Source organism: Zea mays, chromosome 6, assembly GCF_902167145.1.
Source record: "Zea mays cultivar B73 chromosome 6, Zm-B73-REFERENCE-NAM-5.0, whole genome shotgun sequence".
NCBI classification, from domain to species: Eukaryota; Viridiplantae; Streptophyta; class Magnoliopsida; order Poales; family Poaceae; genus Zea; species Zea mays.
Window position 1 is genome coordinate 115,953,592 of NC_050101.1, and position 144,179 is coordinate 116,097,770.

The window sequence follows — 144,179 nt, forward strand, 5'->3', positions numbered from 1 at the left end:
AGCGGAGTACGCAGTACGACGTGCGCGCGGCTGCCGGGGACACGCGCACCGGCGTCTCCATCAGGCCGGCGGCAAGGCTCCCAGTTCCGTCCACCCGCTGGGCGCTGGGCGCTCCTAGCCTCCTCCTCCTACTATCAGATGAGAAGAGAAGTAACCCGACACCAACCAGCCGCGCTGTCAGGGTGAGGGAGGAGCACGCGGGCCTGCCCTGCTTCCTGTTCGGGGAGTCCATGGGCGGGGGCGGTCCTCGTCGCTCCCATATGCAGTATCTCCGACCAGATCCGCTGCGTTTGGGGGCCGCAAGGAAGCAGCGGGGCTTCTAGGGTTCGGGTGGCGGGCGTCTGAGGAGAGGGTCAATGGGTGTACCTGCGACGGAGTTGGAATCGCTTGGGTCCATCACGGCGCCGGCGAAAGGACGACAGATCCGGAAGGGCGACGGCGCCGCGCCGTCAGGGTGAGGGAGGAGCACGCGGGCCTGCCCTGCTTCCTGTTCGGGGAGTCCATGGGCGGGGGCGGTCCTTGTCGCTCCCATGTGCAGTATCTCCGACCGGATCCGCTGCGTTTGGGGGCCGCGAGGAAGCAGCAGGGCTTCTAGGGTTCGGGTGGCGGGCGTCTCACGGGGGCCGCGAGGAAGCGCGGCGGCGATTCTAGCGGGCATGCGCAGGGTGGGGCGGGGGCGTGGTCGAGTGGGGCATGCGGAACCTTCCATCCGCGGCACAGGCAGAACCGTGCGCCAGGAAATTGTGGACGCCTACACTCTGCTCTTAAGGAGTAGTAGAGATTCTAATCCTTCATTTACTTATGGTTCATTATTTGCTGGTCATATTAATTCTGTTCTCACTCTTTTGCTTGCGGTGTCTTTTGTAGATGGCTCGTCTTAGGCACACTGCACGAAAGTCTGTCATCCCCTTCTTACCCTCCCGCCTTGCTGAGCGTCCGCTTCGTCGTCCCGTGGCCGGTCAGTCCAGCCACTTGGAGAGGCTGCACCACCGCCTGCATGAGGAGCAAGAGCGTCGACGACAGGAGCAGGGGCAGCAGGGCTCTTCTTTCTCGCTCCAGCAGGAGATAGAGTCCGTGAGGAGCTTCTCCCCTGTGCTTCCTCTGGAGGCGCCCCCTGCACCACCACTGGGTGCCCCAGCCTCTGGAGTAGCTCCCGGAGGAGACCCAGACGACGGAGGTGGCGACGACAGCTCGAGCCATGACACCGACTTTTCTGCTGACCAGGAGCCGGAAGGATGGGTTGCTCGACCCATCACTCGCGACGCTGCTCGCGGGTGTCACTTCCACGACGCGCTCGACACCCTGCTACGTCGGGCACTTAACCGGCGTACTTGGTCTATCGAGTATCGCAGTGTGGTCTACCAGCATAGTCGCGGGGTCTACCCGGACCGCTGGGAGGCGACCTGCTTGGTGCGCCGTCCGAAGAACAGTCTCCAGGGTGCGGAGGCCTGCTCAGAGCACTACTCTATCTCTGAGCGGGACTCAACTGAGGTGGCCATGCAAGATGCCGCACGGCGTGCGCTTTCGCACTACTGCTCAGTGCTCGGTGAGGTAGCTGACGGTCTCAACCTGAAGTATTACCCCCGCCATCCATCTGGCAGCACAGGAGGCGTGATTGTTTCACCTGTCGGTGAGGACAATCCTAGGTTGAGCAGCACAGTCAACCTAGCCGTCGTGCTAAACACGGAGCTGGATCATGCACTAGACGAGCTGAGTAGGGCTCGTGCTGAGATCGCCCTGCTGCGGGCTGAGCGCGCGGAACGTCGTCACCTGGATGATGGTTCCCCCGCTCCCGTCGGGACTCAACACCCGTACCGCTCACCTCGGCATGGACGCCAGTCTTATGGCAATCCCGACTGTAAGACCAAGATAGCCTTAGAACCATAGATCGTTAGAGTCGGATCTTGTAATTAATGCGAAATATATACGTAGAAGCTATAGTCTTAGTGTTAGTCTCGCTCTTAGTTAGTCTTAGTTAGACAGGGTAGTTTGTTATATCCTGTGCATTTATGTTTGTCATGATGAACTATGTTTGATTTGGATCTTTGTAATGACTGTCACCAGAGTGTGGGTATCCCCTGCATTTTGGTTTACCGGTTATATGTTAAAGGAGTTAGCTATTTAGTTGGGAAGCCTTTCATTTCACTTTCCTCTTTATCTGAGAAGCTGTGTTGGTCTGTGTTGGAGATCAGTGAAGATGCTCATCCGTTCAGCGTTGTGGAGAATTCTATACTCTTTTCTTATGCTGCAAGATTTGCAAGATCAGTTCTGATGTGTGGTTGCATTCTGCAGATGTCAGAGAACAGGCGCAGAGGAGGAAGGCGTGCTCAGCAGGAGCAAGCCGCTCAGCAGGATGAGGTGCCCCAGCAACAGCAACTGCCGCCCCCGCCCCCAATGTCCATCGAGCAGATGTTCCTGATGCAGACTCAGGCAGTTCAAGCCATCGGTCAGACTCTGGCCGCCATTCAGCAGCAGCAGCAGCAGGCACCACCTTAGCCTCAGATGCCTCAGATGCCCAGGGACAAGCGTGCTGAATTCATGAGAGGTCATCCACCAATGTTTTCTCATTCTTCTGACCCCATGGATGCTGAAGACTGGCTGCGCACTGTGGAGCGGGAGTTGCACACCGCTCAGTGCGATGACAGGGAGAAAGTCCTGTATGGTCCTCGTCTATTGAGAGGAGCAACTCAGTCATGGTGGGAGTCTTATCTCGCCACCCATGCCAACCCCGACACCATCACCTGGGAAGAGTTCAGAGGTAGCTTTCGTCAGTACCATGTTCCTGCAGGTCTGATGACAGTGAAGAAGGAGGAGTTCCTGGCTCTCAAGCAAGGGTCATCGTCTGTTAGTGAGTACCGGGACAAGTTTCTGCAGTTGTCTCGCTATGCTCCTGAAGATGTCAACACCGACGCCAAGCGACAGTACCGTTTCCTGAAAGGCTTGGTTGACCCTCTACAGTATCAACTGATGAATCATACCTTCCCGACATTCCAGCACTTGATTGACAGAGCAATCATGACAGAGAGGAAGCGCAAAGAGATGGAGGATCGCAAGCGCAAGATCAGTGGACCCCAGCCTAGAAGCAGCAATCGTCCTCGTTTCTCAGACAATCAATCTCAGCAGTTCAGGCAGAACCAGCGTCCACCTCAGCAGCATCAGCAGTTCCAAAGGCAGTATCCTCAGCACCAGTATCAGAATCGTCAGAACAACCAGTCAGGAGGAGGCCAGTTTCAGAGGCAGAATCAGCAGACACTTCGTCTTCCTGCCCCAGCAAACCAGCAGAACAGTCAGGCAGCACCAGCTCAGGTTGGAAACAGGGCATGTTTCCACTGTGGAGAGCAAGGCCACTGGGTGATGCAATGTCCGAAGAAGGTAGCCCAGCAGCAATCAGGCCCCAATGCCCCGGCAAAGCAGAACGTGTCTCAGCCTAGTGCAGGCAACCACTCTCAGCCGCGTTATAACCATGGGAGACTGAATCACTTGGAGGCTGAAGCAGTTCAGGAGACCCCCGGCATGATAGTAGGTATGTTCCCAGTCGACTCCCATATTGCAGAAGTGTTATTTGATACTGGAGCAACGCATTCTTTCATTACTGCATCATGGGTAGAAGCACATAATCTTCCAATTACTACCATATCAACCCCCATTCAAATTGACTCAGCCGGTGGTAGAATTTGAGCCGATAGCATTTGTTTGAATGTAAGTGTGTAAATAAGGGGGATAGCATTTCCCGCTAACCTCATAGTAATGGGTACTCAGAGAATAGATGTCATCCTAGGGATGAATTGGCTAGATAAGTATCAGGCAGTTATCAGTTGTGATAAGAGGACAATCAAGTTGGTGTCCCCACTAGGAGAGGAAGTGGTGACCGAGTTAGTCCCGCCTGAGCCAAAGAAAGGAAGTTGTTATCAGATGGCTGTCGATAGCAGTGAAGCAGACCCAATTGAGAGGATCAAGATTGTGTCCGAGTTCCCAGATGTGTTTCCAAAGGACTTACCGGGTATGCCACCAGAGCGGAAGGTTGAGTTTGTCATATAGCTTCTTCCTGGAACCACCCCCATCTTTAAGAGAGCTTACAGAATATCTGGACTAGAGTTGGTTGAACTTAAGAAGCAGATTGATGAGCTGTCAGAGAAAGGTTACATCCGGCCAAGCACCTCGCCTTGGGTCGCCCCTGTCCTATTTGTGGAGAAGAAAGATGGCACCAAAAGGATGTGTATCGATTATCGAGCTCTGAATGAAGTCACAATCAAGAACAAGTACCCTTTGCCCAGAATAGAGGATCTATTCGACCAGTTGAGAGGAGCCAGCGTGTTCTCCAAAATCGATCTGAGGTCAGGTTATCATCAGCTCAGGATTCGACCTTCAGACATTCCGAAGACGGCATTCATTACCAAGTATGGTTTGTATGAGTTCACTGTGATGTCTTTTGGTTTGACCAATGCACCGGCCTTCTTCATGAACTTGATGAATAGTGTATTCATGGACTATCTCGATAAGTTTGTGGTAGTATTCATCGATGACATTCTGATTTATTCTCAAAGTGAAGAAGAGCATGCAGATCATTTGAGGATGGTATTGCAGAGATTGCGAGAGCACCAGTTGCATGCAAAGTTGAGCAAGTGCGAGTTCTGGATCAGTGAAGTCCTGTTCTTGGGTCACATAATCAACCAAGAAGGATTGACAGTGGATCCAAAGAAAGTGGCAGACATTCTGAACTGGAAAGCGCCAACAGATGCTCGAGGAATCAAGAGCTTCATTGGAATGGCCGGATATTATCGGCGATTCATTGAAGGGTTTTCAAAGATTGCGAAACCAATGACAGCGTTGCTAGGCAACAAGGTTGAGTTCAAGTGGACCCAAAAATGCCAAGAGGCCTTCGAAGCGCTGAAAGAGAAGTTGACTACAGCGCCTGTCTTAGTCTTACCTGATGTGCACAAGCCCTTCTCGGTGTATTGTGATGCTTGCTACACAGGTTTGGGATGTGTGTTGATGCAAGAGGGAAGAGTTGTGGCTTACTCGTCCCGACAACTGAAGGTTCATGAGAAGAATTACCCAATCCACGACCTAGAGTTCGCAGCAGTGGTTCACGCACTGAAGACATGGAGGCACTATCTGTATGGACAGAAATGCGATGCTTACACAGACCACAAGAGTCTGAAGTACATATTCACTCAGTCAGAGTTGAATATGAGGCAGCGAAGATGGTTAGAGTTGATCAAAGACTATGAGTTGGAGATTCACTACCATCCAGGCAAAGCGAACGTAGTGGCAGATGCTTTGAGCAGGAAGAGTCAGATCAATCTGATGGTCGCTCGTCCGATGCCTTATGAGTTGGCCAAATAGTTTGACAGGTTGAGTCTCGGATTTCTGAACAATTCGCGAGGAGTCACAGTTGAGTTGGAACCTACCTTGGAGCGAGAAATCAAAGAAGCGCAGAAGAACGATGAGAAGATCAGTGAGATCCGGCGACTGATTCTAGATGGCAGAGGCAAAGATTTTCGGGAAGATGCAGAAGGTGTGATATGGTTCAAAGACCGCTTGTGCGTTCCCAATGTCCAGTCTATTTGGGAATTGATCCTTAAGGAAGCTCATGAGACAGCTTATTCGATTCACCCTGGCAGTGAGAAAATGTATCAAGATCTGAAGAAGAAATTCTGGTGGTACGGAATGAAGAGGGAAATCACAGAGCATGTGGCTATGTGCGATAGTTGTCGAAGGATCAAGGCAGAGCACCAGAGACCAGCTGGATTGTTGCAACCGTTGCAAATCCCTCAGTGGAAATGGGATGAAATCGGCATGGATTTCATAGTCGGATTGCCTCGTACTCGAGCTGGCTACGATTCCATTTGGGTAGTAGTGGACCGCTTAACCAAGTCAGCCCACTTCATACCTGTCAAGACCAACTACAGCAGTGCAGTATTAGCATAATTGTACATGTCTCGGATCGTCTGTCTTCACGGTGTGCCAAAGAAGATAGTGTCAGACAGAGGAATGCAGTTCACCTCTCATTTCTGGCAGCAGTTGCATGAAGCCTTGGGCACACATCTAAATTTCAGTTCAGAGTATCATCCGCAGACAGATGGTCAGACCGAAAGGACCAATCAAATTCTTGAAGATATGTTGAGAGCCTGTGCGTTGCAAGATCAGTCCGGATGGGACAAGAGATTGCCTTATGCAGAGTTTTCCTATAACAACAGTTACCAGGCCAGTTTGAAGATGTCACCATTTCAGGCGCTCTATGGAAGAAGTTGTAGAACTCCGTTGCAATGGGATCAGCCTGGAGAAAAGCAAGTGTTCGGGCCAGACATTCTGCTTGAAGCCGAAGAGAACATCAAGATGGTCCGAGAGAATCTGAAGATAGCGCAATCAAGACAGCGAAGCTATGCAGACACGAGAAGAAGAGAACTGAGTTTTGAAGTCGGAGACTTTGTCTATCTGAAAGTGTCACCGATCAGAGGAGTCAGAAGGTTCAGAGTCAAAGGCAAGCTAGCACCCCGCTACATCGGTCCGTATCAAATTCTCGCAAGGCGTGGAGAAGTGGCCTATCAGCTCAGTCTGCCAGAAAATTTGTCTGCTGTGCATGATGTCTTTCATGTGTCTCAGTTGAAGAAGTGCTTGCGTGTGCCGGAAGAGCAGTTGCCAGTGGAAGGTCTTGAAGTCCAGAAGGACTTGACCTACACAGAGAAACCAGCGCAAATCCTTGAGACGACAGATAGAGTCACCCGAAGGAAGACCATCAGAATGTGCAAGGTCAGATGGAATCATCATTCAGAAGAAGAAGCAACCTGGGAGCGTGAAGATGATCTGATGGCCAAATACCCTGAGCTCTTTGCTAGCCAACCCTGAATCTCGAGGGCGAGATTCTTTTAAGGGGGATAGGTTTGTAACGCCCTGAATTTGGGGGTAGAATTTTTTCTTCTTTTCCCTCACCAAATTCGGGCATTACCCTTTCCTTTTCCCTTTTCTCCTCGCTAAACCTTGATCTTTTCCAAAGTTATAGCGAGTTTCGGCTTGAGATCCCATGTAAAGCAAAACCCTAAAATACTTTATTTTGTTTGATGCACCATGCTGAACCATGCATTTTTTTTATTGTTTAAAAATGTGAATGCATTCATCTAGGAAATGGGTATTAAAAAAAGGGAAAAACCTTTTTCTTCTCTCTTTCCCCCTCTCCTCCCATTTAGGCCCAGCCGCCCCGCCCCCTCGCGCTCGGCCCAGCCGACCGGCCGGCCCAGCCGCCCCCCCTCCCCTTTCTCTCCCCGCGCCGTGGGCCGGCCTGGCCGTGGCCCACCTCGCCCCCCGCGCGCCCCCGCTTTGGGCCCAAAGCGGCCCAGCCGCGCCCCCTCCCCCTCCCCCCAAAATTTCTCTCCCCTCCCCTGCGGGCCCCGCCCGTCATTCTCTCCCCATCTCTCCCTCTCCCCTGCACAACCGCCCGCCCCCTCCCCCGCGCGGTAAGCCCCCCCTCCCTCTTCTCTCCCCCTCCCTCCCTCTCCCCGGCCCCGGTCGCGCCGCCCCGCGCCCGCCTCGGCCCCGCGCCCGCCCCCGGCTGCGCTCGCCCCGGCCCGGCCGCGCCGCCCCCGCGCCGCCTCGGCCCCGACGCCCCCGGCCCCGGCCGCGCCCGCGGCCGCGCCCGCCCTGGCCGCGCTCGTCCCCGACCATGGCGGCCCCTGCCCGTCGCGCCCGCGCCGTCCCTCGCCCGTGCCCCGTCCCGCCCGTGCCCCGCCCCGCCCGTGCCTCGCCCCGCCCGTGCTCCGTGCTCGCCCGCCCGCCCCGGCGTGTCCTGCTCGCGTCGTGACGGCCCCGGCGCGGCCTCGAGCTTGTCCCAGCGTGCCTATGGCGCGCGGCCTTGAGCTCGGCCAGCGCGCGGCCCCGACGTGCGCATGGCTAGTTCACGGCGCGTGCGGGCGGCCTCGCGCGCGTGCTCGTGTAGTGCGCAGTGCCTTGGCACGGCTCGCTGTGCCTTCATCTACCCCTGGACGAGTCTGTCTACCCCCTATATTTTATGTGTGCTAATCACGTTATTCATGTTAATAAAATAGGAAACTCAATTTAGAAATTGGTTACGTTAGTTAATGTATATAGTTAACCGTCTATCTCATTTAATGTTGATCTACTAAAAGTGGTCACGTTTCTATTAGTGCATGTAGCTAATCCTTACTATTGGAGCTAAGTAGAACTAGAGCACGTAACGTTTAGTTATTCTTCTACCCGTAATGCGCCTCGAGCATAAGCTTAAACCCCTGCGAGACCCTCCCCTGTCTCTTTCTAACCATGGTAAATGCAATGTCGCATGTCATATTCTATGCACATTTAATCTACGTGTTCTCTTGTATGGTGTACTGTTTGTTTCCTAATTTGAATGGATGGATGTATGTATGTTTGCACTCGCATAGAGAACGATCCAGTTGAAGAGCCCGAAGAACTCGCAGGAGAAGCCCCTGAGCAGCAGTCGGTTGGTGGAGGCAAGTGTCCCTTGACCTAACTCTGTCCTATACATTCTTTAATTCACCTCCCGCATTACACGTTTATACCTAAGGATTTACTAGCTTTGCTTATCCATGTCATTGTTTACCTATTTGGGTTGGATTATTATTGTTTAGCTTTATGCTATTGCCCAACTCTAATCAATGAACATGATGAAAATTATCAATGATACGTTGTTTTCCCTTCTTTTATTATGATGTTATACTTGTGGTCTTCAAGGGGGCTCGAGCGGTTTCTCGAGTGCCTCTCCGTAAGGACCTGTTCTTTGGATGACCGCCCGGGAAAACAGTGCAACCATGAGGGTGGAATGTGGTGCCCTTAGCTGAATAATTAGAGGATCCGGGGTGTAGTTCGCTTAGCCGTTGTGCCGTCAATGGGGCTCGGTGTATGCGGCTCGCTCTGCCAAGCTTGGGTTCGCTCCTTGGGGAGGAGTGCAGTGCATTTAGGAAACCTAATGGGTGGCTACAGCCCCGGGGAATCTTTGTAAAGGCTATGTAGTGATGCCCTGCTGGGTCACCTTGGTAGTGATCAATGGAGAGTCATGATCTCCGGGCAGAAAGGGAATCACGGCTTGTGGGTAAAGTGCACAACCTCTGCAGAGTGTTTGAAAACTGATATATCAGTCATGCTCGCGGTTATGAGCGGCCAAGGGAGCTCCAGTGATTAGTGGTACTTGATCAGAGACATTTTGGTTTACAGGTGGCAATGAGACTGATGGTTCTTGGTTTTGACTATGGTGCTGGTAAGTGGTATTCTTTTCGTTTGGAAAGGGTACATCGGGCTAATAACTTGGGTTAATGCTAACCTGGCTTTCTACTAGTAAATAATAATCTGACCAACTAAAAGCAACTGCTTGACTTACCCCTGCATAAAGCTAGTCCACTATAGCCAAACAGGATACTTGCTGAGTATGTTGATGTGTACTCACCCTTGCTCTACACCACCAAACCCCCCCCATCCCCAGGTTGTCATCACTGCAACCACTGCTCAGGAGAAGATGAAGCTGTGGAAGGAGACTTCCAGGAGTTCCAAGACTACGACGAGTTCTAGGCGTGGGTTAGCGGCAACCCCCAGTCGGCTGCCTGTGAAGGCCGCGTTTATCTACGTTTCTTTTCCGCACTTTGATTTATTGTAAAGACTATGTGAATGTCTCAGACATATGATGTAATCGACTATTATTTCCCTTTTTAATACTATTTGAGCACTGTGTGATGATGTCCATGTTATGTAACTGCTGTGTACGTGAATTGCTGATCCTGGCACGTACATGGTTCGCATTCGGTTTGCCTTCTAAAACCGGGTGTGACAATGATTTTATTGAATATTTTATTTTTATTGTCGATTTATGTACTAACTTGTTTTTGTTAAAATAGGATGTCAAAGAAAATGAGGTCTTTTGCTCGTAGTTTGCTTGGGACGAGGAGTAGCTCGAGGAGCAGCTCGAGGGGTGAGGATTCAGTTTTTAGGGCACAGGTTCTACCATGAGCAGACGGAGAGCGCTGGCAGAATATTTGCCTCCACAAGATGTAAGTTAGTTGTTAAATTACATTATTTGAGTTACTTAATATTGTATGATGTAAGTTATTTGTTTCATAGGATGCTGAAATTGAGGAACCAGTGGTAGAGGATCATGCAAAAGATGATGTTGAAGATGATGGTGGAGATGATGTGGGAGATGATGCTGGAGACGATGCTGGTGGGGATTCTACGGTTGGTGGAGATTCCGCAACTGGGTCTGGAACTTCTCGAGTTAGGAGAACTAGGAAGTTGCATTTTGTTGGACCACCTCTAGAGCTTCCACCCGAATCTCGGGTTTTGATAAAGCCTAGTGGAAAGTGAGTGACATATCTTTGCTTAAATGTTATTGAAAGTTATGTTTTAATTTCTTCATTGTTTTCTGTTTGCAGGACTTGGATCGACGGCTCGTTCACAGGCACAGGACACTACAGGCAGGTGAACATGGTCCTTGGTAATCTTGTTCGTCTGCACTGGCCTGGTCTTGTGACTTTGCCTACTGGCGAGTCTGTCCCCACCACCACTTGGGAGCATTATCGCTATGGTGTCTGTAGAACGTTTGGCAACATACAAGCACTAGTTTGGGATGCATTTTGGGTATGAATTGTTTATACTAATTTAGTTATCCCATATATGGTTGCTTTTATGATAACACTAATTTTTTTTTGCAGAAACGGTACAAGTTGTCGGACGATGGATCATATGATATGAACGCTCGTTACGTGTTTGAGTATAACGCGAACGATGTCGTTGCAGATGCAATGTACTATGCACGAATTCAGGCTATAAAGGCATGGTACAGAGCAAATGCTGATGATCGACCGATGCCAAATACCAAGGCCGAGTGGTCATCAATTTACCTGACGGAGGAGCAATACCTAGAGGTAAACAGGTTGTTACATCTCATATCGCACGAAGCCATGTATTTGCTTGCTTTATTTAAAAAATTTTATGTAGGTGTCGGTGCCGTGGATGACCACCCGATCAGACGGTTATCGGGCCTTGTGCAGATAGTGGGCTTCCCCTGAGTTTCGTGCCATTTCCGAAAGGAATAGGGGAAACCGTGGGACTAAGTCGTTCCACAACTACGACGGTGATGGTCATGTGTGCTTGGCTAAGCGAATGGTAAGTCACAGTATGTTGTAACTTTGAATTACATAGAAATGTGTCATTGTAACTTTTATGTACAAGAAGTCAAATCCGGCCGTACGCCCATGGATGTGGAGGTGTATATGCAAGGGCATAGAGGTTTTGATCCTCACAATCCTGATGTGTTATGCACTCAGACGGTCACCGACCGTCTAGTGAGTTTTTGGTACTCTATTATGTGTTTGATATTGTTTGCAAGGGCATAGGGGTTATGCACTTATATTTGATATTGTTTGCCTTCAGGCTTCGTATGGGCAGGAGATGGTTCAACGCCATGGGCAGGAGTACGATTGGAGGAGCCAGCCAATCGACCCTCAGGCAGCATATGCTAGCACAGGAGGACAATCCCATGGACGGTGGGATTATTTGATTTGGATTTCAAAATTATCATCATATGCTTGCGATTCAACTGAGCCATGAGTTACTATACTAAGTGCATGGTTCACTCTTGTAGGTTGGGTATTTTTGATTCTACGATTGATTCCAGAGAGCTGAGACGTCGTGGACGATAGTCCACATCGTCGTCTTCATAGTCGTCCCGTTCACGATCATCCGCCCAGGAGATAGAGCTTGCAGTGTTGCGTCAATAGGCAGAGTACCATCAATCAGTCTTGAGAGAACAATTGGAGTACCAGAGGCAACAATCTGAGTACCAGAGACAACAAGCTGAGTACCAGAAGCAGAGGGACGAGTATTATGCAAACCTCTAGGCCCAAAATCAAGCTCTTCTCTCAGTAAGTTGAAGTAACATTTTGTACATTATTTTGCAAAACACATGATGTGTATCTTATTTGCTCAACAATGACTTGTATATAATTTATAGCAACTAGCCCAACAAGCGGGCGTCCCGATGCCCACCTATGGGATGCCGCCTCCGGACTTTGCACTGCTGATGCCAATGCTGGCGCCTCCACCTCCGCCTCCGCCACAATTCCCTACGGTATGTACACATATGCGTGTGTGACATGTTCATAGATGTCTTATGTGTTTAAATGAAAAACTGAGTGGTTACAATTTCATGTGCGTGTGTTATAGGGATTTCAGACACCACTCGCTTTAGTTGCAGCACCAGGAGATGGGTCTGGTCAAGACGACGCATCGCATTCTTGGGTGAATAACCTTTTCAACACGCATAGTCCAACAGGAGGAGGTGGCTACTCGAACCATCCAGGCGATGGATATGATTGATGTGTCGTTACGTTTATTTGTGAAACACTTGTTTGCAACACTTGTTTGCAACCGCGATTGCAACACTTGTTTGTGAGACACAATGTTAGTTTGCAATAGCCGTCGGACCTATATGTTGATGTAAAACACTTGTTTGCAACCATTTGGAACTATATGTCGTTATGTTAAATTTGTGAATGTTAATATTTATGTGAGAATATTTGTGATTGTGAATGTGAATACTTATGTGAATGTGTATATTTGTGATTGTGTATATGTGCATGAAATCTGTTTTTGTTTTGTAAATGTCAGATTTTTTAAAAAAACAGAATTCTGTGTAATTTCTGTAATTTATTATGTCCGACGGCCTGGCGTTAGCCGTCGGACATAAGGGCTAGTTATGTCCGACGACTTTATAAACCGTCGGAGATAAAAAAAACCCCCTTATGTCCGACGGCTGGCGCCAGCCGTCGGACATAAGCCTGTGGGCCCCACCGACCGGTAAAACGGTTGGCATTTATTACTTCCGACGGGTGGTGGCGACCGTCGGAGATAGCTTATGTCCGACGGCGGCCGTCGGACGTAATGCTACTTCCGACGCCTTATCTTCGACGGCTTAAAGCCATTTGAGATAGGTTAATGCCGTCGGACATAAACTATCTCCGACGGTTATAAGCTTATGTCCGACGGCTTTGACTGTCAGAAGTTGTTTCGTTTACTGTAGTGCAGGCCTGGAGAGGGGGTCGATCGACGCATAGATAGATAGATAGAGTTCCGGGTGGCGAACGACCTCTTGCGAATATGATGACAAAATTTATATATCGCGTGATTGGTTGGTTGGCCGGCTGCCTCTAGACTCGCAGAGTCCCGTTGACCTTACTCAGCGCGTGTTTAGTTGACTAGAGAGGAGGGTGCGAGCCTGCACCAGCAAATGCAGTATAGGCTTTTTTCGCTTGTATGTCTGCATGCACGGAAACACGCCTGTCCCACGTACCCAGCGGTTCGGGCTAGCTAGAGACCGACGCTCGACGCCCAGTCAACCAATCACGCAGATAGCATGTATGGTTGGAAACACAGCTTTACATCTTTACCGATAGGCATACTGAAGTAAAATATATATCATGTCGTGCTATGATGACAAGCGACCTGTGTGTCCAAAATAGACAGGCGGAGGCACCAGATTGCTCTAGCGCTGGTTTGGTGGGCAGGAAAATGAAGGGTATTCATGAGAGAGTAATCCCATCGCTATATTTTAAAGCGAGAGGATTCCTCTCCATAGACCCCCTCCATTTTCATGTCCACCAAACTAGTCTTTAGGTCGAGCAAACACATATATAATTATAGTTGTAATAGAGTAAAGTGCATTAATGGTTCATGACTTAGCACGATGTGTCATTTAGCTCTCAAACTTAGAAAATTAGAAAAACAGATCATCGAACTTTGTCGGTCCATACAAAACCATCCAAAGTCGGATTTGTAAAACCGATGCCAACGTGGCATACCACGTCGGAGCCACTTGAGGTCCCTAGCTTAGCATGTTGTGTCACTTTAGTCGCCGAACTTCAATATTTGCTTTAGATTTAGACCTAGTGTTTAGTGAGATTTGCATGTCGCCTACTAACCAGTGCTTGCATGCAATATTATTGTACTTAGATGGGCTTTTAGTCTTACAGTATCATACTAACTACATGTATATATGGTGTGTGGTTGCCACTAGTGTACTGGATGTTTGTAGCACTTGAAGGTAAAAACATGCCTTTTGCTACAAAAACATCAACGACCTTATGGCTTTAGAGAAGCGTATACCGAAAAAGGCTAGGTATGTTTCTAGCTTAGATCGTGCCATACAGAATGTGATCACTTCTCTGCCATTTTCTCTTTTGCCATACACAACTCTTTAGAAACATGATCTGATATAAGTGTCCTTTTATTATATTAGAATGTAAAAATAAAACAATGCTATTATCTTCATATATGAAGATTTATATATTTTAAATTATTAAATGTACTAGCATAAGTATCTTTTCTTTGTTTCTTTGCACATTGTAGGACTCATCACAATGGTCGATCGTTGAACCTTTGCCATCTTATGGCCACTTGGGTTGTTCCATGAGTGTTCAACATCTTGCTATTTACATTTTTTGTTCTCCATAGTTTAACGCAATTAGAATTGTATTTCTTTATTTCTACAGTAAAAGTAGGTGCTGGTGGTGAGTGGTGACCAGTGGTGAAGCTAGATCAAATCTGAGAGGGTGCATTTGACCCTGTGGGTGCATAAGATTTTTTTTCTAAGGATGATATATGGTGAAATTTTAACTACACCTTTAGAATTTGTATTTTTTTGGGTGCATTTACATCCGCTAGGAATAACCTAGCTTTGTCCCCAGTGGTGACAAAGCTGGAATTTGAGCTGGTCACCTTGTAGGTAGATGATGATCTTATTCTAATTTTGTGTAACTAGACCAATCTAAAAAGAACTAGTTGACATTTTATTAAGAAGGATGTATATTAATATATATGTTTGTCGATGAATATATGTGTTTGTGGGTGAATATATATTTGACGTGAATGGTGACGTGAATGGATATGAATATATATTAGGGATGAATATAAATAGTTAAACTATAGCACTTGATGTTGGTAACACTTAATTTTCATCAGGTATGATTGGCCCACACAAATTTGGCTTTCTATATGGTAGATGGAAATTAACTAATTTTTATGGGAAACTCACTGACAGAAATTATATAATTTTTATGGGTCTAGTCTGGCTGATGGAAGTAAGCTAATTTTTGTTGAACGTCTACAAAAATTAGTTAAATTTCGTCGTTTTAATCTGTAAGAGCTATATATCGATGAAAATTAGGTATTATTACCGACGAAAATTATATAGTTTTTGTCGACGAAAGTCTACTTTTCGTGGACCTTTTACCGATGAAAATTATAGTTGTGGCTAATAACCTCGTAACCAATGGAACGACACAGTTTTAGGTGCTAGCAAACACCGTAAAAAGCCTCCGTAGAACTGTTGGTCCGAAATGAGTGCATGTGGAAGAAGCTCTGCTCGAGAGGAAAAATGTTCAAGCTGTCAATGGCGTTTGCATTGGAACAACGCCACGAGAGGACACGGCAGAGTTGGCAACCATGGCGTGAAGGCAGCGAAGGCCAAAATTGGATTGCCTCAACATAGGAACCGGAGGCCGGAGCTCCGGCCTGTCCTCCGCCATACATAAAGCTCTCCGTCGTCTCAACCTCTCGGATGCACCAGCTGCAGATTAATCAAAAGAAGCTGCGGCACACGCGTAGGCAGCTAGCGAAAATGGCTTTGAGCAGCAATGCTATGCGGGTGGTCTTCCTCCTCGCGATGATGGCGTGCGCCGCCCATGCGGGGAAGCCAGCCCCAAAGGAGTGTTGGATCTTTTATGAGTTTGGCTCATTTATTGAATAAACTTTATGATGTGTAATGGTGGAGAATACCAATAGTACCACATTGAAAGTCCAAGGATCTTTTGCCTTAACTTATATGGTGGGATTTATTCTACCTAACTTGAGAAGTCAAGAAATGGATAAGGGCGTGCCACACGTGCGCGCGCCGCCGCCGCCGCCGACCGGGCGTGGCAGTTGTCTGTCTCTTCGTCAGCCGAGTGACCATGTCTCTTCGTTAGCCGAGTGACCTTTCTCCTTGAGCTGGCCGACTCATGGGATGACTCAGCGAGAGGTTAAATAGAGGAGCACCCCTGTCACTCGGAACACGGGAGAAAACACTTTTAGAATCACGGTCCAGCCGCCGAGTGAGGGTATTTCCATCTCGTGACTCTGCGCGCACAGAGAAGCGAGAGGGCAGATGCCTCCGAAGCCGGTGCCGTTCGAGACCTTGCACGGGGGATCGGCAATTAGGTTTTTGGGGAGCGTCTACGCGACTGCCCAAAACATCTCCAACATGACGAGAGAAGCTGGCCAAGAATCTGGATCATCAGAGCTCATGGAAGGGTACGATCAGTTTATTTACTTACTGTTTTGTATTCTGGAGATTATACATGTTTCATATATTCATCTATGTTGTTTCATATGTAGGAATGATTTTATCTTATCTGTTCTGTCTTATTATAATACGATAGATCTGTCTGTTTTAATTTTACAGTCATGCTGTTTATGTTTCCATCTGTTTATTTTTAATTGTTCAGTCAGTTTACATGTTTATCTTATTTATATGATTTATATAATTCATATGCTTTATGTTCTCATGATCCATATTGTTATGGATATATTTGATGTCATGATTAATTATCTTTTATATGTATCATCATAATATTAATTTATGGAATTAAAATGATACGGAAAATGCCTATAAGTCTAACAATCCAAAAACCTAATGTTAGGCATTTTTCTATCAGAGGTTTTGCTGCTGTGCTAAAGCCTGATCCTTTTGATGGTAAAAACTTCTTGATATGGAAAGCTAAGATGGAATTGTGGCTAACTGCAATGTCTTGTTTTCATGCCGCTGAGGGCAAGCCTGCCAACTTACCTCCTGAGGATGAGGCTAAGTTTAAGGCTGAAGACAACCTCTTTCGAGGAGCAGTAATTAGCGCACTGGATACAAAATTCCAGAAAAGCTATATCATCCTTCCCACAGGGAAAGAGTTGTGGGATGCACTTGTCGGAAAGTTTGGAGTAACTGACGCTGGTAGCGAGCTGTACCTCATGGAGCAGTTGTATGACTACAAGATGGTTGAGAACCGATCTGTAGTGGAACAGGCTCATGAGTTTCAGGCACTAGCTAAGGAACTCGAACTTTTTCCTTGTCCTTTGCCTGACAAGTTTGTGGCTGGCGGTATAATCGCCAAGTTGCCACCATCTTGGAAGGACTTTGCTACCTCTCTCAAACATAAGAGACAAGAGTTCAATGTGGAAGAGCTCATTGGTACTCTTGATGTTGAGGAAAGGGCTAGAACAAAGGACAGTGGGAAAGCTGTTGAGACCTCTACTGCTAATGTGGTGCAGAAGAGAAACTTCCGCAAGTTTAACAAGAAGAAAAACCAGAACAAACAAGAGAATGCGAATAAACCTGTTCAAACAGCACAATTTAAAAAGAAGAACAACAATAACAAGGGAAAGGGAGGATACTTTGTCTGTGGCAGTGATCAACATTGGGCAAGAGGGTGCCCTGATCGCAAGTTCACTCAAGACAAGAAATCAGCTAATGTTGTAACCACTGAAACTGAAGGTGGAACATCTGGGTATGGTAATTCTTTACCATTTGTTCTTTCAGTTTGTAATTCACCTGAGTGGTGGATGGACAGTGGTGCAAACATTCATGTGTGTGCTGATGCCTCTATGTTCAATTCCTATCAGGTCGGGAGGTCTGGCGCCTTGTTAATGGGAAATGGGTCGTGTGCTCATGTTTTTGGTGTTGGTACGGTCATTCTGAAGTTTACTTCGGGAAAGACGGTGTCATTGAAGAGCGTGCAACATGTGCCCTCTATCAAGAAGAATCTCGTTAGCGCTTCTATGCTATGTCGAGATGGATATAAAGTTGTTCTTGAGTCTAATAAATGTGTTGTGTCGAAACATGGTACTTTTGTTGGTAAAGGATATGACTGCGGAGGCTTGTTCCGCTTATCACTGCATATTGTGTGTAATAAACTAGTGAATTCTGTTCATTTTTCTGATGAGTCAGATTTATGGCATTCACGTTTTTGTCATGCAAGCTTTGGTTGTCTTATGCGGTTAGCAAATATAAATTTAATTCCTAAATTTAACTTGGTCAAAAAGTCTAAGTGCCATGTGTGTGTTGAATCAAAACAACCCCGCAAGCCTCACAAGGCTCCTGAGGCGAGGAGTTTGGCACCTCTAGAACTTGTTCATTCCGATCTGTGCGAGATGAATGGAGTTTTGACCAAAGGTGGTAAAAGATACTTTCTCACTTTTATAGATGACTCCACTAGATTTTGCTATGTGTATCTCTTAAAAACAAAAGATGAAGCGTTCAATTATTTTAAAGCCTATAAAGCTGAAGTTGAGAACCAACTTGAGAGGAAAATAAAACGGTTAAGGTCTGATCGAGGTGGAGAATATTTCTCTAATGTGTTCGATGAGTTCTGCGTGGAACATGGTATTATTCATGAGAGGACACCGCCATTCTCACCACAATCCAATGGGATTGCTGAAAGGGAAAACCGCACTCTAACAGATTTGGTAAATGCCATGTTGAGTACAGCGGGATTATCCAAGGCATGGTGGGGTGAGGCGATTTTGACAGCATGTCATGTCCTGAATAGAGTTCCAACAAAGAACAAAGAGATCACTCCATTTGAGGAATGAGAAAAGAGAAGATTAAATCTCTCATATCTGCGCACTTGGGGTTGCTTGGCTAAAGTGAATGTGCCAATCAACAAAAAGCGTAAACTTGGGCCTAAAACTGTTGACTGTATATTCCTTGGGTACTCTTTTCACAGCACTGGGTATAGGTTCTTAATTATAAAATCTGATGTGCCTGATATGTATGTTGATACTATCATGGAATCAAGAGACGCAACATTTTTTGAGAATGAGTTTCCCATGAAGAATACACCTAGTGATACAAGTCATGAGACTATAATTCCCCATGAGCACGAACTGTCGATTCCTATAGATCATGCTGAGGATTCTCACGTGCACATCCCTAAGGAGGATGACACTATAGTCACTCGAAAGAGCGAGAGACAGAGGGTTGCAAAATCCTTTGGTAATGACTTTATAGTGTACCTTGTGGAAGACACACCAACTACCATTAGTGAGGCATATTCCTCTCCTGATGCTGACTTATGGAAGGAAGCAGTAAGGAGTGAGATGGAATCTATTATGTCTAATGGAACTTGGGAGGTCGTTGACCGTCCTTTTGGTTGTCAACCTATAGGTTGCAAATGGATCTTCAAGAAAAAGCTTAGGCCTGATGGTACAATTGAGAAGTACAAGGCAAGGCTTGTGGCCAAAGGATATACCCAAAAAGAGGGTGAAGATTTCTTTGACACCTACTCACCAGTGGCTCGATTGACTATAATTCGCACATTAATAGCCGTGGCAGCCTCTTATGGTCTTATCATTCATCAGATGGATGTTAAGACAGCTTTCCTAAATGGAGAGTTGGATGAGGAGATCTATATGGATCAGTCAGAAGGGTTCATTGCGGATGGTCAAGAGAACAAGGTGTGCAGGTTGATAAAATCATTGTATGGCCTAAAACAAGCACCTAAGCAATGGCATGAAAAGTTTGATAATACTCTTACAACAGTTGGCTTTGTTGTAAATGAATCTGACACGTGTGTATACTATCGGTATGGTGGGGGTGAGTCTGTTATGCTGTGCCTTTATGTTGATGACATCTTGATCTTTGGATCAAATCTCAATGTGATTGAGGAAGTTAAAAATCTTCTATCGAGCAATTTCGAAATGAAAGATTTGGGAGAAGCTGGTGTCATTCTAAACATCAAGCTTGTTAGAGAAGCTGATGGTGGGGTAACTTTGTTACAATCCCATTATGTGGAAAAGGTATTGAGTCGCTTTGGTTTTAGTGACTGTGATCCTGCTCCAACACCTTATGACCCCAGTGTGCTATTAAGAAAGAATCGGAGAATAGCAAGGGATCAATTGACATACTCCCAGATCATTGGCTCGCTCATGTACCTTGCAAGTGCAACAAGGCCAGACATCTCTTATGCTGTGAGTAAGCTAAGTCGGTTTGTGTCGAAACCAGGAGATGATCACTGGCGTGCTCTTGAGAGAGTGTCGCGGTATTTGAAAGGTACTATGACATACGGTATTCATTATACCGGAAACCCAAAAGTGCTGGAAGGCTATTGTGATGCCAACTGGATTTCTGATGCTGATGAGCTCTATGCCACAAGCGGATATGTGTTTCTGTTTGGAGGTGGCGCTGTTTCCTGGAAGTCTTGCAAGCAGACTATCTTAACGAAGTCTACAATGGAAGCAGAACTCACAACATTAGACACTACTGGGGCTGAGACCGAGTGGCTTCGTGATTTTCTATTGGACTTACCGGTAGTTGAAAAACCGATACCGGCTATTTCCATGAACTGTGACAACCAAACGGTGATTACAAAGGTTAACAGTTCTAGGAATAACATGAAGTCTACAAGGCATGTTAAGAGGAGATTAAAATCTGTCAGAAAGTTGAAAAACTCCGGAGTTATAACTGTGGATTATGTCCACACATCGAATAATCTGGCAGATCAATTCACTAAGGGTCTATCACGCAATATTATAGAAAGTGCATGGAGGGAAATGGGTATGAGACCCATGTGAGATCTACTCTAGTGGTAACCTGCTCTATGAGATCGGAGATCCTGTGAAGTGGAGTGGAGAAACAAGCTAGGAGTAAGTTGTGAGGAAAGATCCCTTCCTTAACTCATTTCTGATGCACATCTTTCCTATCTGTAAGGCATGATGGTTTTTACCTTAATGTATTCCAAGAGTCTTGTAAAGGTGAGATGTTGTCCTACAGAACATCTTTTGAGGAATACACCTATATGAGTCAGACTGCTGGTCACAGTCTATGGGACTTGGGTAATCCCTAAATACTCATGAAAGGCACTGAAGTATGACTTATATGCTTCTAAACAGCGGGAATACCCTTTTGCAGCCTAGTATCGGCAAAAGATTTGAGTGAATCTTATTTCGCACAAAACTGTCAATTCAAGGCATAGTCCATTGTTCAGTTGTGAATGAGTGAAACTCTTATTCTAGATGGATGTTCAACTTAACAGTCTCCATCGAAACACTGGTATATCAAAGGATTGTGATTCTGATACTTCATCATTACAAACCCTAGAGTTTGGTGGGGATTGTTGGATCTTTTATGGGCTTGGCCCATTTATTGAATAAACTCTATGGTGTGTAATGGTGGAGAATACCAATAGTACCACATTGGAAGTCCAAGGGTCTTTTGGCTTGACTTATATAGTGGGATTTATTCTACCTAACTTGAGAAGTCAAGAAATGGACAAGAGCGTGCCACACACGCGCGCGCGCCGCCGCCGCCGCCGCCGGCCGGGCGTGACGTGGCGTGGCGAGGCGAGGCGAGACAGTTGTCTGTCTCTTCGTCAGCCGAGTGACCCTGTCTCTTCGTTAGCCGAGTGACCTTTCTCCTTGAGCTGGCCGACTCATGGGATGACTCGGCGAGAGCTGACCGACTCTTGGCGTGACTCGGCGCCCTTTCTCCTTCAGCTTCCCTCTGCGAGAGGTTAAATAGAGGAGCACCCCTGTCACTCGGAACACGGGAGAAAACACTTTCAGAATCACAGTCTAGCCGCCGAGTGAGGGTATTTCCATCTCGTGACTCTGCGCGCACAGAGAAGCGAGAGGGCAGGTGCCTCCGAAGCCGGTGCCGTTCGAGACCTTGCACGGGGGATCGGCAATTAGGTTTTTGGGGAGCGTCTACGCGACTGCCCAAAACATCTCCAACATGACGAGAGAAGCTGGCCAAGGATCTGGATCATCAGAGCGCATGAGAGGGTACGATCAGTTTATTTACTTACTGTTTTGTGTTTTGGAGATTATACATGTTTCATATATTCATCTATGTTGTTTCATATGTAGGAATGATTTTATCTTATCTGTTCTGTCTTATTATAATATGATAGATCTGTCTGTTTTAATTTTACAGTCATGTTGTTTATGTTTCCATCTGTTTATTTTCAATTGTTCAGTCAGTTTACATGTTTATCGTATTTATATGATTTATATAATTCATATGCTTTATGTTCTCATGATCCATATTGTTATGGATATATTTGATGTCATGATTAATTATTTTTTATATGTCATCATCATAATATTAATCTATGGAATTAAAATGATACGGAAAATGCCTATAAGTCTAACAAGAAGAAGGAGAAGGAGAAGAAGGCGATAAGAAGTCAGGCGATGCCGCCGCGCCGGAGGGCGCCGAGGAGGGCAGCGGGTCTTCCGACATATCCAAGCTGGGAGCCAAGGGCGACGGCAAGACGGACAGCACCAAAGCGCTGAATGATGCGTGGGAGGCGGCGTGCGGCAAGGAAGGGAAGCAGACGCTCATGATCCCCAAGGGCGACTACCTTGCTGGTCCCCTCAACTTCTCCGGGCCGTGCACGTTGACAACCTCGTCATCACCGGCAAGGGCACCCTCGACGGCCAGGGCAAAGAAGTGTGGGACAACAACAAATGTGCCAAAAAATACGACTGCAAGATCCTGCCCAACGTGAGTACTCACTCTAATGGCTGGCCATCGTTGCCTCAGTCTCGATCCACCCGGCACTAAACGTACGGTGCATGCCACATTATTAACTACTGCAGTCGCTGGTGCTGGACTTCGTGAACAACGGCACCGTCTCCGGGATCACCCTGCTGAACGCCAAGTTCTTCCACATGAACGTGTTCCAGTGCAAAGACATGACGATCAAGGACGTGACCATCACCGCGCCGGAGGACAGCCCCAACACCGACGGCATCCACATCGGCGACTCCTCCGAGGTCACAATCTCCGGCACCACCATCGGCACGGGTGACGACTGCATCTCCATCGGCCCCGGCAGCAGCGGGATCAACATCACCGGCGTCACCTGCGGCCCCGGCGTCGGCAGCCTGGGCAGGTACAAGGACGAGAAGGACGTGACGGACGTCAACGTCAAGGACTGCACGCTCAAGAAGACCAGCAACGGCGTCCGGATCAAGGCCTACGAGGACGCCGCCAGCGTGCTCACCGCCTCCAAGCTCCACTACGAGAACATAGCCATGGAGGACGTGGCCAACCCCGTCATCATCGACATGAAGTACTGCCCCAACAAGATCTGCACCGCCAAGGGCGATTCCAAGGTCACCGTCAAGGACGTCACCTTCAAAAACATCACCGGCACCTCGTCCACCCCCTCCGCTGTCAGCCTGCTCTGCTCCGACAAGATCCCCTGCAGCGACATCACCATGGACAAAGTCAAGGTCGAGTACAAGGGAACCAACAACAAGACTATGGCGGTCTGTAACAACGCCAAGGGAAGCGCCACCAGTTGCCTCAAGGAACTGGCATGCCTCTGATCTTTTTCATTTCCATGTCTAGCTTCTTCTGGTGCCAACACAACCATAATCTTCACCATGGTCTCCTATTTGCACAAACACAAGTGTTAGATCGGCGCATCAAATCATCGTTCAATACCTTTTATAGGTCACACTACTGGTATTTGTAATCCTCCGGTATGCGCGGCACCTTCCGTGCTCTAGCCCATTTCCTCCCTTTATGCAGGCATATGGGCTGAATTTTTTTCTTTTTCTTAGGTTTCCAACGGATTTTGTCAGGCTTCCACGCATGCGTGGTCGAGATGTACTTCGATTTTTTTTTAAAAAAATAGTGTCTATGTATTCAGAAGTTATTTAAGTGAATTTTGTTCTCTATATTTTTTTCACCCTTATTTGCACTTTAGAGGTTCATCCTCGTTCGAGTAAGAAATCTGGAACAAAGGACGTGTACATTGAAGATCCAATTAAAGAGAAATATTTTTTAACAAATTCTCTATTCCTATATATAAACTAGGAAGGATATAATGAGTATTTTGGCCAGGTTGCTCCAAGACAATCAGGAATGTTCATGAAATTATTAAGTCTTATTAAAGTAGTGTTAAATATTGCAAATATTTCACTGCCATAAAATGCAGTGCTCCTAAACAACCTTAATCTTCCTATTACTGAATGGAAATCCCAAGGAACCTCCATAGTAATCTAGCATATAATCTGGTATCTTCATGGCCCATAATAGACATTAGATCTATTATATTCCATAAAAAAATTACTTACGTATGTCATCATAAAAATTACGCAACATAATACATTTGTGTCTAAATTAATTGCCCACCTATGCTGTTATGAAAAATTACATAAAAACCCAGTAAACGTTTTAATACGAGTCTAAGTCATCCACATATGTAATTATAAAAGAGAATTTACGCACTCTATATTATTAGACCGTCTCCAGCAGTTCACCCAAAATATGAGTTTGCACTGTAGACTGCACTGTTCGCAGAGTGAAATTTGAATATGGGTATATGGATGGGTAAACTGAAGATATCTTTATAGAGCTATGACGCTACACATAGGGCCTGTTTGGTTCGGCTTTTTTCTGAATAGCTTTTCTGAAAAGCTGACTGTGGGCGAAAGCTGGCTGTGGTGAAAAACTGGTGGTTAGAATTTAGGTGTTTGGTTCGCCAGCTGTGCAGAAAAGTTGTTGGTTAGAATATAGGTGTTTGGATACGCAGATTCTCAGATTGCAGATTCTGTTTGAACAAACGATACACATAAACACCGAACCAACAAAAGGTCATTACATTATAATTAGTAGAGTTCATTACAACATAACTATCGTTACAGTGACATATTAAACTACGACACTGTTGGGGGCCTTCGGCTCCCGAAGGTCCTCAAAAACATAGTTTGACAATATTTTCCAAGTGTAATATGTGAACAGGCACCTTCGGAACAGGCACCTTCGGAGTCAGGTCGCGAATATACAAGAGCATGGTTAAGACGAAGCTTGACTGGAATGAAAAACGATCATGACGAAGGATAAGACGATCACGAAGCTATGTGCAGAAAGGCTTCGGCACAATAACAGAAAAGAGGAACCGACTTAAAGATGAAAAACCAAATTGGACCTCGAAGAATTACTATAGTTATTGATAAATGTAAAGGGCATCAATGTAATTTTACACGGGCTGCGTCCCGTGCCTATAAATAGGTGAACAGTACTCCCGTACTGTTCACGCTGACTGGGCATACGCTTCTTCGCATCACGTTTGTACCTTTACTTTACATCAATCTGAAGGTACATTTGTAATTCGTTTTTATGAATTTAATAATGGAAATATATCGATGATAATGCTGGTATTATTACTCGCACATTATATATAGTTGCTCTGTTTAACCATTTATCAACCTAACGAAGGTCTTTTCTTTCGTAACCTTCGTCCGAGATTCATTATACCCGAAGGGATATACTGTTTCTAAGGACGAAGGAGTTCGACATTTAACACTTTTATGTTGTCTTGTTCTTAATTCATAGCATTTGAGAACAAGCCCCCAACATTGGCGCCCACCTCCGGTGAACTCACTTCCACTTTTTGGGTTTTGAAAACCTTCGGCAAGCGTCACCTTCGTCATGCCGCCGAAAAAAGCTTCAACGACAGGGGCTGCCACTCTGCAGCCGCTGGACCCCAATCAGGATGTCGTCTCTCTTAGGGAGGCCCGAAGCCAGAAGAGGAAGGCCATCAGTCCAACGCCTCCGGAAGACGACTTGGACCAAGAAATACAAAAAATGGAGATGCTCCATCAACAGGTTCAACGGAAGAAGGAGAAGATGGCTCGTCTAGCTGATCTTCAAAAGCAGATAGATGAAGCCTCTGAAGAGCTTCGACACCTCGCTCTAGATGACCAGAATCAAAGGCCCCCGCGCAGAGAGCTTCATCAAGAGGGTTTCTACAACGAGGATGACTGGTATGAAGATTTCCATCATGGAAATTTTGCTTTTGATGACACTTCTCCCCTGTCAACAGAACTGCAGGCTACACCTTGGCCACAGTCTTATAAGCCACCTCAGCTCCCTATGTATGACGGTCATTCAGACCCGAAGCAATTCTTGATGAGCTATGAGGCAACTATATCTTCGTATGGTGGCAACACAACGGTCATGGCAAAGTCCTTCGTCATGGCTGTCAGGAGCGTTGCACAAACCTGGTACTCCTCCCTTAGGCCAGGAACAATCACCTCATGACAAAAGCTGAAGGATATGTTGATAACCAGCTTCCAAGGTTTTCAGACGAAGCCAGTCACTGCTCAAGCTTTATTCCAGTGCACCCAGGATCACGAAGAGTACCTTCAGGCATATGTCCGAAGGTTTCTACGTCTGAGGGCACAGGCACCAACAGTGCCCAATGAAATTGTCATTGAGGCCATGATTAAGGGGCTTCGGCCAGGACCTTCAGCTCAGTACTTTTCCAGGAAACCTCCTCAAACTTTGGAGAAGCTGCTCCAGAAGATGGACGAGTATATTCGAGCTGACAATGATTTTCACCAAAGAAGGGAGGAAGCTCTCAGGTTTTTTGAAATGACCAGGGGCTTCGGAGGAAGGTTTTATCCGAGGCATGTCAGGTCAATTCACAATTCTACTCAAAATGATGACAAAGGGAGTCAGCAGCAAAGGTCACAGTATTCCTCGCAAGCTTCGGGGCAACAGCAAGCTTCGGGGCAACAACAAAGCTCTTTTCGACCACCAGCGCCAAGAGGCAGAGGCGCCAGGGGCTTCGGGGGAAGATTTGGAGATCAACCAAGAAAAATTTACTGCTTATTCTGTGGTGAAGGCAAGGGCCATACCACCAGAATGTGTCATGTTACTATTCAAAAGCAAAAGGATCTAGCAGAGGCTGCAGCACAACAGAGCCAACCGAAGCAGGTTATGCATACTGCTTCGTATCATTCGCCTTACATTCCAGAATATGTAGGCAATCACCCTGCAGCCTCTGTTGCTTCGGCAAGCCAACCCCAAGCTTCCTGGCAACAGCTTCCACCGCCACCACCAATACAATGAGCTCCGCAGCCAGAAGGGAGCCAGCACTCTCACCCCCAGAGGGACTTCAGAGAAGAATCTGAAGCTCGCACAGTCAATAGCACTGTGCCAGAGTCGAAGCACATTTACTGACAAAATATCCTACTCCCACATCAGTTTTTTATGCTTTCACGTTCAGTTTTATTTTCTTCGCAGTAAAGAACAATTATGGGGAGTTTAAGTGTTTTTTTATTGTTTTTCAAATCCTTGTAACAGTTTACCGTATTATCATAATGAAAATATATCTCCTCCAAAGGCTTGAGTTACCGAAGCACAAGAATTTATGGAGGCACGGAGAACCTTCGGATTATCGAAAACTTGTTCTAAGGAATGAGCCGTAACTTTTTTGAAGTAATAAAAAGTCGTTCCTAAGGGAGCGCAGTGTAAGTTTTCTGCTCGAAAGTCGTTCCAAAGGGAATGCAGAGCTTACAGCGAAAAATAAACGCTGATTCCGCTGAAAGTAAAAGGCGAAGAAGCTCCTAAGGGAGGCTTACAGCGATAAATAAACGTTGATTCCGCTGAAAGTAAAAAGCGAAGAAGCTCCTAAGGGAGGCTTACAGCGAAAAGTCAACACTGAGATAAAAAGATTGTGTGCTCTATGGCAGGGATATGTGTATTTTCAGCATAAATGTCATTTTGCATAACATAACGTCATTACATCATTTTGCATAACATAAGCATCATTCATCATTTCGCATGGAGAACAGGAAGGGGACACAGCATTGATCTTCGAAGAATGTTTTGAAAAAGAGAAAATCGTGCCAAGGCACAAGATAAATTGAGAAGAAGTGTAGCTTCATTTGAGAGGCAACATAAGACTTTTTTATGGATTCAAAGAATGTTTTCATGAAGTTTGGAGATTCTTCATCAAAGAAATATGGCAATTCTTGTGACACATAAAAGACTTTCTTTACGAAGCATGAAAAGAAGGGAAGATGTTTTTTTTGCCGAAGGCTCAAAAAGCGGTATGTATGAAAAAATTTCATGCATCGTAAAGAATTGAACCGTAAATAGATTATATATTACATTCAAAGTTACAAAGTTTTACACTTGTCATGTTCTAAGCATTTTTACAATAGCATTTAATCTTCCCTAAGAACTACTTCTGCAGCTTCGTTTAGCAGCTGATTGACAACTTCGTCCATGATGGCTTCGGCCATTTGTCTAATTTCGTCGTCTCCCTTCGGGGGAGGGTCCGCAGATGCCTCAGCGGGTTCTGAGGGAGGAGAGGACACGGCTATATTACTATTACAAACTACGAATAAAGTTCAAAATAAAAAATTACAACAAAATAAAAATCACTAATTAATACCTATTTGCCCTTCGGGCCCTGTGTTTTTTTCAGCAGCTCTCGCTACCTCCCTAGCATCATGGATGCCTTTTTCACTTCTCTGAATGATCTCTTGAGCCATTTTTCGGCCGCCATTGTCCCAAATGTCAGTGAAAAATTTTCCACCAACCTGGCTTGCTTCGGCTGAAGGGTCTTTGATATCTTCAGAGGATAAAGTAGCTTCAGACTGCGCCAAAGATTTCACATGCTCGCACCCTTTCTTCTCTAAAATGGTAACAATTCCCCTGGCGCCCGAAAAAGCACAAATGTCCCCGCGACTATTCAAGATTTTGTCGAAGACATCAGCTTCGCGACTAATCCATTCAATCGGGCCTTCTGGGTTTCCTCTTATGAAATTTTCTTCACTAGAGAACGCGCCAACGCTGGCGAAGCTGGATTTTATTTTCTTAACACATTCTATGGATTTATCGTAGCACCTCTTCTTCGAAGCACGAAGCTCTTTAACATTTACTTCCAAATGATCTGCCCATTGATCGCTTAATTCTCGTTTTGTTTCTTCAAGAATGCGTTCTTCTTTGGCTCGGGCTAGTTGTTTACGAAGATCTTCGATTTCACGCTTATGAGCTTCGGCTTGAGTTTTGGAGTTAGCTTCGTCTTCCTTCATTTTTTCCACTAATGTAAGCAGAATTTTGTCCTTCTCCAAGGCTTCGTTTCTTAGCCTGATAACCTCTATTCGAAGGTTGTTAAGAGCAATGGTGCAGCTCTCATCTTCGGCATTCTTCTGAGCCCTTAAGGCATTGCTGAGTATTAAGCCCTATTCAAAAGAATGAATGAGTTAACATAAGAGCAAAAAACTAATTCAAAATTCATAAACTTCAAAATTCACAATTTTTGTACCTTCAGACTATTGTATGCCAGGCTATCCGCAAGATCGTCCTTCGTCATGGCGCAAAGGCCAGCTTCGAGTTTTGAGAACCCCATGCTTCTAGCCATCTCCCGGCACACGGATAATTCTTTATTGTCTAGGAGACAGTACAGGAAATCATCTTCGTTTGTCCCATTGAACACTACGGCCCCCCCGGATACTTCAGTTCTCGGGCATAGTGATTGGCTTCAAAAATCTCTTCTTCAGATAGTTTCTTCCCCAAGCATGTCGTACAATATAATCATGTATTTTGGAAGATGCTTCGGGGGTGGCAGTGCCAATTTCCTCAGTTAGAATCGGCTCTGTTATTTTTGCTTTTTCAGTTTCTAAACTTGCCTTTGACATTTTTTCGACCTCCAAAGGTTGTATCTTGGTGGATTCCGAAGGCCCAGCTTCAGTTTCAAATTGCTGCTTCGAAGTTTCAGCAACAAAGGCTTCAGTAGACACTTCAACAGTTTTCTTTGGAGTTGTGCTTGAAGATTTAATTGTCTCCAAAACATCCAGCACATTAACCATCCTTTTTCTTTTCGGGGTCGCTGCTGGCCCCTTCTGGCTTTTAGCTGCCTCAACTTTTGATGAAGGACTTAAAACATCTAGTGTTTTTCTTTCTTCAGTTCTCTCTTCTCCTGTTTTTTCTATTGCTGGTGCTTCGGCCATTTCTTCGGATTTTGGCGCTGGAGTTGGTTCTCTGGCTTCGGTGGCCGAAGAGGCCTCGCCAATAAACTCGGGCACTGTGGCCGGCTCAATACAGCTTGGAGGGTGTGTGAACACTTTCACCTTCTTCCTCTTCGGCGCTGGCTCCTCGGGAGCAGCCGAAGCAGTGTCCTTTGCAGGAGAAGTATTTTTTCTCTTTTGACCTCGCATTGGATAATTGTAGTCGGGATAGATAAACGCAATTGCATCAAATACTCGGTTGAGTCTCTTCTTCTTTCGGCCTCCGAAAGCCGCTGATAATGCAGTGTTTTCGGCCTTTGAGTATGCCCCAAGCAATTCATCACTTACATTCTCAATGCTTTTCAGCCAATCATCATCCGGTTCAACAAACTTATCTCCGTACTTGAATGTATATTTCAGCCTGATTAGTCCACCCTCGTCAGTTTCTTTAACGGTCTCCTTCGGCATTTCCCAGTTATCTGCAAGTGGCCACACTCTGAAGGCAATGTGCTCTTGCATTAAATCCCTGGTCCCAATAAAAGAACAGACTACGCCGAAGGCCCTCTGACATTCTTCAGCTGCTTCGTCCATTTCTACCTTTGGTTTCCGGAGTCCGAAGCGCTGCCAGATAGGGCGCATGATGATATCTTTGATATCTTCCCGAACCTTCAAATCGTTCTTCACATAGAACCATTCCTTCATCCATTCCCCGGGCCATCTCTTCCGAAAGGTTGGCACGGGACAGCTTGACCCAGAGCGGGCACCGAAGCTATAGCAACCAAAATTATTATGATATTGCTCCTTACCCAGGGTTTCGTCTCATATACTAGCTCGTGTATATTGCAAAAGCTTTTTGCACTTGGCTCCAGACCCTGGCTCCTCACGGCCCAGACGAAGATTCCCAATCTTATCACTGCCTCAGGGGTAAGTTGATGAAGGTAAATTTGATATATTTTCAGAACTTCTACCACAAACCTGCTTAGAGGGAATCGTAGCCCAGCCTTTAAAAAGCTTCGGAAGATCACGACTTCATTATCTTCGGGGGTCGGCGTAGTTTTTTCTCCGTCATCTGCCCTCACGATGGATATATCTCGGAAATATCTCCCCCTCATATTTTCAAGGTGACTCTGCTTTCACTACAGGAATCAGGAAGATTCCCGTCGGCCATTTTAATTCCCGTCGGCCCGAGCTCGGGCCGACGGGAATTAAATAACTCCCGTCGGCTCAATTCCAGCCCACGGGCTTTATTTTAACTCCCGTCGGCCAGCCGCCAGCCGACGGGCTTTATTTTAATTCCCGTCGGCCCACCCACCTAGCCGACGGGCTTTAGTTTAACTCCCGTCGGCCCAGCAGCCAGCCGACGGGAGTTAACTAATTCCCGTCGGCCCTGACGCCAGCCGACGGGAATTAATTGTTTATGTGCCGGCGGTCATCCCGCGCGGCTCATTTTCTCGCTTGCTCTCTCTCGGTTTCACGCCGCCGCCGCTCACCACCGCCCCCAACGCCGGCCGCCGCTCACCACCGACGTCGGCCAGCCGCCCGCGGCCTAGGAGCGCGCCCGCCGCCGCCCCGGGAGCGCCGCCCCCAACCGTCACCGCCCCGGCGTCGTAGCGTCGCCCGCCGCCGCCCCCGTAGCGCCGCCCGCCGCCCGCCCACGCCCCCGGAGCGCCGCCCGCCCACGCCCCCGGAGCGCCGTCCGCTCCAGGAGCAACGACCGCCACCCGCCCCGCCTCCGGAGCGCCGTCCGCCGCGCCGCCGGCCCCGGAGCGCCGTCTGCAGCCCGTCCCCGTTGCGCCGCCCGCCCCCGAAGCGTCGCCCGCTGCTCGCCGCCACCAACGCCGCCATCGCGGAGCGCCGCAGCCGCCCCGGACCGTTAAGGTATATTATGGTTTGAATTATAATGTAAATGCGAGTGTTATTGTTAAATGTGTGTATAAATGTTTATTTTCGTCGGTTTTTTATGGCCGACGGGAGTTAACTTTCATGGGATTAGAGTTAGTTTAGGGTGTGATTAGAGTGTAATTGGAGTTAGTTTAATATAACATGTGATTAGAGTGTGAATAGAGTTAGTTTAATATCACATGTGTGCCTTGATGTTACGTATAATTCAAAATTTTTATTATTATAATAAATTTAACTTATTCTATTAAATTGTTGAATTTGATGTTATTTATTGAATAGATTTAACTTATCATATTAGGTTGTATGAAGGTTTCGCTATTGATAAATTTAATGTTATTTATGTATATAACTATATATTTATGTATATATATATATAGTTTTTATGTATATATATAGTTATTTATGTATATATATATATAGTTTTACTACTTACATATAGATGTATGTGTTACGTTTAGAAACGTGATATTGTCTCGCACACTCTTTACTCGTACACACAGCCGCAATAATGGGTGATAGACGTGATTGGATGTATGAAGGTTTCAAGAAGGGTGGGTGTCACACAAGTGAATGGTTTGCCAAGACGCAGATGTTTCTGGACCATGCAGCTGCTTTGTCACAAATAGATAATATTAGATGTCCATGCAATAAATGTAGAAATATGACGAGTCACACTACACCTGTGCTCGCATGGTTTCGTGCCAGGCTATAAGGTCTGGTATCTCCATGGTGAAGATGCTGAACGAGCAGCAGAAGTAGAAGTTGATGACGGTGAAGATGATGTTGATAGGATGGACTAGATGCTTGAGGATCTGCAGCCTGAACTGGCACCAGATCATCATGATTCACCTACACCGGAGGTTCAGAAGTTCTTCGACCTACTTAAAGCGTCAGAAGAGCCTCTTCACGGGCACACTAACGTGACCGTGCTCGAATTCGTGACCCGACTGATGTCAATCAAGTCCAAGTTTGCATTTTCAATTAATTGTTACAAGGAGCTTGTGGATTTGATTAGCGAGGTTCTTCCTACGGGTCACAAGATGCCCAAAGACATGTACCAGTCCAAAAAATTGCTTGAAGGTCTTGGTATGGAGTATGAGAAGATTGATGTTTGCCAAGACAATTGTATGCTTTTTTGGAAGGAACATGGCAGAGAACAGAAATGCTTAAAATGTGGGAAGTCGAGGTACGTGGAGCTTGTAAATGAAGATGGTGAGAAGGTGGTGACAAAGGTTGCACATAAACAGCTTCGGTACATGCCTCTCACTCCTAGAGTGAAACGTTTGTTTCTCTCGAGGAAGACCGCTATGCACATGAGGTGGCATAAAGATTGTACGGACAGACAAGATGGGTTAATGGTGCACCCGTCAGATGGTGATGCATGGAAGGCTCTTGACAAATTTGATCCAGATTTTGCCAGCGATGCAAGAAACGTTCGTATTGGCTTGGCAACTGATGGTTTCACGCCGTTCAATATGACCGCTGCGTCGTATTCATGTTGGCCTGTCATTGCCATACCGTACAACCTTCCACCTGCTCTTTGCATGAAATATGAGTTTATGTTCCTATGTCTTGTTATACCTGGGCCTGAGCATCCTGGCGTACGCCTCAATGTGATGCTTCAACCACTGATTGAAGAGTTAAAGAAGCTATGGCAAGGTGTGGAAGCCTATGACTGCTTCAAGAAGCAGAAATTCAATCTTCGTGTTGCATATCTGTTCTCGGTTCATGATTTTATGGCGTATGGTATTTTCTCTGGATGGAGCGTGCATGGTAGATTGACGTGTCCTTATTGTGCTAAAGATACAGATTGTTTTCGTCTTAGTGCTGGTGGCAAGATATGTTACTTTGATTGCCATAGATGTTTTCTACCCTTCAATCACCCCTTCAGAAGGCAGAGAAAGGAATTTAGGAAGGGCACCATTGTCACGAAGGGACCGCCCAAGCGACGTAGTGGGATAGAAATTACAGAAGAGCATATGAAACTTGTCCTAGACGAGAGTGGGAAAAGGTATCAAGGTTTCGGTGAGGAGCATAACTGGACTCACATATGTGGCTTGTGGGAGCTTCCTTATGCTAAGTCATTGATTTTGATGCACAACATCGATGTCATGCATCAAGAGAGTAACTTTTGCCAAGCCCTCATAAATACATGCATGGATTTCCCTGATAAAACGAAAGACAATGACAAGGCACGCATGGACTTAGCAGTGATATGTGATCGTCCAACCCAAGTGCTTAGAGAAAACGGAGGCAAACCAAAAGCTGACTATTGTCTGAAATCTAAGCAACGGAAAGAAGTGATGAAGTGGATGAAGGATATTAAATTCCCCGATGGTTATGCCGCTGGTTTTAGAAGATCTGTGAACTTGAAGACAATGAAGATGAATGGACTGAAGAGCCATGACTTCCACATAATTATGGAGAGGCTCATGCCTGTAATGTTTCGTGGGTACATTTCCGAAGCTGTGTGGAAAACGTTAGCTGAAGTTAGCTATTTCTACAGACAGTTGTGTGCTAAAGAAATCAGAAGAGATGTGATGGAACAGCTGGAGAAAGAGGCACCGGTGCTTTTGTGCAAATTGGAAAAAATATTTCCACCGGGTTTCTTCAATCCTATGCAGCATCTCTTTATACATCTTCCATATGAGGCTAAGGTCGGTGGTCCTGTTCAGTATAGGTGGATGTTTCATATAGAAAGAGCATTAAAGAAGCTTAGAGCAATGGTGGGCAATAAGGCAAGAGTTGAAGGATGTATCGCGGAACAATTTAAACTAAAGGAGGTAGCACACTTCACAAGTTGTTACTTTGCAGAAGAACATAATGTATTTGCTCGAAAGAAAAGGTACCATGATGATGAACGAGAGATGCCTCCGTGTAGTGATCTTTCGATTTTTCAGATAAACGGCAAAGCCGTTGGTCCACCCAAGTCATATCACCTCAGTATGGAAGAACGGAAGTCTGCTTTACTGTACATGTTCACGAATATGCCTGAGGTGGAGAAATACTTTGTGTAAGACTTGTTTTCTTAAACTGTTCATATGTGAATTAGTTTATGTTATCAAATATCTCATGTCATACAATAATATTTGACAGCGAGTTTGATGAACAAAACATGAGGTGTCTCGGTAGGCCAACAGCGAGAGACATAGACAAATTGCGACGCGATGGTATGCATGGGCGACCTAATTTCATTATGTGGCTTCGGGACCGTGTAAGTCTTAATTATGTGGCTCCGAGAGCTAATTTCATTTAACTAATATTACAGAATTTGCTAATGCTTTGTGGCATGATTGACAGTTTGGGGAGGAAATGAATTTAAATGATGACTTACGTCAGTTATCTATTGGAAGCGTAACTGCCAAAAGCTATGGACGTTACGACGTCAATGGATATCGCTTTCGTTCAAGCATTTTCGAATCAAGTCATCCTATGGCCGCCACTCAAAATAGTGGAGTCGTTACTAGGGCAACCGACATGGAAGGACACGAAGCCTGCTATTACGGGAAAATCAAAAATATAATCGAGATTACATTTGCTGGAAATAAGCCTTTAGCGCTAGTTTTCTTTGAGTGTAAATGGTATGACCCGAAGTATTATAGGACCGAATTTGGGATGACACAGATCCAACCTGAGAAATTGCTTCAAGGACACGACACGTATATCCTTGCCCATCAAGCAGACCAAGTTTATTTCTCGACATATCCATGCAAAAAGTTGTCTAAATGGAGGGTTGTGTACAATGTAAATCCCCGAGAACGCCTATACACTCCTGGTGAGGACGAATATCAAATTGGTCACCTTGAGCAGGTTGATGAGGTGTTTCAAGAAGAAGAGTTGCCAACTAGTTTTCATATTGATCCTGCACCGGCATTAGATTCACTAGTTGCAGACGTTAACGACTTAACTTTTCCCGAGAGACGGAGAAGACAACCTGTTAGGAGAAAAGTTACATGGCGACCTCTGCATAGAAGAGAACAAATAGATCCTGATTTTGATGATATTTAACAAGTAAAGTTGTTTTGTTATCTCATTTGTTTATATTTTAAGTATTATGTCATTTTGATGCACTAATGAATAATTTCTTATTTTTTATGCAGGATGCCGCCAAAATCAAAGAAGTCAGTGAAGGGGTTGTTCAAGGGTCTGGGCCTTTTTCAGGGCAGTTCTTCGAGCAGCAGCAGACGTCGAGAGCTATTGAGCGCGGTACATGGAGATGAGGTAACATATCTTGTACAAATAAATTTGTTTACATATTTACAAATAAATCTTGAGTTGTATGTACCAGGATGAGCAGCACACTGAGGAGCAGCACATTGAGCAGGAGCAGCACAATGAGGCTGAGCAGCACAATGAGGAGGTGGAGCTCAATGAGGAGGTGGAGCACGTGACATGGGACCAGGCCGCACAGCATCACCAGCCATGGGACCAGTGGGACCACCAGAGAGAGCAGCAACAGGCGTGGGACCAGTGGGGCCAACAGGGCGAACCGGCTGACAACCCGATGGATGATGGCTCGGGAGGCTCTTCAGCGACACGCACACGTCGCTCAAGAAAAAGCCACTCAGTAAAGCCTCGTCACGCGATAGAGCGAGAGGCTGATAGGACTTTAATCATGCCACATGGAGATCGGTGAGTGTAATATATTAACTTATCTAATATAACTATTATGTGTATTGTTAATGTTTTTGTGTAATGCAGGAATTGGGAGGACCTGTCCTTTGACGGCAAGGGACACCACACTCAGGTTAACCTTACGTTGGGTTCTCTTTGCCGCCTTCACTACCCTGGTATAGTGAAGGTGTCAAACGGTGATACTGAGGATGACGTGCTCGTCAGTACCTGGGATGAGTACAAGTTTAAAAAGGAACGAAACCACACCGACAGACAGGGACTTGTGCGTAATGACTTTTGGGTATGAATTCTTTATTATTTTTGTTATGTTTCTTAATATTGTAAATCTATGACTTATACCATTTGTATTCTTTATGTTGTAGCTTCGATATCGGTTGCCTGACGGAGAGGATTACATGGGGCACGCTGAACGTGTCTTGCAAAACAATGCAAAGAAGCTGGTGAAGGATGCCATATACTATGCGAGAATTCAGGCTACAAACCTGTATTTTCAAAAGCATCCGGAAGAAGGAGGCCCCTTGAATAAAAAGGAAGGGTCCTCAAAGATATATTTGACTGAGGATCAATATCGTGAGGTTAGTATTCAATTTGTTTTACCCTTTATATTTATTGTCGTGATTGATATAATATGTAACATTGTGTGTGTGCAGGTGATGGTTCCATGGATGGCGCCCGTGCCTGATGCGTACTATGCTTGGTGTCGATATTGGGCTTCCGAAGGCTTCCAGAAAGCGTCAGCGCATCACAGACAATGTCGAGGAACCAATCCTAACCACAAGTTTGGCGGTGACGACATGATACGAAAAGCTAAAAGAATGGTAAGTTTCATCTTTCTATGTCGATCAACAAATAATACGATTGCTTATGAATGTTTTTTGTTTATACAGGAAGCTACGAGTGGCCAAAAGCCTAGTGACATTGAGGTCTACCAGGAGGGCCACAAAGGACCAGACCCGAACAACCCTGACCAGCTCTGCAGCCAGACAGCCACGGATCGCTTGGTGAGTTTTGGCTCAAAAGTTCAAACGTTCAAAGTATATAAATTCCTGCATTTGTAAGGTTGTGAATGATGTATAGGCGGCATATGGGGAGGAGATGGTTCGTCGCCATGGCCCTGACTACGACTGGCGCCATGAACCGGTGGATCCCTCGGTGGTGTACGCAAGTGGTGGTGGCAAAGCGCATGGACGGTAAGCTCTAACTTATGAAATTATATGGTTGACACTAAATTGATTATGCAGTAATAACATTTTTTGAATCACTTATAGATACGCACTCTTCGACGGATTCATTGACTCGTCGTCGGTGAGATCTCAGAGGACGGGTTCATCTTCCCGTAGCTCATGCTCTCGTCGACCGAACGAGCAGGAGTTGGAGATTATGAGGATGCGTGAAGAGATGAGACAACAACGCGAATTTATGGAAGCTTGCAATGCTCATAATCAAGCGATGTATCAAGTGAGTACACATAATCCGAACTCTAAATTATTATATTTCAATACAACATCTTCAGTAGTAACACATATGTGTTTAACAGTTAATGCAGCAACAGGGCATTACATCAAATTTTCCACCGCCACCACAATGGAGCCAATTTGCAAACACACCAGTTCCACCACCACAGTTCACCACCCCTCCGACACATATACCTGCACCTGGAGATAGGGTACGTTTGATAACTCTCCATTAATTTATACACTTGTATACTTTTTGATATTTGCATTTAACGTGTTGATATTTGCTAACTTGCATAGGTTACGCCTGAAGCGGGTGGCAGTGGGTCTGATCCAGCAGTAGGGACTGGATTTGTTGACTCGCTCTTCGCGTTCCCTCCTCCTGGTGGTGAAGGCGGCAGCGGTCAAAGCTCTAACCACCCAAGTGGTGGTTATCTCTAAACACTTAAACTTATGTTTGAAATGTCGTACTCGTTGATGGATGTTATGTTCAATACTATGTCGTACTCGTTGTTTGATGTTGGTGGATGTTATGTTTGAATACTATGTCGTACACGTTGGTGGATGTTTTAATTATAAATGCACTATGTCTAAATGCATGTGTTTGTGGATGTCGTATCTCTACATGTGTTTGTAATGTGGCTGTTATATGTGATTATGTTTGATATATGTTATGTGTGCAGAAATAGTGACATAATTTAGTGCTGTTTTTGTAGCAGTATACAGTAATTCCCGTCGGCCCAGTTAATTCCCGTCGGCTATGGTCGAACCGACGGGAATTAACTATTAACTCCCGTCGGCCCAGTTAATTCCCGTCGGCCACGTGGGGCCGACGGGAATTAATTAATAATCCCGTCGGCCTAGGGAACCGACGGGAATTAATTAATAACTCCCGTCGGCCATCAGAACCGACGGGAATTAGCCGTAATTCCCGTCGGCCACTATCTAGCCGACGGGAATTAATTATTCCCGTCAGCCGCCGACGGGGATTACCTTATCCCCGACAAGGGACGCCCGTCGGCCTGAAACCGACGGGAATAAGCCCTAAACCGACGGGAATAAGTAATTCCCGTCGGTTTAGGGCTTATTCCCGTCGGTTTCAGGCCGACGGGAATTAAGTGTTTTCCTGTAGTGTTTATAGTTGATTTTCCGAAGTTTGAGTGACTAGGCCGCCACGGGCGATCTTCGGAGTCCTCTCCACCACTATCCACATCATAACTATCACTGTTGCTAGTATCTTCAGATAAACCCTCCAAAGTTTCCTTGACAATCTTTTCCGTATTGGTCTTTGACATTGACTCAAGAAAACCCAGGTGCATTTCCTCAGAAAGGCTTAGCTTCGAAGCACCAGCAACTATCTTATCCTCAGACATTTTCGCGAATGCTGGCAAACCAGACTTGAAACGGAAGCTTAAAAATTTAAGACTGAGAAAATGCTGTCGCGCGCAGGCTAAAAGCTGGGTGAGTAAAAAGCAGGTGGCAAAAGGGCGTGCCAAATAAACTCGTGGTGAGCTTATATTTATACACCCAGTATGTCGAAAACTGGAGGGCCCCGCTTGTCAATGACTGTTGCTATTCTAGCAAAAGGAAGGTGTTTTTTCGGACCTTCGGCTTAAAGCCTTCGTCCATGTCGCAATATGAATTTATCTTTACAATAAATTGATATTGCGAGGGGCTACTGTTGGGGGCCTTCGGCTCCCGAAGGTCCTCAAAAACATAGTTTGACAATATTTTCCAAGTGTAATATGTGAACAGGCACCTTCGGAACAGGCACCTTCGGAGTCAGGTCGCGAATATACAAGAGCATGGTTAAGACGAAGCTTGACTGGAATGAAAAACGATCATGACGAAGGATAAGACGATCACGAAGCTATGTGCAGAAAGGCTTCGGCACAATAACAGAAAAGAGGAACCGACTTAAAGATGAAAAGCCAAATTGGACCTCGAAGAATTACTATAGTTATTGATAAATGTAAAGGGCATCAATGTAATTTTACACGGGCTGCGTCCCGTGCCTATAAATAGGTGAACAGTACTCCCGTACTGTTGACGCTGACTGGGCATACGCTTTTTCGCATCACGTTTGTACCTTTACTTTACATCAATCTGAAGGTACATTTGTAATTCGTTTTTATGAATTTAATAATGGAAATATATCGATGATAATGCTGGTATTATTACTCGCACATTATATATAGTTGCTCTGTTTAACCATTTATCAACCTAACGAAGGTCTTTTCTTTCGTAACCTTCGTCCGAGATTCATTATACCCGAAGGGATATACTGTTTCTAAGGACGAAGGAGTTCGACATTTAACACTTTTATGTTGTCGTGTTCTTAATTCATAGCATTTGAGAACAAGCCCCCAACAGACACTAATGCATTAGCAATTCCATCTCGAAATACACTCATGTCTAACTCATCAGATGTGCTACTACTACTCTCACCTATGGGTACATCATGACCAAGGCTATTAGGTCCAAGTTGATCAAAGTCTCTATCGTGTAGAGCACTGTCTCTAATAAAGTTATGCAATGTCATACAAGCAATAATTATCTTTGATTGTTTCTTAAACGAAAAAGAAGGGAGACTTTGGAGAATTCTCCACTTCATTTTAAGCACCCCAAAAGATCGCTCTATAACATTGCGTAGCGAAGAGTGTGCAAAGTTGAATACTTCTTTGCTCCTAATAGGTTGCCTCGCATTTTGCCATTCTGAAATGTGGTACTTCTGACCCTTATAAGGTGCAAGGTACCCCTTTCTATTTGGATAACCTGAATCCACAAGATAGTATTTACCTGCACAAACAAAAATATAAAGTTAAATACATAAGACATAAATTAATAACGTATGATACAAAAGTACAACATACTTATATACCTTCCGGTGGATGCGGGAACCTGTCCGCATAAGTTATCAACGTATCTTGTAATACTCTAGTGTCATGTACTGAACTTGGCCAACCTGTGACAACAAATGTGAACATCATATCGAAGTCACAAACAACCATTACATTCTGGGATGCGTAACCGTGCCGACCAATATATTTGGCTTGCTCTGTGGCCGGGACAGACGCGGGAAAGTGACTACCATCAATTGCTCCTATGCAATCCTTGAAGTGGGGCCAAAATCTACTCTCTTGCAATCGAGGGTGAATCTCTATGAAATTTGGGTCTTTGGGCTTGATTACGTCAGAAGACATCTTATATAGTGCATTAAGGACTTCACTATACTTCCGACTAATAGTTTCCAAAGAGTGACCAAACTTATTCCTTATCTGCCTAAATGACTGTGGACCCCCACATGCCCACAAGAAAATACCTAAAGCTTCCGTTGTACTAACACCTCGGCTTAGAAGCAGACCATAACTTTGCACCAACGTATCATGCAATCGTCAGAACACAGTTCGCTGCATGCGAAACATGTCGAAACAGTCGTCACTACTCTCCAATGTTCGCTCAACCCATTGGATACCTGTTTCAACCATTGTTCTTCTAGAAACCCCATTGGGCGAGCTCCCCCATATGTCTACAACACATAGGGCAACAAGCAATTCTCCAGCCCTCTCATCATTAGATGTGTGTGTATCAGGTTCACACATCTGCAAACACAGAAACAATAACCACATTTCTTGAATAAGCACAATATATTACACATATTCATGTATCATAACTCAAAGAAGGTTCACAGATTGACATTGTTCACACACATACAACTCTTATTATTGAAAATACATGTTCAACTCGAATAATTGGAAAATTTGTGCACTGCGGAACAGATGCATACGACATGTATAGTTTGTAACACGACTGCACGACGAAAAAAGACTCAAACTGAGGACACTTAAAAACTCTAACAGTAGCACCAACATAGTTCGAACATAGCAGCATCGTTGTCGGACGAGCACCATCTAACTGGACTTAACATTTATCTCGAAAGCACGGCGCAGCCAAGCGTTCCTTCCTTCTTTGGTCTTCAGGGTTGCAAATACATCTCTATACCGTTTCTCCATCAACAAGTGAGTGGCAAAGAAATGTAAGTCGCTGCCTTCCTCTGATCCATCTTCAATTACTTGTTGCAACTGAGCAGCAACCTCTACACGTACTGGGTCGGTCTCAAAAGATGCTATGGACTTATTAGTGTTCATGGAACGCGACTCAAAAGCCTCCACAAGGCGTTTCATGTATTCATCCTTCGTATCTTTTTCTTCTTAGGTTTAGGAGAATCATGCAGCACCTTACGCTTCCCTGTCGCATTTGAGCAGGGGTCTGGTGTGCTGTTTTCACCCCTAGCTAAATTAGCTTGCACGTGGTCATCAGATGAAGAATTTGCATCCTCAACTCCAGGAACAAGGGTTGTTTCATTGGTGCAGACAATGGGTCCAAACATAACCTTAAGCTCGTCCTCATTCTCAAGGGGGTTGTTTTGAACATAATACACCCTGGCATTGCCTGCAGTAAATGTTATTTCCTACTTTCAGATGTCCATTAGTATTGTTAAACTAGGAAAACAAAAAAAATTGTCTACTTACTTCATTTTGCTTAGCCCACCACTCATCTGGTGCACTGATAGAACCAGTATGAGGGTCTCGACCAAGACCTGTAGCCCTTTCATTAAGTGTTTTCCACTGGGTGAACATTCTCTTTAAGGAGTCCCATCTATTCTTCATTTGATCACTGGTGTAAGTGCGACCAGTCCGTTCCTTAAACTTCCTTATGAGGTTAGCATACCCTTCTGCATTTAGAAAATGTTGGGGCCTGTTGCGTGCATTCACCTCTTCTACACAAATTTCTGTGTAAATTTTTGTTGCTCTACTATCCCACTTTGCAATCACTTTGGCAGACTTGTCCATCTAGTGCAAAACAAGTGTAGAGTTTTGAAAATACGTAGTGCAGTCGAATTAAGAAGAAAACAAAATTAACACTCAAGGGACCATAATAACATCAGGTAGTACCATAAGTAGTAACATTCGGTTTTCCTTAATTACATATAGACTACCTTAATTAAACTACTAGTGGACACAAAAGGACATGGAAACATTACAGCAGCGCCTTAAGCAAAAACCTGATCCTATCCCTGTTTCCCTAAGACCTTACTACAAGCTTAACCAAGTTGTACCTTAAACCTCATTGTCACTAAACGAAGGCATCTGATCGGAGTCATATTCAATACCCCAAAACTTTTTGAAGTGCTCGGCTAAGTCCTAGTCTGGACTAAGGTTGTCTTCACCAAGGGGTGGTGAGGACAAGTCTGAGGGTTCGTAGTTGCTGTCAGGCTGGTGGGTAACGTTGTTGACCTTGTCCAAATACTCTTGGAACACCAGAGAATCTTGCTCCATCATGCAAGCAATGTCCTCCAATGCTACACGAAGTTTGGTAGCGTCAAATGAGGTCAACCCGCGTCCAGGACAGATTGTTTCTCGAGCTATGGAAAATATCTTGTCCGCAATCTCTTGCATCCTTCCAATTGCCTTGTCGGCTATGGAGTCTGCTGAATCCATCTGATGTGGATTTAGGTGGTTAGTGTACTAGACAAGGGGACAATCTACTAACTTCCATGTATTGACATGCATTGCGTGCTAACATGGACAAACTTTGGTTGAAGCTACTAACATACAGGTAGTAACAAACAAAGTATGAACTGAACTCTGAACATACAGGTTGTGACAAACAAACTAAGAAGTAATCCCTGAACAAATAATAGTGATACAACAGATCAATGGTATCCCTAGTAAACCATAAACAACAATTGGTTCAGCCCATGTTGACAGTAAAGTGCGCAACAAATTGAGTATCACATTACCTTGGTTGCACTGGATCTTGGAACCGAAGACGAAGACCCCGAGTTGATACGGAAATCTGAAGGCGATATTGGACAAAATATTAGTTAGTACGTCGATCCATACCCGTTATGATGTACTGAAGTAACTGGAGATCAGCCGACCGTGGATGAAGCCTAAACAAATAGTAAACAGGGCAGGACGAACCCTAGCAACAGGAGAGTAGGGTGCGGCGAGGGTCGGGATCGAGGCGAGCAACACCGTACCTGCGAAGATGACGACGCGACGGGGGGAGCAGAGGAACCTTCACGACGAAGCAGCGGCACCGGTGTGGGTGCGGCAACCCTAGCGACAGTAAAGGGTCAAGGAACGACCGCGGCGGCGGTGGTGAATGAGAGGGTCCGGATGGAGGAGAGAGCCCGTAGCTGCAAAGACGAAGACAAGGGTGAGAGCACCTAGAGGGGGGGGTGAATAGGTGATCCTGTAAAAACTTAAACTTAAAACCACAAATACTTGATTAAGCGTTAGCAGAATAAGGCCAAGTGGCTAGAGAAGAGTCCTTGCAAAACACAGCAACCACAAGAGGATCAACATAGATAGACACAGTGGTTTATCCCGTGGTTCGGCCAAGTATAAAACTTGCCTACTCCACGTTGTGGCGTCCCAACAGACGAGGGTTGCAATCAACCCCTCTCAAGCGGTCCAAAGACCCACTTGAATACCACAGTGTTTTGCTTTGTTCACTTTATCCCGTTCGCGAGGAATCTCCACAACTTGGAGTCTCTCGCCCTTACACTTTGATGTTCACAAAGAAGCACAGAGTAAGGGAGGGATGAGCAACACACACAAGACACAAAATCAGAGCGACAACACGCACACAAGTCGCAACAAGAGCTCACAACACAACCCGACGAGTTCACAACTCAAATAGAGCTCTAGATGCTATCACAAAGAATCAAATGCGTGAAATCGAGGTCTTGGTGCTTTAGAATGCTTGGGGAATGCTTGGTGTCTTCCTCCATGCGCCTAGGGGTCCTTTTTATAGCCCCAAGGCAGCTAGGAGCCGTTGAGAGCATTCCAGGAAGACAATTCTTGCCTTCAGTCGCCTGGCGCACCGGACAGTCCGGTGCACCACCACACACTGTCCGGTACGGATTTCTTTCCTTCTTTGGTGAAGCCGACCGTTGGAGATTCAGAGCCGTTGGCGCACCGGACAGTCCGGTGCCCCCTTGTGACCGTTGGCTCAGCCACGCGTCACGCGCGGAATCCTCGGCCGACCGTTGGCCCGGCTGACCGTTGGCTCACCGGACAGTCCGATGCACCATGGGACAGTCCGGTGAATTATAGCCGTACGCCGTTAATCATCTCCCGAGAGCGATGAGTTCGCCTGTGAACGGCTCACCGGACAGTCCGGTGCACCACCGGACAGTCCGATGATTTATAGTCGTACACCGCCGTCGAAGTCCCGAGAACAGCAAGTTCGCCAGAGCCAGCCTGGCGCATCGGACACTGTCCGGTGCACCACCGGACAGTCCGGTGCACCCAGACTGAGCAGACTTTGGCTGTACAAAGCCATCTCTTTTCCAATTCGATTTCTCCTGTTTCCAGCACTTAGACACAGAGCATTAGTTCTCAAAACAATGTACTAAGTCTAGAAACATACCTTTAGACTTGATTTGCACTTTGTCCAACATTTGGCATATATTTTCACTTAAGCACTTGTGTTGGCACTCAATCACCAAAATACTTAGAAAAGGCCCAAGGGCACATTTCCCTTTCAGGGGGGAGAGGTTCCTTCGCGACGGGGCTAAGGCGCCGACGTGGGTGCGCGAACCCTAGCCAAGACGGGAATCAGACGCGCCGTAGGAGGAAAACAGACGGTCGGGATGGAGGAGTTCGCGGAGGAGGTCGCCCGTACCTGCGAAGACGACGATGTGGGGAGGAGAGGGACCGGCGGCAACACGTTGGGTGCGCGGCGGCGGAGGCGCGTTGCGTCGGCTACAACCCTAGCGAACTGAAGTGGGCGGGGGGCTTCTAACCGAAGCCAACTGAAGGCCGCTTCCAACGGACTTTGGGCGGGGGGGCTTCAAACCGAAGCGCGTCGCACAGAAGCCGCGCGAAAATCTGGGCGTTTGGTTCCAGCTTCTGCTTCTGGCAGCCAGAAGCCGCCCAGAAGCTGAACCAAACAGGGGCATAGTTCTTTGATATACAAATTTCAACTTGAGTATCGTGCTGTAAGCTAAATCTACTATTATACCATTGTAGTAACTAAGAATATAGTCTAAAACCTGCAATATTTTTCATAATAGTTCAATAAAATGTAACACCCTAAAATTTGCAATTTTGCAAATAGGTTTATATCTGTTTAATTTTATATTTTTGTTATCATGACAACATAGAAAATATTTTTCTTATTTAATTAAAATTTAAGATAAGGTAACAATATTGTTGGTGCATTAATATCACTGCATTGTATTTATCGTGCCAAGTGGTTTTGACCACAATTCAAAAGGATTTCAAATTGTTTTCAAAATAGTTTTAAAAAAACATTGTAATAAAAGAAAAGAGAATAACACAGAAAAATCCATCCATCCCCTCGGCCTTAGACTGCCCGCAGCGGCTGCCGCGCGCTTGCCCCCTCACCTTGCATGCGGGCTACAAGAGTACGCGACAGCCCGCAGCGTGGTCCCCTATGAGGCTTCCCACGACGCGGTCCCCTTCTCTCTCTCCCTCAATCCAGAGGTTCACTGTTCATCCTCTACGGTACTGTGCTGTGAATCCACGAGTAATTGTTAGTAGATAAAAAATTGATAGTAGATATAGAAAATGATATTTTATAGTTGTAGTGGGGTATATAGGGAGTATTTAGGGGGAACCGCTGTGGGAGATGAAAAAATAAAGGATGAAATGTTGATAATGTAACGCAAAAAAGTGATATAGAGAGAAAATTTATGAGAAACCGCTGCAGATAGCCTTATGTAGAGATGGCCAAATGGGCCGCCCGGCCCGGCCCGTCAGGCACGGTTAGATAACTGGGCCGGGTCGTCTAGGCACGCGGGCTCAATTTTCTGTCCGAACCTGGCCCGCAGCGGGCCTAAACGGGCCGGGCCGGCTCGTTTAGCACGAAAAAAGCGGGCCGAAAAGCGGGCTATGCGGGCCGGTAAGCACGTTTTAGTGTAAAAAGCGGGCTTAGAGGTAAACGGGCCATGCCGGACTAGCCCACCGTGCCTAGTTTCTTGTCCGAGCCCGGCCCGCTTATTCGTGCCGGGCCGGCCCGGTCCCGCATAGAACCGGACCGTGATAGGCTCGGACAGGGCCCAAACAACGGGCTTTGTGCCGGACTCGCGGGCCTCGTGCTTATTGGATATCTATAGCGTTATGGCGCAAAGGCGCAACCTGCGTTCCTCTCTTGGACCGAGAGCATCGTCCTCCTCTTGGGCTTCCCTCCTCTATTGCTATACCTCTGCAAGGGGCTACAGTCACCCTCTTCCTCTCGCACTGCATCTCCCTACGCTGCCCTCTACGTACACCGCACTCCCCCTTCTCTCTCACGCCAGATTTGGTGGAGCTCTATTCATCCTCCACCGTCACTTTCCAGGGTCAGGCTATCCGCAACCGTTACCCCTAAATTTTCCCCCTATATCACTTTTCCCCCCTATTTTTCCCTCTATGTTTTCATCTTCCGCAGCGGTTCCCCCTAAATACTCTCTATACCTCACTACAACTATAAAATATCATTTTTTATATCAACTATCAATTTTTTATCTACTAACAATTACGTGAACCCACAGCACAGTGTTTAGGGTGATGAACAGTGACACGCTAGATCTGGGGAGAGAGAAGGGGACCGACGCGTAGGGGACGCTGTAGGGGCACCACTGCGGCCGTAGGGTGCCCCATACTAGCGGCATGCAAGGGGAGGGGGATGGGTGGCGTCAACCGCTGCGCACAGCCTCACGGCCTCGTTCGCGCGTGCGGCGGAAACCTCCGAGGCATGTCCAGCGAGACCGGGAAAGAGCGTACCGGAGGGTGAAGAGCGAAGCCGCCGGAGCAGCTCCTCGGCGCGGTCGTCAGCTCCTCAGCGAGACTGAGGAAACAGGAAAGTGAAGCGCCATCGCCGGTCACCAGGTCTGCAAGCCGTCGGCGTCACCGAGGCCACCTGGCACCTGCTTCTCGCGAAGCATCCCCAGTCCGGTATGGAATAAAACTACCGTACCCCTTCTTCTTTGCTTCCATGGCAGACTGAATTGCAACTAGATCATACGATATACTTTATCGTTCATTTAGGTTCCAAATGATTCATACCCTAGACTGTGGCCTTTTATTTAATAAATTTGTAGATTATATCCAACCAGTTTGTCAGATTGTGGCCTTTTATTTAAATCTGAGAACACCAACATGCTTAGGCATTTAGTTGGATATAATTCTTATGCTTGTACCCAAGAGGCCAAGAAAACAACACTTTCTGATGAACTGTCTTCATGTCAGTGGTCGTAAATTTATCATAAACATTTTTCCTGACAGAGTAGTTTTTTTAATAGAATCATGCAGGTAGTGAGGTTGTGGCACACTGGAATATTTTCTGCATGCGTAGTATGTTCTGGTTTCAATCTTGTAGGGACTACAGCAAAGCAAAGTTGTATGTGCTGAAGCTAAGCAGATAGCAAAGCAAAGTTCACTTATTTTGTATACCCTTGTTGTATTGAGACTTGTATTTAAATTAAGGCATTATGTTCTGCACATTTTTTCATTTTTTCATGCTCATTTATTGGCGGACGTGTAGAAAACAAAAAGAATTGGAAAAATAAGTTGGTTATGGTAGTTTGATTGATATGAGCCCAACCCCGTGTCTCTCCCTCCCTCGTATTGATGCCCAAGCTGAACGGCCCACTTCTCCTCCCTCTATCTTACGCAGAGAGGCCTAGCGCAGAAGGAGAGGCCCATGTGTGCCCCACTCTGTTTTCGCTGACAGCTCGGACTCGCTCGGAATCTGCTCTGATGGTACTAGCACCAAATCTTGGGAATCCAGGGGCCAGGCCGCCAGGGCTCCACGTGATCTGCATGGCTGGACCGCCCTATAAAAAGCCGAAGCCAAACACACTGATTACAAATTTCATAGCCACGTTCACAGGTCACGAAGTTGTCCGTACGTTACGATGACTCATAACAATACCCACATAAACTATTTACCAAAAAGATTTTAAGGTTTTTTATTAATTGTCTCCGCTTCCTGTATAATATTTTTTATTTGACTAATTGATATGATTGTTTGCTCCATCTAATATATCTTGATACAACACGGCCAATGAATGTAGCGATTAGAAGAGAGATCACAACGACTGACTGAACGAATAGATATTATAGAATAACATAATTCTACCATATAGAGACCAAATAAAAGAAAGTTTGTGATCTCAAGTTTCTAAAATAAGTCACATGAACTCAAACTAATAAAAAAGATAGATCAAAATATAGAGTGGTTGCTAAAGTCAGGCATCAATAAAAACTAGATGCGCTTCATACGAATTATGGTACTTCGTAGCAATTACTAACGTTTAAAACCAACAAATAACCTTTCCTTTTACTGTTAGCGTGACAAATCATTGCTGCTCCATCCAATTCAGCAACCTCAAACAGCATGGAGTCCATTACGCCAATGTAGTCTCAGAAACGACCTAATACATGCAAGCATGTAAGAGCCAAGAACACAAGGGACGAGCACCCTGTGATAGTGCCCGCATGGATCTCTAAATCCTAACACATATTTTGCAGGATCCATGAGCCATCATCAGAAGAACACAAATCAGGTGCATACAATAAATAAAGTATTAGCACACCCAAATTATATTCAGTCCTTAGCATAACAAAAAACTAACACCCAAAACAATAGAGGAACAACATAATAATTTTTGAAACGACAGAAGGATGGGTGACTGGTACATAGAAGTGGTAGAAGCATACCGAGTCGACGCCGTGGTAAGGGAAAGGTCATGTAGACAGGCGATGCTGAGCCATCGAACGGGTACCATAGGCAGCAAATCAGGGACCCCCATCCCTCGCCTCCTCCACTTCCAAGGTTTCGTAAAGCAGGAAGGGAAGGGAAGAGGCGGGCATACTTGTTCGTTGCCGGAGAAGGACACGACGAAGACGTGGGTAACAGGAGACGACATAGGTAGTATACAGCTAGATACATATAGGGAGAGAGCACGCAAGCGGAGAAAAAATCTCAGCCATAGCAGCTCCAAACTGAGAGGCACCCGCACCAGGCGTCAGTCTGAGAAGGGCGAGAGAATGAGAGTGCCTTCCCAGCCATGGACCCACCGAGGCGACACAACACCACCACCAACTCCGTAGCATATGTCGACTGCTGCCGTGCTACGGGCCTTGGTTGTCCAATATCTCAGACCTGGACTCCTCATCGCCAAGATAACCTAAGCGTGACAAGCACCACCCACTACCAGAATCCGGGTCTTTGTCGAGTGCTCGGCGCTTTACCGAGTGTTTTTTGTCGGGCACTCGGCAAAGTCCTGCTCTCGGTAACGACGACGTTTGCCGAGAGCAGGACTCTCGGCACAGGGATACACTCGGCGAAGGGCGGCTCTCGGCAAAGGCCGTCAGCCGTCGTCTAAAGCTCACAACCGTTACCTTTACCGAGAGCCGAGTTCTAGCACTCGGCAAAGAATCTTCTTTGTTGAGTGCCCCCTCCCGTTTGATACTCGATAGAGCAAGCTGTGCCGAGTGCCACAGCTCGACACTCGGCAAAGTATTTTTTTATTTTGCCAACCAATTTTTTTGTGGTATGTTCCTACACTATGTAGACCTACATGTATCATTTTAGAACAATTATAAAAATGTTTTATATAACTACTGGATTTAGTTCGTTTATTTGAATTTCTTCGGAAAATTCACACTACTGGATTTAGTTTGTTTATTTGAATTTCTTCGGAAAATTCATATTTGAACTGCAAGTCACTAGAAACTTGGAAAACCGTGCATGCAAAAATGATATCCATGCTATTTAGCACAAGTTACGACTAATTTCAGGAGCGGACCGGAAACTTCGAGCACCATGCTCACTAAACATGGCCATGAACTTGCCATCCAGTTGTTTAAAAATTGTATAAAACACAAACAAAGTCAGAAAATCATGAAACTTGTCCACATATCATGATATCATATATAGAGGTTGCGATAAAAATTTGATAATGTTTCGAGAAAGTTGTGAGACACTATGTGTAGAAACCTAAGCGATCTACACATAAAATCATAGAGTTTCAATGTAATTATCTTAGGTTTCTACACATACTGCCTCACAACTTTCTCGAAACATTTTCAATTTTTTATCACAGCCTCTATATATGATATCATGACATGTGGACAAGTTTCATGATTTTCTGACTTTGTTTGTGTTTTATACAATTTTTAAACAGCTGGATGGCAAGTTCACGATCATGTTTAGTGAATATGGTGCTCGAAGTTTCCAGTCCACTCCTGAAATCTGTCGTAACTTGTGCTAAATAGCATGAATATAATTTTTGCATGCACGGTTTTCCAAGTTTCGAGTGACTTACAATTCAAATGTGAATTTTCCGAAGAAATTCAAATAAATAAACTAAATTCAGTAGTTATACAAAACACTTATATAATTGTCCCAAAATGGTACATGTAGGTTTACATAGTGTAGGAACATACCACAAAAAGTTTGGCTGGCAAAATAAAAAAATAAAAGTATATACTTTGCCGAGTGTCCAGGTGGGGCACTCGGCAAAGCTTGCTCTACCGAGTGTCATACGTAGGACACTCGGCACAACATTTTTAAAAATTATTAAAACTCCTTTGTCGAGTGCTTGTCAGTGGGCACTCGGTATAGGTAGCTGTGCCGAGTGCCCGCGATCTGGCACTCGGCAAAGTATATTTTAAAATTTTAAAAAATACTTTGTTGAGTGCCAGATCACGGGCACTCGATAAAGTCTGTTTACATAGCCCCTTCTGGGCTTCTTCTTCACTTGGATTTTCATTCACCCGCCGCCGCCACTCTTCGCTACCACCGTCGCCACCGCGCGCCCCAACTCGCTGGCCACCACCGTCATGCCCCCACACCACGCCCGGCCCACGCCACCGCACCCGCACGCCTCGGGCCACCGCGGCCGCCGCGCCCGGCACCACGCCGTTGGGCCTCAACCGCCGTCGCACCCATCCCCACACCGCCGGACCTCAACTGTCGTCACGCCCCCCACCGCCATCGCACATAAGATGGTAAATCTTTCTCTATATATGTGAGCATGTGATGGATAATGTGATGGATAGTTAGACTTTGTAATTAGAATTTGTATTTGATCTCTAGCCACTAGGTAATTAGAATTTGTATATGATCCCTATACACTAGATGCATTAGAAAGCCATAGAGTATATCTTATGTCCAATGCATTGTATATGCCATCGAGTTGTATATGCCATCGAATTTGTATATGATCTCTAGGCACTAGGTAAATCATTCGAGTTGTATAGATATAAAATAATTTTCAACTACTTGTATATATGATGTCCAATGCATTGCATATGCCATCGTGCCATTGATATATGCGTGGATGTCAGCCATTGTGCTGATACTTTTATTTGCAGGCTTTGGAAACCTCCCTGTGCAGGGGAGGTGCTACCGAAATTTTCTATTGATAGGCTTTGGTTATATATGTTAGTGTATGGAGGACCGTGAGTGGATGTACATAGGTCGTGTAGGAAGGAACGATGTCACACCTGAATGGATTAGAAAGATCGATGATTTCGTGGAACGGGCATATGGCGAAGCTGCTAAAGGAGCGAGTCTAGTCCCATGCCCGTGCAGCAAATTTGCCAACCGAAAAAGAAAATCAAAGAAGTCCATGGTAGAACATATTTGGAAGAATGGATTTACGTCGAGCTATACTCGGTGGATCTTTCATGGTGAAGCGCATCGTACGAGAGAGGAGGTGCTGAGATAACGTGTCGAGCATTATGATGCTGAAGCGGGGGTAGCGGATATGTTGAACGACTATCACGAGGCACAGTACGCCAGAGGATGTTCGGATGATGAGCCAGAGCCGACTGCAAAGGCATTCTATGACATGTTTGACGTGGCACAGAAGCCCCTTCATGGCTAGACTAAGGTTTCTCAACTGAATGCATTGGGCGTGTAATGACGTTCAAGTTGCAGTACAACATGAGTCGAGACACATTCGATGGCTTGTTGACGGTTATTGGGAGCCTGCTTCTGGAGGATCACGTTCTGCCAAAGAGCATGTACGAGGCACAGAAACTCCTTCGTGCACTCAAGATGACGTATGAGCAGATACATGCTTGTCCGATGGGCTGCGTGCTATTTAGGAAAGAATACATGGAGGCAAAGTACTGTCCCAAGTGTAAATCGTCTAGGTTTATGGAGGTAGACTTTGGTGATGGATAGAAGAGGCAGCTCGACATTCCCTTGACAATCCTACGACACCTTCCATTCATACCGAGGATCCAACGTTTATACATGACCGAGGAATCCGCAAAATAGATGGCATGGCACAAAAATGGAAAACGATACAATCCTGACAAGATGGTGCACGCATCCGATGGTGAAGCATGGAAACACTTTGATGCCATTCACCGTGAGAAAGTCGAAGAGGCTCGTAATGTACATGTTGCACTGGCCATAGACGGGTTCACTCCCTATGGTATGAGCGCTGCCCCATACACATGTTGGCCCGTGTTTGTTATCCCAATCAATTTCCCCCCTCCGGTGTGTGCTTTCAAAGGCAGAATATATTCGTGTCGTTGATAATTCCTGGACACCCGAGGAATAAAATGGGCGTGTACATGGAGCCTTTGATCGATGAATTGGTACGTGCTTGGAAGGAAGGGGTATGGACGTATGACCGAGCTACAAAGACAAATTTCAAAATGCATGTTTGGTACCAGTACTCCATGCATGACTTACCAGCGTATGGGTATTCTGCGCCTGGTGTGTTCACGGTAAGTTCCCATGCCCAGTTTGCAAGGAAGCTCTTAGGTTCATTTGGTTGAAAAAGGGTGGCAAATATTCGTCCTTCGATAAACATAGACAATTTCTCCCTCCTGACCATCCATTTCGTCTAGACATCAAGAACTTTATGAAAGGTGTCATAGTGACAGACCGCCCACCTGCAACGATGACTGGTGCTGAAATTCGTCAACAGATAGATGGGCTCGTGGCCAATACAGAAGGTGGTTTTGTGGGATATGGTGAGCAGCATATGTGGACACATAAGTCGGGCTTGACTCGGCTCCCCTATTATGATGACCTGCTCCTTCCACACAACATTGACGTGATGCACACTGAAAAGAATGTTGTCGAGGCACTTTGGGCAACAATTATGGACATTCCTGATAAGTCAAAGGATAACGTAAAGGCAAGAGTGGATCTGGCAACGTTATGTGATAGACCAAACCAAGAGATGAAGTCGCCAAGTGGTGGAAAGACATGGAGAAGGCCTAAGGCCGATTTCGTCCTAAGCAGGGCCCAGAGGAAGGAAGTAATTCAGTGGATCAAGATCTTGATGTTCCCTAATGGGTATGCAGCTAACCTGAGTAGGGGGTGAACTTATCTACTCTATGAGTCTTAGGGATGAAGAGTCATGACTTTCACATATGGATTGAACGAATTCTTCCTGCGATGGTTCGAGGCTATGTCCCTGAGCATGTCTGGCTAGCACTTTCGGAGTTGAGCTATTTCTTCCGTTAGCTTTGTGCAAAAGAGTTATCTCAGACCGTGGTTGCAGACTTGGAAAGATTGGCACCCGTGTTACTGTGTAAGCTTGAGAAGATATTTCCACCCGGTTTCTTCAATCTAATGTTGCATTTGATTCTTAATCTCCCCTATGAGGCACGAATGGGGGGCCCGTGCAGGGACGTTGGTGCTATCCGATCGAGAGATGTCTAAAGACTATTCGAAAGAAATGTAGAAATAAATGCAAAATCGAGGCTTCCATTGCAGAGGCATAAATTCTAGAGGTGTCAAACTTCACAACAACTTACTATGGTGACAAACTGCTAAGTGTGCATAATCCACCCCCTCATTACAATGATGGCGGCAATGAATCGAAACTCAGCATATTTCGAGGCCAACTCGGAAGCGCAAGTGGCTCGACCACCAAGACCATGACACATGAAGAGTGGCGGCATATCATGCTATATCTAATGACCAACCTTGAAGAGGTGACGCCATACATGGAATAATTTCTTCATGAATTCTAGCGTCGATCAAGTGACGAGATGAACACATTCTAATCTTGGGATAGTCAAAATTTGACAAGATTCTACCTTACTAGGAGACGATGTCTATATCATGGCCCAACAGGCCACACAAGTGTATTATATCCCATATGCGTGCCAAACGAAAGAACATCTTAAGGGTTGGTATGTTGTGTATAAGGTATCACCGCACGGGAGATTACCTGTTCCTGACGATGAAGATTATAGCTTAGACCCGAACACATATGATGGAGAGTTCTTCGAAGAAGATGGGCTAGAAGGGTGATTTGATATAGACTTAACCGAAGCTATCAGAATGGACGTAGATATTGAAATGGTTGTTGATGAGGAGGATGATGAGGTACAAAATGAGAATGACTTAGTAATCCTTCAAGGCAATGACATTAATGACGAACTTGCGCCTTCAGATGGTGTTGACTATGAGATGGTTGATAGTGATGATGAGAGTTATGATCCGGCTAACCCCGACACATATGAAGATTATTTTTAATCGATGTAATGCTATAGTTTTTTTATTTCGCACCTGTTTTTAAATACATCTTTTTATATGTGCTTATGTGTTTACTCTTAATTGCAGGTTGTTGGACAAAGATGGTGGGCGGTTGGCTGAGGAGGAGGAGGGGGAGGAGGAGCAGGACGGCGGACGAGGCATAGCAAGACGACGACATCCAGTAGCAGGTGGCATAGTAGGACGACGGCGTCCAGCAGCAGGCAGCGCAGCAGGACGACGATGACCAGTAGCAGGATGACAATGACGCTCAGCAGGACGCCTCAGGTTCTGGTGCCTCAGGTTTGAGGAGCGTCTACCTGCGAGGTCCCACGAGTCTCCCTCAGCGTCCCATACTTCGAGACAGGCGACCGTTGATTCGTCCGGACGGGGAGAGGCATGTAACTTTATGTTCTTCATTCTTGTTCATATTATGTGTTCAAAATCATAATATAAACTAATACTTTTTATTTATCACTTGGATAGGTCTTGGACGATTGTGGAGAATGCTGGGGGTCATCGTCGCAACCCTAATGGCATCCTCGGCCTGCTATGCAGGGAACACTTCCCTAGACTGGTTGAGTATGCCGTAGTGACGGGCCCAGCCTGAAAGTCGCCTAGAGGGGGGGTGAATAGGCGGAACCTGAAAATTAAAACTTTATCCCCCAACTAGATCCCTTGATTAGTGGTTAGAACAAGATATACAAATATCGGAGAATAAAAGCTAAGTTCTTGCTTGAAAGAGTATTGCTAAATAATGCGGAAGAGATAAATCAATACAACTAATAAGTTATAGAATAACAAAGCAAGAACCCTTAGATGAGAAGAGCACTAGAACAAGTTCTTTCTTGCAACGTGTTGCTTCACTAAATGGAAATTTAACTTGAAGCAACGCCAAATGAAATTAGCTAATAATGGTGCAAGAAAACTTAGAGCAAGGGAAAACAAACAAATCACAAGCAATAAACACAATGGACACGGGTGATTTGTTTTACCGAGGTTCGGCCCTCGAAGGCCTAGTCCCCGTTGAGGAGTCCACTTAAGGACGGGTCTTTTTCAACCCTTTCCCTCTCTCCCCCGATCACACAAGGATAAGAGAGCTCTTCTTCTTCTCAAGGATCACTCTCGATCCCGCAAGGACCACCACACACTTTGGTGTCTCTTGCTAGCTTTTACAAGCCTCCAAAACTTTGGAGGAAGTTCAATGGGAGTCAAAACTCCACGCGCAAATGAACACAAAGATGAGGTACACACTATCTCTCGATGAATCTCACAAGGCACTAGTGCTAAACTCAAATGAGTAGCTCTCAATTGCTTGCTATCTCTTTTGTGGCACTTGTGTTGGTTGTAGTGGACTAAATCTTGTGTATAGGATGGATCAATGAATATATGTGGTTGGGAGGGCTTGAGTATGTCAACTAGATGACTTGGAATGTTGCTTGGGCTCCCACACCTTGAAGTGGCCGGTTGGGGTGGTATTTATAGCCACCAACCAAAATCTAGCCGTTGGTGAAAAGTTGTCTGTCGTATGGTGCACGGGACAGTCCGGTGCACACCGGACATGTCCGGTGCGACAGCCACGTCACCCGACCGTTAGGGTTCTGACCGTTGGAACTCTGACTATTGGGCCCGCCTTGATGTCCGGTGGCGCACTGGACATGCACTGTAGATTGTCCGGTGCGCCAGCATGGGCGTGTCTGACCTCTGCGCGCGCTGGCGCGCATTTAATGCGTCGCAGGTAGCCGTTGGCGCCAGAAGTAGCCGTTGCCCCGCTGTTACACCGGACAGTCCGGTGAATTATAGCGGAGCAGCTAAAATGAATTCCCGAGGCTGGCGAGTTCCGGAGGCCGCTCTTCCTTGGAGCACCGGACATGTCCGATGTACACCGGACAGTCCGGTGAATTATAGCGCGCCGGCTTCCGAGAATTCCCTGGTGCACCGGACATGTCCGGTGGCACACCGGACAGTCCGGTGCGCCAGACCAGAGGTGCCTTCGGTTGGCTCTTGCTCCTTTGTTTGAACCCAATACTTGGTCTTTTTATTGGCTAAGTGTGAATCCTTTGGCACCTGTATAACTTATACACTAGAGCAAACTAGTTAGTCCAATATTTGTGTTGGGCAATTCAACCACCAAAATTAATTAGGGACTAGGTGTAAGCCTAATTCCCTTTCAATCTCCCCCTTTTTGGTGATTGATGCCAACACAAACCAAAGCAAATGTAAAAGTACATAATTGAACTAGTTTGCATAACGTAAGTGCAAAGGTTGCTTGGAATTGAGCCAATATAAATACTTACATGATGTGCATGGATTGTTTCTTTGTTTTTAACATATTGGACCACATTTGCACCACAGGTTTTGTTTTTGCAAACTCTTTTATAAATTCTTTTCAAAGTCCTTTTCAAAGGTAAATGAATAAGATTTGAGAAGCATTTTCAAGATTTGAAATTCTCTCCCCTTGTTCCAAATGCTTTTCCTTTGACTAAACAAAACTCCCCCTCAAATAAATTCTCCTCTTAGTGTTCAAGAGGGTTTTAAGATATCAAGTTTTTTTAAAAAATACTACTTGCTCCCCCTTTAGAACACAAAGAGATACCAATTTGAAATTTTCCAATTGAAAACCATTAATTTTAAAATTAGGGTGGTGGTGCGGTCCTTTTGCTTTGGGCCAATACTTTCTCCCCCTTTGGCATGAATCGCCAAAAACGGATACTTGGAATGAAATATAGACCCTTTTCCTAACTATTTTCTCCTTTTTGGCAAATAAAACATATGAGTGAAGATTATACCAAAGACGGAGAGTGATGCGGAGCGACAGCGAAGGATGAGTAGTGGAGTGGAAGCCTTTGTCTTCGCCGAAGACTCCAAATTCCTTTCAATATACCTATGACTTGGTTTGAAATACACTTGAAAACACATTAGTCATAGCATATATCAAAGAGACATGATCAAGAGGATATATCAAATTAAGCATGATCATAGTTCTATATAACATAGATTGCTCCCCCTAAGTATGTGCATGGAGAGGAACACATATTTTGGCCTTAAATGCCAATTGCACATAATTAGGTTAATGAGAACATATCTATATCATACAGAATGTGAAGTGCATTGTGTCATAGTATAAGTGTGATGCTCATGACAATTTATGCACTTATGAAAGCATGTTGTAAACAATTTAAGCATTTTCCCTTAAGGATTTCAAAGAGACTTAAGGACCATCCACCTTTGAAATAAAGGCAGCTTATCCTCGTTACAAGGTTAAGCTTTAAGCTCTTTGACAAGAAAGTACTTCATCTAGTTTTACCAGAGATGCACTAAAGCAGGAATGAATCTTGGGAAATTAAACTAGGTATGAAGCAGGGATAATACATGGACATGCTTTCTCTTCCTTTTATACAAGATATGTATAGAGAGTATAGAAAAGAAAGATTTAGGTACAAGTTTAAAATGAAAGGAGATAGTTTTACCTTTTTGTACCTTTACATAGGGACGCTCTCTTCATTGTGCTTTGTCCTTAGTCTTAGATGCTTAAGACCTATTCTTAATGACAATATATGGAAATATTTTGCACAAGAGAGAGTTCTACAACTAGTGATCTTTTCAAGTTATTGTTAGCAAATATCAAATGGATCACAAGTTGCATAAATGTATCATGAATTCTCCTTTTAACTTAGTGCATATCAAGAGATATATCGATTGAAAGTATATACGTCACTAAGAAGCATGATTATTGATTGAAGTCATTCAATGATCAAACAAATAACAGATGTAATCAAAAGAACAACATACGCATTAGATTATCAATTAAGCTTAGAGTAGGAGAATCCAGCAATTATGCTACTTTATAGTGAAAGACAAGAATTTAAAAATAGTAGCATACTTCATGAGAAACTCATTCTCATTCAAGAGACTATATGAAATTACTAAGATAAAGTAATAGTCTCAACATAATCAAGATATAGAAAGAGGCTCCCCCTAAAGATATGCATCAAGTATTTGAATGAATTGAATGGATGCATTTACTTTAAGGACAAATGGAGAGAAGCATTATACATCTTGATCAAGGCTCATTAAATTTGTAATAAACAACTTGAGCCTAGTATTCTCATTATGAAAGGGTTTAGAATACTCACAACCACACCATTGATTGTTTCGAAGAAGTAGGTGGTGTTGTTCTTGATGTTCTCCTCTTTCATTTGAGAGTCCTCCCTTTGCAGTGGCTTCTTTTTCCTTTCAAACTTATTGAAAATACTCAAGAAGGATGTTAGCAATACAAGGAAGTATACAATGATGGATGATTTCTTTTAGATAGGAAATAAGCATAATTCATCATCCATAAGTCACACAGACGTGAAGTAAACTCCTTAACATTAGTGCACTTTTACTTGAAAAGAGGAACATGCACTATTTAACAATTTGATCACTCATAGGAATTTACTTCTTTATATTGAACTTTATTAATTATTACATAAAACAGGTCAATATGAGAATGGATATAGCAAAGGCATGAATTAGATTAAATACCCATTGAGATGGGAACCAAACTTAATTAAAAAGATGAGTTCCCATACCTTTGCTTTTTACCTTTCTTCCTTTGGGTGAGGATCAACCCATGAGGCTTGTGCACTTTCTCTCTTGTAGATTTTCATACTTCAACTCAAGAGAAATGTTAGTAGCAACACAAGCACTAGTTTCCCTCTTTGTAATCATTTTTGATAGGGAATGAAAAACTAGATTACTAAAAGCATGGAAACTTTATAACATGAACTAGATTTTCCATAGATGATGTTATGCTCAATTTTAACTCATAAGACAAGCATAAGCAATCCTTTGAGATTATGGGAATAAATCTAATTCATGATATGGAAAGCGATAAATGTGAAAGAATCAAATCCAATTTAAGCAAGTTGAAGTACATCATAAATCATTGGATTGATTTTTCTTTTCATGTTAGATTACACATTTCCAAAGAGAAACTTATTCTCTACAAGTGAGACTACTTGGGTTATTTAAGAAAAATCATTAGTCTCACTATTCTAGTTATAGAGAGAATTTTTCTTTTGATAAGTGTCCTAAGGATTTGAATTCCTTACATGACACCTCATCCTTTTAAGAATATGAAATGTCTCTCTATATCTAGAATCATGGCAATAATAAAACAACTTAGTGAAAAACATGCCATGAGATACTTGCAACATTTTAAAGCATGTAGATTGCCATAGGATGGAAATGATGAGTATGCAATCTACCATATGATAGAAAATTCTTCAAAGAATGGTAATATAAAATTAAAGATATTTGAAGTGCTACATATTTCTATGTGACTACACACGACACATAAGAAATGATAGTTTGAAATACTTGCACTTAAGAACATAGAAGTTACCATCCTTTGACTTTCCTTCATGTTGTAGGCCTTAATTTTTTTTACACATGATCCTTCTTTTATTTCCTACAACATCAATGTCTTCCTCGAGATGATATGAGTTTAAGACATAGTAATATGAAGAATAACCTTGGGTCAATCATGGATGTAGATCATTGAAGATTGATAGCTTGAATGGACTCTCTCAAGCACCCCAAGGCTTCATATCATCTCTTTCTCCTACAAATCTTGTCAAGCATATTTTGGTACCCATCGCTTGATGGGTCCATCACGGTTAGTCAACAAGGATCTAGGAACCCAAAAGTCCTTTGTGTTAGCATTAGGTAAACTCATTACCTTTCTAGCACAAGTTGCAATTTTGGGTTGCCTAGTTACATGAGAATTAATTGACAAGCTAGGAGTGGAATTGTTACCAATGGGACAATCCTTGCATTGATGTCCCTTCTTTCGGCATCTGTAGCATAGGCGTTTTTCAAGTTTTGAAGTTTTCTTCTTTCCTTGTTTGTTGCCGGCTACATGGTTAGTAAAAACTTTCTTTTCTAACCCTATGCCTTTTTGTTTTAAATGGGAACAAGATCTAAGCAAGTGTCCCTTCTTGGAGCATTTAAAACAAAGTCTATCATCCTTGTTAATAATCAAGCCATTTTTAATGTGGGGACATGACCTAATCAAGTGCCCCTCTTCAAAGCATTCACTACACCTCTTAATGTGAAGTGTGGCTTGATCATTACCTTGGATGTTACCTTTTGTGGAGGCATGGTTGAGGCTTTTGGAGGAAGTGTTGAATTTCATCTTTTGTTTCTTCCTCTTGGCAATCCTCAAATCCTTGACATTTTCTTCAAGGGATGTAGTGCATGCCACGGTTGTTCCTGTCTCAAGCTTCTTCACCATGTGATCACGGTTATCTTGAGAAGGTTGAGCAATGCACTTCCCTTTTAGTTGTGTCAAGCTCATTTTTAACCTCTCATTTTCTTCTTTGAGCTTTTGATATGTATCATCAGTTGTTCCTGCAAGTTCTAGCTCAAAAGAAAATTTGCTTGTCGACGGACAACAAGCATTAGCACATGGTAATATAGTATCAATTTGAATACATGTGCACGAGTGAGGTTGTTGGGATTTTAAGTTTTCTATCACAACCTCATGAGTCAAATTTAATATGATATGATCATCCATAAGATTTTCATGAGAACATAGAAGCATATCATATTTTTCTTGAAAAGCTAGATTTTCAACTTTTAGCTTTTCTACTTGATCCTTAAGTAAGGTATTCCTATTTACTAATTGAGCAATACAATGTAAAGCGTTATCTTGCTCAATTGAAATAGTTTCATACCTTTGGACCAAATCAACATGAGAGCATTTTAGCTCCTCATGTTCTTTAGTCAACTCGTCAAAGCATTGCATCTTCATTGAGAGAATACTTTCAAGCCTTTGACGAGCTTCGCCTTGCTCTCTCGCACTTTCTAGAAGCTTGAGCATGACCGCCTTATCTTCTTGGCTTAGGCGAGCGTAGAGTTGCACAAAGCTTCTTTCTTCCTCCTCATCCTCATTTGTGCTTCCGCTATCATTTGCATTAGCCACACAACACATGTGGGAATTGAAATGGGAAGACAAACCTTTTGAAGAGGTGGATTCATCGTTTGGTCTCCATCGTTCATTTTCTTCTTCTTCCTTGCAAGGGTTAGTATCACAAATACCAAAGGAAGTAGAAGCACAAAATGAACTATCATGTTTGGACTCATTAAATTTGCTTTTAATTCTAGTCCAAATATCATGCGCATCATGGGTGGATTCATCATAATTTGATATGAAGGCACGATAATCTTCTTTGCTAAGAGAATTGCTTAAGATGTCAAAAGCAAGGTAGTTTAAGCGAAAACATCTTTGGTCCTCCTCAGAGATAATTTTTCCATTATAACTAGGAGGGAAGATACTCTTGTCTAAAATTTGTTCTAATTGAGGATCTATGGTTCTAAAAGCATTTATCACTCTAGTAGACCAAGAAACATAATTAGAACAATCGGAAAGTAATATCTCAAGAGTTACCTCCTTGTTCTCCTGGGTCTTCTTGTTCTTTTGGGATCTTCTACGAGCCATCACTTCGAGTTGTTAGACTCAAGATGAAGTGCCTAGCTCCGATACCAATTGAAAGTCGCCTAGAGGGGGGGGGGTGAATAGGCGGAACCTGAAAATTAAAACTTTATCCCCCAACTAGATCCCTTGATTAGTGGTTAGAACAAGATATACAAATATCGGAGAATAGAAGCTAAGTTCTTGCTTGAAAGAGTATTGCTAAATAATGCGGAAGAGATAAATCAATACAACTAATAAGTTATAGAATAACAAAGCAAGAACCCTTAGATGAGAAGAGCACTAGAACAAGTTCTTTCTTGCAACGTGTTGCTTCACTAAATGGAAATTTAACTTGAAGCAACGCCAAATGAAATTAGCTAATAATGGTGCAAGAAAACTTAGAGCAAGGGAAAACAAACAAATCACAAGCAATAAACACAATGGACACGGGTGATTTGTTTTACCGAGGTTCGGCCCTCGAAGGCCTAGTCCCCGTTGAGGAGTCCACTTAAGGACGGGTCTTTTTCAACCCTTTCCCTCTCTCCCCCGATCACACAAGGATCGGTGAGCTCTTCTTCTTCTCAAGGATCACTCTCGATCCCGCAAGGACTACCACACACTTTGGTGTCTCTTGCTAGCTTTTACAAGCCTCCAAAACTTTGGAGGAAGTTCAATGGGAGTCAAAACTCCACGCGCAAATGAACACAAAGATGAGGTACACACTATCTCTCGATGAATCTCACAAGGCACTAGTGCTAAACTCAAATGAGTAGCTCTCAATTGCTTGCTATCTCTTTTGTGGCACTTGTGTTGGTTGTAGTGGACTAAATCTTGTGTATAGGATGGATCAATGAATATATGTGGTTGGGAGGGCTTGAGTATGTCAACTAGATGACTTGGAATGTTGCTTGGGCTCCCACACCTTGAAGTGGCCGGTTGGGGTGGTATTATAGCCACCAACCAAAATCTAGCCGTTGGTGAAAAGCTGTCTGTCGTATGGTGCACCGGACAGTCCGGTGCACACCGGACATGTCCGGTGCGACAGCCACGTCACCCGACCGTTAGGGTTCTGACCGTTGGAACTCTGACTGTTGGGCCCGCCTTGATGTCCGGTGGCGCACCGGACATTTACTGTAGATTGTCCGGTGCGCCAGCATGGGCGTGTCTGACCTCTGTGCGCGCTGGCGCGCATTTAATGCGTCGCAGGTAGCCGTTGGCGCCAGAAGTAGCCGTTGCCCCGCTGTTACACCGGACAGTCCGGTGAATTATAGCGGAGCAACTAAAATGAATTCCCGAGGCTGGCGAGTTCTGGAGGCCGCTCTTCCTTGGAGCACCGGACATGTCCGATGTACACCGGACAGTCCGGTGAATTATAGCGCGCCGGCTTCCGAGAATTCCCTGGTGCACCGGACATGTCCGGTGGCACACCGGACAGTCCGGTGCGCCAGACCAGAGGTGCCTTCGGTTGGCTCTTGCTCCTTTGTTTGAACCCAATACTTGGTCTTTTTATTGGCTAAGTGTGAATCCTTTGGCACCTGTATAACTTATACACAAGAGCAAACTAGTTAGTCCAATATTTGTGTTGGGCAATTCAACCACCAAAATTAATTAGGGACTAGGTGTAAGCCTAATTCCCTTTCACAGCCTACACCTTCGACCACTACACTGTCGCCCCCGATGCAGTAGACTGGGACGGACGGGAATTCAATAACAAGGAGGAGCGAGTGAAGCAAGAGCTGTGGGTAAGTCTTACTATAATGTAAAATATGTCGCATTCGTTGCACATTCTTGAAATAATGTATGTATACATCATTTTTGTATGCAGGATTTCTTCAGATGCGAGGCTGGATACGAGGCTAAGACGGATGTGGTGGCCACCACGAGCTGTAAGAAGCTCGTCGTGATCATGCACTATGAGGCACGAATCTAGGCCATCGTCAGCTACCACGACTCCATCCTTGGGGAGAAGATGACCAAGCAGCAAGCCCGAACCATGTCGTTGACCAGGGACCAGTACCTGCAGGTGAAGTCATGCATGTTTGGTACCAGTACTCCATGCATGAATTTAATTTTATCTTCTGATATTCGGTGTACGTGTTTACTTTATAGATGATTTCATATTGGTACGCCGCACATCCTTTATGCTGGGAGCAGATGGTGGATAGGTGGTGCTCGCCTGAGTGGGACGAAGCGCACAACGCTAGCCGGTGTAACATCCCAATTTTCAAACCCGAGGTTTGGAACCCTAATCTAACCCCCTTTTTTTCTTATTTATTTTATCCCTAGGTCTTCTCATCATATGCATATACCTTGTGTGATTAGAAGCACCTCACTTAGAATATTTTTAGCACCTAAGATTACCTAGTTGATTAATTATTCAAAAAAAGGGATGCAAAAATAGAAATAGAATTTGGAAAATAAGAAGAAAAAGAGAAACCCTTCCCCCCTAGCTGGGCCGTTTCCAGCCCACGCCCGCGGCCGCTTCCCCCTCTCGCGCTCGCGACTCCCTCCCCCTCGGCCCACCTCTGGCCCACTCCGCGCTAGCGCCCGCGCACCACTGACACACCGTCCCATCACCCTCGCTCGCGACCGCTCCCGCTAGCAGGCTGGCCCCACCGGTCGGCCACCCCGTCGTCCTCGCCGCGTACGGCTTCGCCGCGGTCACCTCCAGCCACCGTCCTCTTCCTCGCCTGTCCCCTCGCCGCACTGGGAAGTTCGGCACCGCCCCATCCTCGCCGCTGCGGCCGCGTCCTTGCACGACACCGCCCCGCCGTGCAGTCTCGTCGTCGCCGCTGTGTGGCATTAACTCCGGTGCTGTGCAACCTCACCGATGTCCGCCCAACTTCGCCGCTCCCCACCCCTCGGGCGCCTATAAAAGGGGCCGCCTCGAGCACCTCTTAGCCCCGCACCAGCCTCAGCCACCCATCTTCCCCCTCACCCGAGCAATCGCGCTAGCGCCGCCGTCTTCTTCCCCTCCAGTAAGCCCTTCCCCCTCTCTTCCCTCCCCCTCTGGTGGTTCAGCGAGCATTTAGCTAGGCTCTTCAGTTGCGCCGCACTGCCGCGAGCTTGGAACACCACTCCCCTGCCCCAATCCCCGCACGAACCTCGCCGGCGACGACTCCTGTCGTGGAGCTCCGCCACCTCCCCGCGGTCAGCCCCCTCCCAGTCTCCTCTGGCCAAATTGAGCCCGCCCCTAAGCTTGCCAGCCCCTCCTCATGCTAGGGCGCCTGCCCGTTGCCCAAGAACCGGGTCGCCGGCGGCGAATCACCGTCAAGCCCACCGGCGGTCGGGTTCTCCCCCGCGGACGGCCGGCTCACCCCGCCCCGTCGACCGTTGGCGCTGTTTCCCCCTCACGCTCTCTCTGACGCGTGGGCCCCGTAGAAACGGCGTCACCCCTCGCGCGCCCGCACCGTCCTCCACTTTGGGCCGTAGCTGGGCCGGCACAATCGCGCCCGCGCGCGCCCTGCGCCCGGCTGGGCCAGATTCTCCCCCCGGCCCACCAGAGCTTAAATCCTTTTCCTTTTTCCTTTTTCAGCCTTTTCTCCTTTAATTATTACATCACATGTAATGATAATATTAGAAAATGACACACTCCAATTAGTAAACCACTATTGATGTATTGTTTATTGCCTGTTTTACTAGAAGAAGAGGGGACTGTCGATCCAGAACCCGTAGCCCCGGAAGAAGGGCCAGAGCCCGATCTCCCGGAGGTAGACCTTTTGTGCCAGGAAAGCTTCGACGAAGGCAAGTCCATCCTTCCCTTGATGCATAAATTACCTATTCTTTCTACCACTACCTAGGCCGGGATTACAGGGTGGAATATTTGCATTGTGAGTAGAGAGATAGCCTGCATTAACATATATCCTTTACAAAATATGGGATGGGAGAAAGGGCAGTGTGTTTCTTCAAAAGAGGTTTTTAGAAAAAAAAGGGATGTGCGATGAAGGGTATTCACCCTCATAACCTTGGGAGTGGGATGATCAGGGACTCCCTGGTTTAGGGGAGGGCCTAAGGTGTTGGCTCAGCTGGTTTAGGCGTGAGCAGAAGGATTGTCCCCTCATGTAAGGACCGATTTGTCATCTTTCACTACATGTACTCATAAATAGTACAACCACTCGAGACTGTGTGGGCAGTCATTCAATCCTAACTCGTGCGGTCCAACCCCAGGGTTATGAAGGCTGGGGAGCACCGGGAGGATAAGGAGGGGGAATGTTTTGTCTGGTTTGGACATGGCGGTGGCCTGACTCCTTCTGGTATAACTGTTAAGGCTGGGACGTGCGAGGAAAGAAAGAGATCTGGCATTCGGGCCTCACGACGGTGAGATCGCAGAAACCGGACTAGTGGGTAAAGTGTACCCCTCTGCGCAGAGTTGAAACCTATTTGAATAGTCCATGTCCACTGGTATGGACGAGTCTGGTGTGGTATGACAATTAGAGATTTTACAACCTCCGGAAATAGGGAAATGTGGGTGTAAATGCGTTTTGAAAAATAAAACAAGGCCACGAGAGCAGGAAGCTCAGTGTTGGTTGAGTATTGTGTTATTTTTATTTCCTTGGGAAAAACCCTACATAAACTGCCTTCCTCTGAGAAAAAGTGAAAGGGAAATGTGCCCTTGGGCCATTTCTAAGTATTTTGGTGATTTAGTGTCCAACACAAGTGCCTAATTGTAAAAAGGTGGACAAAGTACAAATCAAGGATAAAGGTATGTTTCTCAGACTTAGTACATTGTTTTATGGACTAATGTATTGTGTCTAAGTGCTGGAAACAGAAAAAATCGAGTTGGATAAGAGATGGCTCGAGCAGCCAAAGTCTGCTCAGTCTGGGTGCACCGGACTATCCGGTGGTGCACCAGACAGTGTCCGGTGCGCCAGACTGGCTCGAGGGAAAAGGCTGCTCTCGGGACTTCGACGGCGGTGTACGGCTATAATTCACCGAACTGTCCGGTGGGCCGTTCACAGGCAAACTCGTCGCTCTCGGGAATTCATCATCGACGTACGACTATAATTCACCGGACTGTCCGGTGTGCACCGGACTGTCCGGTGAGCCAACGGTCGGCAGGGCCAACGGTCGGCCGCGCGATCTGCGCGGGACACGTGGCCGAGCCAACGGCTAGAAGGGGGCACCGGCCTGTCCGGTGTGCACTGGACATGTCCGGTGCGCCAACGGCTCTCTAGCTGCCAACGATCGACTGCGCCATTTTTGGAAGGAAATCGGGCACCGGACAGTGTCCGGTGTGCACCGGACTATCCGGTGCGCCAGTCGACAGAAGGCAAGATCAGCCTTCCTTGATTGCTCTCAACGGCTCCTAGCTGCCTTGGGGCTATAAAAGGGACCCCTAGGCGCATGAAGGAGTACACCAAGCATTCCTACAACATTCCTAAGCACCAAGACATCGATGTCGCACATTCGTTTCATTGTGATAGCATATAGAGCTCTAGTGGAGTTGTGAACTCATTGAGTTGTGTTGCGAGCTCTTGTTGCGACTTGTGTGCGTGTTGACACTCTGATTCTTGTGTCTTGTGTGCGTTGCTAATCCCTCCCTTGCTCCGTGTTCTTTGTGAATTTCAAGTGTAAGGGCGAGAGGCTCCAAGTTGTGGAGATTCCTCGCAAACGGGATTGAGAAAAAGCAAGCAAAACACCATGGTATTCAAGTGGGTCTTTGGACCGCTTGAGAGGGGTTGATTGCAACCCTCGACCGTTGGGACGCCACAACATGGAGTAGGCAAGCGTTGGTCTTGGCCGAACCACGGGATAACCACCGTGCCATCTCTGTGATTGATCCTTGTTGGTTATTGTGTTTTGTTGAGGATTCCTCTCTTGCCACTTGGCAATTATTGTGCTAACGATTAACCAAGTTTTGTGGCTTAAGTTTTCAAGTTTCACAGGATCACCTATTCACCCCCCTCTAGGTGCTCTCAAAAAGAAGAGTGACTTTAACTCCACCATATAAAGCATGTATGATATAGGTCTCTTTCTCTTTACGGGAGCGGGATGGGCTTGCGGAATACCTAGTGTATTCACCCAGATTTATTTATGTTTTCAGCAGCCGAAGACTTCTTTTCCGCTATGCTTGATTGAGAGGGTTGTGTCTGTACCCAGTTCTGCCTGTGGTTTGGGCTAGTGTGCCTTCTTCTGCGCTTTATATTCTGGCTCTCTCTCGAGCTTGTACCCCGATATTGTAATAACCTTTATTTAAACTCTATACTATTTGAAGTAAGGAATGTGGTTACTAGCCTCCTGGGACTAGTAATTGTATCACATTTGAGTCCCAAAGGATCGGGACGCTTCAGGTGGTATTAGAGCCATAGGACTGGCCGTAGGTCGCAGCCCTGACCTTAAAAGTTGCCTTAAAAGAAAATACCTCTTACCCCAAGAAAAATCTTCTCCCCTTTCCCCCGATATTAACAGACCCTTCTTTTCCTATTCTAGATGGAAGACTCTCTGGTCATTATGACATCCTACTGCTCAGAGGTGGAGGGGTTCCCACATCTGTTGCGAAGTTGTACGCTTCGCATGGGGATCCGCAAGAAGCCAGAATATGTCTGGAAGGAATATCTTGAGAATGGAATGGAAAAGTGCTCTATGGCAGTTTACCTGGGAGAAAGCCGAAACTACCCGAACCATCCTTCTTTCCAAGTCACTTTCACCGGATACCGCTTCCCAGATACTTGCCAAAATGTTGCCCGAAAAGCCCTCCGACAACTATGCCAGAACTACAGCAGAGTAATCTTTGAAACCCCCCTTCGCTACTTTCCACCCAGCAACAAAAATACCCCCGCCTGGAGGAGAAGACTTCAGGCCCTGTCAGGGAGAGACCCTACCGAGAATGACCCCACCATCGTCTACATGGATGGATACCTCCACACTCTCGACAACCAATATGATGACCTTGCCTCCCACTACACTCACCTAAACTCCTGGGTGGAAAGCCTGGAGCAACAAGTCAGGGAACTTACAAGGGAAAAGGTGTCCCTTAAAGAGAGCCTCGAGATAGCGGAAGGCGAGGAAACCAACACCCGTGAGGCCTACCGCACTCTGAAGATGGAGTACGATAAGAAGCTAAAGAAGCTCGCCCCCACAAGAAAAATCCGCAAGAAGACCAGAAGCCAAGGATGCCAGACTGAGCAGAAGGAAGAAGCCCCTCCAGCCCTACCTCCTACCCGAATAGGGAACTCGTCCGACACCGAGGAAATGTCCCTAGCCAGCCTTGATGACCTCCTCAAGGAATTTGGGGACACTTTAGAGAAGGAGTTCGGGAGTACCCTAGATAGCACTCGTGTGTAATGAACTTATGATAGTTGTATGTTGTAATGAATGAAGTAACTTGTAAAAAAAATGGCATGTGCATGGTAGTAACTCTTTTCCCCCGGCAGATGGCTTTGGATAAAACCACGCCTACCACCTCCAGGATTGGAGCAGGGTTTCCCCTAGGAGCAGAAGGAGAAGCTGGAGGAGAAGGGAGTGAGACCCACCTCCCCGCACCTCCGGAACTACCACTAGATTTGTCCCAAGTTCTAGCCAATCAAACCCGACTCATTGAAGTCCTCACTAGAAGTCTGGAGAACCAGCGCCCAGGTGGTGGAAGACCACAAGACAGGATGGGAGAATTTCTGAGACTCAAGCCTCCCACGTTCGCAGGATCCAGCAATCCCCTCGATGCCGACGACTGGCTGCGCACGATCAAGAGGAAACTGGAAGCCATCGGATGCCCCAAAAATCAGCGTGTTCAATTGGCTGCTCATCAACTTTCTGGGATGGCCCTAGCATGGTGGGATACTTTCAGCGCGGCCGTCAGGGACGCTACCTGGGCAGAATTCGAAACTGCTTTCCGTGAGCACCATATACCCCAGGGGATCATTCAACTCAAGGAAGATGAATTCCAGGAACTAACTCAAGGGGGAAGATCTGTCAGTGAGTACATGCACAAATTCACAGAGTTGGCTCGTTACGCGCCTGACGATGTCAGCACCAAAACCAAGAAGATGGCCCATTTTCTGAAAGGGCTAAGACCAGAACTCAAGACCAACCTTGCCAGCCAAGATTTCCTCAACTTCTCGCACCTCTCCGACAAAGCTATACAAGTGGAAAGGGCAAAAGAGGAAGAAAAAGGGCACCTCAAGAGGAAATTCCAAGTTCTTCGAGCTCAGTAGCAAGACCGTCACCAGAGAGCTCGATCCTTCAGGCTTCCACCCAAGGGACCAAGCTTCAATAGACCAGCTGGACCCACTCTGTCACGTTACAGTCAGCAGAGTCAGAGCTCCTTTCAGGCCCCCTCGGTTGCAAGCAACCAACCGCCAACAAATGTTTGTTGGCACTGCGGAGACCCCAGTCACTTCAAGAATAACTGCCCCCAGTTGAAGGCACCCGGACCTACCTACTCCAACTCGGTGAATGGCCCCAAGATTACCTTGGCACCTGCCTCCAAGGCACTCCCCTCCAACAGTAAGCAGAGCAGGAACCAGTACCAGGGCAGAGCATGAGTTAATCACATCGACGCTCAAGAGGCCCAGCAAGCTCCAGGAGTAGTGCTCGGTGAGTTCCTTGTCGAATTTACTCCCGCTACTGTACTTTTTGATTCAGGAGCATCCCATTCATTTATAGCCACTAGTTTTGTGGAAAAACATGGCATCCCCTCTACACCCCTAGAAATCCCTCTGGTCACCCGAACCCCAGGGTCAGACCTTCTATGCCAGCTCAAATGCTCCCAAGTCAGAATTCTTTTAAGTGGGGTAGTGTTCTTGGCAGACTTGACCGTCTTGCCATCCCAAGGGATTGATGTGATCCTAGGAATGGATTGGCTAACTAAGCACAAGGGCATCATAAGTTGCGCAAGTAAGACCATCCTTCTCACCGACTGCCAAGGAAAAGCAGTTTCCTGTTAGGCCCAACCACCCGCCAACGATCCAATGATGTTTAATCTGGCAGCAGAAAACATATCCATAATAGAAGAGTTCATGGATGTATTTCCGGAAGAGTTGCATGGAATGCCGCTTGAAAGAGGAGTGGAGTTCTATATAGATCTCATTCCTGGCACTGCGCCCATCGCAAAGAGACCATACCACATGGCCCCCGCAGAATTAGCAGAATTAAAACTTCAGATTGCAGAGCTGCAACAAAAAGGGTACATCCGTCCTAGTTCGTCTCCCTGGGGAGCACCCGTCCTTTTCGTCACCAAAAAGGATGGAAGTATGAGAATGTGTATTGATTACCGATCCTTGAATGAGGTTACAATCAAGAATAAGTATCCACTCCCTCGGATCGACGATCTCTTCGACCAGTTGCAGGGAGCCAAATATTTCTCCAAGATAGACCTAAGGTCAGGATATCACCAACTAAGAATCAGGGAAGCAGATATACAGAAGACTGCATTCGTCACCAGATACGAACAATATGAGTTCACAGTGATGCCGTTTGGGCTAACAAACGCCCCCGCCTTTTTCATGAACCTCATGAATAAGGTATTCGTGGAAGAATTGGATAAGTTTGTCGTAGTCTTCATCGACGACATCCTTATCTATTCCAAGAATCGCAAGGACCATGAGCGTCACCTTCAAATCGTCCTCGGAAGACTCAGGGCACATCAACTCTATGCTAAGCTCAGCAAGTGTGAATTCTGGTTAGAAAAGATAGCCTTCCTTGGGCATATCTTGACTGCAGAAGGGATAGAAGTAGACCCATCCAAGGTAGAAGCCGTTTCAAAATGGAAACAACCATCCAATGTCAGTGAAGTACGAAGCTTTCTGGGAATGGCAGGGTATTACCGCCGCTTTATCAAGGGATTCTCCAGCATAGCAAGACCTATGACCGAACTTCTCAAGAAGGACAATAAGTTTGTGTGGGCCCCAAAGTGTGAGGAAAGTTTCCAGATCATAAAGGAGAAGCTCACGACCGCGCCCGTTTTGACACTACCAGATATACACCAGGATTTCGTCATCTTCTGTGATGCTTCAACGCAAGGCTTAGGGTGTGTCTTAATGCAAAATGAGAAAGTTATTGCTTATGCATCCCGCTTACTCAAGCAGCATGAGCAGAATTACCCCACCCACGACTTGGAGTTGGCAGCCATAGTGCACGCCCTAAAAATATGGAGGAACTATCTAATTGGGAACAAATGCCACATCTTCACTGATCACAAAAGTCTGAAGTATATCTTCACTCAGCCAGACCTCAACCTCCGTCAAAGAAGATGGCTTGAACTGATCAAAGATTTTGACCTCGAGATCCATTACCACCCCGGGAAGGCCAACGTGGTAGCAGACGCCCTCAGCCGAAAACCCTTCGGGATAAAAGGGACCAACTTTTTAGAAGATTGGAAGAAGGAATCAGCTCAGCTAAATGCATGTTTGGGAAACAACAGTAGCCTAGAAGTCAAGCCAATGCTAGAAGACCTCATATGCAAGGCTCAACGCCTGGACACGGAGACAGTGAGACTTATGGAAAAAGCTCGCAAAGAGCAACTTCCGGACCTTAGGACAGATGAACAAGGAGTTCTTTGGTTCAAGAACCGTCTGTGTGTACCAAAAGGAGAGGCACGGGAAGTCCTGCTCAATGAAGCTCACAACTCAGCTTACTCCATCCACCTAGGAACCACCAAGATGTACCTAGACCTCAAAACCAGATACTCGTGGAGAGGGATGAAGAAAGAGATATCACAGTATGTGGCCCGGTGTGACACCTGCCAACGAACAAAGGCCGAACATCAGAAACCTGCAGGCCTACTGCAACCCCTCCCGGTGCCTGAATGGAAGTGGGAGGAAATAGGCATGGATTTTGTAACCGGACTGCCCCGGACACAAAAAAGAAATGACTCTATCTGGGTAATAATAGACCGTCTCACCAAGGTGGCCCACTTCATTCCAGTGAAAACCACTTTTGGAGGAGCCACCCTTGCTCGGATATATCTTAAAGAGATAGTCAGGATCCATGGTATTCCTCGAAAGATAGTATCAGATAGAGGGACGCAGTTCACCTCAAAATTTTGGAAGAGCCTTCAGCAAGCTATGGGCACCAAGTTAGATTTCAGCACCGCCTATCACCCTCAGTCAGATGGTCAAATGGAAAGGGTCAACAAGGTCCTCGAAGATTTGCTAAGAGCCTGTGTGCTGACATTCGACAGAAACTGGGAGTCTAGTTTGCCGTATGCCGAATTCTCATATAACAACAGCCATCAGGCCAGTATCAAGATGTCACCGTTCGAAGCATTGTATGGACGAAAGTGCCAGACCCCCCTAATGTGGTCCAATGTAGGGGAAAGGACACTGGAAGGACCCAACTTTGTTAAAGAGGCCGAAGAGAAGGTTGCCCTGATCCGCAAGAGATTACTTGAAGCTCAGAGTCGCCAGAAAAGTTATGCAGACAACAGACGGAGGGAACTCAGATTTGAGGAAGGAGACTTCGTATACCTCAAGGTCTCCCCGATGCGTGGGGTCAAAAGGTTCCAAATGAAAGGAAAGCTAGCACCACGTTTCGTCGACCCCTATCCCGTCATTAGCAGAGTAGGACTTGCAGCATACCGCCTTGAACTACCAGAATCCATGTCGGATATTCACAATGTGTTTCACGTGTCCCAGCTCCGTAAGTGCCTACAAGTACCCGAGAACCACATCGAGGCAGAGACAATTCAGATTCAGAAAGATCTCCATTACCGGGAAAAGCCAATAAAGATTCTTGACTCAGCAATCCGAAAGACCCACAACTCAGAAGTAAGACTCTGTAAGGTTCAGTGGAGCAGAGAAGGAGAAGATGAAGCTACCTGGGAAAGTGAGGACTCTCTGAGGAGGGAATACCCTTACCTTTTCTCGAGCCCCGTCTGAATCTCGAGGGCGAGATTCCTTTAAGTGGGGTAGGTTTGTAACATCCCAATTTTCAAACCCGAGGTTTGGAACCCTAATCTAACCCCCCCTTTTTTTCTTATTTATTTTATCCCTAGGTCTTCTCATCATATGCATATACCTTGTGTGATTAGAAGCACCTCACTTAGAATATTTTTTTAGCACCTAAGATTACCTAGTTGATTAATTGTTCAAAAAAAGGGATGCAAAAATAGAAATAGAATTTGGAAAATAAAAAGAAAAAGAGAAACCCTTCCACCCCTAGCTGGGCCGTTTCCAGCCCACGCCCATGGCCGCTTCCCCCTCTCGCGCTCGCGACTCCCTCCCCCTCGGCCCACCTCTGGCCCACTCCGCGCTCGCGCCTGCGCACCACTGACACGCCGTCCCCACTCGTCAGTCGCCCCGTCCCCTCGCCCTCGCTCGCGACCGCTCCCGCTGGCAGGCTGGCCCCACCGGTCGGCCACCCCGTCGTCTTCGCCGCGTATGGCTTCGCCGCGGTCACCTCCGGCCACCATCCTCTTCCTCGCCCGTCCCCTCACCACACAGGGAAGTTCGGCACCGCCCCGTCCTCGCCGCTGCGGCCGCATCCTTGCACGGCATCGCCCCGTCGTGCGGTCTCGTCGTCGCCACTGTGCGGCATTAACTCCGGCGCTGTGCAACCTCACCGGCGTCCGCCCAGCTCCGCCGCTCCCCACCCCTCGGGCGCCTATAAAAGGGGCCACCCCGAGCACCTCTTAGCCCCGCACCAGCCTCAGCCACCCATCTTCCCCCTCACCCGAGCAATCGCGCTAGCGCCACCGTCTTCTTCCCCTCCGATAAGCCCTTCCCCCTCTCTTCCCTCCCCCTCTGGTGGTTCAACGAGCATTTAGCTAGGCTCTTCAGTTGTGCCGCACTACCGCGAGCTTGGAACACCACTCCCCTGCCCCAATCCCCGCACGAACCTCGCCGGCGACGACTCCCATCGTGGAGCTCCGCCACCTCCCCGCGGTCAGCCCCCTCCCAGCCTCCTCTGGCCAAATTGAGCCCGCCCCTAAGGTCGCCGGCCCCTCCTCATGCTAGGGCGCCTGCCCGTTGCCCAAGAATCGGGTCGCCGGCGGTGAATCGCCGTCGAGCCTACCGGCGGCCGGGTTCTCCCCCGCGGACGGTCGGCTCACCCCGCCCTGTCGACCGTTGGCGTCGTTTCCCCCTCCTACTCTCTCTGACACGTCGGCCCCGCGGAAACGGCATCACCCCTCGCACGCCCGTGCCGTCCTCCACTTTGGGCCGTAGCTGGGCCGGCGCAATCGCGCCCGCGCGCGCCCTACGCCCGGCTGGGCCAGATTCTCCCCTCGGCCCACCAGAGCTTAAATCCTTTTTCTTTTTCCTTTTTCAGCCTTTTCTCCTTTAATTATTACATCTCAATATTTTATGCATAAAAAATTATCAAAATAATTTCTAAAGTCACATGTAATGATAATATTAGAAAATGACACACTCCAATTAGTAAACCACTATTGATGTATTGTTTATTGCCTGTTTTACTAGAAGAAGCGGGGACCGTCTATCCGGAACCCGTAGCCCCGGAAGAAGGACCGGAGCCCGATCTCCCAGAGGTAGACCTTTTGTGCCAGGAAAGCTTCGACGAAGGCAAGTCCATCCTTCCCTTGATGCATAAATTACCTATTCTTTCTACCACTACCTAGGCCAGGATTACAGGGTGGAATATTTGTATTGTGAGTAGAGAGATAACCCGCATTAACATATTGTCGGCGTTTCGAGACCGGGGGGTCCCTCGGACCGACGAGTAAGTGTCGCCGCGTGCCCCAGCCCAGATGGGTCGAGCGCGTGGGCGAGCGCGAAGGGGGGAAAGGAGCGAGGCGGCCGGAGACCGGCGTGAGAGAGGTGGGAATCCCGCGGCCTTCGTGTTCGTCCCGCGCCCAGGTCGGGTGCGCTTGCAGTAGGGGGTTACAAGCGTCCACGCGGGAGAGGGAAGCGAGCGGCCCCAAGAGAGCGCTTGTCCCGTCCTCGTCCCCGCGCGGCCAACCCTCTCTAAGAGGGCCCTGGTCCTTCCTTTTATAGGCGTAAGGAGAGGATCCAGGTGTACAATGGGGGTGTAGCAGAGTGCTACGTGTCTAGCGGGGGAGAGCTAGCGCCCTAAGTACAAGCCGATGTGGCAGCCGGAGAGATTTTGGCACCCAGCTGGTGTGAAGTCGTGGCCGTCGGAGGAGCGACGGAGCCTGGCGGAGGGACAGCTGTCGGAGCGGTTGAGTCCTTGCTGACGTCCTCCTGCTTCCGTAAGAGAGCTGAGAGCCGCCGTCGTCACAGAGCATGCGGGGCGCCATCATTGTCTATCTGGCGGAGATAGCCAGATGGGACACCGGTCTTGTTTTCTGCGGCCCGAGTCAGCTCGGGGTAGGGTGATGATGGCGCTTCCTGTTGACGTGGCTGGCCTGCGCCCTAGGTTGGGCGACGTGGAGGCTCCTCCGAAGCCGAGGTCGAGTCTGTCTTCCATGGCCGAGGCCGAGTCCGAGCCCCTGGGTCGGGCGAGGCGGAGGTCGTTCGGCAGAGGCCAGGGCGGAGTCCGAGCCCTGGGGTCGGGCGAGGCGGAGTTCGTCGTCTTCTGGGGCTGAGCCCAAGTCCGAGCCCTGGGGTCGGGCGAAGTGGAGTTCGTCGTCTTCCGGGACTTAGCCCGAGTCCGAGCCCTGGGTCGGGCGGAGCGGAGTTCGCCGTCTTCCGGGACTTTGCCCGAGTTCGAGCCCTGGGTCGGGCGGAGCGGAGTTCGCCGTCTTCTGGGACTTAGCCCGAGTCCGAGCCCTGGGTCGGGCGGAGCGGAGTTCGCCGTCTTCCGGGACTTAGCCCGAGTCCGAGCCCTAGGTCGGGCGGAGCGGAGTTCGCCGTCTTCCGGGACTTAGCCCGAGTCCGAGCCCTGGGTCGAGCGGAGCGGAGTTCGCCGTCTTCCGGGACTTAGCCCGAGTCCGAGCCCTGGGTCGGGCGGAGCTTCCTATGGTGCCTTTGGCAGGGCCTGACTGCCTGTCAGCCTCACTCTGTCAAGTGGCACTGCAGTCGGAGTGGCGCATGCGGCGCTGCCCTTCTGTCAGGCCGGTTAGTGGAGCGGTGAAGTGACGGTGGTCACTTCGGCTCTGCCGGGGGGCGCGCGTCAGGATAAAGGTGTCAGGTCACCTTTGCATTAAATGCTCCTGCGACTTGGGCGGTCGGTGCGGCGATTTAGTCAGGGTTGCTTCTTAGCGAAGGCAGGGCCTCGGGCGAGCCAGAAATATGTCCGCCATTGGAGGGGGGCCTCGGGCGAGACAGAAATCCTCCGGGGTCGGCTGCCCTTGTCCGAGGCTAGGCTCGGGCGAGGCATGATCGAGTCGCTCGAATGGACTGACCCCTGACTTAATCGCACCCATCAGGCCTTAGCAGCTTTATGCTGATGGGGGTTACCAGTTGAGAATTAGGAGTCTTGAGGGTACCCCTAATTATGGTCCCCGATAGTAGCCCCCGAGCCTCGAAGGGAGTGTTAGCACTCGCTTGAAGGCTTTCATCGCACTTTTTTGCAAGGGGACCAGCCTTCCTCGGTTGCATTTTGTTCCGGTGGGTGCGCGCGAGCGCACCCGCCGGGTGTAGCCCCCGAGGCCTCGGAGGAGTGGTTTCACTCCTTCGAGGTCTTAATGCCTCGCGTAATGCTTCGGCTGGTCTGGTTGTTCCCTCATGCGAACTGGCCGTAGCCCGGGTGTACGGTCGGGGCCCAAGTTCTCGGGCTGGTATGTTGACGCTGTCAACGGTTCGGCCAGAGCCGGGTTTGCGAGAGCAGCCCCCGAGCTCTGCACAGGGCGAGAGGGCGATCAGGGACAGACTCAGCTTTTTGCATATGCCCCTGCGTCGCCTTTCCGCAAGGAGGAGGGGGGGAAAGCGCCATGTTACCCTCGATGGGCGCCGAACATGGTGTCTCCGGTGAGCTGCAAGCGGGTAATCCGAGTGGACGTCCGTGCCCCGTTCGTTAGGGGTCGGCTAGGGGCCCAGAGGCACGCCCAAAAGTACCTGCGGGTGATCTGTCGGACCCGGTCCCCTGGCGACGGGGTCCGAGGGCTCGATGCCTCCCTCTGATGGGATTCCGTTACAAGATCGCTCCCGCTGGTCTCAGAAATGTCCTAGGGTACCTCGGGAGCGCATCCCGAGCCTTGGTTATGTATCGAACGTACCCCTGGTCATCCCTCGCTCGGCGTCTGAGGCGACTGTGAACCCTTCGGGGGCCAGCCTTCGAACCCCTGATCAGTAATGGGCGCGGAGCCCGAGTAGCCTGAGGCGGTCGTGGAACCCTTCGAGGGGCCGGCCTTCGAACCTCTGACCAGTAGTGGGTGTAGGGCCCACGCGATCTGAGGCGGCTGTCGAACCCTTCGGGGGGCCAGCCTTCGAACCTCTGATCAGTAGGGAGGCTCGGAGCCTGGTTCCTTCACGGGGAAGGATCCTTTTCGGGGTATCCCCCTTTCCCGGTCCCTATTGCAAGAGATAGAGAAAGAGGAAAAAAGGAAAAGGATACGAAGTCGAACGACGCGGCGTACCTTTTTTGTCGCAGTTGTTACGGCGAAGGCGAAGCGTTGCCCACTGCTCCCGCCGGAAGCGCCGCCTGTCTCGCCGCAGAGTTAGTGCGACGGGGCGAGTGGTTGGCGGGGCGGCCGTTGCGCGTGCGCGAGCCGTTCGAGGAACGGATCACGGGCGCGTTGTCTTCACGCCGTGAGAGGGGGTTCTCTTGCTGCCCCCGGATGGGACGTGAGCTTGGCTGATGACGTGACCGCTGCTCCCGTCCGCCTGCCATCGTCATTACTGCCGGCCCACTTTTGGCCGCGTTGACCGCCGCGTCAGGCTGGCGGGGCTGGGTCGTGCGCTGGGTCGCCTCGAGTCACGGTATTGGTTCCGCACTCGAGGAGGCGCGGTCGTGGCGCAAGTGGCGGTGCAGTTGCTTGCATGCTGCATCCGGCGCGCCGGTTGCGTGACGCGTGGGCCTGGGCCTCCATGCTGGCGTGTCGGGAGTCGGAGAAGCGCGTCCGCTTGGCGCGGTCGCATGCCGCCTGCATGGCTGCCCACCTCTTTCGCCCGTTGGTCTGGGCAAAAGTGGAGGGTCTCTTGTAACCGCTGGGCGGTCGTGTGCGCCGTGCGCGGCGGTTTGGCTTCTTCTGCTCTGAGCCGGCTTGCATGACATGCGGGACCCAGCCCCCGCGCCGCAGGGGATGGCCTTGGAGCGTGTTGGAGAAGACTCAGCCCGTGACGGTTGGGGGCGCAAGCAGGGAGAGTTGCCTTTAAAAGGAGGGTGACCCCCTTCGGAAGGCGACCATGTCCTCTCGCTCCCTTATGCATTGCATCTTTCCACCTCCCAAGCCCCCGGATGGGGGATACCCGCCGTCTTTTCGCCTCATCGTTGGAGGAACGCAACTCCGTGGGAGTTGGTACCTTTCAGCCATCGTTCGGCTTCAAGGATTTTCATCACACAGCCCGGTTGCTCCCCTCCGCTAGTGGTCACCCAAGACGGTGACCTCCAGCTCCTGGATGGGGAGAGGCAAGCCAGGCTGTGATCCCGATCCCGCCCTCAGCATCGAGGGTGTTCGTCATCCTCGCTGGGGCGGGGAGCGAGGCGAGCCGGGGCTCTACCTCCTGCGCGGGTCGGCGGGCCACCTCTTCTTCCAGCTTCTGGTGGTGGCAATCGCCCTCCAGCCCTGCGGCGGAGACGTCCTCCAGCCATGCCGGGGAAGGCGAACTGTTGCTACCCAGCTAGGATGCAACATTCCGCCCTCTCCCTTGCATTCACGGCGAGGACGGCAGCGAGGACCTCTTGGTGCGCTTGGGGGGCGACCCGCGTTTGCTGGTGATTCGCCCGGAGCTTGTCGCTCCGCAGGCTCCCCGGTGTGGAGGTTGTCGGTACCCGTGGGGACGGAACCGGAGTTCCGTTTGTAATGGCACTTTGAGTGCCAGTGTTTTTTGTTCATTGCGGCTGTCGAGGCCTGAACATGTATGTAATTTGGGCACGGAGCCGTGTTTTTCCTCATTTTCGAGCACTAAGACTCGCCTGTTGATTATCTGAACCGCTTCACCAAGCATGAGTCGCCCCGTGTCAAGGTGACGAGTGAGGTATCCGTATCCCGGAGGCGTAGGAGTCCCTCGGCTCGGTCGACCTTGTTGTCCGAGGCTCCTCTAGCTTAGTTAAAGGGACCCCTTGGCCGCTCTTCGACGAGCCGAGGCCAGGGGTAGCGATATCAGCATGAACAGAGGCGGAGTTGGCTCGAAAATGAAACCTGTTTGGCCGGAGCCTAGCCGGGTTGTCCGTTAGCGGGACCGACGCCGGAGTCGATGAGCCGAGGCCTCGGGTCGGGCTGGCGCCCTTGGAAGATGGTTGGCCGAGGCCCCAGGGGAAACCGGCCGAGCCGCCTGCTTGGGCCGGATTCCCGGAGAAGTCCCTAGCAGCGATTGTCCGGGCGTGACGATGACGTCGTCCTCCAGAGTGGGGATCCTTGGACCGCGTCGCCGTCCGAGGCTAGGTCGGACCTTGCTGAAGGTGTCGTCGATGCCGAGGGTGTTACTGCCCCCTTCCAGCGTCAAGACCCGAGCCTGCAGGATCAGAGTGTCTTGTAGCGTGTGCCTTCTGCGGCCGCCGAGGCCAGAATACACACCCTCACTGTGTTGTAAAGTTGTGTCTCCTTTCCTCTTATTTCGAGTATCTGGACTTTTTTGTCGGTAACAGGGATGTTTGTGCGAGCGAGAGTTGCTTCTCGCGGAAGGTGACGAGTGAGGTATCCGTATCCCGGAGGCGTGGGAGTCCCTCGGCTCGGTCGGCCTTGCCGCTTACGCGCACTTTCACCCGTCCATGAGACCCTGTCACCGACTCAGTCGAGAAGGCTCGAAGGATCGCTTCGGCAGAAGAGCTTCCGAACGTGAAGACTTGTTCGGTCCGCGGAATCACTTTATCCGAACGCGAGTTACGTATCACAGAAGGTGATGAGTGAGGTATCCGTATCCCGGAGGCGTAGGAGTCCCTCGGCTCGGTCAGCCTTGGCTGCTTACGTGTACTCCGTCGTTTTCAGGATCCACTTTTCGAAGTAGTCAGAAAGCACGAAAGATATTCTGGCAGAAGAGATCCTTTTTCGAGGAAAATTTCAACGCAGAGGGGGTTCCCCCCCTTTTAGCCCCCGAGGGAGGGTCGGGCTTTGCCGAGGCGAGGTCGACCCTTCCTTGATGACTAAACTTTGCGCGGGTGCGAGGTATATGAACAACTTGAAAACATCTTAAGGGTAGAAGCGACGTAGCTGTTGGATGTTCCAAGCGTTGCCGTAGACCTCGCCTTGACTGTTGGCCAGCTTGTACGTTCCGGGCTTCAGAACTTTGGCGATGACGAATGGCCCCTCCCAGGGGGGCGTGAGCTTGTGCCTCCCTCGGGCGTCTTGCCGCAGCCGAAGCACCAGGTCGCCCACCTGGAGGTCTCGGGGCTGGACCCCTCGGGCGTGGTAGCGTCGCAGGGACTGCTGGTACCGCGCCGAGTGTAGCAAGGCCTTGTCCCGAGCCTCTTCCAGCTGGTCCAGCGAGTCTTCTCGGCTAGCTTGGTTGCTTTGATCGCTGTAGGCCCTCGTCCTCGGGGAGCCGTATTCCAGGTCAGTGGGCAAGACGGCCTCGGCCCCGTAGACCAGGAAGAACGGCGTGAAACCCGTGGCCCGGCTCGGCGTTGTCCTCAGGCTCCAGACCACCGAGGGGAGTTCCTTCATCCATCGCTTGCTGAACTTGTTGAGGTCGTTGTAAATTCGAGGCTTGAGCCCTTGTAGAATCATGCCGTTGGCACGCTCTACTTGCCCATTTGACATGGGATGAGCTACGGCGGCCCAGTCCACCCGGATGTGGTGATCCTCGCAGAAGTCTAAGAATTTTCTGCCGGTGAACTGGGTACCGTTGTCGGTGATGATGGAGTTCGGGACCCCGAAGCGATGGATGATGTTGGTGAAGAACGTCACCGCCTGCTCGGACCTGATGCAGTTCAGAGGTCGGACCTCGACCCACTTGGAGAATTTGTCGATGGCGACCAGCAGGTGCGTGTAGCCCCCGGGCGCCTTCTGCAAGGGGCCGACGAGGTCCAGCCCCCACACAGCAAAGGGCCAGGTGATGGGTATCGTCTGCAGAGCCTGAGCGGGCAGGTGGGTTTGCTTCGCATAGAATTGACACCCTTCGCAGGTGCGGACAATTCTAGTGGCGTCAGCCACCGCCGTTGGCCAGTAGAAGCCTTGCCGGAAAGCATTCCCGACAAGGGCTCGAGGCGCTGCGTGATGGCCGCAAGCCCCCGAGTGTATCTCTTGCAGGAGTTCCTGACCTTCGGTGACGGAGATGCATCGCTGGAGGATGCCCGAGGGGCTGCGGTGGTAGAGCTCCTTCTCATCGCCCAGCAAGACGAACGACTTGGCGCATCGCGCTACCCGCCTAGCCTCGACTCGATCGAGGGGTAGCTCTCCTTGGCGGAGATATTTCAGGTACGGGGTTTGCCAATTTCGATCAGGCCTGGCCCCGCTCCGCTCCTCCTCGATGCGCAGTGCCTCACCCTCGGAGGCCGAGGGTACCTCGGGTTGAACCGAGGCCGCCTCGGGCCGAGCTGAGGGTGCCTCGGGCTGTGCCGAGGTCACCTCGGGCTGGACCGAGGGCGCCTCAGGCTCGAGCGAGTCGTCGATCTTGACGGAGGGTTGATGCAGATCCCGGGAGAAGACGTCCGGGGGAACCGTTGTTCGCCCCGAGGCTATTTTTGTCAGCTCGTCCGCAGTCTCGTTGTAGCGCCGAGCGATGTGGTTAAGCTCGAGCCCGTAGAACTTGTCTTCCAGGCGCCGAACCTCATCGCAGTAGGCCTCCATCTTCGGGTTGCGGCAGTGGGAGTTCTTCATGACTTGGTCGATGACGAGCTACAAGTCACCGCGAGCGTCGAGGCGCCTGACCCCTAGCTCGATGGCGATCCGCAACCCGTTGACTAGAGCCTCGTACTCAGCCACATTGTTGGACGCCGGGAAGTGGAGGCGTAGCACATAGCGTAGGTGTTTCTCGAGGGGCGAGATGAAGAGGAGGCCTGCGCCGGCTCCCGTCTTCGTCAGCGACCCGTCGAAAAACATGGTCCAGAGCTCCGGTTGGATCGGAGCCGTCGGTAGCTGGGTGTCGACCCATTCAGCTACGAAGTCCGCCAAGACCTGGGACTTGATGGCCTTCCTAGGGGCGAACGAGATTGTCTCGCCCATGATTTCCACCGCCCACTTTGCAATCCTGCCTGAGGCCTCTCGGCACTGGATGATCTCCCCCAGGGGGAAGGATGACACCACAGTTACCAGGTGAGACTCGAAGTAGTGTCGCAACTTCCGCCACGTCAGGATCACTGCATACAGCAACTTCTGAACTTGTGGGTAGCGGATCTTGGTTTCGGACAGTACCTCGTTGACGAAGTAAACTGGCCTCTGAACGGGCAATGCATGCCCCTCTTCTTGCCTCTCGACCACAATCGCGGCGCTAACCACCTGAGTGGTCGCGGCGACGTAGACCAAGAGGGCTTCTCCGGTAGCTGGGGGCACCAAGATAGGCGTCTTTGTGAGGAGCGCCTTCAGGTTCCCGAGAGCTTCCTCGGCCTCAGAGGTCCAAGTGAAGCGCTCGGCCTTCCTTAAGAGGCGGTACAGAGGCAGGCTTCTTTTGCCGAGGCGTGAGATGAAGCGGCTCAGAGCCGCGAGACATCCCATGACCCTCTGTACGCCCTTTAAGTCCTTGATGGGACCCATGCTGGTGATGGCTGCGATCTTCTCCGGGTTGGCTTCGATGCCCCGCTCGGAGACGATGAACCCCAAGAGCATGCCCCGGGGTACCCCGAAGACACACTTCTCGGGATTGAGCTTGACGTCTTTCGCCTTGAGACATCGGAATGTCACTTCAAGGTCGGAGAGGAGGTCGGAAGCTTTCCTCGTCTTGACTACGATGTCATCGACGTAGGCCTCGACCGTGCGACCGATGTGTTCGCCGAACACATGGTTCATGCACCGCTGGTACGTCGCGCCCGCATTCCTCAAACCGAACGGCATGGTGACATAGCAGTACATGCCGAAGGGCGTGATGAAAGAAGTCGCGAGCTGGTCGGACTCTTTCATCCTGATTTGGTGGTACCCCGAGTAGGCGTCGAGGAAAGACAGGGTTTCGCACCCAGCAGTGGAATCCACGATTTGATCGATGCGAGGTAGAGGGTAGGGAACCTTCGGACATGCTTTGTTGAGACCAGTGTAGTCTACACACATCCGCCATTTCCCCCCTTTCTTTCTCACAAGCACAGGGTTGGCAAGCCATTCGGGATGGAATACCTCTTTGATGAACCCGGCTGCCATTAGCTTGTGGATCTCCTCGCCTATCGCTCTGCGCTTCTCCTCGTCGAATCGGCGCAGAGGCTGCTTGACGGGTCGGGCTCCGGCCCGAATATCCAGCGAGTGCTCGGCGACATCCCTTGGTATGCCGAGCATGTCCGAGGGACTCCACGCTAAGACGTCGGCGTTCGCGCGGAGAAAGTCGACGAGCACTGCTTCCTATTTGGGGTCGAGCCCGGAACCGATCCGGATCTGCTTGGAGGCGTCGCCACTGGGGTCGAGGGGGACGGCCTTAACCGTCTCCACTGGCTCGAAGTTGCCGGCGTGACGCTTCACGTCTGGCACCTCTTTGGAGAGGCTTTCCAGGTCGGCGATGAGGGCCTCGGACTCGGCGAGGGCCTCGGCGTACTCCACGCACTCCACGTCGCATTCGAACGCGTGTTTGTACGTTGGGCCGACGGTGATGACCCCGTTGGGGCCCGGCATCTTGAGCTTCAGTTAGGTGTAGTTGGGGCCGGCCATGAACTTCGCGTAGCATGGCCTCCCCAGTACCGCGTGGTAGGTTCCTCGGAACCCGACCACCTCAAACGTCAGAGTCTCCCTTCGGAAGTTGGAGGGCGTTCCGAAGCAGACGGGAAGGTCGAGTCGTCCGAGGGGCTGGACGCGCTTCCCGGGAATGATCCCGTGGAAAGGGCGCAGCGCCTGCTCGGACGGAGGACAGATCGACGCGCAGGAGCCTGAGGGTCTCGGCGTAGATGATGTTGAGGCTGCTGCCCCCGTCCATAAGGACCTTGGTGAGCCTGACGTCGCCGACGACGGGGTCGACGACGAGCGGGTACTTCCCCGGGCTCGGCACGTGGTCGGGGTGGTCGTCTTGGTCGAAGGTGATGGGCTTGTCGGACCAGTCTAGATAGACCGGCGCCGCCACCTTGACCGAGCAGACCTCCCGGCGCTCTTGCTTGCGGTGCCGAGCCGAGGCATTCGCCGCTTGCCCACCGTAGATCATGAAGCAGTCGCGGACCTCGGGGAACTCTCCTGCTTGGTGATCTTCCTTCTTATCGTCGTCGCGGGCCCTGCCACCCTCCGCGGGTGGCCCGGCCCTGTGGAAGTGGCGCCGAAGCATGATGCACTCCTCAAGGGTGTGCTTGACGGGCCCCTGGTGATAGGGGCACGGCTCCTTGAGCATCTTGTCGAAGAGGTTAGCACCTCCGGGGGGCTTCCGAGGGTTCTTGTACTCGGCGGCGGCGACAAGGTCCGCGTCGGCGACGTCGCGTTTCGCTTGCGACTTCTTCTTGCCTTTCTTCTTGGCGCCGCGCTGAGTAGACGCCTCGGGAGCATCTTCTGGTGGGCGGCCCTGGGGCTGCTTGTCCTTTCGGAAGATAGCCTCGACCGCCTCCTGGCCAGAGGCGAACTTGGTGGCGATGTCCATCAGCTCGCTCGCCCTGGTGGGGGTTTTGCGACCCAACTTGCTCACCAGGTCGCGGCAGGTGGTGCCGGCAAGGAACGCGCCGATGACATCCGAGTCGGTGATGTTGGGCAGCTCGGTGCGCTGCTTCGAGAATCGCCGGATGTAGTCCCGGAGAGACTCTCCCGGCTGCTGCCGGCAGCTTCGGAGGTCCCAGGAATTCCCGGGGCGCACGTACGTGCCCTGGAAATTGCCGGCGAAGGCTTGGACCAGGTCATCCCAGTTGGAGATCTGCCCCGGAGGCAGGTGCTCCAACCAGGCACGAGCGGTGTCGGAGAGGAACAGGGGGAGGTTGCGGATGATGAGGTTGTCATCGTCCATTCCACCAAGCTGGCAGGCCAGGCGGTAGTCCGCGAGCCACAATTCCGGTCTCGTTTCCCCCGAGTACTTTGTGATAGTAGTCGGGGGTCGGAACCTGGTCGGGAACGGTGCCCGCCGGATGGCCCGGCTGAAGGCCTGTGGACCGGGTGGTTCGGGCGAGGGACTCCGATCCTCCCCGCTGTCGTAGCGTCCCCCACGCCTGGGGTGATAGCCTCGGCGCACCCTCTCGTCGAGGTGGGCCCGACGGTCGCGATGATGGTGCTCGTTGCCGAGGTGGCCCGGGGCCGCAGGCGCGGTGTTGCGCGTGCGCCCGGTGTAGACCGAGGCTTCCCGCATGAATCGGGAAGTCGCGGCATGAGGTTCTGAGGGGTATCCCTGCCTTCGGGAGGCAGAGCTCTCGGCCCGTCGGACCACAGCGCCTTCCAGGAGATTCTTGAGCTCCCCTTGGATTCGCCGACCCTCGGTGGTTGATGGCTCCGGCATCGCGCGGAGAAGCATCGCTGCTGCGGCCAGGTTCTGACCGACCCCACTGGATGAGGGTGGCGGCCTGACCCTGACGTCGTTGGCGACGCGGAGCTGGAGACCCTGGGGCAGGTGACGTATTTCTCCGACCGGGGGTTGGCCCGCCCATGCCTGCCCGACGTCCCGGCGGATCGGCTCAAGCGCTTCTGCTCCCTCGTCGAGCCTGGCCTGCGCCCCGCAGACTTGCTCGAGCTGTGGGTCGTAACCCCCCGCCGGAACGGGGACCACAGCTAGCTCCCGCGGGATGTCAGCGCGAGGCACCGGCCTAGGGAGATCACCGTCCTCCGGCATGCCGAGATGATTGCCTTCGGAGGGACCCCCTAGATCGACGTGGAAACATTCGCGGCTTGGGCCGCAGTCCTCGTCGTCGAGGCTGCGGCTACCGTCGGAACAGTCGGAGAGGCAGTAGTCACATGCGGTCATGAAGTCCCGCATGGCACTGGGGTTGCCAAATCCAGAGAAATCCCAACAGATGTTGGGGTCGTCATCTTCCTCGGACCCAGAGGGCCCGTAGGTCAAGACGTCCGTCAGCCGGTCCCAAGGCGACCGCATGTGAAACCCCAGAGGGTTTGAACTCGCCTCTACGAGAGTGCCCGCCAAAGCAAAGTTGCTAGGCGGGTTGAGGCTGAATCCAAATGACGTAGGATGGGAATCGGTCGGTACCTTTTGGTTGACGAACGGCGATGAAGTCACGTCGGGGACTGACTGCACCGTCATCTCAGGTACGAGGGTGACTCCCAGCAAGCCTTCCGCGAGCGTGCTGGCGTCGTCCGCTTGCTCGGGGTTGGCGTGTCGCGGGGAGACGGCGCTCGCCTTCGTCTCAAACGCGAGGTCGACGCCCGACGCGCCCCCCGTTGGGGCGCTAGGGACGTCAACTCGCTCGACAGCCGACGAGGCGCGGCCTCCCGCTTGGCCTTGGTTGCCCCGCCTCCTCCTCCGTTGGCGGGGGAGAGGACGGGGCGAGCTCGAATGTTGTTCTTCCACCACGCGGGGAAGACGTCGTCGATTCCGCCGCCGGCGGGCGGGCTGTCGGCCGCCATTGTCGTTGTCGCGCGGCGGTGGGAGGAGTATCATGTCGTAGCTGCCGTCGAAGGACATGAACTCGAGACTCCCGAAACGGAGCACCGTCCCGGGTCGGAGAGGTTGCTGGAGACTGCCCATCTGGAGCTTGACGGGAAGCTGTTCGTCAACACGCAGCAGGCCCCTACCTGGCGCGCTAACTGTCGGCGTTTCGAGACCGGGGGGTCCCTCGGGCCGACGAGTGAGTGTCGCTGCGTGCCCCAGCCCAGATGGGTCGAGCGCGTGGGCAAGCGCGAAGGGGGGAAAGGAGCGAGGCGGCTGGAGACCGGCGTGAGAGAGGTGGGAATCCCGCGGCCTTCGTGTTCGTCCCGCGCCCAGGTCGGGTGCGCTTGTAGTAGGGGGTTACAAGCGTCCACGCGGGAGAGGGAAGCGAGCGGCCCCAAGAGAGCGCCTGTCCCGTCCTCGTCCCCGCGCGGCCAACCCTCTCTAAGAGGGCCCTGGTCCTTCCTTTTATAGGCGTAAGGAGAGGATCCAGGTGTACAATGGGGGTGTAGCAGAGTGCTACGTGTCTAGCGGGGGAGAGCTAGCGCCCTAAGTACATGCCGATGTGGCAGCCGGAGAGATTTTGGCACCTAGCTGGTGTGAAGTCGTGGCCGTCGGAGGAGTGACGGAGCCTGGCGGAGGGACAGCTGTCGGAGCGGTTGAGTCCTTGCTGACGTCCTCCTGCTTCCGTAAGAGAGCTGAGAGCCGCCGTCGTCATAGAGCATGCGGGGCGCCATCATTGCCTATCTGGCGGAGCTAGCCAGATGGGACATCGGTCTTGTTTTCTGTGGCCCGAGTCAGCTCGGGGTAGGGTGATGATGGCGCTTCCTGTTGACGTGGCTGGCCTGCGCCCTAGGTTGGGCGACGTGGAGGCTCCTCCGAAGCCGAGGTCGAGTCTGTCTTCCATGGCCGAGGCCGAGTCCGAGCCCCTGGGTCGGGCGAGGCGGAGGTCGTTCGGCAGAGGCCAGGGCGGAGTCCGAGCCCTGGGGTCGGGCGAGGCGGAGTTCGTCGTCTTCTGGGGCTGAGCCCGAGTCCGAGCCCTGGGGTCGGGCGAAGCGGAGTTCGTCGTCTTCCGGGACTTAGCCCGAGTCCGAGCCCTGGGTCGGGCGGAGCGGAGTTCACCGTCTTCCAGGACTTAGCCCGAGTCCGAGCCCTGGGTCGGGCGGAGCGGAGTTCGCCGTCTTCCGGGACTTAGCCCGAGTCCGAGCCCTGGGTCGGGCGGAGCGGAGTTCGTCGTCTTCCGGGACTTAGCCCGAGTCCGAGCCCTAGGTCGGGCGGAGCGGAGTTCACCGTCTTCCGGGACTTAGCCCGAGTCCGAGCCCTGGGTCGGGCGGAGCGGAGTTCGCCGTCTTCCGGGACTTAGCCCGAGTCCGAGCCCTGGGTCGGGCGGAGCTTCCTATGGTGCCTTTGGCAGGGCCTGACTGCCTGTCAGCCTCACTCTGTCAAGTGGCACTGCAGTCGGAGTGGCGCAGGCGGCGCTGTCCTTCTGTCAGGCCGGTTAGTGGAGCGGTGAAGTGACGGCGGTCACTTCGGCTCTGCCGGGGGGCGCGCGTCAGGATAAAGGTGTCAGGTCACCTTTGCATTAAATGCTCCTGCGACTTGGGCGGTCGGTGCGGCGATTTAGTCAGGGTTGCTTCTTAGCGAAGGCAGGGCCTCGGGCGAGCCGGAAATATGTCCGCCGTTGGAGGGGGGCCTCGGGCGAGACAGAAATCCTCCGGGGTCGGCTGCCCTTGTCCGAGGCTAGGCTCGGGCGAGGCGTGATCGAGTCGCTCGAATGGACTGATCCCTGACTTAATCGCACCCATCAGGCCTTAGCAGCTTTATGCTGATGGGGGTTACCAGCTGAGAATTAGGAGTCTTGAGGGTACCCCTAATTATGGTCCCCGACACATATATCTTTTGGATACAAAATATGGGATGGGAGAAAGGGCAGTGTGTTTCTTCAAAAGAGGTTTTTAGAAAAAAAAGGGATGTGCGATGAAGGGTATTCACCCTCATCACCTTGGGAGTGGGATGATCAGGGACTCCCTGGTTTAGGGGAGGGCCTAAGGTGTTGGCTCAGCTGGTTTAGGCGTGAGCAGAAGGATTGTCCCCTCATGTAAGGACCGGTTTGTCATCTTTCACTACCTGTACTCATAAATAGTACAACCACTCGAGACTGTGTGGGCATTCACTCAATCCGAACTCGTGCGGTCCAACCCCAGGGTTATGAAGGCCGGGGAGCACCGGGAGGATAAGGAGGGGGAATGTTTTGTCCGGTTTGGACATAGCGGTGGCCTGACTCCTTTTGGTATAACCGTTAAGGTTGGGACATGCGAGGAAAGAAAGAGATCCGGCATTCGGGCCTCACGACGGTGAGATCGCAGAAACCGGACTAGTGGGTAAAGTGTACCCCTCTGCGCAGAGTTGAAACCTATTCGAATAGTCCGTGTCCACTGGTATGGACGAGTCTGGTGTGGTATGACAATTAGAGATTTTACAACCTCCGGAAATAGGGAAATGTGGGTGTAAATGCGTATTGAAAAATAAAACAAGGCCACGGGAGCGGGAAGCTCAGTGGTGGTTGAGTATTGTGTTATTTTTATTTCCTTGGGAAAAACCCTACATAAACTGCCTTCCTCTGAGAAAAAGAAGAGTGACTTTAACTCCACCATATAAAGCATGTATGATATAGGTCTCTTTCTCTTTACGAGAGCGGGATGGGCTTGCGGAATACCTAGTGTATTCACCCAGATTTATTTATGTTTTCAGCAGCCGAAGACTTCTTTTCCGCTATGCTTGATTGAGAGGGTTGTGTCTGCACCCAGTTCTGCCTGTGGTTTGGGCTAGTGTGCCTTCTTCTGTGCTTTATATTCTGGCTCTCTCTCGAGCTTGTACCTCGGTATTGTAATAACCTTTATTTAAACTCTGTACTATTTGAAGTAAGGAATGTGGTTACTAGCCTCCTAGGACTAGTAATTGTATCACATTTGAGTCTCAAAGGATCGGGATGCTTCAGCCGGGAACGACGTTTGATGATGCAAGGTCCCTCCCACCACCAAGGTAGCCGTAGCCTAGGCCAATATGCAGAAGCATGGGTACGCCCTCCTTTTTATTTAGGTATATAGCACTAGATTAGATATTATTTCTAACTATATCGTTGGTTTTCTTGTAATCGGCGTCACATGGTGGCCAGCCTTGCTCTATCTTCTCGGCCTATGCTATGGCCCATAAGGGCAAGGCGACGTCCGACGTCACCTACAACCCGGATGACAGGCCCGAGGCGCACAACAACCCCGCCGTCTACAGTCGCCTTCATGAATACACCTCCATGGCGTAGGAGGTCCATGGCCCAGAATACGATCCAAGGACCGAGCAGATCGACCGCGATGTCCTCATGAGGGCTAGAGGAGGCAAGAGACATGGGCGGTACTAGATTGTCGACGGGGAAATCGACTCGTCGTCCACTCCCACTCTGTCTCAGGTGCGAGTAAGGAGTACGGGCTCGAGTCCAGCCATACGACCTCAGCACGACAGCTCACAGCATCGCATACAACAACTCGAGGTTAGTGCTTCTATAACTCGTCATTTCTTAAGTTATATACCTTCTCTTTGAGTGACTATAACATTGGCTGGGAATATTATAGACCCAGCTAGAAGAAGAGAGGAGGGAACATCAAGAGATGGAGGCGAGGATGATGGCGGAGCAGGAGGCCCGCCTGGTAGATCAGCAGAGGATGGTGGAGATGTTCCAATACATGCAGAGCCTTGGCGCCGCACAGGTTTCGCTCCGCCACCTCCATTGTTCCCTACAGTTGACCCTGCTTTCTTCCATACTCCTGTGAGTATCAAAATTGTAGTTTGATGTTGGTAATGCATCTGGTATAACACATGCAATCTCTTCTATGTGCAGGGACAATCTGGGGCGGCATCCAACAACCTTCATAGATCGCCCGGCCCGCCGCACCAGTCCAGCCTCCCACCTCGATGAGACTTATGTTCTTAATGTTGAGACTTCAGAACTTGTTGGTAATGCTGTATTGGATACTTATGTTTGTGTTGGATACTTATGTCAGAGCTTGAAACTTATGAGACTTATGTTCTTGATACTTATGTTTGTGTTGAGAACTTAGATATTTATGTTTGTGTTGGATACTTATGTCTATGATGATATTTGTGATGTATATGTGGTATCTTTTGTTTGTTTGGATGGAATAGAAAAAACAAATAAAAAAGGTGTATACTGGTCACTTTGCCGAGTGTAAGGGCCATAGCACTCGGCAGAGAACCAATACCTGGACACCAGTAAAGGTTCTTTGTCGAGTGCTGTGGCCCTGGCACTCGGCAAAGAGGCACGCTTTGCCGAGTGCCTCACAGAGCACTCGGCAAAGAACCTGACAAAGGGACCCACTGGTAGATCCTTTACCGAGTGTAGGTCTGCAGACACTTGACAAAGAGGTAACTTCTTTACCTAGTGTCACCTAAAACACTCGGCAAAGTGTGCTGTCTCCGTTACCGGCGCCGTGACGGCCACTTTTCTTTACCGAGTACCGACTGGCACTCGGCAAAGTATTTGCCGAGTGCCTGATAAAAAGTACTCGACAAAGAAGTCGTTGCCGATGTACTATTCGTCGAGATCTCTTTGTTGAGTGTTTTTTAGGCTCTCAAAGCGCTCGATTCCGGTAGTGACCGTGTCCTCGGCGGCACGCACGGAGAAATGCCAGGAGCAAGTCCGACTCGCCCCATACCTACGTCGACGAGCATCGGTCGGCTCACGACTGTGACCGTGGATGGGGGTAGTAGGTTGTGAAGGAAGAACAAGGCGAAGGCCGGGAAAACGAATGAGACGTCCGACGACGGCGAAAACGATGCAGACGGACCCCAGACACAAAGACGACGGACCGGAGAACAGGAGAAGGTCGCACCGACGAGAACCTAGACGTCGGAGCTCTGCCACCAAGCCAAGACTTAGTTAGGACTACACCTTGTAACCTTTAGCTCTACCTCCACCTTGATAAGAGATTTAGAAGCTTCTCCTCCCTATCTCGCCTGCTTGTAACCCTACTACGAGTTTTGATTATCAATGGTACCAGTAGCGTAAACCATCGATGACCGGATGTAGAGATGTTGTGCTCGAACTACTATAAAGTTTACATTCATCGTATATACCGTCCGAAATCCGGAAGACGCGCACTAAATTTAGTTTTCGGAGTAACGTTCGAAACGCGCGACAACTGGTATGCACGTGGTGGCCACGAAGACGGAGGTCTGGGCACGGGTTGGCGAAGAAGAAACAGTACGTGAGGGAAGAAGAAAAGAGGCACGCAGAGAAGAGATAAGATCCGCATGCATGTCCCTACTGTAAGTCGACATGTTGGCAGGATTACCATGCCGACATGCTGCTTGGAACTTTGTTAAACATCCATCAGTCTCATGTCCCCAAACCAAACCTAGCGCCCGATCGAGTCATGCGTCACCTAATCCTGACATCCTGACAAATGGTTCGACGCATGGTTGACCTATTCTGTCCTCAGCAAGCTAGGCTATTCAGCTGAACACACTGATATTCTAATGAAGAAAAAGGAATCCCCAGATTCGGGATTATATTATCGTCCCCCCCCCCCCCCCCCCCCCCCCCCCCCCCCATACCACCAACCGTACCCACATGAAAGAAGTTGTCCTCTTTCCCCCGCATGCCAGAAGGTTAACAAATACTGTCAAAATTTAGCATTTGCCATTGTGCAAAATGTAGCTCAGAGGTAAAAAGGTTCCAGCAGAAAGCAATACTCGATCTGGACTGTGGGAGATGGACCGGGAAGAGACGTTTCCTTGAGCCTTTTTTGTCGCTAAAAACAATGCATCTTAGAATGGCAGATGGTGGATAATTTGTCATAAAACTATATGGCATAAAAGCAGGGCCGGTCCTGACATTTCGGGGGCCCTAAGCAAAAAAATTTATATAGAGGCCCCATATAAATAGATATATGTATATATCATCTATACATCTACTAAATACATATCAGTAAAGAAACTGTATATAAGTTACTGTAATATAGAATATTACACATTATTGTTTATAAAATAACATTGGCTGAAATAATAAAAATTTACTTGTCACTTCTCATCTTATAAAATTTCTTCTAACATTTTTTGATACAAAATCATCAATTATACTATTGATATCGATATCATTCAATAGCTTCTTCTCGATCATAAAGGCGTCAAACCATTCAACCTTTCTTGACTCATTGCTGATCTTAAATAATTATTCAGTAACTTCAATTTTGAGAAGCTTCTTTCAGCAGATGCAACAGTAACAGACACAGTAAATAATATTCTATAAGCAATAGAGGCATTAGGATAACAATCCATAACTCTGATATGCTCAAAAATCTCCACAGCAGATAATGTGTCGTTAGGCAAAGTAAACTTTAGAATATTCAATTTAGAAATCAAATCATTTAACTCAACATCACATGAACCATCATGAGAGAAAGTGTTTGCAAATTTAGTGCAAAACTCTTCAAGTTCTCTATCATTTAGTGAGCTTAGTGAGATTTTGGGAATAGAATAAATATATACCATACATATATATAAGAGTATATATATATTTAGGTCGGACTGGGGCCCTACTAACTTTAGGGGCCCTGAGCGGCGGCATACCCTGCCTACCCTCAGGGTCGGGCCTGCATAAAAGCAACTTCAATAGTTCTCTAAATAAGTCTCTAAATTTTAAAATTAAGAAGTGAATAGAAAATTGTTTCTCCAATGGTTCTCTAAATAGACTTGTTAAATTTAGTTATTTGCTATCTAACCCCATTTATTCTCCATATTTGGCAACTCGATAGAAACTCCCTAAATATAGTTGACGTCAATTTCTTCACACTCGCGTGATTATTTTTTTTCTACTTTCCCACACAGTGGTATGGCACACTCCCTTTTTCCACTTTCTAGCACAATAAGGTAGCTAGGTCCAATCCGTGTGACACAAGTTTCATTCTCATTTACCGTCAGACCACTACCGCCCTATAGGTTACGCCATCGAACCACCGCTGCTCCACAGGTCGTCCTGACCAGCCTTTTCTCCTCCCATTCAACATCCTCTGCTCTCAACTCTGCCATCAGCCATATCCGATGGGGGCAGAGCTACCAAAGCTAGATTCAAAATTGAACTACTCCATAAATATGAGCAACTATTGGAGACTAAGCTATTTTTTTACCCCTGATAGCTATTTAGCAACTTGCTAAACATGATTTTAGTAAGCTCTTTTTCAGAGAACTATTGGAGTTGCTCTAACATGCATGCCAAAAATAGGGACTTACTAGTTAGACGCACAAACATTGCTATGGTTTATATATATCACATAGGTAGACCTTATTTAAATATCATAGTTAATCAAGCATGTCCAAATCTTTACAATGAGCATCCGAAAATCCCGAGCGGCTTGCGAGGATGGTGCCGTCGGGGTCCTGCTTGCGTCCTCACGACTTCAGGCCTCACAAGCGTGCCAGGCGACGGCACGACGGGTGCCTACGTCGATGTCCCTCCGCTACTCAATCAAATAACTACAATCTAATTAATCCCAAATTTTCCAAATTGAAACCCTATGTATCTCAATCGACGACCTGACAGCTTTGCTGCGCTGGCACTTAGGAGCCCCATCTCCACGGGCCATCATCTTGATTGCATCGCTGCATGCTTGCGTGAGCGCATCATTATTGTATGTGTATACATATCCAAATGGACGAGGTCTGTTGGGCGGCATGTGGCCCGACACGGTTTAGCCCGGCTCGAGCACAGCTTGACCCGTTATCCATCGGGTCTGCCCCACCCGTCTCAATCACTGTGCCATGCCTGGACCTTAGGTATGACAATGTGGGCTTGGTCTGGTATATGTCAGTTTTATTTTTTCTACATTTTTATATAAATATCTAGATTATGTTTGAGCATAGAATGTAAAACACAAAAATATGTGTGTTATGTTGGCTAGGTGTGTATGAGTGGAGCTAACAAGCAAAATTCAAACCCCATACTTATGCACAATTGCACCGTTAATAACAATTACTCGTGTTTTAAATGGGTAGAGATGGAATGAATAAGAAAATATTTTTTTTGAATACTATAAAATACATTTTCTTATATATATATATATATATATATAGCAAAAAACCTCATAAACATTAAACAAACAATTTTTTCGCAAATTTTTATGCACATACATAAATATATGGCACAAAAATATCTATGTATGTAACATAAATAGTGAATCAATAAATAATTGTTCAAAAATATCTACTCTTTCTCTCTCATCCCACTATTTAAGTACACACTACTTCCTATGTCCCATATCTTAAGGTTACAAAGATTGGTCATAGGTCAACGTTTTGAAACTTTGACCAACAATATCTATAAAAATAATTATTTTTAAATTACAAAAATTGTATATTGTGGTAGATGTTTTAATAATAAACCTAATAGCTTCATTTTTAGTTAGTCAATATTTATGAATATTTTGTTATTAACGGTCAAAATTGAAAACATTTGACTGAGGGGCATACTTTCAATTCGTGACCTTAAGATAGGGGACGGAGGGAGTAGGTAACATGGCTTTTCCCCTAATTCGTCTCTCAAACACACATCTACTCTCTCTCCTTGCATACCATTTAGATCTTGGTCTAGACCATGCATGATCATCTACTAAAATGGCATAAAAACATGCAAAAAAGACAAAAGAACCATACAAGACTACAAGAGTAGTTTTTCTGTGGACCACAAAGCAGTATGTGTGTGCACCAAAACAATCCATATCTGAGCATAAAAAATGGTAATTCTGTGGACCAACAGAAAAAAAAAACATGCAGGCCAATTATGGGTTCAATTCGGACAAAGTGCTTTGTCTGATTGCGGGATGATATTTTTTGTCCACCGATTCGCCAAGAGGATGATGTGCAATTGTGCATGCACTAGCATGACTAGCTGAGGGTAAATTAAGCACGCTCGTTGTGGCTGCCATTCATGTCGCCTGCTTAGAGACAGTCACATGACGAAACTCATGAAAGCTAGCTACGACAAGATGCATGAGAGATACAAAAAGAAATATTTTTAAGTGGCTTGTCGCTAATGGGATTACGTTATACCAAGGATATATAATCAGCTGAAATGGAAAGGAAGATCCTGTTTGCTATTTTTGTTATTCATTTTAGGGTTTTCCCTTTATTTTCTTTTGAGGAAATAAAGAAATGAATTAAATAAAAAAAATAAGTGACCAGCCGGACTGGGCTTTTACTAGGCCCGTAAGCCAAGCAGCCCAGCCGGCTGGGAAATCCCTAGGGCAGAGACCGTAGTGCCTCTCGCTGAGACCGCAGGGAGAGAGAGCGAAGCGTCCGGCGGCGGCGTGCTGCTGTTGCCGATCTCTACGGCCTCTCTAGCGCAACTGCTGCTCCCTCGGCGCTTGAAATATGGAGACTTTCCCTGCTCTTGAGCTCGCCAAAAATTGCCAGCAGCCCTCTGTTACTCTCTGCTGCTTACTGTTCCATTCTCCTCAAGCCATTAGGTTCCTTGTGTTCCTGTGGTTAATCGCCGGTGGTGATTGGAAGCTGGTAGAGGTGGTGCTGTTCTTGTTCAGCGAGGTTCTCCTGTGCCCCGTTGATTTATAGTGCGACTGTGTGGTGCTCTGTCTGTTCTGATCTCTATTCACCGTGGCCTGGTGCCTGGGCTCCTTGCTGCGCGGTGTTCGTCTTCTCGGGCTGGTGCTGTGGACGTCTCCCACGGCCTCAGTAGCGGCTCTAGTATCTCCGTCAACCTTCCGCTGTGCAGGCCCGGACGTGGGCGGCGGAATTGGTTTTCTGGGACAGAACTTCGTGTTCGCTGAGCTGATCTTCCCACGTAGACAATCTACGTGCTGTGAGTTATTCGTTGCCTCAATTTATTTACTGTTTAATTTTGTGCAATCTGCTAGTATTATATATTTGGGTGTGATTGCACTTGTGTGGGTGGATTTGATTGCTCGATGATGATAGCGGTGTAGTGAGACAACGTGACAGTCTGGGTTTTAGTGTATTATCATTTTAAGCATTGATATTATTTATGCCTAATTAAATCTCTTTTTTGTTGAGGCTGTTTACCTGTGTTAAATTCTGTTAATTTATTTAGTACACAACTCCTTTCTATCAGTGTTTATATTTGATTATTAGGCTTATTACATCTGATCTAAAACCCTTATTTGGTAAGATAGGACTGTCACGTTAGTCGAGGATCTCTGATCACCTTTTAGTGTTGGAGGGCTGTTTATTACAGCAACCCGCTATTTTGAGAGCAATAGTTTAAGATAAACAATTATGTTTATTTGTTTAATCTGCCTTCTTCATCTGCAAGCCATGTTTAATTTTGAAATGGACCTCTGTAGCTATTTTACATGTTTACATGTCTTAGAATTGCTACTGTTCGTTGCTGCTATAATTACATATGGCATCTATCTGAGTTTTATGATTGTTTTATTCGGAATTAGAATATTTAATTTATTTAAATATGAAGGAAACATGTCACTTATTTCTCTAATATTACAACAATCCAGAAAACCAATTCGTATAATGGCCTCCAGTTCTGATGTCATTAAGCCTGAAGCGTTCGACGGCGCAAGCTTTAAGCGCTGGCAGATTAAGACTCGCATGTGGCTCACTGACCTAAAATTGTTTTGGGTAGTGACGTCGGCTGTTCCCCAGGCTGCATCAGATGATTCTGATGATGCAGCGAAGGCCGCCGCACTAGCGGAGAAAGCCAAGTGGGATGAAGCCAATGAGGCATGCTTGTCTCGTCTGCTGAATGTCTTGTCGAACCGCTTATTTGACGTGTACTCTGGTTTTACCTCCGCTAAGGGTCTATGGACTGAACTTGAGAACGAGTTCTCTGAAGTTGACAATGGCCATGAGTCATTCACAACGGAAAACTACCTTAACTATAAAATGGTTGAGGGAAGGTCTGTTATGGAGCAGCTACAGGAGATTCAACTCCTTGTTAGGGACTTGGTCCAATATGGCTGCGTGCCTGCGTCCTACCAGACAGCTTTCAAGTGAATGCAATACTGGCAAAGCTCCCGCCTTCTTGGCGAGACTTTGTGACTTCACGCCGCCACATGAAGAAGCAAATGACTCTCACTGAGTTGTCAGCTGCGATTAATATGGAAGAGCGTGCAAGGTCCAGTAACAAGCCATCTCAGCAACTCCAGGCTCACGTTGTTGAGAAGGGTGGAGATAGAAAATTCCAGAAGAAGAAGAAGAACTCTCCACAGAAGAATCTGAACCAACCTAAATCCAAAAAGATGAAGAAGAAAAAGGAGGACTTTATCTGCTACGTTTGTGGAGTCTCCGGGCATACAGCTCGGAGGTGCAAACTTAGGAAGGGAAAAGGTCCTCCACCTCAGCGCAAAGAAGGGAACGTGGTGGTTAACTCCACCCCAGGGTATGCACTTCAGGCCTTTATGGCAAGTCCATCAGATGACTGGTGAATGGATTCCGGTGCTACTGTTCATATTTGTGTTGATCGATCCATGTTCTCTTCATTCCAGGGATACAACAGCGCACCAGTCTTGATGGGAAATGGTGTTCCGGCAGCAGTTCGAGGTACTGGACAGGTCTACCTGAAGTTAACTTCAGGAAAGACGCTCGTGCTGAAGGACGTCTATGTGCCCTCGATGAGCCGGAACCTCATTTCAGTGTCGCTGCTATGTCGATAGGGTCTCAAATTAGTGTTTGAGTCTAATAAAGTGGTCCTGTCTAAGTTTGGTACTTTTGTTGGAAAGTCATATGAGTCAGGCGGTTTGTTCCGTCTTTCTGTTTTGAACAATCATTCTTCTTACCATGTTAATGTGGTCTGTAATAACGATTCCATTAATAATATATGGCATTCCCGTTTGTGTCATGTGAATTTTGAGGCCATTAAGAGATTAAGTGACATGTCTTTAATTCCTGAATATAAACATGTTAAAGGTGTAAAATGTTGTATTTGTGTGCAAGCCAAGCAGCCTAGAAAACCGTTTCATACGGTTGAAGGCAGAAGTACCACTCCTTTAGAACTAATTCACTCAGATATCTGTGAGATGAATGGTATAATCACAAAAGGCGGTAAAAGATACTTTCTTACCTTGATAGATGATGCTACCAGGTTCTGTTATATTTACTTACTCAGAACTAAAGATGAGGCACTAGAACACTTTAAGATGTATAAAACTGAAGTTGAAAACCAGCTAGACAAGAAAATTAAAAGGTTACGGTCTGATAGAGGAGGTGAATACCTTTCCAACCTTTTTGATGAGTACTGCAAAGAGTGTGGAATCATTCATGAAACCACTGCTCCATATTCACCTCAGTCAAATGGGGTAGTTGAAAGGAAGAACCGAACGGTGTGTGACTTAGCTAATGCTTTGTTGCAAAGTTCGGGGATGCCTGACATCTGGTGGGGCGAGGCAGTACTCACAGTATGCTATGTCCTGAACAGGGTGCCGCCTCGCAACCGTGAGGTCACACCCTATGAAGGATTTAAAGGAAGGAAGCCAGATCTTTCGCATCTTCGGACTTGGGGCTGCCTTGCAAAGGTGAATGTCCCGTTGCCGAAGAAGAGAAAGCTAGGCCCTAAGACCATAGACTATGTCTTCCTGGGTTATGCACATAACAGTGCAGCTTATAGATTTCTAGTGGTCCATTCTGAGACAAGCGAAATCGCTGTAAATGTAATAATGGAGTCTCGGGATGTGACATTCTTTGAGAGCATCTTCCCTATGCGGGATAAGGAAGTAGTAGCCCCAGATGGTCCATCTCGGACATATTCTCTGCCCTCGAGTGTCCATGACCAAACTCCAGATTTGGAGTTAAGGAGGAGTAAGAGACAAAGGACTGAAAAGTCTCTGGGTGATGATTATATTATTTATCTAGTGGATGAAGAACCACGCTCCCTCACAGAGGCATATACATCTCCGGATGCAGAGTACTGGAGGGAGGCTGTCCGTAGCGAGATGGATTCAATCATCTCGAACGGAACTTGGGAGATAACTGATCTCCCAGCTGGTTGCAAGCCTGTGGGCTGCAAATGGATCTTTAGGAGGAAGAGGAGACCCGATGGTACTATTGAAAAGTACAAGGCCCGTCTTGTGGCTAAGGGTTTTACTCAGAAGAAAGAGGAGGATTATTTTGATACTTATTCTCTGGTGGCTCGATTGCCCACAATCCTTGTGCTTCTGGCACTGGCTGCTGCTTATAAACTTCTTGTTCATCAAATGGACGTAAAGACAACATTCCTAAATGGAGAGCTGGAAGAGGAAATTTATATGCAGCAACCAGATGGATTTGTGGTTAAAGGACAAGAGAGCAAAGTGTGTCGCTTGATTAAATCCTTATACGGTCTTAAACAAGCTCCCAGACAATGGCATGAGAAGTTTAATAATACTCTGACCACTGCCGGGTTTTGTGTAAACGAAGCCGACAAGTGTGTGTATTATCGCTTCTCTGGGGGCAAAGGTGTCATCATGTGTTTATACGTTGATGACATATTGATATTTGGGACCGATTTGGAGGCTATCATGGAGACAAAATTATTCCTCTCCAATAACTTTGATATGAAGGACTTGGGTGAATCTGATGTTATACTGAACATCAAGCTGATAAAGGGTGAGGATGAGATTACTTTGTCACAATCCCATTATGTGGAAAAGGTTCTGACTTGCTTTGGACATATGGACTGTAAACCAGTCACCACGCCCTATGATCCATCCTACACGCTCAGTAAATATGAAGGCGAGCCTGTGAACCAGCTACTATATTCGCAGATCATCGGATCTCTCATGTACCTGAGCAGTGCAACTAGACCAGATATCTCATATGCAGTATGCAGACTGGCTCGTTATTCGGCCAGTCCAGGAGATAGACACTGGGTAGCCTTGTACAGAGTTCTTCGGTATTTGAAGGGAGCGATGAATCTTGGTATTAAATATACTGGTTTTCCGTCAGTACTTGAAGGATTCAGTGATGCAAACTGGATCTCTGACTCGGATCAAATGAAGTCTACAAGTGGCTATGTGTTCACTTTAGCTGGTGGGGCCGTGTCATGGAGATCGTCTAAACAATCAGTGTCGACACGTTCCACCAAGGAGGCTGAATTAGTTGCACTTGATTCAGCAGCATTGGAGGCTGAATGGTTGAGAGACCTGTTGTCAGACCTTCCAATGCTAGCAAAGCCGATACCGGCTGTCCTAGTATACTGTGACAACACTTCTGTGTTGCTAAAAGTGAACAGTAGAAAGGACAACCAAAAATCCTCGAGGCATATCAGAAGACGACTTGATTCATGTCGGCATGCTAGAGAGACGGGTGTAATAACCGTAGATTACATCAAGTCTGAAAGGAACCTTGCTGATCCTTTCACCAAAGGGATGGCTCAAAAGCCAATCCAAGCAGCGTGCATGGGAATGGGACTCGTACCCTGTTAGCGGTTTCAACTGCGGATAACTGTCCTGTGTGACCGGAGGTCCCGAGATCCAGGCTCCAGGAAACGAAGCACTATGGAACCAAGAGCACAAAAGACAAAGAGTCTCATTAGCTGCTGTGCTCTGTCTGTATGGCAGGTTGAGCGATATGCTCTTAATGAAGTCAATGTTATAAGCAGGGAAATTGTCCTACAGAATTTCCTTAACGATTTCACCTATATGAGCTGACTGTGGGGTCGCAGTCCGGGAGAGAATGGGGTTTTCTCTCTAGTGAGTTCATGAATAGATATTAAAGGGCATGACCGTAACGCCCTGCCCCGTAAGAGAAGCAGATAATCTGCCTAGTACTATGTGCCTTTTGTGCGAAGATTCTCACACTAGGGTTTGTGGATCAAGGCGTAGTCCTCCGCTTACTCGTGCAGGGTTGGAGTACACTGGGATAGGCTTTGGTTCAAACCTAACAAGTACCTCTGCCGAAAAGTAGTATATAAATAGTACGGGAGCTCAATGACATTGATCAGAAAATAAGAGTGAAAATGGTGGGGACTGTTATTCATTTTGGGGTTTTCCCTTTATTTTCTTTTGAGGAAATAAAGAAATGAATTAAATAAAAAAAATAAGTGACCAGCCGGACTGGGCTTTTACTAGGCCCGTAAGCCAAGCAGCCCAGCCGGCTGGGAAATCCCTAGGGCAGAGACCGTAGTGCCTCTCGCTGAGACCGCAGGGAGAGAGAGCGAAGCGTCCGGCGGCGGCGTGCTGCTCTTGCCGATCTCTACGGCCTCACTAGCGCAACTGCTGCTCCCTCGGCTCTTGAAATATGGAGACTTTCCCTGCTCTTGAGCTCGCCAAAAATTGCCAGCAGCCCTCTGTTACTCTCTGCTGCTTGCTGTTCCATTCTCCTCAAGCCATTAGGTTCCTTGTGTTCCTGTGGTTAATCGCCGGTGGTGATTGGAAGCTGGTAGAGGTGGTGCTGTTCTTGTTCAGCGAGGTTCTCCTGTGCCCCGTTGATTTATAGTGCGCCTGTGTGGTGCTCTGTCTGTTCTGATCTCTGTTCACCGTGGCCTGGTGCCTGGGCTCCCTGCTGCGCGGTGTTCGTCTTCTCGGGCTGGTGCTGTGGACGTCTCCCACGGCCTCAGTAGCGGCTCTAGTATCTCCGTCAACCTCCCGCTGTGCAGGCCCGGATGTGGGCGGCAGAATTGGTTTTCTGGGACAGAACTTCGTGTTCGCTGAGCTGATCTTCCCACGTAGACAATCTACGTGTTGTGAGTTATTCGTTGCCTCAATTTATTTACTGTTTAATTTTGTGCAATCTGCTAGTATTATATACTTGGGTGTGATTGCACATGTGTGGGCGGATTTGATTGCTCGATGATGATAGCGGTGTAGTGAGACAACGTGACAGTCTGGGTTTTAGTGTATTATCATTTTAAGCATTGATATTATTTATGCCTAATTAAATCCCTTTTTTGTTGAGGCTGTTTACCTGTGTTAAATTCTGTCAATTTATTTAGTACACAGCTCCTTTCTATCAGTGTTTATATTTGATTATTAGGCTTATTACATCTGATCTAAAACCCTTATTTGGTAAGATAGAACTGTCACGTTAGTCGAGGATCTCTGATCACCTTTTAGCGTTGGAGGGTTGTTTATTACAGCAACCCGCTATTTTGAGAGCAATAGTTTAAGATAAACAATTATGTTTATTTGTTTAATCTGCCTTCTTCATCTGCAAGTCATGTTTAATTTTGAAATGGACCTGTGTAGCTATTTTACATGTTTACATGTCTTAGAATTGCTACTGTTCGTTGCTGCTATAATTACATATGGCATTTATCTGAGTTTTATGATTGTTTTATTCGGAATTAGAATATTTAATTTATTTAAATATGAAGGAAACATGTCACTTATTTCTCTAATATTACAACAATTTTTGTGAAGAAACTAAAACTATATATATCCCATCTTTTGTTTGTCATGCCCAATTGCTAGAGCGACATGGGCAGCTGTAGCTAAATGCATTATTGTGGCTAAAAATATACTCCATCAGTTTCGATTTATAATTTGTTTGAGTTTTTTATTCTAAGTTTAACCAAAAAAATTCATAATTATTATTAATTTTTACTGTAATATTATTTAGCATATACTATATTTTAAATATGGCTTTGAATTTTTCGTAAAAAATATAAATAAAATAAGCCGGTCAAACTTGAAGTGATGTGAACTGCGGCAGCTAGCTAGGGGGAAGTGCCTTGCATGTCTGTGATGTGCTTGGCAGCATATATTATGCTGGGCCATATGGAAATTTATAAAGAAATTCAAATTAGCTTTGAAGAAAAAAGAATCCAGTGCCATTTCGAGATTATATGTGTACATGTGGCATGTGCTTTAATGCACGCGATGTTGGATAGTGGGTTTAATTGTGCAAAGAAATGGATCGTGAGGCTCTAATTGAAGGGAACATATCGAATGTAAACCACGTTTTAATATAAAACCTGTGTAAACCTACTAAAAAAGCTTCAAAAAATTCTAAAAAACATGAATGTACATCTCAGCTTACCTCATCTATATACAAAATTTCATGGTTAAATTCATCTTAGTCTAACAGTTACAAAAAAGGACAAATTTTGGTGCATTTGAACTATTACTATTTGTCAGAAATTTTGTCTTTTTTTGTAACTGCTAGAGTAGGATGAATTTGACAATGAAATTTTGTATATGGATGAGGTAAGCTGAGATGTACATTCATGTTTTTTTTAGAATTTTTTGAAATTTTTTTAGTACATTTACACGGAGTTTATACCAAAACGTGGTTTGTATTCGATATGTTCCCCTAATTAAAAGCGTCGACACTATATGTTAGGAGTGGTAAATTAAAGGAGGTTCTGCTAGGGGGAAGTGCCTTCCATGTCTCCCTGATCTGCAGTCTATTTTGAGCCGCCTCGCAGGAGATAGTCTGTTTTTAAGAATATTTTACGTTCCGCTTGCATCATTTAATTTGAATTCCATTCTAAGATCAATTAAACTAACATAATTTTATACATAATATATTTATATATCTTGCTGCTAACCATATGAATGAGATATTTATATACTATATTTTATAAAGGTTTCCAAACGGTCCCTTATACTATTTTTTGGTCGAATACTTCCAACTCTGGTTAACTAATCTCACAGGACAGTGGCTCGTCGTTGTCACGTTCATGCTCGCGCACACGGGTGACCGGCCGTCAGCCAGTAAATTCCATTGTTTCTTTCCAGCGATCGTGCAGTTGAGAGGGAGCATGGATGCCGTGAGCAAAGCATGCCTTGCATGACTCAGCGTTCGTGTGGTGTGAGCGAGCCTCCCTTTTTCGGAAGCAATGCAGCGCAGATCATGAGAACCTGAAACCTACATTTCTCCCCTTTTTATGGCCGGCGGCATGCTGAATCAGTCAATACTACTATTTGTTAGTGTACCAACTATATGTCCCATTGCGAATGCTGCTATCCAAACTTCTCGTTGGTATAACCGTGTGAAATTAAGGAGACAATTTCAGTGAAAGTGGAACATATATATATGTACACTGTCGATGAATCAAGAAAAATGGCAAATAAAACATGCATACTTTCATCAATATGATTATATATATAGGGGGAGGAGATATTGGGAGCTTAGTTACATGAAGCTTCAGCCACCTCATGGACCGCACCTAACAACTAAGTGCATGCGCTCTGGTGCGTCCCCCGCCATACAGTCAGTCAAAACCCCGCGTGGAGTGCACGCCATAAATATGGTTCTGTTTTTTTTGCACAAATGGCGTAAATAGTTCACGCAGATAGCGTAAACAGTTCATAAAGATAGCATAAAAACTCCGCCCAGCCACTGGACCACGTCCACACGCGTAGGCACATGCATGCATATCCTATTTTTATGGTAGACCCGATAATTATGGAAGATAGTGAGACTTTATTGCATGTGCGCAAATTTTGGATGACATTTTCGTTTCCACTGCATGCGACTGATTTAATTTGAATGCTTTATTTTCTACATAAATATAATATCTCCAAAAGCCATACAGCTAGCCTCGTTATAACCAGTTTGTGATATATACTGATACTAATTATGCTACACGGTGTACATATTTATGAAATATAGTACGCTGCATAAAAATCTGTTTCCAGCTTCATGTGCACAAATCCAAGAATGTATGTGAAAGGAAATGGATTGGTATGCATGGAAACAAAAAAAAATCTAATTTAATTGCTTTATTTTGTTCATAGATATATGATCTCTCCAACAGCCAAGCAGCTAGGCTCGTTAAAACCAGTTTATGATATATACTGACACTAATTATACTACACGGTGTAGATATTTATGCAATGCGGTATACTGCATAAATATCTGGCATGCGGTTCACTAGTGGACACATCTCCATGTTCGAGCGTCAAAACCTTTAGCTTTGAGCGTAAAAAGCTGAAGTTATAAGCGTAAAATATTGATCCAACCTAAAAGCTGTTGCAAACCTCTTGATGTTGGCATAGATATGTATATAAAGTGACATAAAAATATGTATGCGATTTTATGTCGTCCCTCCACCAGGAGGCGCGTCCCCCATGAGACGCATGCATGTCGTCCTATTTATTTGGTAGATCTCAACAATATGGCAACCAATATACACATGCATGTGGTTCCTATATTTATGTAAATATGAAAATTATGGTCGGTCGTGTGAGTTTCTATTGCATACGTACAAATTTTGAATAATATTTTCGTTCTCATAGCATACACACAAAAGTTGGATGACTGATATCACGCAAAGCATAAATCATTACAGAAAGTTGCATAAATACCTACACTGTACAACATAATTATTAAAAAAACCTTAGTATGGGCTCAACCAACAGCCGCATGCATAAACAAAGGATTGGAGGAGGTCGTCGGAGGAGGACGCTGCCGAAGCCACATGATCGGAGGAGTTGGTCATCGAAGGATATTGGAGCCACCCACGTCTCGCGTGGCCACCATCACCGGAGACAACCGCGCTTCGCGCGACTGCCGGAGCAACCCGCGTCTCCCGTGGCCACCACCTCCGCTGTTCAAGCCTACTGCGCCTCGTGCAACCGTCGTCGCCACTAGGCCTGGGTTGCGCCGCCGCCGCTCGTCCGCTTTGGGAGTGCCGTCACCGCTTGCACGCCCACCTCGGGAGCGCCACCGTCGCTCAGTCCTGGGGGAGCGTCGCCGCCAGCCACTCGCCTCAGGATGCCACCGCCGCTCGCTCCTGGGGTCGCCGCCGCTCACACGCACGAGAGAACTGCTACCGCCGCTAAAACCAAATCCCTGGCATCCTAGGGTTGTTTTTATAGCCGCCCAAACGTGGTACGGCTGAACCGGATGGCACCGTTGGACCAGAGCTTCCTCTAATTATTGGAAGCTTATTAAAAATGTTGTCATATTATTAAAAACATTTATATGGTAGCTTATTAAATACAAATAAAACTCTGATAACACTTAGAGTAAACTGGCCTTAATACATACATAGCCCGTTGAACTCCATGAAAGCTTAGGCATTCTCAACGGGAGTTTCATACTTATTAAATATAGTGGCAGATCATCATACTTAGTGACATGGCAGTGTGATTAAGAGAAGGGAGAGATATATAGAGAGTTTTATGGGGATCAAATTCTATGTACACTGTTATTTAATCTGCTATCGGTTGTTAAATGTAGTGGCACATCATCATACATACATAGTCTGTTGAATTGGGCATGCACACACCAATAATCGGTAAGTAGCAAGCATATATATATATATATATATATATATATATATATATATATATATATATATATATATATATATATATATATATACTATATGTATTTAGAGCCCTGGGCTCTATTTAGCTAGAGGAAGCCCCAGCCAAATATGAACGCACGTGCATTCACAGCCGACTGACCTTTCGATTTCCATATAAATACCTACGTGATCCCGCGATTAGCTCCTTTGCTCCCGGCTCAGTTTCCATAACCGCAAAACCCCAACCCCGGCACGACTCCAGGAATCTCCGCCGATTCTTCCATCCCGGCGACTCCGCTCCCCTTTCCGACGACTCTTCCAACCCCTCGCCGCTCGCTGTCGATCCAGTCGCAAGCGGCATTTGAGCGGCGCGCCCTCTGTGTCCCCAATCCTCGCTCCAATATTCGCGCCGCTGCGTCCGGCGACCGGCGAAAACCCTACCTTCTCCGGCGACGCTTCTGCTCCTTCGCTCTCCGCCGACTCGACTGCTTCCACGTTCTCCGCCATCCTCAACATTCGCCGCCGTCAACGGGTACCGCTCCAATTGGTAGTCCATCCCCAAACATTTTCGGTGTGTTCTTCCCAACCCTAGCTCGCGCGCATTTCATTGTATCGAGTTTGACCGTCAACAAACTAGTTGTTTTTTGTTCATTTTGCATTGTGTGGATCACGACTAGGGTTGACATTAGTTATGCAGTTGATGTATTACATTTACGCACATTTACACAGTTGGTTACGCACACTTACACAGTCGGTTACGCTCATGTACATAGTTGGTTATGCACATTAGGTTACATGTTTATGCACATTAGTTAAAGTTTTTTGCATCATATTATGTTCAATTGGTAATTGGGTGGTCATCTAGTTGTTTTTGTGACTGCATACACTTATTTATTCCATTATTGTTATAGTTAATACATTGTGTGACAGCATGTATTGTTTTATTGGATCATATCCAGTTTTTTATTATTTTAAAACAGACATTATTTATTAAACTAGTTCACAGTTAATACAGATTGTTTATAGCAATTTTTGTTTTGCTCAAACATATCAGGTTGCAGGCAAATTGTGTTTTATGTTTGCAACTGTATGCAATGGTATGCAACATATTCAGATTGTTATGAACGTATAACAGGACAGAACATATATGCTAATGTGTTTCATGTATGCATCTGTATGCAACATATTCAGTTTGTTATGCTGGTATATCAGGTCAGAATATGTATGCATCTGTGTTTAGTAAATGATCAGCCAACTAGTTGTTTTTCATAGATTATATGTTTTATATAAAATTTCATTTCTGTTTAGTGCATACATTTATGTATTTTCAGATGATTACAGCTAATACATTATTTGGTTACAACAAGGTCTGTTATTCACTTATTTTTGAACAGTTCAGTACATGTTTTATTGAATCATATACAGTTTTGTATTATTACAAAACAGACATTATTTATTACACTAGGTCACAGACAATACAGCTTGGTTATAGCAAGTTTTGTTTTGCTCAAACATATTCAGATTTTTTATGCAAATGTGTTTAGTAAATGAGCAGTCAACTAGTTGTTATTCGTAGAGTATATTTTTTATTTAAAATTTCATATCTGTTTAGTGCATACATTAATGTATTTCAGAGCATTACAGCTAACACATTATTTGGTCACAACAAGGGCTGTTTTTATTGAAACATATTCAGTTTTTCCTAATAATTGAAACAGTTCAGTATGTGTATGCAAATGTAAATAGAGAACAGTATATTCAGATGTTTTAAGTTTGGTATTTAAAACAATTAGGTTCATTGATTCAATCATACCACACCATAAATACATATGCATATATAACATTTTATTTTTTACAACATTGTATATTATGTATGCAGCTTTTAATTTAAAAAAATGAAGCAAGTCGACCGTCCTCCAAATAACCCCAAGCGTATAACAATCCAGTCAAGCCAGGAGTGCTTCAGTGTTGACATTCCCTCTGCAGAACAGCCTAATCCATGTCCAGAAGATGAAAATCCTCCAAATGCTGACAGTCAAAATGTGACCAATGAAACAGTTCAGATTGATTCTGATGAAGATGACTTCATGCCAGCTCTGAAGAAGCGTAATGTTTCTGAAAGCCACACAAGAGTGTTAAGAAAAGTCGTGACAAAGAGGATTAAACATGAGGAGCTACCCCGACAGGTTAATGTTATGCATACCCAACAAACAATTTCATATTTGTAATGTTCTGATTATTTTTTTCATAATAACAAAATTATTTCATGTTGTATATTGTTTAACAGAGGCTTAATGTGAGGTGCAACCCTCAAGATGTCATTGCAAGCATTAACATTTTGAATGAAAGACAACGTGAGGCTATAAGACGTAAAGGTTTCTCTTCCATTCTTGATATGACAGTAGATGCGCTGTGCAGTAGATCACACCTCCAATGGTTGATGGACAAGCTAGACCCCAAGGATATGACAATACGTCCTGGTCCAGGAAAGGAACTCAAGATTACAAAGGACATTGTTCATCTTATTCTTGGCGTGCCAAATCATGGAGGTGGTAAACCTTTGGGTATTGATGAAGCAGTTGCAGCAAGCAACTTGAGGGCAGAGCTTGGTGTGGCCAAAGATGAGTTCAATGTGGCATTTCTACAGGATCGTTTAAGGAAAGGCGAGGATGATGACCTTTCAATCAGATGTTTCTTCCTCATTCTATTCAACCGTTTGATGTTTCCAACTGCTAGCTGGGGCATCACATATCATGAGGTGCTTCTCACAGAAGAAATGCACCGTTTCCATGAGATCGACTGGTGCCAGTTGATTTTTAATGATCTATGTGAAGCTGCCAAGAAGTGGCACAACCGGATCACCACAAATGTCTCCACGACTATATATGGATGCTCCATTGTTGTCCTTGTAAGTATAGTGTTTTTCCGTATGCACATTTATTTCATTTTTGGTTGCTAACTTTTGGTAGTTATGTAACATGTTTTACGATGTTGGTTATGTCTACTTACATTGCTATTGAACATTGTAATTCTTTTTTATGTAGTTGTATTACTTGGATCACCTGCATACAACCGCTGCCCCCCATAATAAGAGTGGCACACCTCGCATTAAATTTTTTGATAAGAATAGCATAAAAGCTTTGACCAAAGCTGACAAGAGGAAGGTTCGCCATGGGGCTGAATCTTTCGGACACTGTGAAGTAAGTTATTCATATTTTCACAGTTGGTTATGCACATTTACACAGTTGGTTACTCACAGTCACTACAATTTTATTTCTAGTTCCGAAGCTCGACGGAGACATGCTATGCAGTTGGACCTAAGATCGATCACCAATCTGAGGCAAGTTTATGATGTATTATATACATTGTTTATGATTATTTATGGAACAAATATAATAAAAAAATGTAGACATGGATTCTTATTAATTTTTGCTGAACAACCAGCCGGAGTACAGGACCAATATTTTTGATGCACCGCGCCCTGGCCCCATGCCTCGGCCAACTTTTAACATCAAACTTCCATCTATCAAAGAGATGATGTTAAGTAAGATCAACGATCTCCCACATCGTCATCGATCTAAATTCACAGATATTCTTGCTGCATATGACTTGGAGGTTGACAAGTCATGCGTAGCCATAAAAGACAGCATTGACAAAATTATTGAGAAGCAATACGACATAGCAGACAAGTTTATAGAATTGATAGACGAGGTACTACGTGCCGAGTCTGAAAATTTGGAAAACGAGACTGATGAGCCACAACAACCGGGGAATTCGGCTGATTCAGCAGGTATTCCTTATTCAGAACATTTTATCTTTTGACATGTGCATACGTTTTTTGTTATAAGTACAGTTAACAGCTTATGTTTTTGTCAAGTATACACAGCAACATTTGATTTATAATTCAAGTTTTGACATATATTATTTTCAATATAATTGTGTACAAGGACACACTGTTGATGCCACCCAGCCCACACCCGATATGCCATCCCAAGCTTTGCAGCTTGAGACCCAACTGGGTGGTACTCAGTTTGAAGAAATTCACGAAAGACAACAGCATATCCGTAGAGTCCTTGAGACCTTTCCCGACGAATCGGATGTGGTTTCAGATCAACAGGTAATTTGTCCAACGACAATACTATTTTTACTCATTATACGTACATGTATGCATACTTCTTTCTAGCAGTATGCGAACCATACTTTTTTTGTCAACAGGATTTCTGTTTTGATGTTCGAAACATAAGTTTGAGGAACACAAATATCACACCTCAAACCACATCAGCTTGCACCTGCTTGCCCAAATTTGACGTGACACCGGAAAAAAATGTTTGTTAGCAGTCCATGTCTCATGTTATAATTACATTTTACTATACATACAACACAGTTATACTAATCATATACCTTTGTGTAGAGAGGTGCAATGGCAACAGAGGAAATGGAACACAATGACAGTGGGCCAGTTTTTGACCAGACCCCAACTCCTCATGTCAGTATGATAACATACATATTACATAATGCTTTTTATGATATTAAACTGATTTTTTTAATGTTCAACCACTTACAACCATGTTGCATTTCAGGATGATACACTCAAAGGTACTACAAACTCTGGATCTGATCCACCCCTTACATAGCAAGAGTGTATTCGTTCTCTGTGGGATTTAATTTGTTCCAAGGACATTGACCAAAGCAGGTACATGTTACCCAAATTACGAATAACGTATTTATAAGTTTGGTTCATTTATGAAATAAGAATCTATAACTTTGTTCATCATACAGGGTTGTTATTGATTACGGTGAATACAGTGCAAACTGTATGGATATTTATGAATCTTTCGCGGAGGGCAAATGTCTTGAGAATGTCTTCATGCAGTGTTTCATTGAGTGTGTTCGTGATGATTCTAAAAATCATCGTCGAACTCTGACATCTAACAGATTAATACTTGATGTCAACGTTGGGGTAGGTTCTTCTTCACAGTTATTGTAACTATACACATAATATACTTACACACTCTATTTTTTTTATAGGCTCTGTTAAATTTTGAAGAACAGGAACGTCACAGCAAGAATTCTCAGCCGTTTGATCAAAATGTCCTACAGAATTGCTTGCACAACACATTGCCTGCTTTGGTGAATCTGGATAAATGCAAGCCGGTAAGTCCCATTAACATTTTGTTCCCAGTTTCATCAGCTCATTAACTGTACATTTTAATTATCATGACTTTACAACAGCAACATGTAACCTATATTTACGTTTCTCATCAACAGATAATGGTACCTATGCTTAGCAGGGGTCATTGGACACTGTATGTGATCAATCTACACCACCGGGTTATACACATTTTAGATTCGAATCCCTATGGTATACAACTTGGTGGCACCGAATGGAAGGACTATCATTATGATCCAATTTATTTAGGTGGCAGGAAATTCCCATGGGCTAGGGTGATAATGAGTAGGCTGAGCAAAGCGTTACAACACGTTTGCCCCAACGCAGAATTTCCTAAGTTTGGTAATTTTCCATTGGATATGCCATCTAACTGCCCAACAATGAGGACAGGGTCAAATGACTGTGGATTTTTTGTGATGAGTTACATGAAGTCTTATGATCACAATGCAGGTGTCATATCTTCTTTCAATCAACCAGTAAGTGACTGTGCTAACTGTTTCTATAATCTGGTTGCCATCAGTTGTACATGTTAGCTATAGACGTGTCTAATGCACGCTATGCTTTTATTGCAGGACAATTCCCGAGACCTACGTGCTCATGCCCTTCATCAACTCACATTCCATCGCATCAACAAGGCGTTGCCACTTCCATTAGATATCCAGAGATTTATGTTTGCGCGCAATTAGTGAACTATGTCAGAACTAAGCAATGGTGTGGGCAATGTACCGTTCTGTGGTATTTTGGCCATTATTTTCAGTTAACAATTGTAGGAAGCTTCCTTATATCTGCTGTTTTCAGAACAATTGTCATGCTACTTTGTCTTAGGGGTGTTACCCAGGTTCTTTCTGTGAACTTTAGTTGGCTGGATACTTATGGTTATGTTGCGAATATGAGAACATCAGATGTTTTCACTTCTGTGTGCTTTAAATATGATCTGTTTTTATGTTCTGAAGATGTTATATGTATACCTCATTCCTTAATATTACCATCTGTTTATATGCGAGTATCATCCAGGCTATATACGATGTTTCCTACTTCAAATTATGCAACATTAGTAAGCAATATACGCTCTATTTATCAGATTTCAACAACTTTATATCTTAGATTATTCGTATCAGATACAACAGACTACTCGCGCGCCTGACTCACTGCTGTCGTTATCAACAGTACTGGTATATAGTTTACAAATTATACGATCATCCCACAAGTTATCTACGATGTTTTGTAGTTCCAGTTACGCAACATTATTAAGCAATATACGCACCATTTATTAGATTTCAATATCCACCTCTATATAAATCAGTTGCCAAACAAGCAAGGTTTATTGTAAAAAACAAATTAATCGTATCTCATACAACAGTCTTGAAAGGGAAATGTGCCCTTGGGCCATTTCTAAGTATTTTGGTGATTGAGTGCCAACTCAAGTGCTTAAAATGTGAATTTATGCAATGGATGAACAAAGTGCAAATCAAGAGCAAAGGTATGTTTCTAAGTCTTAGTACATTGGTTTTGTGTACTAATATACTTGTCTAAGTATTGGAAACAGGAAGAAAAAGAAAAGGAAAAAGGTGGCTGTGTACAGCCAAGGGGCTGTTTCGGTCTGGGGCACCGGACTGTCCGGTGGTGCACCGGACAGTGTCCGGTGCGCCAGGCTGCCTCGGCCGAACAGGCCGCTCTCGGGAATTCGCCGACGGCGTACGGCTAAAATTCACCGGACTGTCCGGTGTGCACCGGACTGTCCGGTGAACCAACGGTCGGCTAGGGCCAACGGTCGGCCGCAGATTCTGCGCGCGACACGTGGCCAAGCCAACGGTCGGAAGGGGGCACCGGACTGTCCGGTGTGCACCGGACATGTCCGGTGCGCCAACGGCTCCCAGATCAGTAACGGTCGACTGTGCTGTTTAAGGAAGGAAATCAGGCACCGGACAGTGTCCGGTGTGCACCGGACTGTCCGGTGCGCCCGACGACAGAAGGCAAGATCAGCCTTCCAGATTTGCTCTCAACGGCTCCTAGCTGCCTTGGGGCTATAAAAGGGACCCCTAGGCGCATGGAGGAGGCAACCAAGCAACCTTAGAGCATTCTTGATCATCCACACTCAGTCTTTGCGCATTCGTTTGTCATTCTAAGTGATTCGAGCTCCGTTCTAGTGAGAACTTTGAGATAGTCTTTTTGAGCTCGATTCTTGGCCGTGTGTGTGCGCATTTTGCTGTGGATTTGTGTGTGTTGCTTCCCTCCCTTACTCCGTATTTCTTGTTGAATCTCAAGTGTAAGGGCGAGAGACTCCAAGTTGTGGATATTCCTCGCAAACGGGAAATTGAAAGGAAAAGCATAACACTGTGGTATTCAAGTTGATCATTGGATCACTTGAGAGGAGTTGAGTGCAACTCTCGTCCGTTGGGACGCCACAACGTGGAGTAGGCAAGTTTTGTACTTGGCCGAACCACGGGATAAATCACTGTGTCTTCTCTGTGTTGAACTCCGTGTGATTATCCTATTGTGCAAGATCTTCTCTCTAGCCACTTGGCATTAACTGTGCTAACACTTAATCAAAGTTTTGTGGCTTAAGTTTTGAAGTTTACAGGATCACCTATTCACCCCCCCCCCCCTCTAGGTGCTCTCAATTGGTATCAGAGCCGTTCTCTTCAAGAAGGGACTAATCGCCCGAAGAGATGGATCCTAAGGGGAAGGGAATCGTGATCAACGACAAGGAGAAGGAGTCCTTCGTCAACGAGCCGAAGGATGACAAGACTACTGACTCGGGCTCAGGCCACAAGCGCAAAGACGGGAAGAAAAAGAAGACAAGGCGCATCAAGGAGATCGTCTACTACGACGATAGCGATGAGTCTACCTCTTCCCAAAAGGACGACGACAACGACTACAGGAAGACGGTCAATTCGAACTTTTCATTTGATTATTCTCGTATTCCACATAGTTCGAATTCGCATTTGCTTTCCATTCCTCTTGGCAAACCTCCACACTTCGATGGGGAAGACTACGGATTTTGGAGTCACAAAATGCGTAGTCACTTATTCTCTCTCCATCCAAGCATATGGGAGATTGTAGAGAATGGAATGAAATTTGATAGCTCGGATAGCCCTATGCTTATAAATGAACAAATCCATAGAAATGCACAAGCTACTACTGTTCTATTAGCATCTTTGTGCAGGGAAGAGTACAATAAGGTGAGCGGCTTGGACAACGCCAAGCAGATATGGGACACCCTCAAAATCTCTCACGAGGGGAACGACATCACCATGCTCACTAAAATGGAGTTGGTGGAGGGCGAGCTTGGACGATTCGCAATGATAAGGGGAGAAGAGCCAACCCAAACTTACAACAGGCTGAAGACCCTTATCAACAAAATAAGGAGCTACGGAAGCACGCGATGGACGGACCACGACGTCGTCCGCCTAATGCTAAGGTCATTTACCGTTCTTGATCCTCATTTGGTGAACAATATTCGTGAAAATCCTAGGTACACCAAGATGTCGCCCGAAGAAGTTCTTGGAAAATTTGTAAGCGGGCGAATGATGATCAAGGAGGCAAGGTACGTGGACGACGCATTGAATGGTCCAATCCATGAGCCTCAACCCATTGCTCTCAAGGCAACAAGGAGCAAGGAGGCGCTACCAAGCAAGGTGGCGCAAGTTGAGGCGGTCGGGCTAAATAATGAGGAGATGGCCCTCATCATTAAGCGCTTCAAGACGGCGCTTAAAGGTCGCAAGGGACAGCCAAGCAAGACCAAGACAAAGGAGAAGCGCTCATGCTTCAAATGCGGTAAGCTTGGTCATTTTATTGCTAACTGTCCCGATAATGAAAGTGACCAGGAACAAGGGAGCAAGAGGGAGAAGAAGAAGGCATACAAGAAGGCAAAGGGCGAGGCACATCTAGGCAAGGAGTGGGATTCGGATTGCTCCTCCTCCGACTCCGATAATGAAGGACTCGCCGCCACTGCCTTCAACAAGTCATCCCTCTTCCCCAACGAGCATCACACATGCCTTATGGCAAGGGAGAAGAAGGTGAGTACTCAAGACTCCACTTATGCTTCCTCTAGTGATAATGAGTCTAGTGATGATGATGACATAGATTATTCATGCTTGTTCAAGGGCTTAGATAGATCTAAGATAGATAAAATTAATGAGTTGATTGATGCTTTGAATGATAAGAATAGATTACTAGAAAAACAAGAGGATCTTTTATATGAGGAGCATGATAAATTTGTTAGTGCACAAAATTCTCTTGCTCTAGAAATTAAAAGAAATGAAGTGCTTTCTAGTGAATTATCTTCTTGTCATGAAACCATTGCTACTTTAAAAGGTGTTAATAATGATTTAAATGCTAAACTAGAAGTGGCTAGTAAATCTAACTCTTGTGTAGAACATGTTATGGTTTGCACTAGGTGTAAAGATTTTAATATTGATGCTTGTAGTAAACACCTAGTTTCAATTTCTAAATTGAATGATGAAGTGGCTAGTCTTAATGCCCAACTTAAGACTAGCAAAAGCGATTTTGATAAACTAAAATTTGCAAGGGATGCCTACACAATTGGTAGACACCCCTCAATTAAGGATGGGCTTGGCTTCAAGAGGGAAGTCAAGAACTTGACAAGCCATAAGACTCCCATTCCCGCTAAGGAGAAAGGGAAGGCCCCTATGGCTACTAGTGCTAAAAAGAACCATGCCTTCTTGTATCATGATAGGAAAAATTCTAGAAATGCTTTTAGAAGTTATGATGCTTTTAATTCACATGCTTATGATTCTTATGCCATGACTGCTTCTAGTTCTTCCTATATGCATGGTAGAAATGTGACTAGGAGAAATGCTATTCATCATGTGCCTAGAAAGAATATTATTTATGCTCCTAGGAAAGTAGTAAATGAACCTTCTACAATTTATTGTGCTTTAAATGCTTCCTTTGCTATTTGTAGAAAGGATAGGAAGATAGTTGCTAGAAAATTAGGGGCAAGATGCAGGGGAGACAAAACTTGCATTTGGGTCCCTAAGGATATTTGTGCTAACCTTGTAGGACCCAACATGAGTTGGGTACCTAAGACCCAAGCCTAAATTTGCCTTGCAGGTTTATGCATCCGGGGGTTCAAGCTGGATTATCGACAGCGGATGCACAAACCATATGACGGGGGAGAAGAAGATGTTCACCTCCTACGTCAAGAATAAGGATTCCCAAGATTCAATAATTTTCGGTGATGGGAATCAAGGCAAGGTAAAAGGGTTAGGTAAAATTGCAATTTCTAATGAGCACTCTATCTCTAATGTGTTTTTAGTTGAGTCTCTTGGTTATAATTTGCTATCTGTTAGTCAATTATGCAACATGGGGTATAACTGTCTATTTACAAATATAGATGTGTCTGTCTTTAGAAGAAGTGATGGTTCACTAGCTTTTAAGGGTGTATTAGACGACAAACTTTATTTAGTTGATTTTGCAAAAGAAGAGGCCGGTCTAGATGCATGCTTAATAGCTAAGACTAGCATGGGCTGGCTGTGGCATCGCCGCTTAGCACATGTGGGGATGAAGAACCTTCACAAGCTTCTAAAGGGAGAACACGTGATAGGTTTGACTAACGTGCAATTCGAAAAAGATAGACCTTGTGCAGCTTGTCAAGCAGGTAAACAAGTGGGAGGAGCACATCACAGCAAGAATGTGATGACCACTTCAAGACCCCTGGAGCTGCTGCATATGGACCTCTTCGGACCCGTCGCCTATTTGAGTATAGGAGGAAGTAAGTATGGTCTAGTTATTGTTGATGACTTTTCCCGCTTCACTTGGGTATTCTTTTTGCAGGATAAGTCTGAAACCCAAGGGACCCTCAAGCGCTTCCTCAGGAGAGCTCAAAATGAGTTTGAGCTCAAGGTGAAGAAGATAAGGAGCGACAACTGGTCCGAGTTCAAGAACCTTCAAGTAGAGGAGTTCCTTGAGGAGGAAGGGATCAAGCATGAGTTCTCCGCTCCCTACACACCACAGCAAAATGGTGTGGTAGAGAGGAAGAACAGGACGCTAATCGACATGGCGAGGACTATGCTTGGAGAGTTCAAGACCCCCGAGCGTTTTTGGTCGGAAGCCGTGAACACGGCTTGCCACACCATCAACAGGGTCTACCTTCACCGCCTCCTCAAGAAGACGTCATATGAGCTTCTAACCGGTAACAAACCCAATGTATCGTACTTTCGTGTATTTGGGAGCAAGTGCTACATTCTAGTGAAGAAGGGTAGAAATTCTAAATTTGCTCCCAAAGCAGTAGAAGGGTTTTTGTTAGGTTATGACTCAAATACAAAGGCGTATAGAGTCTTCAACAAATCATCAGGTTTGGTTGAAGTCTCTAGCGACGTTGTATTTGATGAGACTAATAGCTCTCCAAGAGAGCAAGTTGTTGATTGTGATGATATAGATGAAGAAGATGTTCCGACGGCAGCCATACGAACCATGGCGATTGGGGAAGTACGGCCACAGGAACAAGATGAACGAGATCAACCATCTTCCTCAACTACGGTGCTACCCCCAACTCAAGACGATGAACAGGTTCATCAACAGGAGGCGGATGATCAAGGGGAAGCACAAGATGATCATGTGATGGAGGAAGATGCGCAACCGGCACCTCCAACCCAAGTTCGAGCGATGATTCAAAGGGATCATCCCGTCGACCAAATTCTGGGTGATATTAGCAAGGGAGTAACTACTCGATCTCGATTAGTTAATTTTTGTGAGCATTACTCCTTTGTCTCTTCTATTGAGCCTTTCAGGGTAGAGGAGGCCTTGCTAGATCCGGATTGGGTATTGGCCATGCAGGAGGAGCTCAACAACTTCAAGCGCAATGAAGTTTGGACACTGGTGCCTCGTCCGAAGCAAAATGTTGTGGGAACCAAGTGGGTATTCCGCAACAAACAGGACGAGCATGGGGTGGTGACGAGGAACAAGGCTCGACTTGTGGCAAAAGGTTATGCCCAAGTCGCAGGTTTGGACTTTGAGGAGACGTTTGCTCCTGTGGCTAGGCTAGAATCAATTCGTATTTTGCTAGCATATGCCGCTCACCATTCTTTCAGGTTGTACCAAATGGATGTGAAGAGCGCTTTCCTCAACGGGCCAATCAAGGAGGAGGTGTACGTGGAGCAACCCCCTGGCTTCGAGGATGAACGGTACCCCGACTATGTGTGTAAGCTCTCTAAGGCGCTCTATGGACTTAAGCAAGCCCCAAGAGCATGGTATGAATGCCTTAGAGACTTTTTAATTGCTAATGCTTTCAAGGTTGGGAAAGCCGATCCAACTCTTTTTACAAAGACTTGTGATGGTGATTTGTTTGTGTGCCAAATTTATGTCGATGACATAATATTTGGTTCTACTAACCAAAAGTCTTGTGAAGAGTTTAGAAGGGTGATGACGCAGAAATTCGAGATGTCGATGATGGGCGAGTTGAACTACTTCCTTGGGTTCCAAGTGAAGCAACTCAAGGACGGCACCTTCATCTCCCAAACGAAGTACACGCAAGATCTGCTAAAGCGGTTTGGGATGAAGGACGCCAAGCCCGCAAAGACTCCGATGGGGACCGACGGACACACCGACCTCAACAAAGGAGGTAAGTCCGTTGATCAAAAAGCATACCGGTCAATGATAGGTTCTTTGCTTTACTTATGTGCTAGTAGACCAGATATTATGCTTAGCGTATGCATGTGTGCTAGATTTCAATCCGATCCTAAGCAGTGTTACTTAGTGGCGGTAAAGCGAATTCTTAGATATTTGGTTGCTACGCCCTGCTTCGGGCTCTGGTATCCAAAGAGGTCTACCTTTGACTTAGTTGGATACTCAGACTCCGACTATGCTGGATGTAAGGTCGATAGGAAGAGTACATCGGGGACGTGCCAATTCTTAGGAAGGTCCCTGGTGTCATGGAACTCTAAGAAACAAACCTCCGTTGCCCTATCCACCGCTGAGGCCGAGTACGTTGCCGCAGGTCAGTGTTGCGCGCAACTACTTTGGATGAGGCAAACCCTCCGGGACTTTGGCTACAATCTGAGCAAAGTCCCACTCCTATGTGACAATGAGAGTTCTATCCGCATGGCGGAGAATCCTGTTGAGCACAGTCGCACAAAGCACATAGACATCCGGCATCACTTTTTGAGAGACCACCAGCAAAAGGGAGATATCGAAGTGTTTCATGTTAGCACCGAGAACCAGCTAGCCGATATCTTTACCAAGCCTCTAGATGAGAAGACCTTTTGCAGGCTGCGTAGTGAGCTAAATGTCTTAGATTCGCGGAACTTGGATTGAATTATAGCATACATGTGTTTATGCCTTTAATCAGGTTCATTCTGCATTTTGTTGCTTATTGTGGTGCTCAAGTTGTACAAACACTCCCTGGACCTCACAAGTCCGTTGCAAAGTGATGCACATGTTTAGGGGGAGATGTGTTACAACTTGACCCTTTGAGACTAACCATTTGCTTGAGTTTGCTTGATTTAGTCTCGAAGGTGAATTGAAAGGGAAAGGTGAACTTGGACCATGCAAGACTTCCACTGCACTCCGATGAGAGGGTAACTTATTCCAAGTTCATCTCTATGATCTTATTGCCTTTGTACTCTTAATTGAAGATTTTGGTGAGGCAATGGGGTTAAAGGGCCAAGATCGATCCCGTTTTGGTGCTTGATGCCAAAGGGGGAGAAAATAAAGGCCAAAGAAATAAATGGATCAGCTGCCACTTGAGAGATTTTGAAAATAGTAGAATAGAGCTTTTTGTTTTAGCAAAATTCTTTTATTGTGTCTCTTGTCAAAAGTTGGCTTCTTGTGGGGAGAAGTGGTGATTATGGGAAATAGGGGGAGTTTTTTGAAATCTTTGATCAATCTCTTTTGGAATAACTCTCTATATGCTTTAACATGTGTGTTTGACTTAGAGATAGAGATTTGAGTTTGATTTCAAAAACAAACCAAGTGGTGGCAAAGGATGATCCATATATGCCAAACATGAATCAAAATAAATTTAAGTGTTATTTGAAGTGGTTTTGCACTTGTTCTAGTTGCTTTATGTTGTGTTGGCATAAATCACCAAAAAGGGGGAGATTGAAAGGGAAATGTGCCCTTGGGCCATTTCTAAGTATTTTGGTGATTGAGTGCCAACTCAAGTGCTTAAAATGTGAATTTATGCAATGGATGAACAAAGTGCAAATCAAGAGCAAAGGTATGTTTCTAAGTCTTAGTACATTGGTTTTGTGTACTAATATACTTGTCTAAGTATTGGAAACAGGAAGAAAAAGAAAAGGAAAAAGGTGGCTGTGTACAGCCAAGGGGCTGTTTCGGTCTGGGGCACCGGACTGTCCGGTGGTGCACCGGACAGTGTCCGGTGCGCCAGGCTGCCTCGGCCGAACAGGCCGCTCTCGGGAATTCACCGACGGCGTACGGCTAAAATTCACCGGACTGTCCGGTGTGCACCAGACTGTCCGGTGAACCAACGGTCGGCTAGGGCCAACGGTCGGCCGCAGATTCTGCGCGCGACACGTGGCCAAGCCAACGGTCGGAAGGGGGCACCGGACTGTCCGGTGTGCACCGGACATGTCCGGTGCGCCAACGGCTCCCAGATCAGTAACGGTCGACTGTGCTGTTTAAGGAAGGAAATCAGGCACCGGACAGTGTCCGGTGTGCACCGGACTGTCCGGTGCGCCCGACGACAGAAGGCAAGATCAGCCTTCCAGATTTGCTCTCAACGGCTCCTAGCTGCCTTGGGGCTATAAAAGGGACCCCTAGGCGCATGGAGGAGGCAACCAAGCAACCTTAGAGCATTCTTGATCATCCACACTCAGTCTTTGCGCATTCGTTTGTCATTCTAAGTGATTCGAGCTCCGTTCTAGTGAGAACTTTGAGATAGTCTTTTTGAGCTCGATTCTTGGCCGTGTGTGTGCGCATTTTGCTGTGGATTTGTGTGTGTTGCTTCCCTCCCTTACTCCGTATTTCTTGTTGAATCTCAAGTGTAAGGGCGAGAGACTCCAAGTTGTGGATATTCCTCGCAAACGGGAAATTGAAAGGAAAAGCATAACACTGTGGTATTCAAGTTGATCATTGGATCACTTGAGAGGAGTTGAGTGCAACTCTCGTCCGTTGGGACGCCACAACGTGGAGTAGGCAAGTTTTGTACTTGGCCGAACCACGGGATAAATCACTGTGTCTTCTCTGTGTTGAACTCCGTGTGATTATCCTATTGTGCAAGATCTTCTCTCTAGCCACTTGGCATTAACTGTGCTAACACTTAATCAAAGTTTTGTGGCTTAAGTTTTGAAGTTTACAGGATCACCTATTCACCCCCCCCCTCTAGGTGCTCTCAAGTCTAATCACTGTCGGACTCACTACTATCGAAATCATTTGCGTGTTTTTTTGATGTTGTTGTCTCATTCCAATCAGGAGCTTTACTGCCACCCTTGTTCCTAGATCCTGGAGGTCGTCCTCTCTTACGTCCAGCAAGGCTTGCCAACCTTTGTCTATTTTCCTCCATTGACAAACATGTCCTACTGTTGTGACCATCAGCAATTCCACACTTCTGACATTTCCTGGTCATTTTCTTTGTACCTTTTGCTCCCAATTTAATAACCCTTTCTTCACTCCCCTTTATTGTTCTTCCTTTGGGTCTTGAGTTATTTGGTCTTGCCAAGCTTATCCCATCGACTGCAAATTCCAGTTTTTGCAATTCAAAAGTAAATACTTCTCAGCATATAATATTATGTAGTCCAACATACAGTATTTATACCATTATTACCTTTCTGGCATTATCATTTTGTTCACTGACACCACTAACATTCATTATTGCGTGATCATGCAAATTAACCTGTAATTGACAACACATTTTGTTAAGCTCAATCATAACCCAATAACTCAAACGTATAAATCATGTATATGTATAACTGCAAATCAGTAAAGTTGTTAAAGATATTACCTCTTCTAATGGACGTATTGGTATATGTATTTGATCATTGGCCACATCTTGTTCAAGTATATTAGATACGTCTTGAATTTCCTGAAAATTTGGATGAAAGATCATTATACATCATTTACAAATAAACATTCACAACAGTACGATCCAAACCTTGTTATTCCTTTCGTCAAATTCATCATCCTTTTCGTTGTCTCTATTGGCTTCATCATCGTCCTGAGATTTCACACCTCATCAATATAATATGATTAATAATATGTTACAACATACATATTAAAACATTACATACCTGTATACCATCTCCTCCACTAGTTCCACAAGTTTCCTCAATGTCTATATCTGTTTCCAAACGCGAAAGTACTTCGAGAAGCTCATCCATTACTGTTAGGGCTCTATCATTTCCTGCTTTGGATAAACTAGCATGATGCACTACTTTCATTGCCTTTTTAAGCAACATCTTCTGTCTATATGACTTAGTTTCTCCATCCTTCCCCTTCAAATTCCTATCATCTCTTGAAAACGGAACATCTTGCCTTGCAGAGGTGGTGTATCTTTGTAAAATATATTCTTTCAGTATCCGGTCAATCTGAAGATGCATAAACGCGCGTAGTACATGTACACAGAATAGCCCTATAAAACAATAACGATCTTAAGATTTTGTTCATATGTTTTCAATGTATATATTTACTATTTAGTACTCCATACCTGTATGTTCCCAATGTTTGCATTCACAAGTATACTTTCCTGCATCTTCATCAGCTGTGACTTTGAATTGGTGCTGTCCCCAAACAATTTTATTCGATCTAGTTGTATGTTGCACCACCCAATCATTTGCACCCCCTTCTTCGTCGTGCATTATCTTGAATGTGGTTGCATATTTCAAAGATTCCTGGAATCTACACATCACAGCCCTTGTGTATGCTCTTGCAACCCTTATCTCAAACATGTATAGCGTGTTCGTTTCCTTTTGACCCTGTGGCATATATAATGCAAATTAGTTTACACTTATATTAAAGTATCAATATACGACATAACAATTTTATCCTCACCATGCTTCCCACTGCTTCTTTTGACTCTTTCATCTTTCTACTGTGTAGAAGTTTCATCATTTGCTTGGCGAATTGATGAAGCGGAGTATTTGCATCAACATGTGCACTTTTGACAAGCCTGTTCATGCTTTCGCTACGCTGTGTAGACAACATTAGACCACAATAATGATTTTTAAAAAAAGCAGGCACCCAATCCTTACGTATTCCATACAGCTTATCCAGAGTACTGTTATCGTGCAGATCAAAATCTTCAAGTAGCATTGACCATGCAGTTTCAAACTCCAACTCAGTCAAAGGATGATGTATTATAGATTGAAACCGTGTCTTAAAGTCCATTTCCTCAAATCTTGCATACAACTCGTTTAGAAAAGGCATATACCTATTTTGCACATGCCATAGACATAAACGATGTATTGTGTGTGGGAAAACCCTCTCGAGGGCTACTGGCATTGCAGGATCTTGATCTGCAAACATATATGACAAAATTGTACGAATCTTATTCCATGTTATATAAAGAAAATAATATCTAATTTAAACCATATTTGATGTATATACATTTAATTCATTATTATCAGTCGTACCTGTCAGCATCACTCGTGGCCCTTCGGTTCCCATGCATGTTTTGAAGGCGTTGAATACCCATTCAAATGTATCAACAGTTTCATCCCCCAACAATGCGAAAGCAAATATAGTGCAATGTAGGTGGTGATTTGAACCAACAAACATACCTAGTGGTTTTTCATACAGATTAGTCTTACGTGTTGTGTCAAATGTAACCGCATCACCAAAATCAATGTAATCCCCTTGCTGGCTTGCATGTGACCAAAATATGCTTAAAATCTTGCCTTCTTTATCCAATTGGAAGTCAGAGAAAAATTGTGGATTATCCTTTTTGCAGGATGCAAAAAAGGATAGTAGCTTTGCCACATCATTTGCATTTCTTTCTCGTTGCTTTGCCTTTTTCCTGAAATTATTGTGAAAATTTAGCATTAGGCGGAAACAACAATCAGCAAATATCAATTATGTATATCAATCGGAACATATCATAAACTTACAGGTTATACATGTCCTGTGCTGTTACAGGCACACTCTCAGGACCACCGTGCATTTCTGATACATAATCCATAATACAATGTTGCGGGATTCGACTCTCTTGCATTGAACTTATGAACTCCATGTATTCAGGATCATGCGTCTTGTTGCATTGTAATTGATTCTTTTCGGTATCCTTTTTAAAAAATTCATGATTATGATCCAAGTGCAACAGATCAATACGCACTGATATAACTGTCTCTTTTGCATCATCATAAATTTTTTTAAGTTTCATACCGGCCTTGCATTGTGTTCGTTTCGAACTGGTACTACGTACCTTTGGGTTTGATATTCCCCTTACTGATCTTTTGCCTTCCATCGAGCAATTCAACCACTTACAATTTTTCCGTTCCCTATACTTTTTCAATGAAAATCCAACTTCACATGCATACCTACTATAAAATTTATATGCTTCATCCACACAACTGAATGTCATACCAACTTTAGGTACTAATCTCGGATCAATTGTAACTTCCTGTGCAAAAAATATAAATTGTATCATCTATGGTACCCTACATATTTTTATGTTGTATGTAGATCATAACAAACTTCAGGCAAAAGTTTCACAGTGTATGCACAATATAAATACTGAATGTCACACCATCTCTAGCTGCCTTATACTGTATACAATTCAACGTACAATACTGAAAATTCAAATCAGTTCAATATTACTTACATGTCTCTGCAGAATCACTGGTGTGTCCTGTTCATGATCACCAATAGTACACATAGTATTAAGGTGCTGTCCTCCTTGATTTACTGTCATCCTTGATGCCTCAAATATGGTCTGTTCATCAACCCCTGGGGCCCTCAGAGCTGCTGGTGGAGTAATTGCGTCTACAGCAGTAGCTGATTCTGTATGCGTAATTCCATCTGACGCTAACTGGTACCCTCCTTGTTCTTCTTCCTGCACCATTGTTACGATATCCAAGCATTGATTTTGTCGATCATCAGACGTCGGTGTCGCATACTCACTTATGGTCTTGTTTCCCCACGGCGCCGCCATCTTCCAGAGCAAATACGCCCTTCACCTAGCAGCGGACTATCAAATGATGCGTACTCTCCACTTTTCTGGAAGATTATGATTTTTTTCCCTGTACCAAGCGTATATCCAATATCGTGGACGCATATTTCACGGCGCATATCCATTACCCGCTGAATTTTAGGATCGTGGCCGCGCTGATCGTGGGCGCTCTGATCGGGGGAGTAACAGTCATCTATGCAATTTTATACATACCTTCACGGTGTCGTAACTGTCTGTTTAAATGCGCTTCCCCCTTTTACGGGTTACACGTCACCGATCCACGTACGAACACGTGGCCCACGTTGGTTTACGCATATTTGTACAAGCTATTATACTTGCATAACTGTAGTGCATTAAAACGGGCCGCCTGGATCGATCCATTCGGTTCGACCACGTTCGGCTCGTCTGGCTGGGGCTCCGCGCACCTATATGAAGCCCAGGGCTTCCATTACCAACGCCCTATATATATATATATATATATATATATATATATATATATATATATATATATATATATATATATATATATATATATATATATATATATATATATATCGATAATGATCACTCTTATTTATTTTGCTAGCTAGCTCCCTCTCGCATAATGTCCCAAGGTCCTAACTATACAACAAGAGAATAATAATGTCCCAATAACGACATAGACAGCAGCAGTGGCGGACGCAGAACAAAATTCTAGGTGGGGCCGACGACGCAAGAGATAAATCACCAGACTAGACCATAAATGTACATTAATGATAATATCATAAATATTAAATGATAATATCTAGTGTTTCCAAAATGATATGAATACCAAAAAACCTTTTTGGCTCCTGAAAGGAGAGCTAGAGGGAGAAAATAGGTGGACTGACTGAGGACGAGGCACTAGGGCGGAGCAGCCGCATCGGCGCGTCGTTCTAGCGAGTCATCGAATTTGTCGTGAGATGGCGTTGGTGAGACGACGACAAGTAGGAGGAGCGAGTGCAGGAGGCGAGGTAGCGATAGATGATGGTGACGACAAGCGACACCCATTGTCGTGTTGCAATGGCGCGGTGGGACTCTAATGAGTTAGCGAGGGACAGGTGATGCCACGGTTCCACCAACAGCTTGCCCATGTGCTGGTGCAGACTAGGAGGCAAAATATCAATGTTGTGTGTAGGATCCCGACGAGTCGACGAGCTGATGAGTGATGAGAAGGCAAAGTGCGCAGCAGCGGGCGGGTTAGGTCGATGACCGAAGAAGCGAGTGAGCCACGAGTGGGCTTGCGCTAGGGGAGAGAATCAAATGGCTCGGGTGAAGAGTGGACTAAGTAGTGAAGCATCGAGATAAAAATAGATCAAAACCTAGTTTTCATTAGATTTGTCCATGCTAACTATACAAAATTTTGTTTATTTTGGTGTGTACCTAAACCTAGGTATAAGGGGTTAAGAAAAATTGAGGTGGGGCCATGGCCCACCTTGCCCACCCCTTGGATCCGCCCCTGGACAGCAGGAGAGTATATACTTCTTTTTCTGAAACAAAAAAATGAAACTAATGTGGCATTCCATCATGTGTATTATTAAGTTCTGACCAACCCAAAATTAAAAGCGAGTGGGTGTTTAAAGACAAAAGCTTCCATCCGTATAAGTGGGACCATGCATACGGTGTATACTATACTATATATATACACGGAGAGACCATGCACGCTGCGCAAGCCCTGCAGCGCGCGGAGCAGAGGTCAACTACCAAAGCTTTAGTTTTATTGCGGGTGTGTGTCACGGAGCGAGCGCTCAGATCCACACAAGACATGAGCGCCAGCCACAACAAGCCAAACAAAACAGCTTGCTTAGAAAAACGACGATGCGGCCTTTGGATTCGAGTCAGATTGTCCATTGGGGTCACATTAGAAAAGCTAGCTCCGATCCATCTCGATATATCGTGCCTGCAGCAGTACTGCAGGCTGCAGCAGACTAGAGAGAGAGAAAAGGGATACGTAATTAAAAAAAGTACGGTGTTTGTTCCACATTCGCCTCATGACATTCTGCAGCTAGCAGGCCGCGCCAGCCACACACCATGCATATGCATGGTCGATCTTTAATTTGTTAGGGATTGTTTGGTTACGAAGGACTAATTTTTAGTCTCTCCATTTTATTTTACTTTAGTCCATAAATTGCCAAATACAGAAATTATAACTCTATTTTAGTTTCCATATTTGACAATTTAGAGACTAAAGTGGAATAAAATGGAGGGACTAAATTAGTCCCTAAAACCAAACACCCCTTAGGGCTCGTTCGTTTCTTCCAGAACGAAGGCATGGAACAATTCTTAGCCGGTTTAGTTCTCTAATTTATATAAGTTTTGATCAGCTGGATTGATTTCTAGTCCATTCCTGGACAAACGAACAAAGCCTTAGTTGAGGCTTATTTTAGTTTGGGGTGAATTTTGATTTGGCTACTAGCAGCTAGCTATAGTGTGACACTGACATGCATGCGAAATTAAGGCCATATATACTTGTACACCGTGAAATAAAACAGATGAAAATAAGCTTTCCACAAGAAATATAATAACATGTTGGTATATAAAACAGATGAATAAGCAAGAGCCTGCAGGTCTGAAACAAGGCAAATTAAAGAAAGTCAGTTCTGAACTGAATTGTGTCAGGCTGGCTGGCCGGCCCGACGGATCGCATGCATGGTTGGTCCGGAAGTTGCGGAACCCAATCCCTCACCCGTGATGCATGCATGCAGCTTCCACGAAGTTGATTTGAGCCCTGCTTCAAGCTAAGCTAGATGTGTAAGAGTACAAGCAAGCTGGAATGAAGATGGCAGGCTAGCTAGCTAGCGCATATATATGGACTAATAATACGCTGTAATAATCGGACTAACTAAGAGGTGTTTGAATACACTAAAATTAATAGTTAGTTGGCTAAAAATTGGTAGTGAAATTAGCTAGCTAACAAATAACTATCTAACTATTAACTAATTTACATATTAATCATTGTTTTGGTTAGTATTGCTCCTAATAGGATTTTACCTTAGATATTGTTTACCCTGTTCTTGATTTACCTAGGAATTTTAGAAACATTTTTAGTAGATACCATTCAAAAGACAAAAGTGCTACAAACTATTTATGAACAAATGTTTATAAAAGATGCTTTTTTAGCAAACCAGAGGGACTTGATCATGGGATAGGATTACTCAAATGCCTCACCCTAAGGATCGTTCCACCGAGTGGCCACTCGAAAAAGCAATACAACCACAATGACTATATGTGCTCTAGTCTTGACCAAGTAATTAGTGAAACCTTTGTAAACATCAATCATGGCAGATGGGGATTGATGAAGTCTTTTCGACCACACCTACGCTTGACTAGGTGGTGGGGTTGATGCCCTTGGAAGTGCCTAAGTGTTAGGTAGGAGTGCAGAGATATTATGGAAGATTACCTCCAAATATTCTGTCATGGAACTAATACTCATAGTGGATATTTTATAAAGGTCTCGTAGTGAACCCTTCCTCACCTTCTTGGAATAGGAGTATGGGTCTTGCCAATTTTGGCAACCCGGTAACATGACTTGTGAGTAAAATTGTACAATCTTTGTTGTGTAAAGCTAATTAATTAGCCATGCTCGTGGTAAAGAATAACCTGGCACTCCTCATATATTAATGTTTCAAAAGACAAAATGTCGAGGGGTTGATTCCCACGAAGGTTTTAAAAGGTTCACCATGAGACTTGGTTAATGGTCCATCGTGGGATGCGATGAACAGTTTTCAAGGTTACTTTAATGTAACGGTTCACCATGTGACTTGGCGAATGGTTCACTATGGAATGTAGTGAATGTTGAAGTTACTGGATTATAAATGTGCTTTACATTGATAAATGCTTTACAAAGTGGGATTATATAAAGGTTTTGACTTCATCACTTGAAGACTTGAGGTGATTATCTTCATTGAAGTTTTGTAGAATATTTGTCTTTTTTATGGAAATAGAAGGGGAGGGGCCCCTACTATAAGATTATATAAATAAGTGAAATGGAGGTATGTACAAGTTGTTGTAGAGTATTGATGGGAGCGTGATTAGGGAATTAGTGGTGAGGTGATATATGCTAGATGATAAATGACCCAGGAACTAAGCTATGCAGGTATAGTGACCTAAAAGTGATCATGGGATCTAAGAGTAAGCCTTTTCATTTCAATCCTAAATGAGGCGAGATAGTTTGCCACAACAGTGGGTATGCTCGAACAACCAGTTGTTTCTGGTCTTCCAAATACTCCACGACATTAAGATGATGATTTCCTATGAAAATAGGTTGGGAAATTGTAGTTTTAAGAGCTGAACGGGACCCCTATATGTCACTTAGAGGCAGGTGGCTAAGATACAATCATCATCCAACACCGTCTCACGAAGTTGCAGCTAAAAATAGGTGCTCGGATGTCTCTTCTTTTTGCAAGATACAACTTTCACAAGTATAAGAGTCTAGGGTCATGTTTTTAATTTGTAGCCTATTTTCGTTGAACTTATTGTCATGCAACAATAGCCAAAAGAAAACCTTGTTCTTGGGTTCACATTTAGATGCCCATGTCCAAGTAATGGTGCAGTGCGAAACTGATTGAATAAACAGACCTCTATAAAGCTTTTGAGAAGAGGAGGAGGACCCTCATGACTAAATCCAAGTCTCATTGCCAGGGGTACCCTCGGCTAGATGTTGTAGGCCATATTGGAGCATGAGGAATTGTTGAAAGGCTTGAGGAGATAGGGGGTGTTGGAAGAGGTCCACGAGGCGCTCTAGGTTCATTGCCATTTGAATCGTGGCTCCGACGTTAACTCTAAAAGAATATAAAAGAAAGAAGCTTAGGGTCAGCAACAATAGGGTGTCAGACAACAGTTTGAGCACATCTCTCCAACAAAACAAACCTTTATTTCTGAATGTAGGCAGTCCCCCCTAATGATAGTGATTATTCCAAAAGAGATCCACCCAAGGTGGGTTAAGTGTGTTGTAGAACTTGTGTATGAATTTCATGAGAAGTGCCTGGTTGTGCAGTCCTAGATTGATGACCCCTAGCCCCTAAGGATTTTGGTATGGCGATCAATTACCAGGCGATCAAGGGGCTATCAATCTACATAGTCATAGCAACCGGTAGCCTGAGAGTGCACATATAGAAGGTAGAGAGGGACAAGAAACAAACACGAGTTAACCAATTCTAGGTGCTAGGCCAGAGAGAGGAACATGGATGTAGGGCACAGATGTTTCCAACTCTCTAAATAAGGGGGAAGAAGTCCATAATTTTTGGCTTAGTCAAGCTGAGAGGAAAGACAGGGTAGGTGAACAGGAATGAACGAAATCTTACAATTGAAGGTTCTAGCAAGGCGCAACATCTTATCATTGAAAAGAATATTTATCTTCGTACGCAATCTTCGTGGTTGAGTCTTGTTATGCGTATTATTCACACTTGAAGTTTCGAGCATCCTTCATTTATTGTAGTTTATGGATGAAGTTTGGCGTACTTAGTCTTCATAATCAATGCTTCGTGGTGAAGTCTTTATATATGAAATTTTCTCACTTCTTACTGCTTTATTTGGCACAAAATCTATCCTATAAGCCTATGTTAATAATGGATGCTTGTTAGTTAACTCTAAATTATCGAGGGATGTGATTACCTACAACAAAATTCCTAACGGAAAGTATTCCAGTTTCTATATGCATAACTTTTATGGTGTATTTAGATATGATAAATATCAATTGGATAGCAGAAGCTATATTTTAAAAAAAATGAAGAATGAGTTATAATTTGTCGTAGAATGACTAATTAATTCTTTTAGCAACATATTAATATAATTAAAATTTATCGGGATACATGATAATACGACGTGATTGGTTATTACATAAATTTACTAGTGAATTTAACAAAATAAAAATCATTATATATCTACTAGGCTATAAGGGTAACCTGCCGTTCTGCTTTCGTTCAATCTGGATCGTGCATCGCTGTTCTGCCACCATTCCCTGTTCTGTCTTTCCCATTCCCTCTCCACGCACAGCCCATTCCCATGTTCTGTCTTTCCCATTCTCTTCTCTCCGTACAGCCCATTCCCATGTTCTGTCTCCCCGCCTCTCAGCAAATGTAAGTAGTAGCTACCGCTACACTACATATATGTTTATATAATTATATCTACATCTATGACAGGAAAAACATCTACTACATCTCTCCCCAAACCTACCCTACTACCCTTGCACAATGCGTAGTAGTAGATAAGTATCACCGGGATTCTTAAATTATATTTTTGGATGGAAGGAGTAGTATTTAAAGAAGAGCCTTGTATGCAATTTCTTTTGTTTGAATAATATTTTCAACTTAAATTCCTTTTTTGCATGCGTGACATTTATTCTTCATAATATTTTTTCCATGGATCTGACTTGTGAGTCATTTTTATAAACCAACGCCAAGGATGAATCCATGTTTCTTGCTTGGAAACCCCGAACAAACACCACTAGCAGGAGACGCTCACGTTGGCGTCGCTCATCGATGACGAGAAGAAGCTTGATGACTGCCAGTTCGACCTCTGAAAGCAGTACTACATGGCCACATGAGCCGCTGTGTATGACAAGCTCCAACGCAGCCGCCACTTGGACTCGGTCCAGAGTGTCTGCACCGCGTTGTCCATCGTCAAGCAGGGGGACCTCATGGTCGTTGACAACGTCGGCGACTCTCGGGTTGTTCTGGGCACCGCATCCAACGACGGTACCATCACGCCGTCTAGCTCATCATCCATCTGAAGCCCAACCTGCCATGTAAATCGCTACTGACCGGCCATAAATTCTTGTGCGTGGGGACGACGGCCGTTGCTGATGTTGTGTGAGTGTCCTCGAACATGATTTATATAGAGGAGTAGCACATCTAGTGGTGCAACGGCTAGGTGTACTACCTTGCTAATGAGCCCGAGGTGCACTTCGTCTGGCAGCCCAACCAAGAGTCATCAGTACTCGACATGTCGCGCGCGTTCGACGACTACTATATCATGGACTATGGCGTCATCTCGGCGCCGGAGGTGACACAGAGGAGGACCGGCAGCAATGATCAGTTCGTCATCCTCCCCACCGTCGGGGTAGTTTTTTGTGCTGGTCTGTCTTTAATTCTCTTCGCAAACACACACAATTGCTTTTTTTTGTTTAAGCAAGCGCGTATGGTGGTACGTGCAGATGACTGACGATCTACAATGGAACTTCTTCTAGCAGGCGTGGGGCGTGCTCTGCAATGATGAGATCATCAAAATCGTGGCATATATCGAAGTCGACATGATACTGATGGTTGCAATGTAGTGGTGAAACAACTAGATTAAAACAACAAAATTTATGTATGACCAGGATCACAAATGGATTATGAAACATTTTCTCATAACATTATAACATATATTTTATATATAAGTTACCGTGGTATTATATGTCCCCGTTGCAACGCACGGGCACTCACCTAGTAGTTTATAACCCCTTCATTTTAAATTGTAAGTTGATCTAATTTTTCTATGTTCATAACTTTTGTTAAGATCTAGATATATATCATAAATATAGGTTGCTAAAGCGTATTGACAGGTTGATCGAAAATTAAGGACCCTAAATTTTAGTTTCCTTTAAGGTCACAGTTATTGCTTATATTTTATATTCGATTATGTTGACACCTTTTTCGGGCGCCAATCACTCAACAAGAACCGTGGCGGTGCTCTCTGGTCTAGCGCGGACGGTCCGCGGCCAGGGGCCGGACGGTCCGCGACCTGGCGCAGGGGCTAGGGTTTCCTGCCTGACGGCTAGACGGTCCGCGCCCTAGGGCCAGACGGTCCGCGCGTGAGCAGGGGCGGCGGAAGATCGCCGGCGGCGCCTAGATCTCGCTCCTGGGAGGGACCCCGTCGGGGAGGAGAGATCCTAGGTGGTGTCTAGGCTCAGGCAGGCCGACCTAGACTCCTCTAATCGACGTAGAGTCGAGGAGAGGCAGAGAATTGGGGGATCGAGAGGCTAAACTAGAACTATACTAGAACTACTCCTAATTGTACAGGAAATAAATGTGAAATAGAAGTTGTATTGATTCGATTGATTCTTACAAATCGGCCGTATACCTCTCTATTTATAGAGGAGGGGGGCTGGACCCTTTACAAACTAATTTCCGAGCGAATCCCGCGAATTTAGCAAACAACCGTAGCACAAAACTTGGAACCCTAATCTGTTCTGCGCACGCGTGGACCGTCCGGCCCATAGGCGCGGACCGTCCGCCCTTCTCTTTTTGGTGTCGAACATATGCCCCCCTGCCTTTTGGTGGAGCTGAGCGAACCAAAAGCAACTAACTCGATGTATCACATTGGTTTTCTTAGGCATCTTGCCACTTACTAGGATGGCACGCAGTGGCCTTGGTCCTGATGGTTGACTCAACGGACGTGACCCCTTTAGCTTTGATCGAACTGTCAGTCCCAACACCGTCGAGCGTCATACTGGTCCTGACCAATTCGTCACCTTGCTTTCCTAATTTTCTAAGTGTTCTAGCGTAGCTTCGTAGTCAACCAGGTCATCTTCCTCCATGGATGTTGGTACATCGTTGCAGGTGTCATGGTGTATTGCGGATGATTCGGCCTCAGGGGTCGGACGGTCTGTGCCCTGTACGGTTGGTCCGGTCTTTATAGCCGGACTCTCTGCCATACCTGCAAAGAGCTGCACAGTTGTTGTTTTATTTTCTATCTTTGTGGCTGTTTGATTTTCCTCAACGGCCTTTGGTCTCCATCTCTTTTGCGGTGGTGGATACTGCGGATGCGTGTCATTGAATATTTTTTCCGCCTCCTTCTCCTGATTCTCCTTTGCTCTAAGGCGCTGTAATTTTCGCTTTTGCGATCGTGTCAATCCCGATGGGCACCATCGGGGCATGAAGTATTTTGGATCGGCTGTTTTGTTGATAACAGTACCTTCTTTTTTGTTTGTGTTGGCCGATTCACCAAAAATCTTCGGCCCTTCGTTATTTTGTTGTACGATGACATCTGTCGTTCCTATTTTAATGACGTCTCCTTTTTTCGTACTGTTGGAGGTTGTAGCTATATGCCCCCCTACCGGATTAGTCAGCCTTTGAGGCCGGGTTGTTCGGCAATCTTGCTGGTCCTATGCTCGTGGACCAGATTGAGAGGCTCTCAATCGGTATTGTACTGGAGATGTCAACTTATTGAATACAGATGTTTGGGGTGCCCCCCAAGCGGGGTACTGTGGCATCCCAAATGGGTATGGTGGCATGCCCCACATTTGATCTGGGACATATGGTGGAGGTATGTATGTGTATGGATGTGGCATAGGTGGATATGGGGGTGGAGGTGTCCATGCAGGTACGTAAGGTCTTAATTGAACATTATGACCTCCCGTCCTTTCCGATTGGTGTGGTGGTCCAATCGGCCTAACCTGCTGTCGCACCTGAGTGGGTAAGCGAGATCGCTTTGGTGGCCGGTCGCTGGGGCCGGCCTTCTTTTTCACATATTTAGACAATAATTGATCAAAGGTCGGACTGGATTTTACCAACCGACCAGTTGTCTTGAACGTGTTAGTTTTCCACATACCTATTTCTGGTCGTCGTAGTTTGAAGGTACGTGGTCGCCGTGGCTCTTCGTCGTTGCCGGACCGTCCGCTGGAACGCTCCGGACCGTCCGGTGATGTTACGGACCGTCCGCGCCTGAGCACCGGACCATCCGCGATGCATAGTATAGGTTCTCGCGCATGTCCCCTTGTTTGCGCTTGCCCTCCAGTGCCGGAGTTTGTGATGGTCACCTTCAGTGTCTCCCCTCCATTAGGAGTCTTCTCGGCCACCACTTTCCTGCAAGAAATTTTATTGTTTCCATCGGCCTCTCGTGCGTTGCCGATGATGACTTCTTTGTCTTTGCCCTTATCGGCTGTGCTGTGCCGAATTAGGACCTTTTTTCCATTGAAGTCGATCATATTCATTGGGAAGGGCTCCGTGTCCTCCTGAAATTTCAATCGTCCCTCGTCAATGGCCGATTAGATTTGTCGTCGAAACATATTACAATCATTAGTGGCATGGGAAAATGAGTTGTGCCACTTGCAATATGCGTGACACTTTAGTTCGTCGGCAGGTGGAACGATATAATCAATCTTAATGTTACCATTTTTTAGTAACTCATCGAATATCTTATCACATCTGCCAACATTAAATGTAAACTTAATCTCCTCCTGCTGTTTCTTTTAAACTGGCTGCAAGGAGGAGCAAGCCGAAGATTTAGCCTGCTCAGGCCAAACTATTTCGGCAGTGTAAATTTCCTTTGGTTCACCGTCCGAACTACTTTGATTGTGTTCTACTATATGGACATTATGATGAACTGTTTTGACTAGTTCTTTGCTTCGGCTTTCACAAGCCGAAGCTTTCTGATGTAATTGTGCTATCGTAAAGAACTAGATGCCTTCTAATTTCTCTTTTAAATAATAGCGCAATCCATAAAAGGCTATTCCCACCAGTTGTTTATCTGTTAAATAAATTTGAAAGCATCGGTTTCTCGTATCCCGGAATCTCCGGATGTAATCACTAACCGATTCATCCTTTTCTTGTCGTAGGGCCACTAAGACTACTAAATCTAGCTCATAATCGCCAGAGAAGAAATGTTCATGAAATTTTTGTTCTAAATCTCCCCACGACAAAATGGAATTAGGAGGGAGCGTGGCATACCATGTGAATGCAGTCCCTGTTAAAGATAATGAAAATAAACGTACACGAAATGCTTCAGTGTCGGCCAATTCTCCTAACTATGCTAAGAACTGGTCTATGTGCTCACGTGTGCTCTTTTCTTGGTCACCCAAAAACTTTACGAATTCGGGTATTCTGGTCCCCTGTGGGTATGGGAGCCGGTCAAACTGGCTATCATAAGGTCTCCGATATGACTGCCCCCTGGGGACTATACTAACTCCGAGCTTATCTCGGAACGCCCCAGCTATTTCCTCCCTTACTATATTGATGGCAGACGGTGGGAGACCATCGGCTCTTTGACCAAATATGGGTGAGTTTATTTGGATGTTGGTATATTGTTTTCCTCCCCATTGGTTTGGGTTTTGCGGCGCGTTAATGCATGCCCTATGAGGCTCATAGGACTGGCCATTCCTTTCTAGCCTTCTAGGGGCCGGAAAGTACTCACTCTCACGGGTTTGATAGATTATATTATGGTGCTGGTGTCTTGTATGGTGAGATGAGGAGTCTAGCTAGGACGGATACGGAGTTGGATATCCATCCTCCTTAAAAAACTCTGTGCCGGACCGTCCGGTTAAATACGCGGACCGTCCGGCCCCGTGCGCGGACTGTTCGGCCATGTGGCCAGACCGTCCGACATTATATTCGGACTGTCTGGCGCCATATGCAGACAGTCCGAATGGGCTATCTAGGGTTTGCACGGCATGTGGCGGCTTGGGTGCAGGTCTCGGTAATTCGCTTCTAAAAATGGGATCGGCCGCCGCTTGCCCGGACGATCCGCGCCCACGTGCGGACGGTCCGGACATGCGTAGATTGGCAAATTTATCGCCGATGTGCGTGGGAGGCTGTCGTTGCCTAGGGTACATGTCCATCGGCATCCCATAAAGGGGTTGTGACTGGTCGTGACAACCTGTAGCCAATGAATTATGTGTGTATTCCCTCAATTCAACCTTGTGCGAAGGAAGATTTGCCATAGTAGACTTATCAAGCACACGCACTAGCCTTTTATGATCATTTTGTATATCCCCTACGATACGTTGTAACTGTTCTCGCTGTTCATCTATGTAAGCTTTAAGAGATTGGAGTTCGTTGGTGCTACTTACATTGTAGGTAATCGTAGTAGGTCGGAGCGAAGCCAGATCTGTCGCCCGTTGCCGAACGACTTTGTTGTTCCTGTCCACTTTGAAGTCGGCCAGGAACTTCACCTTTGCTTCTTGGATCAGCTGCTCCTGGCGCTCCTCGAACAGGAGCTGTTCTTCAGCCGGCAAGGTTTCCCATGTCGGTGTGATGATATTGCTGGTGGAAACTTCAGAGCTATCCTTTGAACCGGCCACTGAGGGCCGATTTGATAGGTCTATATGTGTTGTTCCAGCGGAGTCGCCAAAAAGTATGTTGACACCCTTTTCGGGCGCCAATCACTCAACAAGAACCGTGGCGGTGCTCTCTGGTTAGGCGCGGATGGTCCGCGGCCAGGGGCCGGACGGTCCGCGACCTGACGCAGGGGCTAGGGTTTCCTGCCTGATGGCTGGACGGTCCGCGCGTGCGCAGGGGCGGCAAAAGATCGCCGGCGGCGCCTGGATCTCGCTCCCGGGAGGGACCCCGTCGGGGAGGATAGATCCTAGGTGATGTCTAGGCTCGGGCAGGCCGACCTAGACACCTCTAATCGACGTAGAGTCGAGGAGAGGCGGAGAATTTGGGGATCGAGAGGCTAAACTAGAACTAGACTAGAACTATTCCTAATTGTACAGGAAATAAATGCGAAATAGAAGTTGTATTGATTCGATTGATTCTTACAAATCGGCCGTATACCTCTCTATTTATAGAGGAGGGGGGCTGGACCCTTTACAAACTAATTTCCGAGCGAATCCCGCGAATTTAGCTAACAACTATAGCACAAAACTCGGAACCCTAATCTGTTCTGCGCACGCACGAACCGTCCGGCCCACATGCGCGGACCGTACGGTACGGATCACGGACCGTCCGGCCTCAGGGCCGGACCGTCCGTCCTTCTATTTTTGGTGTCGAACAGATTAGAATTATATTAGAGATTTAGTTCGTTGCAACTCTTTTAGACGAAATTTCTATTTTTTTTTATTTTTAGAGTTATTAAAATCCTATCAAACAAAATCATAGACCCGACAAAATCTGATTTATGTTGGCAGAAAAACAATTAACAGTTATGTTTGTTTCTATAGTATGGTAAGGATAAAAATGATATATTATAATATAAAATAGTATATCATAAAAACAACAATTTGATTATATTAATTGGTGGTACAAGAATATTGCTTCGATCAGATTATCTTAAAATTTAATTCTGGCACTGGAGAGTGGAAACAATAACCGAAGCACGCGTCACAGCATTGCCGATCCATCATCCATGGTCAAGTGTGGGGCGTACGTGTTCCACAAATTAAATGCTCGCTCGATCGAGAAACAGTACGCGCAGAAAATTAGCTAGCGACTTTCAACATCAACCGGCAGACTGATCCATCCGCTCAACGCCACTGCTGCCTGTCTCTCTGACCATTTGGTATCTTCAGACCTGAGTCAACTGCCGTTAATTTCAGCATTCGTATACCCAGATTATTTTTGCTGCTGAATTAGTCATAGTTAAATTATTCTTCATGTAAATGCTTGTCAAGGTGGACGTTTGACTAGCGAATACTTGTGATGGCGACCTCAACTATTTCTACATTATTTAAAAGCAAATGATATATATAGCCTGGTAAAATTATTTGTGGGTGCCTACATGTTCAAACTATTTCCATTTTTTAGTTTTTAAGTATTATTGTTTATAATGCAAAGAAGTGGTGGTCCTATAGAGATATACATAAAAAACTGTTCCTTCTCCTGGGTCTGATGATTTTTTGGGTTTCAAAAGAAGTTAAAAGTTTTCTTGGCGGTGTGACTATAGATGGGCTTATAGTTGTGTTCAAATGAAGTAGTTGGTAGGGTACGGTTGCCTTCGATCGTCGCTAGTCACTAGAAGCCATAGTGTGACTTATATTTTAGAACAGTACAAAAACATGTAAATGGGACACTCTAATACGTACGGTGATGACGCATCAAAACTGGGTAATTTGACTATGCGCGCTAGGGTTCCGATAATGACTTGTAAAGAAAAAATGCACATATATAATTAGATAAAAATGTTGAAATGGAACTCATGAGTATTACTCTTTATCCAGGCTAGCTATTTCTTGCTCTAACACATGTGATAAGAGTACAACCTACTTTCTTCATGTAGTTGAATTTTACGCTTGGATTGCAGCTTTCCAATTTCTTAGTTCTACTTAATTATTAGCCAATAATTCTATAATTTCTAAAACATATTTAGTGTATTTTTTCTTTCTTTTTATGACCATAAACTGTTGTTTTTGGTGCAATATAGAATTCTTACAGTCTAATCCGAAATGATGTACAGTATTTTTAACGTTTGAAGGATTTAAACGTTAGAATTCACTCTTATGTTGAGAATCTATTAAATTTCCACATAAAAGCATGGTGTGAGACTATGAAATCATTATTATTGCATGTTACCGATGCTTGTTTTACTAAATTATACTAGGTCGTTATTTCTATCAACTTTAATTTCGTTCAATTCTAACATTTCATTAATTGTTTTATATGCAAAAAGAACTAACAGTGAGAAGAGATAACTTTTATAATTCTTATAGCCTGCATGCGCATGCATGAATTGGACATTCAGTTTGTATGATACAACCTGGAGACCAACCATGTTTTTTCATAAGGAAAAGCAGGTGTCAACTCTTCTTCATGGTTTCACACACCTAGTTGGCAATTTATTAGCAGGTCCCTTCCCCACATCCAAATTATAAACCCCCTAGTGGAGGCACTAACCTCTCTACTCCCCAATTCTCTCATCCTATACAAAAATGCATGAAATGGAATAACACTGTTGAAAACTAGTCAATATAGTGGAATGCTTGTCCATTTCCCAGTCCATATATTTTATTCCCACATCAAGCTTGCTTATGCTTCTTCCGCTCCCCACTATTATTCTCATCACGTTCTTCCCTTCTTCCTTCCTGGTTCCTACTAGTCCCACCACACACATCTTCCCAGTCCTATCATGGTGGCGTAGAGATATAGAACGTAGAGATCGAGGAGGCAGGAGAGCAGGAGAAGAACCTCATCTCAGAGGTGGGGAAGCCACATGGGAAAGGTGAAACAGAAGGTGGCAACGGCGGCGGAGGACATCGTCCTTGAAGACGAAGATGATGCGGAAAGATCTTCGGAGAACTCTGTACCGCCTGTGATTCTGGACCTCAACCAGAGTTTCGGCGAGGGTAGCGAGGAAGGGGAAGCCGGAGAGGATGGCAGCTACGACGAGGAGGATGGTGACTGCGACGGCGGTAGCATGAGTAGAGTCGCCGGAGGAAGCAGTTCAAGCAACAGCAGCAGCACCAACCACCATACTTCTATGAGCAACAAGAATTATGACACGAATAATAGCAGCAGTTGTAAGGGTGAGGGCAGCGGGGAGACGGCGCAGACCGTGAGGCAGTACAACAGATCCAAGCTTCCCCGGCTCCGGTGGACTCCGGACCTGCATATGGCGTTCGTCCACGCCGTGGAGAGGCTGGGCGGCCAAGAGAGTAAGTGATCTATCTCTCGTGAGTTGTGTGGTTCTTTTCCTTCTTGATTTTTCCTGCAGAATTGAGTAATTTCCCGCTGATCGATTCGATGTTCTAAATTTTCTGCTACAACACTGATGGACGATAGGAGCAACGCCAAAGCTGGTGCTTCAGACGATGAACGTGAGGGGGCTCAGCATTGCTCATGTAAAAAGTCACTTGCAGGTAAAGCAGATTATTAGAAACAGGCCTACATCTCATGACTACTTGTTGCTTGCTTTCCTGACTGCTCATGCGTACCTTGGCTTTTCAGATGTACAGAAGCAAGAAGCTGGACCACGAGTCTGCTGGAGCTGGACACGATAGAGCAGCCATCTACTCCGGTTCTCATCTCAATTCTCTCTCCCCTCCCCTCCCCTCCGCCTCCCCCCACCCCCGCCCCCAAATTTTAGTTTAGTTTTATCTACTCCACAGAAGCATACTGCACACGTACATAGAAAACGCCATGGACTACTGCATCATTTCCTTAACCATCGCTGCTCAATTTTGGCAGTTTTCAAGCCCATGGATTTGCACATGATGATGAGGAGAGGAGACCATCGCTTCCACGACATGTTTCTCCATCGAGCTGCCGCTGCCGGCTCGGTCATCTCCTCCCCGCTGCTCCACAACGGGGATTTATTCGGGTCACGGGACGCCGTCTCGCCGGAGGCCAGCAGGCTCTACGCGCTCCTCCAACGCCGGCAGCAGCCTTCCTCCACGCAAACGTTCGCCCTCATGAACTACAGTAGTAGCCTGATAGATATGATGTACTTAATCAACCACCAGATCGAAATGAAGAACACCATGCATGCATGCGCACTGCACTCAACTTGGATGTCGTCCAGCTGCGATCGTGCAGAGAACCCTAACTAGTGTTTCTTACCTATGCGTACAGTGATCAAGTGTGGACTTTCAGCCGGCATGCAGCGGCGGCGGCGGCGGCGGCGAGGGCTGGGGCCATCGATGACGACCATGGCCCAACGAAAGGGCTCATCCATGATATGATCTTGAGAAAGGACGGCAGGCTGACGTCCCATTTGTTCGGC

The 144,179-nt window shown here is 46.4% G+C and overlaps 3 protein-coding genes, 1 long non-coding RNA gene and 1 pseudogene across 4 annotated transcripts in view; 4 read left to right on the forward strand and 1 right to left on the reverse strand.

Moving 5' to 3' along the window:
* The first annotated feature begins 15,637 nt into the window (after nt 1–15,637).
* On the forward strand, nt 15,638–23,382 carry LOC103631311 (exopolygalacturonase). The gene is given in 4 exon segments (XM_020540062.1): nt 15,638–15,749; nt 22,201–22,440; nt 22,443–22,552; nt 22,648–23,382. Coding segments are annotated over 4 exon segments (1,197 nt in total).
* Nucleotides 23,383–31,220: 7,838 nt separating this feature from the next.
* On the reverse strand, nt 31,221–42,649 carry LOC109940513 (L10-interacting MYB domain-containing protein-like; annotated as a pseudogene).
* Nucleotides 42,650–51,664: 9,015 nt separating this feature from the next.
* Nucleotides 51,665–111,640, forward strand: LOC103631312 (uncharacterized). The gene is made up of 5 exons (XM_020540063.1): nt 51,665–51,832; nt 109,884–109,919; nt 110,454–110,738; nt 110,840–111,479; nt 111,597–111,640. Exons 1-5 carry the CDS (start codon nt 51,665–51,667, stop codon nt 111,638–111,640), a joined length of 1,173 nt encoding a protein of 390 aa, XP_020395652.1.
* A 983-nt stretch (nt 111,641–112,623) lies between these two features.
* LOC109940189 (uncharacterized) lies at nt 112,624–113,192 on the forward strand. Its single transcript, XR_002262774.1, has 3 exons — nt 112,624–112,669; nt 112,964–113,038; nt 113,133–113,192. It is a non-coding gene; the product is annotated as an uncharacterized lncRNA (long non-coding RNA).
* A 29,202-nt stretch (nt 113,193–142,394) lies between these two features.
* LOC103629847 (uncharacterized) overlaps nt 142,395–144,179 on the forward strand; it is a 2,880-nt gene continuing 1,095 nt past the window's right edge. The window contains exons 1-5 of the mRNA XM_008650939.3: nt 142,395–143,112; nt 143,240–143,316; nt 143,405–143,474; nt 143,645–143,858; nt 144,029–144,179. The exon at nt 144,029–144,179 is cut by the window's right edge and continues 267 nt beyond it. Of these exons, the coding sequence (XP_008649161.1) occupies nt 142,671–143,112; nt 143,240–143,316; nt 143,405–143,474; nt 143,645–143,858; nt 144,029–144,179 (954 nt within the window). The 5' untranslated portion in view covers nt 142,395–142,670. The remainder of the gene's footprint in view (nt 143,113–143,239; nt 143,317–143,404; nt 143,475–143,644; nt 143,859–144,028) is intronic.

What these genes read in the sequence shown, in the direction of transcription:
- LOC103631312 (XM_020540063.1), top strand. Translation starts at nt 51,665, where the DNA reads ATGCCCCCACACCACGCCCGGCCCACGCCACCGCACCCGCACGCCTCG. An exon ending in ATGAGGAGCTACCCCGACAG is followed by an intron (nt 110,739 to 110,839) that starts GTTAATGTTATG and finishes ATTGTTTAACAG; the next exon opens with AGGCTTAATGTGAGGTGCAA. An exon ending in TGTAAGTATAGTGTTTTTCC is followed by an intron (nt 111,480 to 111,596) that starts GTATGCACATTT and finishes TTTTTTATGTAG; the next exon opens with TTGTATTACTTGGATCACCT.